The 144179-nt window shown below is 38.8% G+C and overlaps 1 long non-coding RNA gene across 1 annotated transcript; it reads right to left on the bottom strand.

Moving 5' to 3' along the window:
• Positions 1-58049: 58049 nt before the first annotated feature.
• On the bottom strand, positions 58050-108522 carry LOC117243985. The gene is made up of 3 exons (XR_004496256.1): positions 108297-108522; positions 97888-98034; positions 58050-58101 (listed from the first exon to the last, which is right to left on the bottom strand). It is a non-coding gene; the product is annotated as an uncharacterized LOC117243985 (long non-coding RNA).
• Positions 108523-144179: the final 35657 nt, after the last annotated feature.

The raw sequence follows: 144179 nt of genomic DNA, 5'->3' as shown, positions 1-144179 counted from the left end.
CCAAAAGAGTAGCCATGAACCATCACTTCCAAATGCCATAAAAATACATTGCCTTGAGCAAGCAGGGAATGGGGGCTCTGAATGAAGCCAGCCAACGAGCTATATTTACCTCCACCTTCTCCCATCACTGTTTCTGGCACCTGGTATTCTCCAGACACCATGCAGGGTGTCATCCCTGGAACGTGATCTGTGTCAATGTTGTTCCTTCACTTCTTTGAATTGTGTGTTCATGCCACTGCCAAACCTGTTGTGAAAACAGTGAGTGAACAAGGAAAAGTGTGAATCTCTGTGTTGGTTAGTTTATAGAGTGCACAGTGTTCACATCTGTACTCTTTGGATCATCTAGCCTGAGGAAAAATGTCTGTAGAGATGCAATTTTTTCTTCCCTCCAGGATGCTGTTGCAGTCAGAATATTAGTAATGTAGGAGAGTTTTGGATAGGCTCCTCTCACCAGTGTGAAGATATTATACACTCATACACTGCAAGGTTCAGAGAACAGTAAGAGCTGTGATTTATTCAACAAAATCATAAAATGTTAGGCTGAGGATCCAACCATGTCATCCTTTAATCACTCTCTTTATAATCCAGGAGAATTAACTTTTTGCTAAATGAAAGAACCTAAACCAGTCAGAAATGGCCTTATGTCTTTTGGTAAAACCCAATGTCAGTACTATGGAATTTTTTTTATTTTTTTTTTCTGACTGAATTGCCCAGTAACTAGCAGTGGGAAAGAGGTATTGAAACATAATGAAATGACCTATTAATATTATATGGCAATCACTAGAGGCACACAGCTGCAAATGATGATGCATTTGAAAATCTGGGGTTCAGAGAACCTCGGCAGCTTGTTAAATGCAAAGTCTGATCTCAAAGACAGCTTATATCCAAGTAGCATTTTTAAAAATTTTTAATTGTAGTTTTGACCAAAACTATAAGGAAAATCTGAAGAAAATCTAAAACTTGTGTGAAGAAAATAGATATTTTTCAGTTGTTTTGGGTTTTTTTTCATTGGCTAAGATAATTAATACAGTGACAGTCATGCTGTCAGTAAGGCTGCTACTGGGATAAATGGATCATTCCTTGTCTGTATTGTTTTGTTTCAGCACAGTAGGATTATTTTATCTGCTTCCAGAATTATTTCAGACAGGGAAAAATGATTACCCAAAATTTTTTTTGACTTGAAATTAGAGCATAAAGTATTTAAAGATTTTCATGCTTTATCTGACAAATAATCATGAGGTCAATCAGGCAGAGAGTGTTGTAGGTTCTTCAGTCTATGATACAGAGTTAAAAATACACACATAGTTTCACTAAAATGTTATTTTCACTTTAAGTTTTTCTTCTGCAAAGATTTAACATACTCCAACCAGCTAGTTTTACACTGAGCCTGTGAACAGCTAATTATAAGATCCGTTTTACAGATGGGAAACAGATATCCACAGTCTAAGGGATCTGCCAGAAGTCACAGAATGCTTGACCCACATCCTCATGAAGCTGGTAGTAGTCTCCACATTCATTCTGCAGTTAAGCTTAACCCCATGGGGAGCCGTGACTAGAGCTCACTTAATTGCAGGGTCCTGTATGAGCGTGTAACTATTGCCATTACAGGAAACCCAGGTCATTTGTTACGCCACTGGAGCATCCAACTGATCCTGTCATTAATCACTATGACATCACAGGACAGCTACCATATGGTGCAAAATAATCCCCTCCCTTGCTACAGAAATTAGATACCATTAAAGACAAAATCATCCTTATACTGATTGGAAAGTACATTAGACTTTTGCTTCTTTTTAGAACTTTGTCCTAAAATGCTGGCTAAAACAATTTGTGAAGGAAAAGCGAGACCTTCACTTCCTGCAAGAGAAAAAGGGTCAGCCAATGCAACTCTTGCTATATACAAGTCTAATCTATCCATAACTCTAATATCAATCTGACCATTAAAAATCCATCCCTTCTAATGCACTGGGAAAATATTGGTCAGAAACAATCATTCACACACTCTCACACACACTTAGCCTCTTATTTACTTCTTTCCTTCAGAAGGAAACACTTCTGAAAAGTTCTCCAGTGGTGGCTACAATGATTCTTCAAGCATGGGCCTTTTGCAATGAACAGGAAGATATCCCACCATATATTACTTAGCTAGAGCTATACTCCCAATTCAAGCCCATTGGTTACACAGTTTTAATTTTGATGTTATATTTCAGTTATCTTAGTCAGTGGCCTGGAGGATAGCACACTCTGGTTTCCTTGAATTTCAAGCAGCAAAGTCATTAGCAGCTTTCAAGGCTTGACAAGTCTGCCTTCACTAAAAATCTTTTTCCTTTCCACAGGGAAACACATGAAAGCAAAGAGTGAATTTATGCCAGGTCTACATATTGCAATGCAGCCTGCTTTGGTGCTAAGTTATTGCAGCAGAATCTGGGACAGCAAGTACCTTTGTATACGATATTCAAAATATCCAACTTACACAAGGAGGAGGTGCTGACTTCATCCAGAGCAAAATATTAAGCATGCCCTGGTACTTTATAGACTTATAGAGAAGAGGTCAAACACCAGAGGCTTGTTTCCATTTCTCATTAGTCCCCATACCTTTTTTCTTCATTAGGCTGCTAATAATTCACTGACTTGTAGGCTTTAGGTACCCCTTCAAGTGCTGCAGTTTGGGATTTTGTCATCAGTATTTTTCTGAATTCAAACTTTAGTCTCCATGTAAAGGAGTGAGAATGTGGGAATAGAGGGAAGCACACCTGTTGTTAGTGATCTCCATGCCCCTATAAGAATATCACCAATTTTCAGAAACCAAGGAAGTGTGATAATCTTCCTTTGTGTGCACCTCTTCTGGATGGATTCCGGCATGGAAAGACTTGTAACTTAAACAGAAAATGGGAAACAAAGGGTTTAATCACTGCTTTACTAGTGGGAAACTGAGGCACTCAGAAATTAAATTCAGATAAAACACCAGATCATTCAAACCAAGGAAGAAATTGGATCAAGACCTGAATTAAGTGTCTTAACCACAGGATCATTCTTTTTTTCTCAATCTTTTGTGAAAATCTTGATGACTATAGTGGGTTCATGTCTTTCCTCTTCATCTTCCACAGGAGATTTGAAGCATAACTAAGGAATTCCTAAAGTTCTATTTGATCAGACTAAATTTGGCCTAATTATGAGCACAAATGTTTCAATAATTTATTCTTATTTCTCCACCACAATAAGTCAAACACATAAAATCTTACAGTACTTCATTTTGAAAGAGAAAGCTTGTAGGAGAAATAATGCAAACCATGTGATGTCTCTTCTCTGTTTACAATCTTGCTGAAAACTATTTCCCAAGAAAAAAAGGGTTCCTCATGTATAACCAAGTCCAGATTCTTATTTCATTTGGTTCAAACATATTGTTAACATCCTGCAGTATTTCATATACATTTTGCATACATACATATTGCTCCAAGTTAAAAAAAAATTTCTCCACATTTATGCTTGTAATTGTGTTTGACTTAGAGTGAGTATTCATTAGTATCTCTCCTAAATCTGTATCAGCAGGAATGAAATTCAGCTGAATAATGGTAACCTGTTCAGATGCTTAGATACGACTGGTGGGCATTGTATTTTAAAGTGATAGAAATGCAGCCATTTCCATCAGAGTACTGGAAGACTCATGCTAAAGGACTACATATTAAAGAAGATAAAATATCATAGGACTTTTGTGCACTTGTGTTAGTTTAAGAAACAGACAGGAGCTCCTGTTGCAGGGAAGTGTTCTCTCTTTTTCTAGATGAGAATCTCAAAAAACAGATAACTTCTGCTGTCTTTCCTCTGATGCACAAAATAGATTTTAAAATTACATCTTATAGGAGTAATTATGATGTCGATTTAACATCTATGAAAATATGTTATACAGAGGTGAACCTGTCAATGGTGCATATTCACGACTATTTACTTCCCTGGCATCTCTTTAAAGTGTGCAAGTGTTAACAGAGGGTATACCCAAAGAAAACAAGAGAGATATTATGCCAGGGATCAGATGTGTCCCCACAGAACAGAACTGTGACCTCAAAAACTTTCTGACATACACTAAGTGCTCAGGAAGCTTAAAGTTGTCAGAGCATTTGTCAAAAACAAGTTTTCACAGAATGGGTGAAGCTGGAAGGGATCACAGTGAGTTGTCTGGTCCAGCTCAAGCAGGGACATCCCAGAGCACATGGCACATGTTTGGTCCAGACATTTCTTAAATACCTCCAGTGAGGAGACTCCACACCCGCTCTGGGCAATCTCTGCCAGAGCTTGGTCACTGCACAGTGAAGAATTTCTCACTCATTTTCAATTGGAACTTTCTGGACATCAGTTTCTGCCCATTGCCTCTTGTCCTGTTGCTGGGCACCACTGAGCAGAGCCTGGCCCATCCTCTGACATTTCCCTACAGACACTGACAGACACTGATGAGGTCCCCTCTCAGTTTTCTCTTTTGCAGGCTGAACAGACCCAGCTCCCTCTCCCTTTCCTTGTAAGAGAGATTCTCCAGTCCCTTAACCATTGTTGTTGTCCCCCACTGGAGTCACTCCAGGAGCTCCACATCTGCCTTGCCCTGAGGAGCCCAGAACTGGACACATCACTCCAGGTGATGCTTTGTCAGGGCTGAGCAGAAGGGCAGGATCACCCCTCCCCTCTGATGGCAGTGCTCCTCCTAATGCACCCCTGGGTACCAGGGGCTGCCTGCTGGCTCTGGGAAGTGTTTTGTCCAAGTATATTGAGAAATCTATTTAATCAATTGTGTCTGGTGAATTTTTATTTTGCTGTGGTAAGATAAAGATCTCCAAGCTGCCAGGAATTTTGGTTCAAAGATGGGTGGCTGAAATGGTTTGAAATGGGCAATCTTGTTATGTGTTTGTGATAAGCTTAAATGGTCTAAAGCACTCACAGTAAGATGGTTTCTCAAATATAAAAACACTTCCTTTCATTTTCATACACAGGTAACAGTAGCTTAGACAGCTATATAAATATGCAGTAGACATATAAGGATATATAAATATAACAACCATTAGATAAAATAAAATTTTATTAATGAATATTTGATTTTGGTAAATCAAATATTAACTTTAGATCAAAAATTTGATGTGCTTCATTCTGTCATTTTCCTATCAGCATTTTTTAAAATAATATGCTCACATCAGTCAGTTAGACTTATCAGAAATAAAAATTTTCTCATGTTAATCAACAGTTTTTCTTTTCCTGCTTGAAGAGGTAACTTCTCCAGGTAACTAATTGCTTTTTTTTTTTTTTTTTGTAAGCCTTCTACAGTACTCATAAACTTTAGTTATTTCAGTAGGTAAAATTCTGTATTACTCCAGCTGAAATAACATTCTTTGAGTTCAGTGCTGATGTAACATCTGGAAAATTATTTCATTCTACATTAATAGCAACTTGTAGTCTAGCTCTTAAGGTCCTAAGAATATTGCTTGTGAAGAAGAAATTCTTATGAAAACTTATGCATTTTTCAGATGATTTCATCTTAAACAATCAATTATATCATCTTCCTCTTTTTAAGGCAATTAAATCTCCATATCCTCTGTAACTGATTAATAGAATAATCCAGAGATCCTATTAGAATACAGTGCTAAGAACAGGAATGTAGAAATGGCCAGGCTAGGTCAGAAGTCTTGCTGTCCTGCCTCTAATGACAAACACCAGCAGGGCAGAAGAATCAATATGAAAAGGAATTTCTAGTGGAAAAGAAATTTGGCCTACAGAGATTGACCACCAATTGTCTAGATTGTTTGAACTTGCAGTTTTTTCCAGAAAGTATATCAAAGCTGAAGCATACTCTGTGGAAATGCAGGGGTTAATGACAAATAGATGTATTTGTGTAGGAAGGGGAATAACCAGAATTTTAGGAGTACTACTGACAGTTAATTGCCTTGGAGTAAATTATCTTTAACATCTGAAAATTCTTCCCCAGGCCATGTGCCATAAGTCCCTAAACAAGTCTTGATTTTCAGCAGTGATTAAATTTCGCTTGTGATGACCAGCACTTCTGGAGACCAGGCCAGCTTTTCCTGTCAAAGACATGACATTTACCTCAAGCAAACATTTAATATATATTAAAGGATGCTTACCAACATGATTAAAAGTGCAAATGAACTGAGGAAGGTCTACATGCTACATGGAGGACATTAACACAAGACAGGTAAATCTGAAAGCCTGGAAAGCCCTGTTTGGCTGATGAGTCTGATGCCTGGGGCTGCTCCTGTTTCAGCTGTACATATTTACAGGTAGCTGATGGACCCAGCTTCATGGACCCAGCAGAAAGTTGTTGGAGACAAAGATGAGTTTAAAGATGAGTTTACTCAAAGATGAGTCAACTACTCTGTGGCCAGTCAAATGCCTTGATGTTAAGGCCACTTCCTATTTGGATTTCAGCTTTTTGTTAAGTAGTAGGAAGCTACCTGGGCTGCTTCTGTGCACATGCTGACAATTAAATTAATGCAGCTTAGGAAACAATGAGTTAAAGAAGAAAGTGCCCAATTTCCTAAGCTGCTGGTTACTGAAATTATATAAAAAGCACAAGGGAGGCTGGATGTCAACACAGGATATGGATAATACAAAGATTCCTTCCTGAGAACTTTAGGAAAAATAGAAATAGTGAGTCATTTGAAGAATTTTTTTCAGATAAGCATGAAATGCATCCAACAAATAGTAGCATAGCCAGGTGCTACATCCTGTGTTATGTCCGTCAAGTCCATAGCCAGCTACTCGTGGATGGGGGAATATGTCCAAAAACTCCATGTGGAAGGTTGGAGTGATATATAAAAGCTTGAGATACACTATTTCTTATAAATATATAAATAAAAATAAATAAATAAAAATAAGTCTGTGATGCAGCATGATTCACCTCTTAGGTGTATGGCCAGGTCATTTCCACAAGTTCAGCATCATTATCACAGCCAGCACCTGCCATGCTCATTTCCCTGCTGTGATCGGAAATCCAAATGTAGAAGTTGCTGTGAGTTCAGTTAAAATAAAGCTTCTCTTTTTTTTTTTTTTTTTTTTTTTTTTTTTATTGTTCTACAAGACTCCAAGGTATAAATTTGCATTTGGCTTCCAGAAATATCCTGCTTCCTAGAAAAGTAGATAAGCATGTTTAATCTATGAGGCCACTCTGCACAGCATTCCCTGGTTTTGTCTAATAACTGTGGGGAACAGCAAAGGGATTCCTGACAGGATTTCAGATCTGTAAGCAAAAGTAAGGCTAGAACAAGCCAGCTCTGCTGAAAAAAATCACCAAACAACAAACAAACCTTTTTCTGGGCTTGTAGCTCTCCTCTTTGAACTTTGTGATCCCTAGATAGCCCAGCTGATTCCTCCAAATGCCAAGTATAGTTGTCATTGTTTAAGTCTATTTCCAGAGAACACCACACGAGGCATTAAAGCACAGAACACATATTTATTGAGTTACACACTGTTGGATGAAAGCCCACATCTGTTCCTTGAGCTGACTAGACAAAAATGGGTCATAGAGAAGGGAATAAAATCACTAATACAAATCTCTCATATGTAAAACAAAAATCCAAAAAACTTCTGACCTTTAACTTGATGATTTCTTGCTCCTCCTGCCTGTGGCTCCATCAGAACACAAGTGCAGAAGCAGCCCCACAAAATGCTGCCTGTTTCTAAGAAATGAGAAAGTTCTTCTCAGAAGAGAAGAAGGTTGATGCAATTTGGAGGCCACAGATCAAAATACATTTTCGAGGAAAGTGTTTTGTAATCTTCACAGCTCCCTGTGCTTAGCTCAAATTCTACTGCACACAGAGAAAACTGAGAGCACTTCTCAGCCAGATCGTTTGCCCGGGAGAACACCTTCGTCTGCTGATGACAACAGATGGGAGCTCTGGCAGGGATCCTCATCTCTTTTTCCTGACTATAGGAGGTTGTAAAGGCCTCATTTACATCCATTTCAAAATGCTTCAGCAAGGGAAAAATTGTGTATCATTTCCCACTTGCAGTGGGGGAAACTGAAGCATGTGAGGTTACGTGTTTTTTTCATCATTACAAAAGTCCAGCCTCAGATCTTCTGTGGCAAACCCATTTGCTGGCTCTGAAGGTGATAGAGCTGCTTTTAGTCTGAACAGAACTTTGTGCTCTCTTGCTCTCAGAGAATACTTGAGAGGGGTTCTTCTAGAGACATCACTCTATTCTTGATTTGTGATCATTTTATGAACATCTCTGATTCTCTTTTGCTTTCCTTTTTAAGGCTATTGGAAAGACGACAGTCGTCCTCAGTGCTGGCTACTACACAGGTCATTGTTTGAAACTACAGCTGAATACTTGGATATATCAGAAGTCAGGCTGCTGTAAGCTTACCTGCATGTGTACACGAGACCATTTGGGATCACTTTTAATGAGTAATATTGAAGACAACAGTTGAAAAAAAAAAAGAAAATAATAGGTCAAGTAAATATTAAAACATAATTTTTATATCCAAGACACTGTTCTTTACCTGAAAACAGGATGTTTTTTTCTCCACAAAAGCCCATCACCAAAAATTTTAGTGAAAAGATAATTTTAAAAGCAATAAAGGTCACTGGAAGCTGTAATATAGTCTTTAAATTTTTTTTTAAAAAAAGATACTGCAATTTACACTTTCTGTTTGACAAAACCAGGCAAGATTCATTAAAAATAAATTAACTGTTTCTTGGAATAATACCTGCTTTTATGTTGAAAGCACAAAGGTTTAGAAGAATGAGCAAAAATACATCTTCAGAAAGTTACAAGATAATCTCATAATTGAAACACATAAAAGAAACAACTCAGTGAAAAATATATTCATGGTGCTGTCACTGCACCCCTGCATAAGTTTTCAGTGTCTCAGTTTCCCCATGCAATGCTGACATTTTCCTCTGCTCTGCCAGAACCATCATTCACTCACCTTCACCAGACACTGAAAAACTCCTCTGTGAGTGAAGGTCGGAGTCCTGCTCATCCTGGGCACGTGCAGTGCAAATGGGTAGTGCTTCAGCTGCCAGACAATCACAGAATAATGGAATTTTTCTGATAGTTTAAGAAGATGATCCTTAATGTTTGTATTTTTCTAAGCAGTGAGGAAAAATTACATTCATTTTCTTTGCAGGAAAACCAAAGTAAAGTTGTTTAGTGCTCAGTTTCCTCTTCTTTCTGTGAGAGATAGAAAATTAAATATCACAAAGGACTAGGCCTTAGAATTTTCTTTAAAATCTCATAGGAAACCTGTGGTCAACCATCCCTGAACTCAGGGGTTGCAAGTCCCTGTTTTAATATGAACTCAGCGTTGTCAAGGCTCTCTGGATGTGGATGCCAAGATGGTAACCTCTCATTATGAGTTCTAGGCAGTTGTAATTCATTCATTCCTTTGGTTTGGGTTCATGAGAGACACCATATACATTCAGTCTGCCCTTCACAGATGAAAAAGAAAAAAGTGAGAACAGTGCCAACTTTTAATGTTAAAACACAATAGTAATTCAAGGAATAATGTAGAAGTGAAAAGCATGGAGCAATCTGTGTGAACCATGTTATTGAAAGACAATCGATATTCATTTGAAATAAAAAAAAAGGAAAAAAATAAAAAATAAAAAATAATTAAAAAAATAAAAAAAGAAATAAAAAGAAGGAAGAAAAAAAAGAAAGAAAAAAGAAGAGGTGTAGTGGATTAATGATGTCTAGTTTTCCAAAGGTAACCCTAAGATCAGTGAGTATTTGGATCTCTCTGTGCTAGGCACCACTCTTGTGTTAGGACTGAGGCTACCGTGCCTGGAGCCAGAGCTGTCACAGCAGAGCCCCGGGTGAGCAGAGGGAGTGAGAATGGGCACGTCATGAGTTGCTTGCATTTGCATTCTGATGTGACAAAAGGGGATTACCCAGATGAGTCTAAAAGCTGCTGATTTAGTAAAATCAGGAGACACCTTTGCTTGAGATTTACTCTGCTCATTATAAAGTATATATAAGTATATAGTATAAATAAAGTATATAAAAGTATAGTATATAAAGTATAATAAAGTATATATAAGTATATAGTATAAATAAAGTATATAAAAGTATAGTATATAAAGTATAATAAAGTATATAAAGTATATATAAAATATATTATTATAAAGAATAGCTTTATGAAAGGGGCCCCCCAAAACCATTGAAAACAACAGAGAGGATCCAGCTGATGTCATCAATCACGGAGAAGCAATAAATCCAAATTTGTGTAAAATTCACACCTCCCAGGCACCTTAGCAGAAGCAAAAGGGAAAATACCTGTCACAGCCACAACACTGCTGACTGGAGATGATGAGAAAATGAATCATCATTCATCATTCAGTATTATCCATGTGCTATCACTCTCTGGAAATTTTAGGCAAAAATGAAAATAATGAAACAATAACTACACAGAGAAATCCAGAGAAGAGCCAGTCTCCCACACTCAGAAAGGGATGAGGTAGTGGCACAAGCATGCAAGACAGTTTCAAAGACTGTAAATTATACCAGTATTTTCTCAGGAGAACTCATATTTTTAGCAAAGAAGTCAAAACTGAAGTGTTCTGACTGTGGATGCCATCATTTCTTGTAGATCCTGGAACACTTTTCCTAGTAAGTTGGCTGTCTTGGTCAGTGGCCTGTGATCCAATGAACCATAGTATTTTGTTAATAAGTGGGAAGGATGCAATGGAGACAGTCTTTGTGGTGAAGTATGCAAGTCATGGGACACATAATATGTCTTATAAGAATATATAAAAGAACAAGGAGGTGAAGAAATGGGTAGAACATTGGCCAGGTAACTCAAAAGAATTGTTTCAATCTCTTATCTGACTGAAATATTTTGGTGTCTGTGTTATCATTCTGCTTATAATTAAGGAAGTCCAGCACGTCCAACAAAAATATACTGTAAGAGGAAAAATGTCTTGCTAAAAACAACAAAAAAGAAGTTTCTTAATTGGAAAGCTGTTTCAGTACTATTTTAGTCTGAGAAAATCAAGATAGACTACTGTTGACATACTTTTTTCTCCACATTTGGCAGGATAAGACCAGAACCCTTTTTTCCCTCCAAAATCAGGGGTTCCAGTTGCTGTCTTTGTGCTTTAAGGTGGTGTAAGCTGCCAGCTGGATTTTGAGGCTATGTAATTTTTTCTCCAGGTACAAACATGCAGCATGAAATGTTCCTTGTCTCAGATGAATATGGGGCAGTGATATACACAATCCATTCCTGAGAAGGGTTAAGAGCCCTGATAGCAGGGACAGAGAAGGAGGGACCCTATCAGAGGCTTAGATCTACTTATATGTGAGCATTTGTGAAATGAGATTAAAATCAGTGGACGGATAATATCTCTGTGCTTGTATCTTGCTGAAAAAAGCAGCCTTTTCCTCTCCCTTTACGTCACTGGCAGTGTCACAACTGCAGAGAGCAACCACATGAAGGGAATGAAAACTCTGATGGCCTGCGCTCCGCTTTCCGCAGCATCGCGTAGGAAAGAACGTGGGACGCCCTGCCCAGCCAGCAGGCACAGGGGCAGCGCTCTGTCCTGAAGTGTCACCTGTGCAGGGAACACTGGTATTGTGCTGCTTCTTTGTCATGGCAGAGTCAGAGCCGTGGTGAAAGGGCTGCACGGTCCCACCTTTCTCTCTCATGCATCCTAACACACTGCTTCTGAGGCAATTGAAGAAAAGTGCTGGCGTTAGTAACCCATCATCTCTACTGGTGAATTATCAGCAAAAATAATTAGTAATCAGCAAAAATATAGTCTGGTTGTTTCCTTTAAGATATGCAAAAATGACCTTAAATATAATTTAATGTTAGCATTCAAAAACTTCCATATATCCAGCTTAGAGGGATATGGTTAGCACGCACTTTCAATTAGGTCTCAGAATTGGTGACCTAAAGGTATCACATCCCACAGTGATGTGGGACAGACACTGGGGACAGTTCTTCCAGAGTTTGGAGAAGTGCAGGTGCTGAAGCAGTGACACACCAGTTGCTCATTAAGTTCAGCAATGTACAGCATCAAGTTTCAGGTCAGACACGTGTCCTGGGAACAAACACACAGCAGCTCACACACAGTATGGGCTCCAGTGGAAGCTGAACAACTTCTTACTTCAAAAAAGATTAGTAGCCTAGGTTCCTAGCAAGGTATTTCATTGGTCAGGAAATAAACCAAAAGTCTCTGAGTACAGCCAGTCACAAACAATCAAAACTTCCTGTTAATCTTCTCACTGTCTTGTAGTTATTTATCAGCTTCTTAGATCTCAGAATGAACCAGGCTTTGAAGTTTATAGGAGAGTGATTACTTCATTTATGCTAATAAACCAGTAAACATTGTGGGACCATAATTCTTAACCTAAGTCTAGGTGCAATGTAATTCTCAGTGTAGGATATATGTACCCTTTGCAGCTTATTTCCTTGGACTTAATAATGGTCGAATATTAAGGAACTTTCCAATTTAGACCCGACTGATCCCTCAAAGTATCACGCTGAAGTTTTTCCTCTCTTTTAGTTTCCTAGACCTGCTTTTAATTTTTACTTTTAGTCCACAAGAAGTCATGGAAATGTTGTGAGGAAATTCAGATTCTCCGAGCACTGTTTCCAGACAGATAAAGAGCAGTAGACCTGCAATGTTCAATTCTATTTGGTTTGTACCTATAGCTTCCATGAATCTTAAATTCAAATGAACTTTCAAGACACATCTAAATTGCTAGATGGTTATATGACCTGTATGTAACCTCCCAACCTTTTGTGGCTGACACCATCACTTAATATCATCTGTGCATGTGCATGCACACCAGAGATAGATGCATACACTGCTAGGACATCATTCACTTTTGTTTTTTTCCCCTTGAGCTCCATTTACTCTTCATGAAGAAGTTTATTCCTCTGCATCATCAGTTTCTGAGGCTGCCTGCCCTCCAAGGATGACAGGTTGAGGAGTATAATATGTTTGGTTATATGCCAGGAAGAAAAAAAATCTAATTTTAGCAAACAAGTGTTGATACAAAAGGTCACCAAAGTCTGTCATCCCTTACGTGGGAATTGGGAATGAAGCATCGTAAAGAGGGGATGTTGCCAAGAACATGACTCTAATGGCTTTACACACTGTCAGTGACATGTGGGAGGAGCAAAGGCAAGTGGTGGAATCCTTGGAGGACAGGGGGTATCTTGCCCTCCTTGATCTGGAGGAAAAGATAATGCATCTATGTAATATATAGTGATCTTTACAAGAGAGGTAATAAAAACAAAAGCAAAAGGTTGGTTCCAGTGATATGAAGGAATAAATACTGTTGGCCAGATGGTAATTAAAAAGTTTTTTTCTTTCAAAAACATCTCTTTTTTTTTCTTTCAAAGGTGAAATTTCTTATGAAGATATAGCTTTCTGAAAAAAATTCTCTATCCTAAACATTTTCTGCATTTTTTCATTTGTCCTATTCCCATTTGCCTGGGCCAGCATGGCTACCAGTTAGAGAGCTCTTTCAATATCTGCAATGAGAACTGCTCTGTTTGTTTAAGAGATTGGCTAAGGGAATGAGGAATGGAACCAATTCAAATCCTGCAGCATGAAATCAACACCAAACTTTTTTCTTTTTTAAATGTTCCTTGAAACATAAAAAAAAAAAGGAAAAAAGAAGAAAATCCCAACACATTGCTTTTTATAGCATTTTCCTTCTCAAATACTGAGTTTAATGAATTTGACCTCATCCACTCCCACTGGGAGGCAAACAAGACCCAGGTCAGTTACTATATTCTTTCTTTCACTGGGAGATCACCCTGCTTGATCCTTAAGATTGTACCTACAGAACTCAGCTATTCTTGCTAAATCTACACCAGTAAATTAACATGCCCAGTACTGGTCTAATAATGTTAGTGCATAGACAGACAGCCTCGTTCCTGTGCCCAGGAAGATTTTCTGGCACTGTTTCATTTATTGATTCATTTAAAAAGGTCCTAGGCTCCTCTTTGAATGAAAACACTTAGTCACTGCCCAGCCAACAGACCTTCACAATCTCCACTATTTCAGACATACATCTGCTGATAACAGGTTTGATTGTTTTTATTTACTTCTGGGGGACCCCTTAGAGAAGATTCAGGGATTGATGTTTGAAAAGCACCATGTGACCCACCCCAGTCTGCAACCCTGCACTCAGTGTGCCCCAATTATTTCTTTCTCAAAGTCCCATAAAGATCCATTTGTTTTCATCCTCTGAACTGCTAAAGATGAACATAGCTTGTATGTAGTCTATCCTGAGACTTAGACCAAGGGAGAGTTAAGCCAAATGCTTTAAATTTGTCCAAAATAGAGAGTGAGAAAACTCAAAGTAAGCAAGGATAAAGGAACAAGAAAGGAGAGGGGAAAACCCTAAACACACTTCTGATAAGAAATATAAGGTGAAATTTATGCTAAATGATAGACCTGACAGCAATCAGGATCTATTGCCCTATGTCCACTGAAATCAGAGATACCACTTGAGACTTTAATATTAGACATAATTTGTTTCCTGATTTCTCTCCTTATCACAATCTTTAAATTGCTTGGCAGATTCTAGGAGAAGCCAGTACAAGCACTGTTTTAATAGAAATCTCTCTAGTGACTTCCCCTCTTCTCTCCTTTTGTGCACACGCACACATTTGCTATATATAAAACCAGCTTGGTTAAACTGATAGAGCCAAGGTCATAATTTCTCAGGGAAATGGCAGACTAATGGAAAAAAGGTTATAAATATAATAAAACATGAGTCCTGTGACATTTACCAAGGACAATAGTTTCATAATAAACTATCGGGCACTTTGAAGCCTTCAATTAGGCCCCCAAAAGACATCCTGAATCATCAGCGAGGAGGGGGGTGGGAGCAGGAGATGGAGGGGAAACCAAGAAAACTTTGAACAGCCAGGGGAAAATATGCCTGTGGTTTCCAAAGTGGCCTGAGCTACTAATGCTCTCTGACGAGTTGAAGGATTAAAAGTTCAAAAGGGCAGGTCACGTCAGGGCACCAAGGTCATGCAGTGCTGTGACCTAGGAAATACTGACTGGTCAGAGAGTGAACCCTTCCACAGCATGTTACCAATTAGTGTTTAATGACCAAATGTGGAATGCATTAGTGCTTCTGAGAACTGAATATGTTTTCAAAGGGTCCAAGATGTTCTTTACAAACATTCCTGTGTGGTTTGATTCACACTGTGTTTGGGGAAATCTTCGAGCTTTGTCCAGACTACAAAGCAGATATGTTGCGAATTCCAGTGGATGCAAGAATGGAACAAACACGGTTTAAATTTCTAAAGAGACAAAAAGTTTCAGCTCAAGGACCCAGGAAGGGCCTCTAGGAGTTAAAAAGTATATTCTCCTGTCATTATTCAACGGCTAACGTGCTTGGTACTTAATTCAAGACTAAAGAGTATGCAGATTCAATGGAGCTCTCTCAGTTTATACTGGCTGACAAACTACTCTGTGCTTTGAGACCTTACTATTATAGAGACCTGATGTCGCAAACTTTTCCTACCATACACATTGTTTTTAAATCACATCACAGTTGCAAATTGCACACATTAATAGATTTTAGGAAGCATACAGGGAAAGAAAGAAAGTAAAATTCACTAGAAACTGAAACGCTGGTTCTACCTTCATAAGTCCAAAGAAAAGGGCAAAGAATTGCACCAGAATCAGCATGCTTCACTGATCTTTAATCTTCCACTTCTCCCCCCATTCTAACCTGACCCTCAGTTGATCTTCTTCCTTCCTTTAATCCTTTTCAATTCCATGCCATTTACTACTTACATTTTTTCCAGGCCTTTCTTTTTCAGCCTTCTGTCTCATTTTCAAATTTTTTCTTGCTTCTCTTTTCAATTCTTTATATCTTCTGAAAAATCTTTGTTCCTACTTGCTTCCCAGATTACCATGCATAAGACTGACTCACCTTCAGGTCATATATCAGGCTAAATTTTGTACCCACTACATTTTAATGCATTTTTTCAACAGTCACTCTGAATGTGTATCTCTTGTGAGCCATACTTACAGAGAGATCAGGAAGTGCAGTCTTGGCTATTGAAGGACAAAAGACAAAGGATAGGGCTTCTTGCTTCTTGGTTCATTCTGTTCCATTTTCTTTATGTCATCTGAAAATGGTATAAGGTATTTCCAAATATCTCTATCTCCTAAAGAGATGATTCTCTCAGTGTATATGTTACAGAAAATAAATACAAGACTGCTTTCATTAGGACATCCTCAAAAATCTTGGTAATGGTCAGGATGGGGGAGTGATGGGGGAGTGATTTTGGTAGTGTATAGTAATAATGTTTGGCTGGATTATCCTTGGATAAGGCAGTTAATTTGGAGCTGCCTCCAGGAGGTCCCAGGAATAAGAAACAAGAATCACTTAAATTCATGATGGCATCTCTCTCTCAGCTCAGAAAAAACACACTGAAGCATCTCACATCTGTGGGAACAGACCATCAGTGGTGCTGTGCTCCTTCCTCCTCCATTCAAACACAAGGTACAAGAGTTTTGTTTAAGCCATGTATATGCATGACTTCCAGTTGTCAGGAGAAACAGAGGGAAAAGTTTGGAAGGTAAAAACTTGCATGAGAAGATGATGGCATTCATAGAATGTTACAGTAGAAGGTGTAGGAAGGTACAACTCTGTGTTTGTTTCTTTCTTTTTTTCCATCCACAGACTAGACTTTACATCCTTTGTCTAAGCCTTTCTACCACAGGGCTGTCACAGAATCCATACTTTAATGATGTTTAAATAGTCCTTGTGTAGTGTTATATAAAGCCCATTCCTACAGGACCATAAGATTCTGTACATATCTATGTTAAGATGCTTGGGGGAAAAAAATAGAAATATCATGTTTTATTAGATAAGGAGCCTTGGGTAACAAAACCCATCCTTTGGATTTATTTGAGGTCTTAGCTGATAGAGCATAGTCAGACACACAAACTGGGGATTCTTCTGCCTGTAGAGCGAAAAAATAATTAATTCTTAGGAGTTTTTAGCCCTGTTTGTCTAAATATGCAATAGGTGTTAGTAGTTGAACAGGCACTGGAACAATTTGAAAGTTAGTCAACCTGAACAAAAATTGCTTTTCTTCTGATTTTATTGCTCTCTTCATACATAAATATAAATCGTGCATAGATTCTTCAATCATTTATAGATTCTTCCAACCACCATCACTTTCCAACTGTTCACATATTCACAATTACATGGGTACTTCCTAGAAGCAACTCTGAGGCACAGTGAGACAGGGTTTCCATTTTGGATGAGCAGTTTATAAAGCACACCTTTAAATGCCCATCTTTATTTATTTTTTGAGGGTTGAGTTCTGCTAAGACAATTGTGTGTAAATGAACAGAGAGTGGCAAACAGATCAAAAGCTTGGCCTATATGAATATTCTCTATTAATAGGTCTGATTTATTTCCTTTGTTAGAAAAAAATGCAACCTGCAGTGATATGAATTAATATGCTTTCATGTGATAGGAATAGCCAGCTATGTGTGTCCCATAACACATCCAGTGCTTCTTGAGCCAGAAGGTAGGCCCAGGTCATTTTCAGAGATGCACATTACAGACTGTTGAAGATATAAAATAGGCTTTAGAGTAAAATACTGCCTCTGGGTGATAGCACACTCTGTTCTTCCATTGCAATCTTCAACTCTCAGTCCCTGTTTTACTGGAAAGGATGAAATGTCACGTCTGGTTCTCGGAAGATGGACCAGAACTCAGCCCCCCAGGATGTTGAAAAGTTGCTTTTCTGTATTCTTTTCTAATTGCATCGGAATTTTTCTTGTCTTCAGAGCAGTGACATGTTGTCAGATACACAAGCACACCTCTAGTCCAGTCCAGATATTTTAGCACTTTTCAGATATCTGGATTCACAGGACCATCTTTGTGCTCCTTCCAAAAGTTTATGTGGCTGAGCCACCCAGCATCTGTCCAGGGTGGACTCTTCACTTGGTTGGAGGATGTGCATCAGAGCTACATTTCAGTGTGATGGTAGAAAAAGGATCAGTGACTCAGCTGACTCGACCATGTGCAGCTGACCCTTTCATTCAGGGGCTGCTCAAAGCAGCAGCTGCTGAGTGCCAGAGTGATGTTAATGGCTGTGCACTCAGGCAGCAGCTCCTAAGGAAATGCACAAAGTGTCTGCTCAGACTTTACTGCACTGTTCCCTGAGCTGCTGGAGATTACAGCTTGTGAGACACTGCTGTCAATTTTCACTGCTCGTGGGGACTCACAGATAGAGCATCAGGCATTTCAAGCATCATAGGGTGGCACTGAAGGATCAAGAAAAAACTAGGGATAGCAGTAACACCAGAGACAATTTAATGGAACACTGAGAGGGGCTGGGCCAAAAGCTCAAGAATTGCTGTTAAATTTAAGAAGCAGTGATCTGTTTGTTACATCATATTTTCTTGAGACCCTGAGCAAACTTCATAGAGTTGATTTAAGAGAATGGTCAGGGTAGATCTTGAGAGACATCCTCACTCAGCCTGGCTCTGTCTGCCACTGCAATTACTGCAGTGAGCTGCAAGCCACCTTGATGCAAGTCTTCTTGTTTATTAACAGGAATAAAGGATCCATTAGATCTTCCCCAAGATAATACATTTCTTCCCCAATACTTCTCCAAAATAAACATTTAGGGGCAACATGATTGGCAGTGAGAGACCTCAAAGGGAGGCCAAGAATGATTTTAAATATTGATTCATGTAGCCTGAAAGCAAAATCTTCACAATTGCAGAAATGCTAGAATAAGCCACTGTGACCATGTGCTCTTATTTTCAGCAGGCTGGGTCACAGGCTGAGGCCTCTCCAGTTCCCTGGATAATGCTGAGAAGTCTTGCAGTGGATGCCTGCTGCACTCTAACAGTAGATTAGATGATTTCAAGACACTGAGTGGCAGTGGGGGCAGAGTTCTCTATCACCTACATGATACTGTACTTGACAAATCATGACTTGATAAGAGAGGGCTGCTTTCTCCTTCAATCTGCACCTCTCCAGCCTGTGGAAAATCTGCACTTTTCACAATAATAAAATGTTGATTATAAAGGATTCTATGATCTAATAGAGAAAGATGTAACAAATTTGCAGATCCAAATCAAAGACAGGACACTTAGAAAGGGAACAAAATGAATGAATAACCATCAGGCAAGGATCCCAAGGGAAAAACTTCTCATGTCTTGACATCAAGAAAAAGGTCCAAGATGAATTTGTCTTTTTGTAGTGATTATCTGAAAAGGCCAAATTTGGAGCTTTTCATGCTGGATCTCTGTTGAGAGTAATTCAGATTTTTCCTTTGGGATGTCACCCTATTGAGGGAGTTCAGTCTTTTCCATTGAATGTGGAGGAAACCTACAGGGACTGTGCTACTAACTTAGACACAAGTAAGAACTGGATTTGGTTATTTTCCTGGGTAAGTGCTGCCACTTACGAATTGGTAGGATAATAACAAGGATAAAAGGATGAAAAATAAGAGGCTGTCACTGTAAAGACAAAAGTGTGGGTGCTCCAATATTTTTTTCAACTTTAAATCTTTGATAGTATTAATACAACTCTATAGAGGTTGGGTTTTCCATACAGGAGGAATACTGCAGGCAGCACTCTCATCACTAATCCTCTCTATTTTACTGGTGTGACAGACAAACTGAACAGCTGCTGTGACAGACACATGGCTGTAGCTGCCTCTTCTTCATCTTCCTCCATTCAGACTATTCCACTTCCCGCCCTGACACTGCAAGTGGAAGTCCTGATGTGGCGATTGCAGGGGAAAGTTCATGTCAGCCCAGGCAGGCAGCCAAACACTGAGCTCATGTTAACACTTCCACCCAGGCATAAGAAGAGCTACACTTCAAACACAGATTGATATCAGCATTTGGTGGGAACAGGTCCAAGAGCTGGATGTGGCTTTTGTGATGGAAAAGAAAAAGTAAGATAGTAAGAAAAAAACAAAAACTAAACAATTAAAACTGAAGATCGTACGATCATACACAATGTTCTGGCTCCAGGTTGCTAAACTGGAGAAGGTTCAGAGAAGAATCACTAAAGTGATTAAAAGATTATAAACATACTTTGCAGAAATACTCAGCAACTCAATTTGTTTAGTTTAATCACAGAAAACATTGAGGGGTGACTTGATTACAGGCCATTAATACTGACTTAAGGAATGAAACTTTAATAATTATGTCCTTTGTCCAGCACAAAAAGATTTAACAAGACCTGACGGCTGAAAATAAAGCCAAGAACCCCACCCCACTCAAAAATCCCAAGTATTGTAAACAGTTCTCATAACAACTAAATTGTAAAACAGTTAGATTATTTTATTCTCCATAAAATATTGTATGATAAAATACTATCTGTGTTGATATGACTTATCTGTTTCTCCACTCCCCTCAAAGTGCCCTAATTTGACTAAAGATATCAATTTTACCCAATATAGATATCGACATTGGAGACATCTAATCTAATCTAATCTAATTTTTTTACTTCTATTTATATGGTCAGAAAAGAGAAGTAGGCACTTTTAAGGGTATCATATGCCTTACATTCAAGCTAATTTTCAACTAACCTCAACAATAAACCACAAGAGGTGAAGGCAATTTTAGAGGGCTTAGGTAAAAGTGGAAGCATTTGAGACTCACATGTAGACTTACAGAGACAGATGCTTTGACTCAGACAGGCATTAGCTCAGAGGAATTTGCAATATATATTAGCAAGAAGATTCCACCAGTGAGAGTATTGCAAGGTTTCCTTCATCTTTTAGATTTTCTTCATAGGTCAGGATACTGAAACCCTACAGATGTATTTCTTGACCTTTTCAGTGGGGGCCAATCTCACCTCACATACTCCTTCTGTGTAGCAGTGTGATTGTGACAGTACAGCCCTGTGCTTCAAGAAATCAACTGCTGAAAATTATTTGTTTGAGGCCCCAGCTGAGAACTTGACACTGCACTACCAGAAATAGTTCAAGCAAACACTAAGGAACACATTCTTCTCTGTTTATATACAGTGTTATAAATATATTTATATACTATTATATATGGTCAAAACAAGACAACTAATGGGAGAGGAAATATGCTTTTATAGGCTCACAGACTTCATCCATCCAGAATGGAGTTCACCAGGTCTGTAGCTCAACCTTCTACTAAAGACAGTGTTAGTTATGATGTATCAACAGATTACTCAGGGTACCCAGAGTTCTGTTCTATCTGGTCTGTAAAGCTTTTGAGGATCCAGAACATGAACACCTGTTGAATCTGGTCCCACTCCTCGACCTCTTCCAGGTGTTTGTAGATGACATTCCATCCCTCAGGTGTGTCAACTGCACCACTCAGCCTGGTGTCATCTGCAAATTTGCTGATGTGCCCTCAGTCCCAGTGTCTGTGCCATTGATGAAGATATTAAACAGCACTGGTCCCTAAAGAGAACCCTGAGGGCCACCACTTGTCACTGGTCCTCATCTGACCGTGGAGCTGTTTACTGTTACCCTCATGCAATAGCTGAGTGGCCATCCCAGGCCAGCTTCTTTTTGTTACGTTTGTCCAACACCAACTCTCCGGGAAGAGAGACTGGGTTAATAATATACCATTCCCTATCTCACACAACCTCACCAGAATAATTTTGCCAGATTAAGAATCATAATGGGGGGCATCCATTATGGGTTCAAATCCTCTCTGTTGCTGAACTGAGAAAATAAATTCAGGATATGCCAGAGGAGTTTGATACATGTTGACATCTGCTGAAGCAACCAGAAGTTGCATAATTCTGTTGGTACAGTAATGATTCCATGGTAGGAAGCCATATTCAGTGGCAGGCTATGTTTGTTTCAACATAGAATTCAGATATCAGGATCACACATCTTTTGGATTAGGGCTGACTGATATCCTGCCGTTTTGAAAAGAACTCACATCTGGGCAGTCCTGTCTACTTCCCAGTAGGCACAAGGCTTTCCTGTCACCCAGGGTTATATGGCATAGCTACAAACTGCAAACATGATTTTTCCTGAAAAAGGTTGTTCTGTTTTCCTTTTATCGACTTGATTGGTTAGAAACTGGGATGAAACAGCAAAATAGCCAGTCTTTCCATACTCTCCTACCACAGTCTGTATATCAAGCACTTTTCTGGACACTGCACATCAGACCATATGGAGGAAGCAAAGGGAGAGGTTTTCAGAATCAAGTTGTCTGATTCAATATCCTGCCTTGGTTCCTTAACAGAAGCAAGGAAATACCATGCATTCCAGTTCATCATTGTTATTGTATACAGAGATATGATAGTGTGCTTCTGAAATGTCAAAAAATCCCCACAGGGCAGCAGTTTTTTGAAGACAGAATTCCTACCTACTGTGTGAAAAAAAGGAAGAGGGAAAGGAGAAATAACATATTCTATCTTCACCTTTCAGGCTGTGTATCAGAGCTTTCATAGCAGTATGGGTTATGAACAAGATGAGACAAACACCATTGTCTTAATTTATTTCTGTTGAAGAAGCTCAGAATCTTTCAGGATTGTGCAGAAACCTCTTAGCTTTTCAAAGTACTCAAAAGATTTTAGTTAGTTGATTTGTGTTGTTTTAATATCTAAAAGAAGAGTTTATCTTTGGTTAACTCCCTTAACTGCATTTTTATTTTATTAAAGTAAAGGAGAGAAGGTATGGTAGAAGCCATCTGTACCTTCTTCTCCTTTTCTTGCTCCACCCACATGAAAAAATGAGGAAATTAAGAATAAATTACCCATTCAATTCTTGAGCCCTAAGGAGACTTAACTGAGACTTTAAATGGACAGCTTTCTTCAGACATAAACCAGCAACAATAATATGATGTGATTACAGTAAATCACTTCCAAAAGTCAAACACTGGCTCATAAGTGATCTTGAAATCACTGAATAGCTTTGGCAACTCTAATTTTTTTTTTCCCCATTCAGGAGAAGGTGCTAGGCCTCAAAGACAGTTACCTCTAGACCGGGCAACAAATCTCATCCATTTTGGCTGCTTGCCTAGTCAAAAGTGTGGTATAAGTTTATTCCAAATACACATCACCTCCAGGCAGAAACCAAACATGGAGAATTGCCAGAAAGACTAAAGCATGAGGAAGTTATTAACATGCAAGGACAGGAAGTTATAAATGAAGACTATATTGAAACCTTTATTTTGGAGGGTGTTACCAGACTCCTCCCAGCCTGGTAAATATTTGTGTAGCTATCTAGGAACCTGATCCTTCTTCCATAGGAATTGAGACAGTACTTACTACTGCTTTCAATGGTACAAGAGTCAGGTCATCAAGTATTTTAAATAAGCTTTGCAGTTTTTTCATTCTCAAGTAAAAGAATTTTGAATAGCAAGTATAGATGAGTTTACAGGGACTGTCTTTCTAAAGTCCTTATGGCAAGAAACTGTGATTTTCTAAGGAAACAGAATTTGTTGTCATTTGGAAAGAGATTTTGAAAACCACACATTAGAACCTGAAATTAACTGATGGTGAAATTTTTGTCTTTTTGCTTTATATCTATCCAATTCTGTCCCCACAACAAGGCTTGATGTGGCAAGATGTTTGATCCTACCTATTAATAGACAGACAAACCCTCAAAAAGATGTGCCACATAGCTTGAAATGTAATTCTTGAGTCAATGTATTTTAAAATTAAAAGGGAAAAAACCCAAAAGGACAACAAATAGAGATAAAGTTCATTTCCTCACTTATGAAGATCTCATGTGGATCTGGCCAAGGGCATCCAGCCCATATTCCAAGAAAATGCTGCAGTAAAACAAAATTATTTTTTAAAAAACATTTACTTGAAATACCAAACCTAAATGTTCTTGAGATGAAAGAGCCTCTTTAGTTAATTTTAGACAACACTGTCCTATTTTGGTTGTGGACTGGAAACAGAGAATAGTAAAATGTTTACTCTGAGAACAGTGCTGGGCATTGAGCCCAAATTCAGCTATCTCCTGTAATTCTCTTACCAAATAAGATATAGCTCCTTCTAGAAGTATTTACATCAATCTGTACTACTGCAAAATGACCACACAGCTCATTATCAAACAGCAGATCAGAACAGTCTGCTGCACTTCTGTACACTGGAGTCTTGCCATGTTATTCAGCTGCTATCCAAGGCAGTCACTGCAGAGTGTACAATGTGTGATCAAGAAACCAAAAGCAGGCTGGCCCTGAGACCTGGGTGAGGCCTTTGGTTTTCAGCACTGTGAAAACAAGGGCAAAGGCACTAATCCTGATAAACTAAACTCATGTCTCATGGGATGTATGAAATGAATAAGAGTGCAAATGCGTGGGAAATAAATAAGAGGGAAAGTGGTCTGGCTCCAGCAATTACACTCAGGTGATAATGAAAAAAGATCAGCTTTGGAACTAATGAAAAATTTGCAGGTTCATGTTGCAGACCAGGTACAAGTCTGTCAGAATGGGAGATGAATAAGAAATACAGAGAAGGAGACAATTAATTTTGCAGATGACCAAATTCTGACAATAAAAGGCCTTGGTTGGGTCTTTTGGCCTGTTTTCTTTCTATGAAGCATGTAAAATAACACTTTCTCAAAAGCAGGCTTGTTGTAATGACTCACTGAATGCTGCTTGTAAAAGACATTGACCATGAACAGCACAGTAAAAATAGAAGACATTGAAACAATGATCTACAGGTTTTCTATGGTGGAATGACTGCATCAGCAGACAAGGGAAAAGTCCTACTGTCATCTACTGTCATCACCTGGACTTCATTTAGGCCTTTGATAAAGTCCTCTACTACAATCTTGCCTCTCAGTTGGACAGATAAGGATCTGATGGATGAAAAATTTGAAGGATAAGGATGGTCATGTTCAAAGAGCTAAAGGCTCGATGTCCAAATGGAGACCAGTAACAAGAGATTGACTTGTTAATCCCTGGGGATCTGTACTGGCAGAAATAGTATTTAATATCTTCATTAACTGTATAGATAATGAGATCCGGTGCACCCTTAGTTTGTGTGTAACATGAAGATAAGTGCTGGATTTGCCTGAGAGAAGGAAAGCCTTCCAGAGGCACTTTGTGGGGCTGGAGGGGTGGGACTGTGTGAACCACAGTGAAGTCCACCAAGGCAAAATGCAAGGTTCTGCACCTTAATTAGGACAATCTCCAATATTACCAGTACAGACTAGTGAATGAGTGAGAACAGCCCTGAGGAGAAAGTCCTGGGAGTACTGGTGAATGAAAAATGGGATGTAGATCAGCAGTGTGTATGCTTGCCTTCCAGAAAGCCAGCTGTATCCAGGTCTGTATCTAAATAAGTGGTGCCAACAGGCCATAAGAGGTGGTTCTCCCCTTTTATGTTGCTCTGGTGAGACCCCATCAGGAGTAATATGTCCAATGCTGGGGTCCACAGTACAAGAAAGACATGAATATGCTAGAGCACGCCCTGAAGAGAGTCATGGAAATTTTAAGAAAGCTGCAACATCTCACCTATGAGGAAAGGCTGAGAGAGTTGGGGTTTTTGAGCCTGGAGAGGAGAAGGCTCCAGGAAGACCCCACTACAGCCTTTCAGTACTTTAAAGAGGCTTATGAGAAAGATGGAGAGAGCTTTTTTTTAATAGGACCTGTTGTGACAGGACAAGGGGGCAATGGTTTAAATACAAGAGGGTAAATTTAGTTTGTACATAAAGAAGAAATTTTTTCAGTGACAGTGGTGAAACACTGGCACATGTTGCCCAGAGAAGTTGTGGATGCCTGGTCATGGGCAGCATTCAAGGTTAGGTTGGATGTGTCTTTGAGCAATCTGGTCTAATAAAGATGTACCTAACCAGGGCAGCAGAACTGGACATTTAAAGTGTCTTTAAAGGTACCTTCTCATCCAAACCATTCTATGATTCTATGAAATATCTATGGCTCCTTCATAATAAAAAAAACAAAAAAGCAAATATTTCAAAAGAAGAAAACAAATTCAAAATGCTGTATGGCAGTAGCCAAATTGTGTTAATTTTAAGTACCAACAGCTGAGAATGGGAGGAGGAAATGTTTGTTTCTCTTTTTACTATTTTTTTAACTTTATTTCCCACAAGGGGTTCTTTTGGTGAGTTGTTTTGGTTTTTTTTTATTTTGCTTTTCAAAACTTTTTTCTCACTTGAGCCATTCCAAAAGTAAACATAAATAGTCAAAACAGTAAAAATCTTAACAAAACAAACTAAAATTGTAAAGGCAAAATAAAAGTTATGATTCACATGGAAATTTGTAACTTTGTTTCCAAATTGCCTGAAAAAAAGACTCAACCACAAACACCATTTTTCCATGCTTTTTTTTGAATTCCATTTTGCCTTGAAGTGCTACTTCAGTGTTAGGATAGACCTGGAACTTCATAATTTCAAATATACCAAATGTGTCCATTAAAAATGAAGCAAAAGCATTCAATTAAGGCAACAGCACCTGAGTCCAAAAGAGATCAATGCACTTTAATTGCCAATGCACTTTGTTGCCATTTTAAACTATATCTCTATGAAGCCCATCAGACAAGTCTATGATCACTTATCAAAGTAAGCAAAGTTTTCTAGCAGCTGGAGATCAAAGAATAAATGGGCCTTTAGTCTACAGACTGCATCAGTGCAGTTCTTCAAAGGCAACTAAACTCTTCTGCCCATGACTGCAGAGCACTTTGAGATCCTTTGGGATTATAGATGCTGGGTTTCAAAGCACACCAAAAAGTGTGAAGGTCACAATTACAGAACAGTGCTCTGTCATCTGGGAAGAGACTTTTAAATTAACTAGGGACAGATTCTTCATCATCTCTGTGAACTCATAGAAAATCTTGCTTTGATATCTCCAGAAAAGGCCACTTGTGAGTCCTGAGGAAACAGCATCTGACCTTAGTGAGCATCTTAGTGCATCTTAATGGAAGAAACACATCTGCTGCTGCTTCCCCAATGCAGATCACAGTATTAGGCACCCCTCTCTGCCCAACACAAAGATGTCTCTTCTTAGCAGGGACTTACAACTCGTATAACAAGAGATGTGTGTTAATTTGAGGGCTGCGCAAATATTCTGTTCCCAGTACTGAAGCAAGACAGAGAGGTCAATTCCTAAGGCAACAAAAATGTTTTCTTCTTCAGAACATTTGGAATGGCGGAAAATACCATTAAGCTTCATCCCTGGGAGAGCAACAAAACTCTTCTAGAAAAGGAAGTGAGAAGGGGCTTTAAATTGGACATCTAAGAGAGATTTGACTAGAGCAGGTGAAAGATGAAGATCACCGAATTACCTTTGGGAAATATCACACTTCCAAACAGTATATCACTACGGGGATACAAAACCATTCAGAATAATGTCTTTTGACAAGGTCAGTTCTAAATGTCTTACTGTGCTTTCTACAATATTTCCCTTCCTCCTGTCCTCACTGAAAGACCTCAGAAAACAAGTAAACACAAACAGTAAATATACTGATCCTTTACAGGGTTTTGTTGTGTGTGTGTAACTCATTAGTTTTCCCAGCATTTGAGAAAGATTTAAAATATCCTTATCTTGGTCTGCAGATGAGGCACAAGAAGGGAGGGTAGCTTGCTGGTGTTAGAGTACATCCATAATACAGCTTGCACATAGGGACAGGGGGACATTCCTCTGTTATCCTGATTTCCTTTGGTGCCAAGTGTGGCAGTCAGCAGGTATTTCAACAGTGACAAGCCCTATCCCTTTAACCTCTGGGCCTGCACTCCACCCACTGAGCCACCACTTGCTCTCTGCAAACTGGTCCTGATACATTATGTAGAATCATTTTAGATTAAGGTCTTGTCATGAACCACTGAAATGTATGAGAGGGCTTTGTTCAAGAACACTTGAGTGTTAGACCCATCTTTTTTTCCTACCTGGTTACCCATCATGAGTTGATGAAGGTTGTAGACCCTTCCTACACAGACCTGGAGCCCTCCATTGTGGCAGTCCTTCCCAAACCACACTTTTTTGCATATGCAACATGTTAATACTTCTGAGCTTGCTGACATGGTTTTCTAAGGACTTTCTGCACCATACCTCAACCTGTGTCCGCGTGATCTATTGATCTTCAGCGGTAACAAATAGGCTCTGTCCATGGAAGACAACATGAATGTGATGAATGTGTAATTGAATATGTGGAGTCTAGAGACAGAAATCATTACAATGAAAAAAATTTTAAAAAAAAGTAGAATTTCCTCTTTCATTTAGTTCTCAACAATTTTAGCCTGTGAACAATTTCAACCATTTCAGTCCCTAAACTATCACATCTCATAAAGTGCACAATTCCATTTTTTCTTGGCTCATGAAAACTTGTTTGCTGCTTAAGAAACATTGTTCTAGTGTAGCCTGAGATCAGTTTGTCCTTCATACAGGATTCTTGCTACTTCTTTTAGAAACTGTTTCTGGTCCAAGACTGATGGTGGAGCATTTGAGATAAAGTGTCATAAAAGTTGTGAAACAAAGAAACTGTTGTATCATCTCAACTCTCCATTTCCCCAAATGAAATCATGTATGAGTTAATCTGAAAAATGTTCTTTCTCAGTGAGAAACTGGCTGTTCTCACCTCCAGCTGATTAGATTGTGGTTGAGAGTAAGTGGGCCCTCATTGCTGTTTGAAATTTCTAGCTTTTCCCAAAGGAGACTCCCTGCACTGAGAGGCGAATAAAAATTAATAATAGCAGCCACTTGCAAGAAGCACATTATTTCCTGCTACTGTGCTGAAATATAGATGTGCAGATATCCAAAAGGTGCAAAAGTGTGCAGTAAAACTGCCAAAATTACCTTGCTTTTTTTTCACTCCCTCTTGAACTTGTTTGTCAAGAATCCTAATCAATGAAGTACTGTAAATAAAAAATAGTCACAGAAATAATCTGTCATCTTTTAATTAATAGAATTGGAAAGATAGAGTCCTCATGTGCTTGAACATTTCTCTGAAAGGGGAGTAGAAAGCTCACTCAGCCGGGGTGATAATGAGGAAAAATACTTCTGAGAGCTTTTAAAAAAGCTGAACATCAAAGTCCTACTCTTAGTGTTTGATAATAAGTGAACTGTGTTGCTATTGGAAATTTCTGCCTGTTCCCAGAGGAGGCTTAGTGTGCTGTGAATGAAGACCAGCAACCTTAAGGCCAGCTTCTATGAAGTTAGTCCAGGATTTGTTTGATTTGAAGGACATGAAACAAGCCTTCAGAGAAGGGGACACGTTCAAGAGCTCCACAGCAACCTCTGTTAAACACAGGCAACATCAGCCCCACTGGTATATTCTGCTCAGGGGTTTATTCACAGCACATTTATTCCATCACTGTTGATGATATTACATAACTCATCGATCCAGTAACTACTACCTGCAATAGGTTGACATATCTCATGTAAGGGGGGGGATTTTAGTACTTATTTTCTTGTCAGATAAGGTAACTCTATGTGTACAAATAAAAGTGAACATTTCTGTTATCTTAACCAAAATACAATTGACTTCTGTCAGCTTCAAATTTAAAATTTTAAAATTTAAAAAAATAATCAAATAAGAATTGAAGAATAGACTGAACACAGTTTTACTGGGGTCTATTTGAATGCTTGTTTTTACCACAAAGCACCCCAGAATATACATTTTTAAGTCACATTTTGTTTCACAAGTGTCTTTTCACTAGTCAGGCTGGGTTACTTTGTGAAGAAAGCACTTCTGATGTTTCATCCCTCCATCTTAAATGCTTACCAGCATTGACAGTGTTCTCCTCTCCTCTGTCTCTTCACGTGAGACCTCCAGAACAGCTTGACCACAGGAATGTCTGCCTCAGGTTTCTCTCCCTACTACCTTCTTCCCACACTGCTGTGAGTTGGATCACTCTGTAGAGGAAACAGCATGACTTTTGTATTGATTTCCAAAATATGAGGCAGTAGAAGACAGCTCATCCTTTTCTCATTCCTGGGGTGTCAGAGAAAGGTGAAGAATAATGCCACAGATGGAGGTTTTCTCCCTTCCCTACTTTTTCAGCTAGAATCCAGGATTGTAGAATTTCCACAAGAAAGACAAAATGGTCAAACCCAATGACACTATATTCCAACTTAACTCATTTTAATTACACTTGTAGGAAGTTTTTTACTTCAGAAGCACAATATGCACTTCAGTTGTATTGTGATGGAAAACATTACAGAATAAATAGTTTTACAGTAATATTTTTGCATTATATTTGAGGGAGTTTACACAGACTTGGTTTTAAATGTGAATTTCTCATATTTTCAGCTATCACCCCATTGACACTTGATTAATTCTTGTGCCAAACACTGTGATGTTGAGATCAATAAGCAGATTTTTAAATGAAAAGTGTGTAGTATAGAGGCATGTATGTTCACCTATAAATAATTGCCAGATTGGCTGGGGCTGAGATCCAGCTGGGGAAGTTCAAGTTCACAAGAGATTATGGCTTGTTTCTTCCCAGATCATCATATTCTTGTTGCCCACAGACTGATATCTCAGCCTAAACTTTTGGACCCCTAGTAATGAAATTCCTCTTGGTAGTGGAAACCATTGTTTGATGAGATTCCTACTCCAAACTCATTTTTCCTATTGTTTGTAAAAGCCTAGCTAGGATAGATGATTAAGATCCATAGTCATAAAATACAGAGGTTATACAATTTTGCAGGATCACCTGACTGAGTGCCCATCATTGTCTTGTCTGAGATCACAAAAATGTTTCTTCAGCATAACAGAATGCAGCAGTATTATGTCCTGATTCATGGGTCTGAATCTCTAACACTTTCTCCCCAGTCAAAACTTAGGCACTTACTAGATTATTAGTAAGATTATTATTTATTAATTTAATAAATTATGTTTTCATAAATATAAACTGTATGTAGTATATACAGAGTTCCACAAATATGCATATGCATATTATACATATATAAAATGTATATGTGTATAGTATATATAATTCCACAGATATTTGTATATATATATAAACATGCCCACATAAATACATATATTCATGTATTTTTGGAGTCACTAAGACAAAACCTCAGGGACCTAAGAGGAAAAAACTCTAGATTCTTAATCAACCCTGTTCCTAATACCATGTCTCAAGAATGGCCATAGTTGTCACCTTGGTAAAAATCAAGTTTATCTTAAGAGAGAATAAATTTCCCATCAGCATTGGGCCCTGAGTGAACCTAAGTTTTACTAAGCCAGTAGAAAATTTGACTAAGCACTTCCAGTGCACGTTGACAGGACTGCTCGAACAGTAGCCAAAGTAGTGAAATAAGCACACTTTAAATTACACTGCCACATGTAAGCCTTACTCTACAGAATTTTGTGAAAGAGCTCCTGAGTTTCTAGGATGTCAGTGGAAGATCTGCAAGAAAGTATGAGTATGAGGAACAGTATCAGAAGACAGAAACTTGGCACCAAATCAAGAATTTCCAGCAAAGGAAAGGACTCCTTTATTAATTTATTTCAAGATATTTGCATTTCTTAGAAAATTAATTTTTCAATATCACAAAAGAATAGACAACTGCTTCACTTTATCTAAGAAACTAATTATGGCAGCTAAATGATTTTTAGATCATGGAACTAATGTCATAATAATAAACATGTGCATGCATTGTGGGGTACCCTCAGGTCAGCACTCCATCCAGCCCTTCCCAGTCCTCCATTCTTGGGAGCAGTGAAAACCAAAGACACTTTTTAAAAAGGGAGACAGATGGAGAAAATGGAAGAAGATAATTTCAACATTCACCTCTACAAGGAAGTCACCAGGAATCCTACTGAAATCAAGTTAGCAATTTCATAGTGAAGAAAGGAAAAAAATAAATTAGACTAAGATAAGATGTGTGGGAGACAGAGTAGAAACTGGAGCACAATCTGAAGTCTAACACTGAAAAAATTAGTTCATCATATCAAAGTTTGACCTTGCTTTGACTCTGTTATATACTAGTTCTGAATATCCTGGAATTAAAAATATAGACGCTCCTTTTCTGAAGGAAAAAGTAGGTGTTCTATACCAGCTGTTTTTCTTTTTCCCTGGGAACTAGAGTTTTCAAATTTTCTGCTACTGACTGATTAAAAAAAACCCATGCAGAAGGTCATTGTCAAAGGGTGTGAAGCTGATAAATAAAAGAAAAAAAATGTACAGGTTTTGCACAGTCATCACTTCTTGATGAATAAGAAGCGAAATATTTAAGGGATAAAAAAAAAGGCAGCAGAAGAAAATGACGGTGATTCCCTAACATCTGAGGAGAATCAGTGGAATTAAATGTAAAAAAAAAAGAACAAAAATCCAATACTGAGAAAAATTCATTCTTCTGTGAATAAAATTGAATATAAAAGTAACCACAACTCTCCTTTCTCCCTTTTGTGCTTCAAGGTTGTAAGGAGAGTACAAATCCTACTTAGTAAGCCCTGTGAAGAAAACTCAGCATGTTGTTAAGCTGAATGCTGGGTATCTTGCTGCCTAGGGAAAGCTTTCTTGTTGCACTTAGGGACTCAGATGAAGGTGAGTTCTTACACTGCTCTGTGTTTCAGAGGATACAGTTGACCCTAATTTATATGCAGTAAAACAGATGAATACTTCTCCCTAATTTTAGTATCATCGTTCTTTAAAATATCTTAAATTATTTTATCTGCTGTTCTCATGATATGTAGTAACTTATGTTTGAAACTACTTTTGTATATTACTAAAGGCCAAATCAAAACCATCCTATTTTGTCTTCTAGAACTACCAATTGACTGAGGTGTGAAGACAATGTTCCTATAAGCCTTATTTTGATAGAATACTTTAATAGCCTACTGCACAAGTCACAATTAAGGCTATTTGATTATTTATAATAATTGCTGTCATGTCCTTCAGCCACAAGCACATAATAAATTAGCTCTAGAATGTGATAGTAAACCAATTACTGTTTTGCTGTGACTTTGGATTCATATCCAGATTTATTCAATTTTTTGATCCTGTATTCTAGAAGTATTTGTAATTCCAATTTGTAATAATTTTGAGTCTCTATTCAGCCTTCCTATCACTCAATCATATTTCAGTACCATTAATTGTCAGTTAACATCTCTGTCATGCAAATCCTATGTGTGAGGACATTCTTAAATAAACTTCCTGCTTTTGCATATGAAATTTTATTGATCAAAAACCTGTATTCCATCACAGTGAGTTTCTAGCAACATACTTTATTTTTAAAATTTCATTGTTTAATGCTTTTTGGAATATTTGCTTCAATTTATTGTTTTTATCCATCTCATATATTTTTGTACCCTGCTTTTCCTCACAGTAAGTAAACTAGAAGTTTCTGAGCACAAAAAATACAAGATTTGGTCCAGTGTTTTGGTTAAATGTAGAACAAAATCTTGATTTTTAGGTCATAACACTCCTTTAGGAATGTAAGTAATAAATGTTAACTGTGCTGATGAAACTGGGCAATCCAGTTCTTGACATCTGTCATTAAAGAGACAAAAAACAGAGTTTTACTATATATACTTGTAGATTAGAAAAATTAAGTACAAATATTCTTATAATATCTGTTCTTATGAACAGATATTAAAAAAATATATTAGAGAAACAGTCAATTTTATGGATCTGTCATATTAATTTAAATAAAATGTCTTCAAGAAATGTCAAAAACTATGAAATCCATAGTATTGGGTTTATGATACTAGTACCTTTGCAGCTCATTGTGAGTCAAAATGTGAGAGATAAATACCAATTAAAAATTTTACTTATTCCACACAGAGGAAGAAATATTTTATATATTCTGAAGAACAGTGTCTAAAGCCCTGTTCAAATGAAATAAGTGAGTTGCTGTAGTGCACAAGCTTGAGGCTGAGTATTGCACCACTTGCCCACCATAACCCTGAGATCCTCCACTTGAATTTTGTGCAGTGGTGGATTGAGATCCCACACCCTGTGCTCTCCACAGCATTTACCTAAAGCTGTGCCATAGCTCCAGACACACCCTGGGGAAAGTTCTCTAGACCACACTTCCTCCATTCCCTTGTTCACAGTGCTGCCACATATAACTTTGATGGATCACATTCCCAAGGCCAAACATACATTATTTATTCACTTTTTCCTCTATTCATTTTCACTTACAAGTGAAAATTTTTTCTGTGCTTCCAGAATAGTTATTGTTTTGCAAGATGTTCTGCAGTATTCTGGGACAATATTACATTTTCAGTGCTTCATCACAAGCATTCTGACCAACCTGTCTCCATCATAGCACGTGGCTGTTCTTATTGCCTACCTCGTGGTTTGCCAGGTATTTTAGGAAGATGGCCAACATGAAATTTCCTCCAGAGACCTAAGACAGGAAAATATTTTCGTCTCCCCATTTCCAAGGTTTCTTAAAACATACTGCACAAAATTTCTTTGTTGTCCTTTGCTATGCTTCAAGTTACCACAGACATTATTTGCTATGCTTCAAGTTACCACAGACATTATTTGGATTTCACATGTTATATTTTAAGTATATTTTAATTTTATTTCAATATATTTAAATTATGAATATTGTGTGATACGGCTCACCTACCAATGAGAATGGTTCAAAGTTCCTTGCCATAATTTTTATTAGCTATACATGGTATAGCTGGTATTAATTGTGTTGGGAGAAGCAGGCTGATGATCTTCAAGGGCTAGAGTTGTCACTGCTGGACTGCTTTTAAGACAAGCTGTTTCTCAGAAGACCTGTTATTTGATGCTTAAACAAGGTTAAAGCCCAATCTGAAAGGCTTTTTTGTCAGAAGGGATCACTTGTGTTAGTATTTTGTTGGTTTTGACATGCAGCTTAATTAGGTCTTTAATTCCTGAACCACAAATTTCTCTTAAATTAGCAAAGAGGAAAAAAAAAAAAAGCCCAGGCTTTATGCCACCTGGAAGAAATTTTAAAAAACTCTCCTTTCCCACTAATCTTATTTCAAGTCACAACAATAAATATGCTCTGTACTCAATAGCTTTGTGAGCCTGCAGCTAAGGGGAGTCCTCTGTGCAAATGAGCCCTTTCCAGCACCAATACCTGACAGGAACAAATTAGCAAGTCCTGGTAAAATCACCAATGCCCGTGATGTATCCCAGCTGGTTCTATCAAGCTGTGGGCAATTCTGGGAGAATTTTTATATATATATATATATATATATATATATATATATATATATGTATGTGTGTGTGTGTGTATGTGTATATGTGTGTATATATATATATATATGTAGGCCTATGTATATGTATGTATGCATATGTGTGTGTGTGTATGTGTGTATATACATATACATCTCCTGGGTATTTTGCTTTGGGTATTTTGCTGCTGGTTAGGAAGGTTAGGAAGGTATCAAGGGAGTTTAAAAAATACTTCAAGCAGGCCATGAGTTTGAAGATCAAATTTTAAGTGGTGGACAGGAAAAAGGAAGGAAAACTGAGTGCTGCTTACACCTTCTATCTGTACCTGAGAGATGCTGCTCTAGTGCTAGGGAGCAAGGAGAACACAACAGCCCTGCTAGCTCAGACTTCTCCCTGCTGCTGACCCCAAATATTCCATAAAGGGAAGGTTCTCTCTTCTACACTACCAGTACCTGGTACATCACACATTTTCAAGAGCTTTCTGCCAGTATTGAGGTTTATTATCAGGACAAGGATTTGTAGCAGAACAGGGGTTCCCAGCAGCTGTGAAGTCAGCTTGTTCCCTGTGTCTTCACATCCCCATGAAGATAAACTATAAGTTTCTTGGCTGACCTGAGGTGTAGTGGATGCCATTGATACACATTATTTTCTAGTTCTGCATTTGAAGTCTATAGTATCACCCCTATTTACTTGTGCTCCTTTTCTTCCCGCACTGCTGTATCACTGGACTCACTCAAATTTCTGCTTTGTACCCCTAATCTGAGTACAAGGGCCTTTCTGGTTCAGGGTGCTCCTCTGACCTTTCTTTTCCTGAGGAAATCAATAGGAACAGACATTTACAGACCAATATGTGAACGCTGCATAGTGTGAATAAATTGGTTTATGTCTTCACAGTTTTAACAGCTGTATGGTTAAAGCCAATATGAAATACTTGAAAACACTGAAATACAAGTATCTGATCATCAAAATATAAATCTGCTGTGAAAATGCAGACTCTTTGCTGGTCTGGGAGTTTGACTGCTTTATAATTTAGGTGTCAGATTCCCATTAATACCTTTACCTCCCACCTCATGCTCATTAATTCCTTTTATGTAACAATTCATGACCCTCACCATTTCCTCACAGTTTAATGACTTCAGAGAAAACCTTTCATCCCATTGTCAACCTCCTTCTTTAGCTGTTGCCTTTTGCAGAGAGCACACGGTCTGCTAGAGCAGGGGTGCTCATGTCCCCCACATGCTCTGAGGGAGGATTCCCTTGACACAATTGTTGCTGTCTGCTTTCCCCCTGTGGACAAATCAGTTCCAAACCAGCCCAAGAACAAAGATGCACAGTTGGGCATCCAATTGTGCTCTGAAGCCATTAGCAAGACAAAACACTCCGTGGAATTTAGGCTTTCAGAGTCTCCTCTGCAAGGAGGATTTCTAAGAAAAAGCTGGCAGTTCCAACTGGGAGAGGAATTCCTTCTGCTAAATAGAAGATAAGGAAAGATTACTTTAGTGACAACAAGCCTGGAGTTAATGCTCTTCAAGTGGGAATATGTTCCTTCAGTGACTTCTCATTCAGAAGGCTGAATCAAATTACATAGATATATATATAAATCCATTTTCAAATATTGGCATTTCTTATTAAATAATGTTCTCTTTAACTGGAAACATCTCTTTAACAAAAGATAGCTGTTGTTCATAATATTTTGAATTAGCAGTACTAATACTAGCACTATTAATAACTTTATGTCACTATTCCAAACTCAGAGAAAAATAATTAAGTCCCCACATTTGGTATATTATTGAGGACACTGAATTCTCTGTGTGGCTTGACAAAAAAATTGGTCTTTTCCTTTCAGTTTCCAACTTACAGAGAAATTGAAACTTTTGGAAAGTCAAAGCTCTTGTCACAAAGCTGAAAGTAACATGTACATAAAGAAAAGCCTCCCAGAGAAAATAAGACGATTCTATCTGCACGCCAAACAACTATCCAGTTAAAATAAAACTTGCCATCTGGTTTGTAAATAAATCAAACTATTAAAAAACAAAATTTGCCCTTGGATCTCTTTTGCTTTCACTGCATAATTCCATCAAGTGACTGTTACCAGTGGAAGAAATATCTGTACACATGAAATTTGTTAGTTATCAGTGCTAGTTAATCATTTCATCACCCCATTATACTGATGGAAATAACTTCAAAAAGAGCCTGTGTTTTCAAAGTTGTTAAAGGGAAATGTTGATGAAAATATAAAGAAGAGGAAAAATATATGCAAAGTAAAAAAAATTGGTTTTCCCCTGGGCTAGGCAGGAGGAGGGAAGTTAAACCATCAAAAAAAAAAACTCTATGTCTAATGCTTTAAACAATGAAAAAAAAGTACTAAATGCTTCATAAAATTGTATAAGGAAAAGCATGAAAGTGTAAATATACTTAAGGTTACATTTGCAACAAAAATTGTACTGCAGTTGATGGGGAAATCATTATTTTGCCCACTTTGAGCAAGAGTTTTTCCTTAGGAAGCATCTCAGTGGGAGTGTTGAGCATGCTTTAAAATGCAAACCTTAGGTAAGTTCTTAATTGGGAGTCACTAATTTTGTAGGGAAGTAAACAAACAAAACCAAACACCACCAGCCCCTGATCCCCTAACTCTAGGTTACAAGAACTTGAATAAGGAAGAAGTGGGAGCTGAGGCAATTTGAAATCTGGCTCAAGCCAAGTCAGAGGACTCTCACAAAGGCAACCTGTGCTGGCTCAGGGATTAATTAATGCTGTGATCTCCTTTTTCTAGGAACAATGTTGTCCTCTCAACTACATTCCTTTTTTCCAAGAGGAAATCCTGAAATGTTACTAGATTGGGGGATGGTTGATGTAACATTCTTAGCACTAGTTTATATAATATGTAGATTATACATTTGAAGTATTCTGGGTTTATTAGAATGAATAGGCCATAGCTTTACTTAGGCTGGCTGCATTACATTGACCCGTATCCAAAAGTTGGAAGCAAATTACTGTTGCGTCATTAAATGGCAAAAATTTTGGGAAAGAGAATTATTGCAATTATGGTTGTTGTAACTATTATCTTGAGATACCAGTTAAATAAGAGAAGAAATTTTAGAATAAAACCCAGGTCCTTTTATAAGTTAAAAATTGGCATTTGTTTGGTCAGACTTTAATTAATTTCTTCCTCTCAGTTAATTTGTGAGAGGTGATTTTAACTAATGTATGAAAAGAAAATTTCATCTGTTTCACACAAAAAATTGTGTTTATTTTGGCATAGCTTGCAGACAGAGGTACCCAGTGGGGGTCCCACCCCAGCTGAAGAGATGCTCCTCTGGGGCTGCAGTCCCCAGTGCAGTGAGTTTCAACTTTCCTTGAAGCAAATGAACCATCACAGATTTTGTTTCAGTGTATTATTTTATTTTATATTTTATTTTATTTTATTCTATTTTATTCTATTTTATTTTATTTTGTTAGCTTGAATTAGTGTAAGTTTAATTTTATTTTTTTTCTGTCCATTTTCCAGCATCAGCCTACTAACCACAGTGTATCTGCAACTTCATGCTTCTTCTGCTTCATGAGCCACATAAACACCCTTGCATTTGGATGCAGGGCTCCAGAAGGCTCTTAAAATAACCATCTGCTGTTGAGTTGGTCCCAGAATTCCAGTGCTTATGGTTCAGAGCTCTGAGAGCTCCGAGGTCCTTGCACTGCAAATACATTCATACAAATTCAGGTGAGTATGAATAAGATAGACTTAATGATTTAGATTCTGCCAACCAGTTTAAGTGGCTTCTCCTGGCTTGCAGCTGGGCAGTTAAATTGATTTTGGTAACACATTGCTGTGTGTCTCTTAGTGTGGAGAAGGTCTGGCATGCTGCTAAGTTCTTAAGGTGGAGCCATGCCCCAGTATAAATAATTAATCAATTACTGTTTCTCATTCGTTATTTTAATGCCAATGCATGTGACCAAAAAAAAAAAAAAATTAAAAAAATAAGGCATGAAAGGACAATTAAAAAAAGTCAGCAGAGGGGTGGATCTGAAGGCTTTTCAGTGTGGGGCTGCTATCTGTAGATAGTTATCTCACATGGCAGCCCTGTGTTTTAAGAAGCAGGAAAGTTTTCCGTTTGTGATTACATACATATGGTAGCAGAAGAGGCCCTTGGGGCTGCTGCAGAGACCTCACAGGAAGCTCAGAGCTTCAATCCAGGGCATGGGAGGGATGCATGGAACTCAAAAGTCAGAGATAGGAAACAATTATCATTCAGCTGGCAAAAGGCTAAAAATGTCCCACAGCAACATTCCCGGGATACCCCAGAACAAGAGCGGCCAGTGGAGAGAAGACAAGGAAAACGGAAACTCATTGTTTCACCCAGGCTGAATCTCACATCCTATTACTAACTCTAGCAAACTATTTTCAGTGAGTCGGTGCTGCAAAACACAGTTGGAAAGCAACAAAAATTAGCAGCAAATTCTGGCGTGTTTTATTTTGGATGACATGCTCGTTGTGTGGTTAACTTGTGTAGTCTGGGTAAAGAAATAAGCATCATTTGGGTAAAAGATATGATTTATATACATCCATTTCTAGGCAGCTTTTGGGACTGACCTGCCGCTTTGCAAAGAAAATGGGGAGTTAATTGTTTAGCCTCAATAATTTAGAAAATATAGAAAATATCAAAATATTATTTGAATGGTGAACTAAATGAACAAAATTTGCCATAAAAACAAATAAACAAAGTTTTGAGAAATTAATATTATATCTTTTTTGACAGTGAAAAGTGTTTGGCAGTATCAAAAAGAATTGTTAATGCAGTTGGAGAAATGAAGACTATTATTTGCACCGTTCATCTACATATATGTGAGCATATAAACAGAAAAAAAAAAAGACTAATTTGAATTATAATTTTAATATTTCTTTAAATAATACACAAGTGAAAACAAGTCTGAAAATGGAGTGTGTCTTGTGGAAGAAACTGAAATTTCTTGGATGTATGTTGTTCATGTGGAATATGAAGACAGCCAAACCAGCATGTAGATTTCCTGGGACAGCCACAATTTTTCTCCTAGTCTACATTTTTTAAAGTGTATTTCTCTTTTTTAACCATTATTTGTGTCTTATATTGTTCCTAGAGACTGTTTAAACAAAGATTAGATTTAACATCATTATCCATTGCTCAGCTATAGCAATCTTGAGCCTTCAATGGTAAAATAATTAAACTCCATCTGAGTAAATCTGATGCCAGAAACTCTACAATAACTGTTACCATGAGATTACAGCCCACTTACACTCTTTTTCCTGCCTCATTTAATACAAAGATGAGGAGTTCTAATATTCTCCATTTAGTTGTCAGAGGCAGATGCTGTCATCAGGGGAAGACAAGGTCATCAATTTATATTAAGCATTAGCCTCTGTTGCTTCCTTTCTGACAAAAATTTCTACCAAGTATTGTAGCAACAGAAAAATGGAATTGGGATGATAATCCATAACTTCCTACCATCAACAAAACCACTGTCCATTCACCTTTCAGGAGTTTTTATTTAAAAGCATTCATTGGACCAGAATGCTTTTGTTTCTCAATGCCCCAATTTATATTTGTCTTCCCTTAGCAATAAAAATGCTGAATAGCATTTGAAGCTTTTGAAAAGTGGTCTTCAGAAGACATTTCAGTCTTCTGCAGTGGGCTAAGATTTGTCACAGGAAGCTGGAAGATTACTATTCTGTAATATCAATGAACTTAACAAAAAAATAAGGAATAGTTTTCCAGAAGGCTAATGTTCATTATGCTTCATGTGTCTGCAGATCACCATTTCCCATGCTGTGGGTAAGTCTTGGATAATAATTGTCACAAAGTTATATTACATTTTGTCATGGAAAAACATGTGGTGAATATATTTATTTTTTGGTCCAGTGTTGTCAATCCTTCATTAGCAGGATGTGAACTCAGTCCCATGATCCACTTCCATCCATGCAATCACTAACATGTTCCAGCAGACAATCTTCAGCATGTTCTGATGCAACAGGACACTTTATTCAGAAGCTCTGTAAATTCATGGGGAGGACATGTTCTGACTGTGCATTCTGGACTGAATACCAAAACATTTCTTATATTTTCTCCTCTGTCTATCGTGTAATTCCATCGCCCCATTCTTATCTTGCAACCTTATTGACCAAGGGATGTTTCTTCCACTGCAATTAACTTTAACACTGGGAAATTACCAGTCTTGTTCTCTTGCTCTCTTGTCTTCAGCATTAGCAGGTCTCCAGATTTGATTTAGAACATTTAATGTTATCTTTCCAAAAACATTCAACATTATTTTTTCAAAATATAAAATGTACTTATTGCCTTCCTGAAGATTTAAGTGCTTATATCCAAGTACTGTGAAGGGAGAAAGTCCTTTATGAGACAAAGTTTGTGAATCTTTTTAAAGGACTTTACTTCTCTGGAAAATGGAACATTACTGAAAAATAACCCTGACTATTTAAAATTTCCAGCATGCATCACCCGAGCTCAAGGGTCATGCTCTCTCAAGTTTGTCACTCCTCTCAGAAATTCCCACTGTTCATTGGCATTTATTCAGAGAGCCTGTTAGCTCTTAATGTGGTAAATATCTCAGGAAGCTCAAGTAAGTGCACACAGCAAACAGAGCCTCCACAACACTGCTGCAGCCCTTCCACCTACTTCATTGTTCACTCAAAGAACAAAAATTCATGAATAATGAACTAAACTACGAATTTACCATCCAGGATGCCTGTCCCAGATCCACAAGTGCATTATGACAGACCTCACTAAACAACATCAAGTCCTGGTAACAATGATAGGTAATGATAAATGTTCACCTTTGGGGAGATGGCCAAAGTTGTTAAATTTCCTCAGAACAAAACCTCTGCTCTTTAGAAGGAAACTATATGATTATTGGAAAAGTATCTGTTCTGCCTTGAGTTCCAGTTTAAATAATTTTCATAGGTAGAGAGACAATTACACAGAATTTGGTAGAAATAGAAAGTCAAGGTAATTAATTTCTCTGCCTGCTGCACTTGTTGGCCCCTACCTTGGAGTTTCTACACCAGCTGAATGAGTTCCATTTACAACTCATACAGACCCTAAACTGCTTTTCCCTTTCAGCTCTGGAGCAGACAGAAAATGTATCAGACATCTCTTAGGGGAAAGAGCAGTGAGGGAGGTTCTCCTGCATGGATTCACTCAGTCATTAATGTTTTGTTATTTTGAGATGGGCTCCATGCTGACTCCTCTTACAGCGTCAGTGCAAGGCCTTTTTATGTGTGAGAATGCTTCATGAACTGCATGAAGGAAATAGTAATAGTAAATCACAGAGAATACAAGTTTAGCATATTTTCCATGAATTCCAGAAGGAGCTGAGGGATACTCACAGAAGCTTGGCTTGTTCTTGCGAGTACTGCAAGCACACAACTTCCCTTTGTGCATTTCCTTACCAAGCAAGTTAAGACCTTTACTCTAGAAAACATTACTCTTTAAAGTCTTGATTGTTGACTTGTGTTGGAATTTGGGGGTGTAGGATTTTGTTTCTGGTTTTTGTTATTATTGTTATTCTTTGGTTGAGGTTTTTCTTTAAGAAAACAGGATTATACAACTAGGAGGAAGCACTTTAGTTGTCATGAAGAGCCGCTAAGCACAAAAAGCTCAAAGTAAATTTTGCAGTACAACTTCAAAATTGAAGTAGAAAGTCAAATTAAGACTTCATCTCCAGCTCTGGTAATATGATTTTATAACTGCAGGAAAAAATAATTCCAGAATGTAAATTGTAGGCATAACTTTTAACATATTTTCTTTTGCCCAAGCTTTTGTGTGTGATGATAGGAAACTCAAAAATGGGTTCACCTTGAGATATTCATCTACTTATTTACTACTTTTGAAATTCTGGGTACTGACAATACCTAGAAAATTAGCTTTGTGCTTGCTTTATCTCAGTACTTCTCCACTAGCTGACAAGAATATTTTCTTACTTTTTAAAGATAATAATCAGACTAAGTTTAATTTGGTTTAACCTGTTTCACTTTCCCACTAAGGCAGCTGGATTCTGGCATGTAAAAAACTTCCATTTCCCCCTTTATATGTGAATTTTTTTAAAAAAATATACATTATAAATATATATATATATATGTGCACTCAGATAAATGTTCAGTTTTTAAAGTGGGGGTTGTGAAGGAAAGAGATCAACAACTAGGAAAAGAACAACCACAGAAAAGATCATCTCAGTACCAAGAGTTTCTGCTTAGTTAGTGGCATTCAGAAAAACACATATGAAAGTGAAGGACAAATGCCAAGTAAAAAAATAGATAATGTGGCCATAAAACTATTCAGAGATATGGTTACCTTTCTGTGTTCATTATGCAGCTACCCTCAATTGTTGTGTTACTTCACCACTCTAATATAAGTGATGACTTTTTGCATGAAGAAATCTGTCTTCAAAACAACTAGTCCATGCTGTGGTAGAGAATACAAAACAATATGCAAGTTAATTATGTTCACAAAATTCTGCCTGTTTTACAGTGTATCAAGACAGTTTGATCTAAAGTTAATTACTCTTGAATCTAACTTCCCAGCTGTGACTTGTGTATTGATTTATAAATAAATCTATAGAAGGTGCAGAGATTTAAGGCTTTGCTATGTTTAGCCTCCAAAGTTGGTCATTTTTGGTACTGACTTATGTGACTTACTTATCAGTCATGTCCTTCTAACTATTCAGCTAATAAAACTGCAGTTATTTATTAGGGGCTATGTTATATGCATTAAATGTTGGAAACTGGCAGTAAAGGTAAGTTAAACCTATTGGTTAATCATAACCAACACACTGAAAACAGGAACTTAGAAACTAGACTTCAGAATGCACAATGAAGTCTTAAACTTGATTTTCAGATAATAAATCTTTGCAGGATTATGGTTTCAAGCACCTGAATAAATCACCTGTTCATTCTACATGCTAAGCACCTATCAGGTCCCACTGGTATGGAGGAAATTTGTTGAAGGCTAAATATTGTTTGAAAATGAGGAATCTTATTCACATGCCTAAAACAAAGGTTAGAGAATTAGCTGAAAGGATACACTATTTCTTTTAGTAGCAGCAAGTTCTACAAATATAGCTATTAACTTCAAGCTTTCTATATTTTATTTGGCAATGGGACCTTAAGGCTTGGTTGATCTATTAGCTTCCACTTAGCTCAAATTAAGCAAGAATAAAACCTCTTATAAAAAATAAATATTAAAAATCCCAGTTAAAACATCTCCTGTCTCTCACCACCCACACTTTACAGCCAAAGCAGAACACATGAAGGAATGGAAATGGAGTGCACCATTTTCCTACTCAAGCTATATGGCATGGGGAATGTATGTGAGAACATGCATTCTGAAAAAAAAACCAATAAATTAAAATTTAAAATTATAAACTAAGTCAACAATACTCACCTTTGTAGAGAAAAAGTAGGGAACAAAGCCACAGACTAACAAGCACAGATGTAGCAATCTGTCTTTTCTAAACTTAATTAACCAACTGCCTTAAAATCATCCTGGAATGCCAGTAGAAAGCTGAAGTAGGGAGCAGTGAGAAAATATCTGTAGTAATTCCATTCCTAAAACTTACGTGTTTGCTTTATTAGAAAATAGGAGTGAAATGTATAGACAAGAGTTCCCATTTTCCCTCTGCTAGCCTCTTTCTCCCTCCCAGGCAAGTTCATTCCCTTTCCTAAAAAACCCCACAAACTCCCTGGGACACTGCAAACAGATTTTAAGAACCTGATCTGGCAAAAGTATAATTCTCTGTTTAGTGCCCTTAGATTTAGTCAAGGGACAGTAGTACTAATTTGACTATCAAACAGAAAATGAAAGTAAATATGAGGCAGCCCTGCAGGGATTTCATCTAAGTGGATCAGTGATCTTAATGAATCTCTTCCCACCTCAGGAACTCTATGCTTCTGTAAGCACAGTAATCCTAATATCCTCTGGTAACAGGAACCATCCATGTTCCACACATCACATGGAGGACAATCCTCTCTAAGAAAATTGGTCAGACAGGTGCGGTCTTACCTCCTACCAGATGGCTGAGCTTCTTCCTGCCATCTTTCTTAGAATCTACAGAGACTTTCACTAAACTTTGCAAAATCCATATGGATGGAGGAAAATCGTTCACCCTGCTTACACCAACAGCTTATAGGTAACCAAACCAACTTCCCTCTTTCCATTTGGGCTTTGGAGGACAAAGGCTTTGACTTCAGGTACTCTGAGGCACAATCAAGTTAATGGCCTGGTTCAGAGACTGAAATAGACTGGTAAATATACCCTAGATGAGCAATAGGCAGGCTTTCCTCACCCAGTTGCACAGACAATTTTGTCTGTACAAGTTCATTAGCTCTCAATAAAGAACATTCCCTACTACTGTAAAACACCTCGTCCTGCACAGCACAGCCTACATAAAGCAAAACTTCCTGATGAAGTTCTCTCTAATGAGAAACTTTCTCCCAGAGCGCCCTGCTCTGTGGGAGAATATGCCCTGAGGGCACAGGGTGAATATGACAAAATTACACATCAGCTGTTCAATTAGGGATGATCCTGGCAATTGTCCTTACCCTTTAGAACTTTACTCCTGCAGTTCTGGATCTTCAAGCAGGTGCTGTGACTGGGAATAATTTATCTAAGAGGCAGCAAGAAGTGTCTAGTTACTGGTCAACTGGGGTGAAAATCAGGAGATAGTGTTGTCTCTGGAATATGTTTTGTTTGTGACTATGAGAAGTGCATATTTTATCTTGCTAGTCACCTTTAAGTGGAGAAGACAATGTGATATATGTGTTACAAGGAGAGGGAGAAAGCTGCAACTGCAAAGATCAGATAATGTAATAAAGCTGGACATCTCAGAAAATAAGAACAGATACAGAACACTGTTATCTTTATCAAATTTAAGTATTTGATTTCCAAAAGACACTGAGTTACCCCCAGGGGATCTTACAAAAAAAACAAAACAAAACAAAACAGAAAAACCTCAAAAAAACCAACAAAAAAAACCTCCCACAAACAAAAACAAAAAAATGAGTCAATCAGCAGTAAAGGAAAATCTAACTAAATTGAAAGCAAAAATGACATTTTAAGTTTTCCTTAACAAAGATCCAGGGTATTTTTCATTAACATGAGCATCATTACTAGATGCAGAGCATTCAGCAATATGTCATGGGAGGATGGTAATTCACACTGAACCAGTTACTCCTTCCTTATCTATTTATGCTCTTATTTAGATGGACATGCTTGAGCATGACATGAATTTTCCTGATTTCATACTGTCTTTTCAACAGAACCAAGGCCAGATTCCTTACTTTTGGCTTCTGGGAATGGGAATCATAATTGGCCATGTTTTTTTCTGAGGAGCTGGATTTGCTGGGCATGTAAAAAATTCTGGAAAAAACAGGTGATTTACTGAAGTGCTAATTCAAATGCAGGAATCTGGCCTGGTTTTTTTTTAGCTTTCTGACACTAGCCTTGACAAAGGCAGTGTTCACACTGGGATAGCACTAGTTGTTGCTTGTAGCAAACACAAGATCTCAGGCCTGGAGAAGAAATACTTTAGTGATTCAAGATACTAGGAAATTAACTTTTAAAGCAGCATCTGAAGAGGAGAAAATAAAAAGCAAAAGAGGTTGGAGAAAAAGGATTAAATAAATTTAGAGAAAATATAGTTTCTGTGTGTACACAGAAATTTCTGTGTGTCTGAAGGTACAACATGAGTTTTGAATAAGTGTGTTGATTAAAGCTGAACAAAATGTGTTGGTTTCAGACCATGGAAGGTTCAATGAGCTTTTCCATTGGTTCTGGTTGTGATCCTTAATGTCAACAGCAAAGAGATACAGTGAAGCTTCAGACACTATTAGAAGCTATGTAATGTCAAACAATGATTTGTAGAGGTGCTTGCATTTCAGTGCTTGAAGACACCAAGGCCAAGCACATTTTGGTGCCAAAAGGATGGGAAAGAGCAAAAAAGGGAAAGGGAGAAAAGAGGGGAAACACAGAATACGCATATTTAAAAGGTTCTATTCTCAGGACTTCCAAACCCCCTCACAGTATAGATAAACCTGTATGTATCTCCCTTTAATTCTAAATTAATTGCTCAATTGTCTACTGAAGAAGAACAAAAAGGAAAGACTTGTTAGTGTCAAAGCTGGTAGGATGTCTGAAGTAAAAAGGAGAGATAAGAAAAGGAGGAGATTTTAGGGTAGAGTGAGAGGGGCAAGAGTGGAAGGAGTGAAAAATCATCTCTAGTCCTGCTTGATAAGATAGAAAGGATGTGAGGGGAAAGGAAGTGTGAGGAAAATTGCATACATTTGTTTCCAGGGGCTATCTAGAAGGTAAAGGTAAGTCCTGGTTAGAAATCAAAGATGTCTGGAAAATTTTGCCATGCATCAAAAGATGGGAGAAGGGAGGGGAAGAAAAGAAAGATTGGTAACTGCTGTGGTGAGGATGTTTCCACTTCTGAATCATGTCACAACTGAGTATGACGTTCAAGGGAAGGTGTAAGAGAAGACGCATATAGGAAAATGGCTCACACTTTGAAACCCAAAATATCATATCAGTCCATTGCAGTAACACCCTGATTTCCAGTGAAGAAAATCACTTTGAGAGCTCCTCTCTGAGTCCTCGGAATCATTAAGAATTAGCAGATTACTTCCTTCTGTAATTACTTTAATCATATTTGTTCTGTGGTTATCTGTTGTTAATAGAGCTCTTTGATCTTCTTAACTGCCTTCTGTGCAATTAGACAGTGGTGTAAAACACACGGATAATACTTTGCTAACTATGCACTACTTGCACGGAGGAAGATGTAAGAGCACATGGTAACTCTATGAGGTTTTGATTCAAAATGTTGCAGACATATTTTATCATGTTTATTTTGTTAACTGAACATCAGGCACAATTGTTTGTTACAACATTAATTACTTTGCTTCACAGCCAAGAGGTTCAATTAGATCCTGCTAATCTTACAGAGTGTTTCTTTGTTCTGAACTGGGTCAGATTCCAGGATGTTATGAATTGACCCTGTAGCCTTGTTTAAATAATGGGGTTTTGCAGCAATGACACTCTGAAGAACTGCACTCTTTGCAGCAAGAAATATCACCCAGGAATCCCAGCCCTATAGGTATTTAGTGTCTTCTTTTGAGCCACGTCATCCACTCCTGTACCCCATGTTGCACAGTTTTGGGTGGTCATCTTCCCTGGAATCTTTGGTGTAGCAGGTGACTAATTCCTGCTTTTTTTTTCAGAAGCTGCCATCTTGACCTTCTCATCTGGAATAAAATTACCCAAGCTACCAAAGTACTGTACAATTTCACATTCAAACCTCCTTGTCAAGACATTCGAGTATCTAGTATCTGAAATCTGAAAATGAACTTCAGAAAAGTTGCAGACAGATAGAAGAACTCCAGTGACACAAAAACTTAAAAATGTGCTTGTGAGTCAGACCTAATGGTGCACCCAGAGCAGTATTCTGCTTCCAGGTTCAGCACAAATAGATGAATATGAACACTTTCAGAAGGACATGAAAAAATGGTCACTCATGAAAAAATGAGTGTAATGAAAAAGACTGAGAAGAAGGCAAGACAAAGAATATGAAAGAGTCTTATGCTATTAATGTCCTGTGTAGGTCTACTGATTATAAGATTGTCTTCCAAGATTCTGAGCATTATGAAGTGATTCATGAATTACTCTGGAGAATTCTGGTAAGGAGGTGCCATAAACCAAGAATTTAGTTCCTGCTACACTCCCTATAAAGGTTCAAATCATAATTGGACTGAATAACTCCAAAGGCACATATGTCTCCTTGATGAAGAGAGAGGAAACCCATAGTTAATATAGTTTTGATTTTAATGTTTCTGATACATGTTTCAAGCTCCTGGCCTGAAGCTAGTTTACCAGTATTTTTCCCATGTGGAATGTTTTCTCTGTCAGTAAAACACATGGTTACTTGAAAGAAGGAAGAAAACCAAATCAACCTAGCTTTCATTCTATGGGTATTTCTAAATCTACCTTTATAACAACAACAACAAAAAATTACTCAGTGAAAACATGCTCTTCAGCAACATTCCAAGAAATACACCACCAGCTGGCAAAGCAGTATCATTTGATTTTCAAAAGGCAAGTCTAAATATCTACCAATAACCACGTTTTTCTGCAGGAGAGACAAGATTTTTCTCTGCAAGTTAAGGGCAGGCAGACAGTAGTAACAGAAATACAGAATGGTTTGTAACTTGAACCAGAATGAGCAGGGCATCTGAAATAACTGCAGTAAGGTAGCCCTGAATGCAAACTACTGAGTGGAGTTTTTAAGAGCTGATTTTTTGGTTGCAGTAGGCACTATAGATGAACCTGTGGAAAGGATAAATCAGTCAGGCCCTTCCCTGAAATAGTCAAAATACACAAATTCCTTGCCTGGATTAGGCTGTGGAGCAGCAGGAAAGAGTGATATTTCACTACTTTTTAATCAATATTTCTATAAAATAGCTTTTTTATTTTTTTTGCATTTCTTCCCTTCTTTCCCCCATCTTTTAAACAATATTCCTCCCTTCAGTTAGAGGCTTTCTGATCAAGGAAATTTGATTGCCTTTATGTTATAGATGGGCTTCACACCCTATCAGACTACAGAAGAGGACACAAAATGTAGGCAGTCATACACAGAGACATTGTGATTTTGCTGTCATTTTATCAGTGTTGAACTTGCTTCCGGTTGTGCAGCCAGAACACATTCTGCCAGAACAGATTATATTCTTCAATATAACTCACACCAATGCCTAACTTCAAAAGGGAGCTCTAATCCAATGGTGGTGCTCTTAAGTGCAAGCTATGACATTGTATGGACGTGGCAAAATTTAATTCACCACCTCTGTGCCTCTGGTGGGTTCTGCTGTGCCTGCTGCATTGACAGTAGAGAGTTTCAGGGATTCCATCTGGTATTACACTGTTTTTCAGCAGCTTCTCCTCAACACAAGGCCAAATTATGACTAAATTACTGTTAACAAGAGGTCAGTTGGACAGAACCTCATTGGTTTGCAAAGCAATCAAGTAACTGGATTTTCTATTCACATATTTCTTCCAAATGTCATACCATGAAATATGTACCATACAGTAGCTGGGATTCCAGCTGAGCTGATGATTTTGCTAAAATACAAGGGTAATCCTACTGCCCAAGCTGTTTTGCAGTTCATCGTACAGGTGTTGTTCTGATAGACCTGAATCACTGCAGCCAGTGTGTAGAGCAAGGTCTTTGAGAACAAAACTTGAAGAACAGCTGAAAGCAGTACAAAAAGCTTTATGAGCCCAGTAAGCATGATGAGCTCTGTTCTATGGATTCCACTGGTTACTTCAGCTCCAGGCTGCAGTAAACATCTTCATGTAGGTATTTCCCTCACCTTGGCCTGTTCTTCGGTGGATAACATAGCATAATTAATTTTGGTATAATTAATTTTGGCAGTAAGAGGGTTCAAAATGAATTTAAGCCTTCAGTTAATCCTAATAGGTGCTGCTGAATCCATTTATCACCACTCTTTGTGACTGACAGCCAACACAAAACCCTGTAGTAAATGCAAAACTGGCTACTTGCCCACAGAGCTGGCAGGCTCTGAGACACCGAATGAATGAGAACATGAAGCAAGCAAGAGAACTTTGATTTTATATGCAAGATCCCACTGGAGCTCCAGCAAAACACTGTTCTGTTCAAATGTCCCTGCTAAGACAACACAATAAACTGGCAAGAGACAGCAAATCCACTTGACTAAAAATAAAACTGAAATCCAACATGATATGCTTGCAACTGCAAGACGAGAATTTTTTTAGCCAAAGAGAAGGTCTGTAATTATTCCAGGGACAGGATGAAAGCAGAAGACAGGAAACCTGGGATGGCTGGATTATTCATTGCAGTCTGTTCTACTGTTTGCATTATACTTGGTTTATGTTGTTCTCCTTACTTGATACCTGCATGAAGATTTAATTTGAATGGAGGTTTCCATTTATGTGGAAAAATCAGTAATGTACTTTGTTTGGATTCACAAGTAGCATGCTGAGGAAAGACCAGTGAATCCTTATATTTTACTATTTTATTTTATTTTCAGAAAATAAGTATTCTTTTATAGTAGCACTGAGGAGTATTAAACAGGAGCAGAATTCTATAGCCAGATGCTACATATAAACATTAAAAGAGAGTTATGAGGTACAGGGTATTGTTTTCTTTATGCTACACATGGTGGGCAGAGAATGCAGATGATTTGCTCAAGATCACACTCAAGAAATACATACCACAGCCTAGAACCAGATCCACATACACTAGATAGAAATGAACCATGACCAGGAGTTGCAGTTGATATCCAGTAAATCTAGGTCTGTTGCTCCAGACTTTCAAATACATGTACATGTTTTTGTGTAAAATAACTCAGCACCAATCACTAAAGTAATTGCTGCCTAATCTCAGCCTCAGGATAATTCTGTTTAGAGCTTGTAATACACAAGAGAAATCTCTGGTAAGGGTACCTGATGCTTATTTACATCATTTTACCTCTTACCAGAAATGAGTAAATGCCCTGAAAAATTCAAGTTTTTCTACTCATACAGTCTCAATCACAAAGAAAATATTCCCAAGAACTTCCCAAAGGTTAAAATAACTGTTTTCAGTGTCCTAATAATGGGAGGAGGGAACATAGAACCAATAACTGAAGGACCGACTGCAAACTTCTGTTAGTTAGGATTGAGAAAACATGACATAAGTAAACAAGAAGTGCTGCTTCCTGGGGTGGATGCTCTGTGTTGAAGCTCAGCTTTTAGACCTAGAACTGTCACAATTTATTTTTCATTAATAGCGTCAATGAAGCATAACTCATCTTCCTATCTCAAAAAGAGAGAATCATCTAGCTCGGATTTTACTTTCTGCTCCACTTCACTTCCTGGCTATATAACATGATGAACTTTCTAAAAATAGCCTAATAATTAAAATACATTAGCATTTCCTGACTCACCATCTGGATTTGACCTACTTCTGGATTAAACTTTGAGAGCAGTGGGGATGGTCTCCAGGATATCCTCTTGCAAAAAAAATTTGCATTATAAAAGAGAATTACTTAATCTGAAATCTTAACATGAGACAACACATTGGGTTGCTGAGTCAGTTTTCAGCATGGAGACATGGCTTGATCATCAAAATGCCTTCAAACATATAAGAGGCAGTATCATCATCTGAAGTAAAATAGTCTCGCAGTCTGTGCAAAAGGTTCAGTTCCACATATGAAAACACTTTTTATGCTAAGTGAAAAATTTCCCTTGTGACTTCCTGCTGACTCCAGTGTGGTGACTCTTCAAACCCATAAATAATGAAACAATTCCTGCATCCCAGTAAAGCCTTTCTTATAAAGCCTTTCCTTATAACATTCAAGCCTCCAATAAAAATGCTTCTGTGATAATGAATACTTGGTTTCAGCTTCCTAGATTTCCTGACATCCTGAAGGCCATTTAGCATGCTGCTTTTGTCCATGTCTCCATGGCCCAGAGAGCTTAGCAATTAAGCCAGAAGGATTAATTAAGATTTCTCAGGGTGGCCCAGCAGTATATATGAGGTGAAAGAGTTTCAGATCAGTTCCACTCCTCTGAAGCATTTATTCAATGTACACAATTCTTCTGATCACAGAGATGACAGTACCAGAAGTCTGTGCGCTTCCTTCTCTCATTTTGTCTCAAAACTCTTATGGGTACAGGCAGGTCACACAGAGAAGAAAACAAAATATAGATATGCAGTTTTAGTTCCTTTCTCTTTTACACAGTAAAACTATCATGTTAGCCAAGCAGCTCTCCATCATGCAGGAAAACAACACATATATTTGGAAGACACAAAGCTGTCTGCTAATTTTTACACCCTGACATTGAACTAAGAGTTCAAATGATGACCTATTAATTAGTGCTTTACAGAACTCGTGCATGTGGTAGAACTTTACTCTCAGGGCACAAGCCCAGGGCTACAGAAATGAATAGAGATCTCTTAAAGACCACAACAGGTTATGGATTAGCCACTGATCCTGAGGCTCTGAATCTATGTGATCCAGAAAGAACTCGGTTCTGATTTAGCCACTACCATTCTTGTCTTCTTCCCTAGACCAGTGAGTTGTGTTCAGGTGTTGGCACTTCCCACCTTGCTTTCCCAGGCATCCTGCCATGCATGGGGCACCCACAACTTCTGGGATTAATAGCAATTTGAACAAAGGTCAAAAATCTCAGTGGGTCTACTCACCACCCTCAAGGTGTTTTTGTAACTTTCCAACCACCACTTATGTAACAAGCATTAGGTAAAAGACAAGAGGGAAACTATTGCTTAATTTTTCCTTTACTGAATTTATTTTTGACCAGTACTGAAGAGAGGAAAGAAATATATGCTCAGATGCCTTTTGCCTACAGAAATACTGACATGGTAAAAATCTGGGCTCTGGAAAGGAGTCATGAACATATCAGAGGCTGGAGACAGAAGGTTTTTCATCAGTGTGGCTGTTCCCTGACTTTTGACAACATATGATATAAAATGACAGGAGTCTTTCTTTGGGAAAACACTTTCCCTTCTGCATTTTGGCAGAGCAGGGAAAACTCAAGACATCTGGTTGAGGGATACATCAGTGTGGTGAAGTGAAGGATGAAACCTCTGTCAAGCTTGTCACTTCATGGGACAGCTAGTCATGTGCAAACCAGTTCACTTGTATTTGGGAGCAGCTGATTCAATTAAAGGTGAAAAATGTCCCTGACTGAGGGAAGAACATTCACTCAGAGACAGTGAGTGGGACACCACAGTGTCAGTGCTTTGGCTGGCCATGTCTCAGACTCCCTGGGGACTGGGGTCCTCCTGGAGGCCACATCCCTCAGCATGTCCCCAGAGTGTGCAGTCAGAAAGACTCGTGAAAGCCCCAGACATCCACCCTAGGAGTCACAGCTCTCCTTGGGGGCTGTATTTTCCTATCCTTAATGGACACCAGCTCCAGAACCCTCAGGTTCTGGAGCTGGTGATCCCTCACAGGGACATTGAAACTCCTCTGCTTCCCTTTGCTAGTCCTCCCCAACCCTGGCCTGATCTCTCACATGATCTCAACATTAACATCTGCCTCAGCTGGTGCAGCAGCAAGTCAATATGGACCCTTTCTTTGTGTCATCTACAGAGGAGCTGCAGGATTTTGTTTGTCTCTGATCTCTACTGAAATAATGTTTGCATTAGGAACAGGAGAACCAGAATGGATGGACGAAAGTAAAATTAACAGCATGCAGAACTGAAAGAGAGCATGGCCTAGAAAGCTGAAATTTAATTAATTTCACTCTGGTGAAACTTCTGTGAATCTGAGGAGAGCATTCAGTTCTCAGTATCTTCACCACTCTATGAATAAGGGTGACCCACATCCACAGTGGTGTTGTCCATTATCTTCAGACAAAGATACCAAATTATGAACTTTCAATTTATTTGTATTCTGAGCTGTGAGGCTATCCTTGTGCCAAGTGCCTTTCAAGTATGTCCTAGCTGGCCAATTTATTTTGTCCACATTTAGGTATTGATTTTGCTCTCTCAGTACACATAGTTCTGTGTGGTGCTGAGAGACGTGCAGGCACGCTCTCCCAAATGTATCCCTCATGTCTTAGAAACTCAGACCTAAGGGAAGACAAAAATCTAGACCACTGACTACCAAAAGAACTCTTTGGCACTCTTTGGTGAGTGTGTGAAACATTGGTGACCAACCTTGCTTTCCAAACTGAAGCAAATTTTCCCTCTGCTGCACCAAATTCACTCTTTGCTTGCTCTGTTTGCAGATAGCACCACCCTTTGCACTACTTCCTTCACAGGATATTCGGAGCTGGAAGAGACACTGAAGGTTCCTCAAGTCCATTCACTCTTAAGTGAATGGCCAGACGGGGTTTGAACCCACAAGCCACAACCTTGGCATGATTAGCACCATGCTCTACCCAGCTAGGCTAATCTCAGGGTCCAGTGTGTAAATTTCACAGAGGCAGAAACCGAAATAGGGACATCCTGGAGTGAGTACTTTCAGTTTATGAGAAGATGCTTAGGTTTCTAAGAAGAGCTGAAATAAGATGGAAATTATGTTCTTCAATCACTTTTGTTGCTTCACAGAAGTGTCAGATGTGTGCCAACGACCTGGGAGGGACTGGAAAAGAACTGTGTTCTTTCACTCCTCCCTGCATAGTGGCAGTCATATTGTATTTCCATTCAAATACCACTTGAGAGTCTAATTAGCACGTCTTTGTCACAGAAGCTTGGTGTTAATGGACTGACTGGGTTAGAGTCAGAAAGGAATTATCTCCCAAAACAGAGGAACCTCTGAGATCTGCCCACTGGTTTTCTGGCCTTCCTCTGTAACACGGCTTCCTTCCAAGAGTCGTTTGGTAGAGATGGGGACAGTCCTGCACTGCCTACTGTGTGTTTTCCTGCCCTCTGTGAATCCAGAAGCTTCAAACTCTCCTGAGTTCAGATTGTCCACTGGAAAAAGTCTCACACTGCTTACAAATCCAGTGCAACACGTCCTTAAGTTTTACAGGCCCGAGGAACTTGATGTGATTCTGACATTCAGAGCTGATTTTCCATGCAGTTTGTGAGCAGTTGGACCCATGATTATTTGATATCTCTGGTGTCAACACAACAAAATGGATGTGATAAAATGAAATGAAAAACCAGCAGTGCTCTGTCAAGACCAGCCTGGTTACCACATAATAGAAATTAGTCCTCAACAAAGAGTTTTGCTTCTGTAATGCCCAGAAGACCCTGAGGATAAGATAAAGCCTAATTTATTTAATAGTTTTCATGCCCAGAAAAAATAAAGACCTGCCCTACCCACACATCAGCAATTGGACCTCTCTAAACCTGTGCTTGGAAAGAAAAATTAAAATGGATAATCATCTTTTTGTAACAAGATTTCCCTGCTTTCTCTCTTTTCTGGGGGCAGTCGGCAGCACTTTGCAGCTAGTAAATCTGTTTGGCAGGTGATCTGCCACCCATAGACCAGATGCTGCCTTGGCAAGGTTGGCTTTCCTGTTGCCATGGCAAAGCTCAGGCAGCCAAATGACACGGATGCCATGGCACGTTGCCAAGGTAATCTGATGGCACAGGCCTTTGTTAATTGAAAGAGGGAAGCAGGCTGGTGCAGCCTGCTTTTCCCTGCCAATCAAGGCTGAACTTTGAGCAGGGCAAAGGACTAATTAACTGCCTCCACCAGCTGTTGGCTCTAGCATGCCAAATCTGACAAGTGGCCAGGGCCATGCATCCTTAACCCTTGCTGTCTATGGAGGAGAGGCAGCAGTTAATGAAGCTATTGGAGCATCAGTAAATTTTGCTTTTCGTTGAAAGACTGGTAGTGAGGGAGAAAAAGTAAAGTGGTTTTGTGTTTGAAGAGCTGCAAACATGGTTGGTTGGCTCACGACTCCTGCTTTGAACTGCTGAAGCTGTAAGGACACAACAGCAAACCACTCATGGACAGATTCTCCAGGTGCCTTGCAGAGTAAAAACGTAATGTGCACTAAAAGTTTCAAGGCTGAGTAGTTAAAGGGACCTGATTCAGCAGTTGCAGCGAGAAACATCTCCAGTGCTGTTTGCCTGCAGACATCTCTAATTCCCACTGTGCTAGGAGAGAAAAGCAGTTTGGTTTGAAGGGACTATGAAAAGAAATCTTTCTGAAAGTGACTGGGAAAAAATCATTGGTCCTGAAGTTTCCTGCTTTACTCTTGGGCAGACTCTTCCACCATCCTTTGTCTTTCACAGTGTCAACCCAATTCAGATTACAATAACTGTCCATTCCAGCATTCTGGATAAAAATATTTTCACTTTCAGCTGAATTAATTAATTTTCAGGTGAACTAATTCAACTTAGTCTGCTAATAGAAGAATAGTTACCCAAATTGCTTCTTAAACGATAGGCAAATGATTCCTGGCCCATCAAGTTCATTCCTTTAGCTAAACAAAGGGAAGATTTTTTTTTGTCTCTGGGCATCTGACTTGACTGTCTTATTGCTCAGTAGAAAGGATCAACAAGTTTCAGCCATGGGTCTTACAGCTGTAATGGATAAAATCTCTAAACTAACAGCATCTTTATTCAGGGGCTAGTTTTGCCAATGTATGTCTACACATAGAGAGAAAGAAAGACTAAGAGCTATAGTATTCTGTTGTTTGAAATAAGTCTGTTGCTTAAAAGGCTCTGGGCAGTGTAATTTTTACTTTTATAGGCATGTCTTGGATGTGTTTGACTTTTCAAATCCTCTCTTCAGAGATTCAAAGGGGTCTGTTTATAAAATCTGCCTCTCAGACTCCTTCCTATATGAAGTTCAGAGAGCAACTTCTATGTATAAATATGTCCCTGATGTTTTTTTTTCTCCTTGGAAGAATCTTCCAATTCAAACACTTCCTTTCACAGACAAAAGGGGTGTTTCAGGCTGTGTTTCCTATACATGCCCCTGCACACACACACGTGTGGGTGTGGGTGTGGGTGTGGGTGTGGGTGTGGGTGTGGGTGTGGGTGTGGGTGTGGGTGTGTGTACAGGGAGATGCTCTGGCTGCTGTGGGAGCCTTTGCACAAAATCTGAAATGTTAGCTGTGAAAGCAGCAGAAGGAAATGAATGCTTCTTCTGATCAGTTCATTTTTCCTGCCAAGTAACTGCCTCTGTCCTTTCCTGCCTGAGCCTGCCTGCAGCAGTTGTCAAGCCTCAGAGGGACTGAGCTGACTCTTACCTTCTGTTCCCACCAGAATTAGGAATTAATGCATTTGCACAGCAGCAGCAGCAGCACCACCACCTCTCTTGTGCTCGTTAGCTAGCTGGAGGTCTACCATGGAAACCAACAGGACTGAGCTGAGGTTGGAAAACACATCACACCATGGTGCCCTGTTTTCAAGAGTCACTGGTGGAACCTTGTTCTTGGTGTCTTGTCCAACTGACCTGAAACTTGCCAAATACCTGCATACATACATGAGGATTTTTCCACTTCCACACCCATTCTGTACCTGAGCTTGGTGGGTTTGGGTGATGCCATGAGCCCACTGAGGAAAACCACCTGAAAAGAAAGTATGGAAGTTTATTGCTTATTCAAGATTTTTACATGCTACAGTAAAAAGTCCAAATATTTTACGGATACAGAAATATTATTTCTGTCTAAGGAGAATATTTTTTTCAAGTTTTATGCCATAATAACAGGAATATAACACTTCAAATTGTTTCTACTAGTTCTGTGATAAAATAACCATCTTCCCATAATCTAAGGGGGAAGTCCTTGCTCCCATTTCTTCTTTGCTAGAATTAATTTGGGTCTTTAGACTTTCTGGCTATCTGGCTATCAGCCACTGGAGGAAAAAAATGAAAAAAAGCTCAGTCCCCAAAAATTCATTAATATTTGGAATATAAATCACACAAGAAAAATGACAGCCTAGGGAATATCAATGACATATTTTGTCTAAAAACTGCAGGGTAGATGGATCTGCCTTTTCAAGATGATTAGAGGGATGCAGCACCCCTCCTGTGAAGGAAGACTGAGAGAATTGGGGTTGCTCAGCCTGGAGAAGAGGAGGTGTTGGGGGTGACCCAGTTGTGGACTTCCAGTATCTGAAGAAAGCCTACAGGAAAGATGGAGAGAAATTCTCACAAGGGCATGTGGTGATGGGACAAGGGTAAATGGCTTCAAACTGAAAGAGAGAGGGTTTCAATTATTATTCAATTACAAAGAAATGTTTTGGTGTGAGGTTGATACAAGAGCAGCCCAGAGAAGCTGTGGATTCTCCACTGCTGGAAGTATTCAAGGCCAGGTTGGATGGAGCTTTGAGAAATCAGATTTAGTGGAAGCTGTCCCCACCCATGGCAGGGCAGGTGGAACTAGATAATCTTAAAACCCTTTCAACTCAAGTCATTCTGTGGTGGTCAAACACAACCTGATATCAGGAGTAAACGTAACAGCCAGGGCTTTTGTGCTAGAAAAGATTTAATTTACATAGGATACATAGAAGTTAATGTGTGACATCACATTGGGGTAACTCGTGACCTGTGTTGATACTGCTCACACGGATGGTGAAGAAATTATTAGGCCATTTTCTGCTCTTTTGGGCTACAATAGTACAGGAGAATTTCATACACTATTTACAAGACTTCGGGGCATGGGCTTGCTATGGGTGTATGAACAGCAAAAATCAAGGAGTAGGTTAGGACTTTCACTGTCTCTGTTGAATGACTGCCCCAAGACTGAATAATTTCTCTGCAGTTGCTAAGTTCTTGGATCAGTCTCCCAGTTGCATAATGGTTGGAAACCACGTTTACGGCTCCATCAATGTCTTGCATGTTCCTACTTGCTGCATGTACAAGGGTGTCCTTTCTCAGTAACATACTTAAATGGAACACCTCCTGGGTTTTCCAGGGTTATAAGGCAGATTTAACCTGTGCTCACTACAGTTTGTCCCCCAGATACAATCAGTGTTGCTAAAAAGGTCATGTATGCACTGCAGATATTGGGAACCAGTCAGAGGCCTGAGCAGTGTTTATGAGTAGTTAATTAAAATAATATATTTAGACACATTAACACTTCCCTCTGTGCATTAGTGTGACAATGGTATCTGTAGAAAGGAAAGCACTAATCTATTAACAGTGATTGTACCACGTTTGTAGATCTTCTCATAGTGTCTTTACTTCAACTTTCAGTCTTTCACAGAAAACTTTGAACCCCTTATTCCTACCAGCCTGAATCACAGCATACATTTTATTCACTCAAACAAAGATCTTATTAAGTGAGCCTGCTATTCCTGGTTGGTATGACAGATTGTGCATGTGCAAAACTAACAGCAGATAAATGACATTAGTAGAAATGCAAAAATCTTATCATAGTCAAAATACTGCAGCATTTCTTCATGTGAATTAATATGAATTCAAAGAATTCAAAGATAAAAAGTCCATTTAAAAAATAAAACCCTGAGCTTTTTTACTTTCTGTGGTGGCTACCACTCAAGATTGCTCAGTATCTCAACAGTTCTGTTTTCATTTGCTTCTCAATGTGTATCAGTAGATAAAATGGAATGGGTGACAAACTGTTGCTGATGACACATAAGAATCAGAAGTTAATGACAAAGGAATTTTTTTAAGACTAGCTGCCTGTGATAACATTCTCTTGGATTTCAGATCTGAATATGATACATTTGAAATGTAATTGAATACAGAATATTCCATTGAAAGTTTTTGTGATGACAAATCATTAATCAGTTTTGTTCTGAATCAGGTAAGTTAGTCATAACACAGAAATCAGAGAAGCATTTCCTGGTTTTGAGCTCCAATATCAACATTTTTGCATGGCCCTGTACTTCAGAGTTGTGTTAAAACTCATTATTACAGACAGGGACCATTTATGGAAATTCCTTTGAAATGGACATCTTCTTGTAAATACTATTTAAATCAACCAGAATAAGTAAAACAGATAACATTGAACAAAAAGGGTTCTGACAGTCACTAGATTTTATCAATGAATACTCAGCTACTACTGATGTGTTGTGTTTCATTTTTGATTACTTGTTTTTTCTTTCATTTTAAATTTACTATTGGTTATACATGAAAGCAGACAACTCTTATTTTCTGGAAATCTAAATATAACTGACCCAATGTTATACAACAGTCAGGTAAGACAAAGTGAAAACATTCTTGGAATTGACCTGTAAGTAGTGCTTTTTCTCCAATTGAACATGGTTTTGGTTTTACAGTTGTGGTTTCTTTGGTTTAAAAACTAACTCGTTTCAAATGTGCTTAGAACAGGAAAACCTAGTGCTGTCGCTTCCTCCACCCAGTATGGTTAAAACACAAATTTACAGAAGCTGTGAGGCTTATAGGTGGCTGGAAAGTCAGGGGAAAGAATTGTGGTTGAAATCTAACTGGCAGCCAGTAGAAGACCATGTGCATATCAGACAAAGCAGATTCTTGCTCTAGCTGGTCCAGAATCAGATAAATTGCACCCTGTCACACTCAAGAGCTTTTACCACTCATGTAATGGATATCTCAAAAACTCATTAGACTGTAGATGTAAAGCTGGAAAAAACTTAAATGATTTCCCTGACTGTTTTTTGGTGACTATTTGGGAGATTTGGTATATGTCTTTTGTTGGAAGTATTGATAATTTTGACCATTTTCACTAGTTACTAAGTGATTTCAGACCAATACATCCTCTACAAGTCAGAATAAGCTCTGTCTATGCTGTGCATGTGTGATGCAGTATAGATGGATTACTTTGGGTTACTTTCTACAGAAAGAAAGCCAGACCTCTGACTTCACTGGGGGAAAAACAGTGTCAGTTGAGACAAATTTGATTTTCTCAGCTCCCAAAGACATAATTAATCTTGTACTAGTATTCTGATATGGCAGTGCAATGGACAGTTGCTTTTCAAAAAGACAATTATTAATATTACAAGTTTTCATATTGAAAAGCAGTGACTTAAATTTGGTTTCAAGATCAGTACACATCGGAACAGAAGTAATTAGTGATCATTTGGAAATAACTCACTCTGTAAAATAATCCAACCTTATAGACCTGTTTTGTAGGACTTTTCTCTAGTTTTCAGCAACACCTGAAACTTTTCTGAATTATCACCTTAGAACAGATCGAGATCACAGAAAATCTTCAGCCTGAAGAGTTTACAACTCTTCCCTTCTTACTCCTTCTTACTGGCTAAAAAGTCCTTTCCTTTCATAACTTGTGACTTCTCTGAGACAGTGATGTCCTCATTACCCTATTTCCCCATGACAGAAATCACCTGTTACTCATCTGTTCTTTTGGTGGGAGAAAACGTTAGAAAAACACCAGGGCTATTTGCTCAGCCACCAAAAGGCAGAACTGTGTGTGTGCATACAGAGAAATACCATTTCACACTTCCACCTGGGTGCAAAAGTGAAAGGTTTGTTTGTGGTGAGTAACTGATGCTGCCCCGGTTGTGTGACAGCTGATCATACCCAGAAAACAGGAAAATTCCCTCAATATTTCTCACACAGGTGCATAATCTAAGAGAGGAAAGGCTTTTCCACTAGCTATAATTTGAACTGTATATCTCATTTTTTTCCACTCTTCTTCCCACAAATTCAACAGCTCAGAAGGTGACGAATGTTTTTAGTGAAAGGGTTGATATAATTGGAAATTTCTGAACTCAGCACTGTGTTAGTAAATAAGTTGACAAAGAAGATGGTTTAATGTAGCAGAAACACCATTTATGGAGGACAGGCTTTTAAATAAAAAGTTATCACTGGAAATATTTCTCTCATCTCAAGCCTTGGACTGATAATTCTCTAGATGTATGTAAGCGCATGTATAAGACCTTAAATATGGACAGCTAATTTCAGCTTGCAACCCCAGAGGTCTTCTGAAGAGCTTGTCAGCTAGATCATGGTGGGCTTCTTGGGAGGCTTAAACTTATTACACAGAGGCTTGGACCTCCCCTTGAAGATAGGGAGTTACAAAATGAAAACTGTTTGGGAGCACTGATTTAGAGTGTAAGGGAAAAGCCCAACAGAGGCTCAGACACCCTGGCTATGTTCTGTTATCCTCAAGAAAACCCTTCCTGTCAGGAGGACTGAATTGGAGCCAACAAAGGACCATTCACAGCCAAGGGAGAAAAAAATAAAAGGTGGAAGAAAAGTGCAATTGGTTAGTTGGCAGACTTGAAGCAGCTTTACTGGCACTGAGTACCTTTGTGTGAGCACTGCTTTAGCCAAGGAACAGCTCTCAATCCTTGTTAGGCAACTTAGTGAGATGTAATTCCCTTAATACAAAGCCAGGAAAACCCAAAAAACACCAATGAATCAGAAAAGTATCTGACTGAGAACAGTGCTCAGGAATTTATACTGAAATCTGGAATTTATACTGAAAGTGCAATTGTAGCTAATGTTTACAAGATGCAGGTTAGTAACATATCACACACAGACTCCACTTTCTTTTTGTATCACTTGCAATCCTAACTGCTGGATAAGAGTGGAAATGTTTGCATTAATTAGAGCCTAGACCAGTAGTCCTGGGTTATTTTCCACCTCTGGCACAGATTTGCTGTTATCCAATCCTTATATATATATATATCAAAACCATGTTTACTGAAATGATTCAATAGTGCTTAAGGCTACAGTAACTTAAGCACAATTTAGCTGGATGGAGTGAGGCATTACTAAAGTTGTGTTCTCTGCCTACTACCAGAAATGCATTTTTGCAGTAAATCATAGTAGCAGTAACCTTTAAAACCAAAACTCTTGTAGTTGACTCACCAAAAGGTACAGACGTTTGAACAAGAGCTTCTGGGTGTGAGTCGTTTCCTGTGTGACCCACCTTCCTACCCTTTCTCATCTACTGAGTCTCAAATTCAACACTCCAAAAGGTTTTCTTCTTGCTTCATTTTTTTTCCAGAGGAAGATGAGTTGACCATTGCAGAGTGCTTTTGAAAGTCAAAGCAGTCATTGTCTCTCTATTTATCTGGTAAAATTCACTTCTGTAAAATCATCCAGCCAACAAATACAGAGCTATCACAAACAAGAGTTTTGGAAAGCTAGTGTCACTTGCTTCTTCTTCATCTACATCATGAAAGATAAATGCAATTTTTTTATTAGTGCACCGTGGTATTAGCTCAAATTTTCATCTTTTGAGAATTTTGTACCATTGGAACAAAATGGCAATTTAAAACATAAATTCAAAAGCAGTTCAGGTACCATATTTATATATATCAGCAAGATAAAGAACTCTGAGACAACACTGAAATTTGACCAAGTAAAAGGTAAATCAAAATGGTAATTAGGTGAGATGCTGCAAGTATAGTGCATAGCTGATGTGGTCAGTTACTATCACCTCTGCTCGTTTTCATTACAAACAGGTAAAGGGTGCTACTGAGGCTGGGAGAACTGCTCTGTTCCTCCCCAAATTTCCCAGACAGGCTCCAGTGCAGTGAAAAAATATGTATGCACTAAATTTAATGTTTTGCATCTCTTCATGCTTGCTGCACACATGAACATCACATATTTAATATCTGAGCAGTAAGTCTGACATCTACAGAACCACAATATTCAGGGGTAACATTGCTCTGAAGTGCTGTACCAAGTAGATATAAACCTGAGCTCAGCCTGTCCTGCTGAAAGGCTTAATATTTTTGGACCCAGTCTGATTTGAGTTAATACACAGTGGATTTAAGTGAGACAGAAATCCTGGACCCATGTATAAATCCAAAGGGTTTTTTAACAGAAATATAGGACATGTTCATGGAAAACATTTTTGAGAGGAAGACAGAGTTTTCACTTGTAATAGGAGTCTGGAAGTGTTGGCTTGCTTAGTATGTCAAAATTAATGCTGAGAGGGGATGTAGTTTCTGACTCTTTATGCATCAGGGTATATTCCATGAAGAGAATCGATTATTAAAGCTTTAGAAACATGTCAGCATAAGGCTGAATGAGTGAAAACCTACCATGCATGACTCAAGGCTGGAAACTGGCTGCAAGATTCTTACTGCCAGGGGAGGGAGTTTCCTGGAACAATGGGAATAGTGGGACTGAAATAAAGACTTATTGTGTTCATAGAGCTTGATCTGTTTGGGAGTGGGACTGGGTGCCAGAGGATATCTGTCACAGTCAGATGAATGCAATTAAGATCCTGAAGTCACATAGACTGAAAGGTAAGCAGGGATTTGGGTGTAGTGGGGTTCACATCCAAACCATATTGGGTAGTACCACATAGATTGGTTTAGGCACAGCTTTGAGGGTGTCAGACACTTTCACAGTGGAATTCCTCTCTTCTTTTACTTGGAACGACAACATTTCATCCATGTAACTTTTCAGCTTGTGAAGTAAATCAGTCAAAGAGATTAGTCCAATAAGCAACTTGCTAAAGCAGGAGGTAAGACTGTAAAGGTTTGACTGATTTGCATTAAGATTCTGACAGTGCAATACCAGCTAATTTTCCTTCTTTTTTCTTTCTTTTTCTTATGAGCTGGTAAAGATACAAATTTAGCAAAAACCTGAAAGCAAAGCTTACATGGAGATCAAACATGAAAAAGCAAACACTTCTGAAATATTGTCTGCTGGAAAGAAATGTAAAATGTGATTTCAGACTTGTTACCTATCCATTAAACTTTTCCTAAATTTCCTCCTGTACAGAGTATTTATCTTTATTTGACTGAGGGCTGTATTTCTGTAACCAAGTTTGAGGACCTTGCAGTTTAGAAATGCTGTCTCAAAGTACAAAAGCAAAATTTTTCTTCCATCACTCCTCTCCTGATATTTTCCAGAGGAGTTTCCCCCTGTGTTTTAGATAAATAACTTTGCAATGTATAAAACAGTATGGGAGAATGTAGTTACACAGAAAATGGATTTTAGAGTGTATTGGCATCCAAAAGAAAAATGTATTTTTTTCTTTTGAATGTTGTTTAGTCCAAACCAGTATATTTCCCTTGGATTAACCATGACACCATCTCCTTTGTATTTACTCCTCTTCCCACTTTTACAGGATATGGAGTGCAAATCCCTGTGGATTCCCATAATTACTGAAATGTCTGTCAAAGACATTACAACACATAATTATATTGTCCCTATATGGATGACTTTGTTCTTTAACCTGGGGAAAAAGTTGGGGTCAGTGTAATGAAAATTAACAAGCTGGCTCTTCACTTGTTGCTTCAAAGCCAGATCTGAGGAAGGATGGAAACATCTAGGACCTCACAACTATTATCTGCATTTCATGTGCTTCTTCATTCCACAAAAATCTGCCTTGTTCTATTCAGCACTTCTTAAAATCAGTCACTGAAATATTTAAACCTCTGAAAAAATAGATTGTAGCCTGAAGGCAAAGTTTATCCCAGGTAAACTTACACACTGAGGTCTTGGCAGACTGTGAAAGAGGAGGACCTAAATGACCTGGTTGTTGAATTCTGGGAGCTAGCAGATGGACCAGCAGCAATCCTGCTGAAAACCATGCCAAGGTACAAAAAATAGTGACATGAGAGTTAAATCAAGCAGTGCCAGCACTTGCCAATTCATAATACAGAGGGACTGTGCTTTCCTCCTGGGGTTTGCTGCTGTCCCAGCTCAGGTGTGTCTCACCTGTTTTACTAATGTCAGGGTACTTCTCCAAGAGCGTGGACTTTCCTTTTTCCAGTAGCTGGGAAAAAGTTCCTGTATTGTCATTTAAAGAATCTGAGGAGCTGGAAAAACAAAAGTTTTTTTTCCCTGAGGAAATGAACACCGGGGTAATGAACACACCAGAGAATAAGAGCTTGTATTTCTCTAAAGAAATTTCCTGATTTCCACTCACCTCCTCTCAGCATGGAAGGCTAAGATCTATGTTATATCTTGATTCTGTAACTAGAATAATGTGGTGAATTTGACATGATTTCAAATGTGCACTTGTTCACTTTGCTGAGGATTCAGGGAATTTCTGACTATGGACTTTTGTAATGCCAAGTGTTGACTACCTAAGGGAGCAACACAAAATTCCTAGCATCAACCTTGAAGGAAACATGAGTGCTCTAAAAACTACCTATGGGCATACCTGAATGCCCTAAATATGGCCAAATGACATTATTTTTATGAGTCAATGATATAACACTATTTTTGAGGCCAAATAATTGCATTAGCTACTGAATGTTTCTTTAATAATATATAGCGATCTTTTGTTAACAATTGTTATTTCTATGATTGCTCCATAAGAATTTGGTCATAATCCCATAGTACTTGTTTTGTTCTTGATTTATACTGTCCAGAAAAAATATTTTCTGAAATTACAGTATTGAAAGTTAAAGATAGAAATTTTTTCAGACTAGACAGTTTATCAACATAAGCATGCAATAATAGTATTGAAATATTAAAATTGTCCTGAATAATATTGAAAGTTTTAGAACTAATTATGGGAAAATTAGTTACTAAATAGCCATAAAAAAAGTCTAATACTTATGTATTCCTTATCTGTCTCAGGAGCTGGGCCACAATGTTTTTGCTGATAATAAAATGTAAAAAGAAGTGGTGATTTTCTAGACTACTGTAAGACTGACCTGCATATTGTTAAGTCAGTGGACAGATTCCAGCTGACTTACACATATGTGGATGAGGCCCTCTATCCACTCTATTACCAGCTGTTAAACATCACTGGCAAACACCATTTTTCTTCTTTAAAGTTCTTCTCCTGAGAGCAATTTTGTGAGAAAATATCAAATGAGTAAGAGAATATTTTTAGTTTGATCTTAACTATGCAGTGTTGTAGAATAAATATTTAAAAATTATGCAAGAGACGTCAGCTGATTTTACCAAAGACATATTGAGCCAGAATGGCTCCATATCTTTTAATAAGGAATGATTTTTAGATTAAGAAATTTTGGTACATTAAACTTTTTTGGCTTTCAAGGCTATAAATTGTCACATGGGAAGCCATAAATTAAACTGGAAAACATGTAAATTAATAAATAAATCCTAAATCCAGTAAGGAGCTAGTTGAAAACTCTAAACTCCTGAATTGTGTTAAATTGGGAGTTCCTCTAGAAATAGTTTTGAAATAGTTCTTGCTTAGTATTTTTATCAGATTTTTTAATATTTTTTCCATTTTGTCATGGCAAAAATATAATAGTAAGAGATTAGAAAAATTTGCTAATGACATGAAGTTGAAAACAGCATGAATGAGAACAGTTCAAAGGTGGAAAATAGAGAAAACAAAAGAGAGATCACATGAAAACAATGAACTGTTTTAGTAAAATATGGAAATCAGTTGAAAATTATAGAGACAAAAATTAACGTGGTCTTGAACCAGGACAGGTCAGTAATAATAAGGTTTTCACTATCCACAGGAGTGAGGTTCTTGAACAGTTTTCCCAAATAAGTACAAAGTTATTGAAGGAGATTGAGGGTGGAGTTTGCTCAGTTTGTGAAGGGGATTGTATGAGTTCTTACTGCCTGCAGTAACAGGAAACTGTAACAGTGTAGTGGAACTTCATAAAATTTGTTATTTCTAGCATTTCTCTCCTTTTATTTTGCAAAATTTTATGTACATTTTTTCCCTGTCCAGCAACTCAGTATTTTCCTGAAAACATCAGGAACTCTTTCAAGAAAGAAGTGAAAAAAGTACTGCAGGAAATCACTATTAAAACACACACCATCATTTTGCTAATTTTCTAGGCTTGCCTGATTTGAAACACTGGAGTGATACTCTGGGGCTGTTTCCATTGCAGCACATGAGGTGATTACATTTGGATTTGTTTCTTGGAGAAGACCCAGAAAAGGAACTCTAATGGAAAGTCCTGCAATGGTGATACCCCTGAGACTCTATTAACAAGCACCATTACATCACTGCTCACTTGAAGAAGGTCAGTCCACCCTTCCTTTTTTTGTAGAGTGCTGTGGGGGGTGAGGAGACTGGAGACATACAAACAAACCTGTCTTGTTGGCTGGTTTTCAGAACCCATAGACATGTGGGTGGACAGAGTGGGCAATATCACTCTGTATTTCAAAGCAGCAAATATTTTACCACCTGCAGATAAGTAGTTCAAACTGTGGGAGCCATTCAGTGGAAAGGTCTGCACTGAAAAATTAGTAAGAAACATGACAAAACCAGACCAAATGAGTGTGTAAATGGTTCTGTTTCTTACCTTCTATCAGAAAAGTAACTCAAATCATGTTTATTGGATCCATAATTACCAAAATATAAGAGCAAAAAAAATAATCCTCAAAACTTTCTGCTGTAATTTTAGGATTCATAGATTTAGTTTCTTTCTCTCACTCCTGTTTTAAGATCTTGCTGTACTTTAAAGCCTTGGGATTTGTTTTGTTTTGTTTTAAATCACAATTTTATTTCCTATGTCTAGACCTGCACAAATTACTTCGGTTCTCTGTGTCAATAGCACTCTTCTGTCCCAGGGTTTTTAGAGTAAACATCTAGCTGAAGAGATTGTAATTGGTGCAAAAATGTCTGTCTGAGTATTCAGAGAATAATATAAATTGGAGCTATCTCCAAGCTTTTCAGTGAGTATTAAGTGAACTCTGGTGATCTCAATGCAAATAGCAACAAGGTTAAATATTTCCCTCATGATCAGGATGTGTGGAGAAAAAGCATAAATATGATGATAATGATGAGCACTGCCTGCCATGACTCTGCCAAGCTTGGCTGGGCACTGAGGCCATCCAGTGAAATGATGGGGTTTTCCTGAGCTGACTTGGGAGTACCACCCTGGAAGGATTCAGGAAGAACTCTTTAATCATACCTCGAGCATCTGCCCAAACTATGGTGCTTAACACTGTGTTTCACTGCTCAGGGTGAGGCAGACTGGTTTGCTGAAGGTTTGTCTACAATAAAATATTATGCCTGGAAAAATACCATACCATTTTTAACTCCCCAAGAGTTATTGAATCATACAATAATTTGGGTTAGAAGGAATATTTAAAGGTCTCCTAATCCAACTCCTCTGCAATGAGCAGGGACACAAAAAAGAAACAGCACAAAATCAGATCTCACCTGAAGAAGACAAGTATAATATCATGTTTGGATTGATTGATTTCTTGCAGATGTTTTGTAGATCTGAATTTTCAAGAGCAAATATATAAAGATGTGAGAGTCACAAGTACTAAGATGCAGAACATCATCTCTGCTGAAGAACGAAAAGAAAAATTCAGGTAGGCCATAAACAAGTCCTGAGAGGTAGAAAAATATTAAAAATATATTATATTTTTATATATGAAATATATAAAAAATATATTTATTTCCCATATAAAGGAAAAATCCTCACTTCTGTCTTATAATATCCAGCCTCTTGAACCTGACATGAGTTCTTTCTTGAGGCCTTCAACATTTAATAATAAAAAACCATCATCAACAACAAATTATTTCACAAGCAGAAAACACTTCAAGAAGTGTGATAAAGTGTTAGACCTTTTGGAAATAGATCATAATTTTAGCAGCCTTTTTTATGCCTGGAAAGAGACCTTCAAACACTGGGACATGATGTTGTTTTAAATAATTTCAGTCCATCTTTCAGTCTTTGTGTTTGAACTATGTTATTTATTTGGCCATATTTCTAAATATTATATGAGAACAATATTTCTAGGAATTATGATTTACTTCAAATTGAGAAATAAAGAGGAATCAAACTCTTTTCTAGTTATACAATTTGGACTGGGCTGAGAGAGGTTTTTGGCTTTGTCTGGAATTTTGTCTGAAACTGAATAACAAAGTGGAATTTGCTTGGAAGTTCAATATTTCCAGGTGTTGTATGCCTGGAATTATTTCAAGAAAAACATCTGGAATTTCATCTTCTAGAGAAACAGAGCCCTGGAAGCTGCATTGAGTTGTCCAAAATCACACAGACTCAGAGAGTAAAACCAGAAGGAAAACCCAGCCCTCCTAACCCTGTCATTACATGCATCTTGCATTTTCATTCTTACCAATCAGTCACCCAGTCAGCCAAAATTCTTCCTGGAAAGACACAATAACAGAAGCCAGAAGAAATGCAGAGTTTTGCTCAAAACCATTTTAGCCAATAAACAGATGTAAGTAACTTATGGTTTAAAATGTGTCAGTAGCTAAAGATCTGATTTATTGCCTGAAGATCAAGATATTGGTGTCTTTTCAAATATAAACAATGCTCATTTTCCCCCAATTACTTTTATTTGACTGCTTGTTTGGACTCCTACATCTGTAAAATATCATGCCTAGTAAATCCCTGTTGCTTTTGCCCTTCTCTGATCTTTGCACAGCTGTGAGAGAGCTCTTTGGGCAGGGGCCAGTCCAATTTACTTGTGGATGCTCTTGCACAGAAGAAATAGAGTAGGTTTGAACTGTCTTTTAAGTTTCCTGTATACATAGAGACTATTTTTTAAGTTGTATATCCAGTTCAGATTGAAATTACTGAAATTACTGAAAATTCTACGTTGAAATTTGTTGCTTTTTTGAAATTTGTTGTACACTTCAGGTGGGTTATTTAATCTTGCAACATAAATTGCTTTTCAGTGTGACAATGCTCGTCTTATCTCGCTCCTTGTTCATCATGAACAGGGTTTCTATTTCTCATAATGTTGTTTAAAGAGCTTTACAAGCACCTTCCACAAGACATCTCTACGCTGTTTTTATTATCCTAGATAAAAGGCTATGGAAGATGCTATATGGTACCTGATAGAAATGTAAGGGTTACTCTTCCACTCACCCCTTATTTGATGGAATTTGTTTCAAACTCATCTGGAAGAACTAGGATGCAGGTCAGACACTCAGAAGCAGTTTTACCCTAGGGCTTTTATTCCAAATCCTAAATATTGCATACTTGCAGACAATTGGCAAAAAAGAAAAGCTTTTTTTTGCTCTTTTTCTTTTGTGTGTGTTTGTTTGTTGGGGGGTAGGGTATTGTTTGGTTTTTTTTATTTTAATCAATAAAAAACAATTCACAAGGTATTTTATCCTGTTGGCATCTATTGGCAATGAAATTACTTGTTCTGTCCTGTAGGGAGACCCAAACCATCAAATTTACTCTCTTTTTTATTTTCTCCAGTATTTTTCCTTGATAGCAATTGTTCCAATTCCAATTAAGGGAACTTGACCTACAAAAGAAGTTACAAAATTTATATATTTACTGCAGAATTTAGAGGTGTTGGAGAGGTATGAATGCTTGATTCTCATTGGCACTGAGGGGTATCTGAGAGTTAATAAAGAACAGAAATCACTGGGCTGATTTTGCAGGAATATGTCTACACTAAATTGCATTGAAAATTTATAAAGCCACAACAGTTTTATTAGTACCCTCTAAATACAAAAAAGCTAAAAAAAATTATATATCCCAAAATATAGGTTGGTTTACATTTATTTATTAATTTTTAAATTGAAGTTTGTTAGACAGAACAACTTACTTAAAGCTATAATGTCCTTAAATATAAGAAATTCTCACTTAAGGAACTTAAGTACCTTTGGAAATCTGACCTTTAACACTGCCTTAGCAGATGGTGAGGGAATAAAAGTCTGCAATGTATATACAACTTTTTTTAATGCTTATTAAGGAATAGACCACTGCATTGTTTCAATGCAATTATAGGTACTAAGCATGGGACTTAAAATTTAGGTTTGCTTTATAAACTGGCTATCATAAGTTTTGGAAAACATTCCTTTTTAAAATTCTTTAGTAGTTTGTATTTGTAACAACTACTCTCTGTGCCACTGTGATTTAATGTTGGATGCCACAGAGAAAAAGAATCTGGGTTAAAAAGAGGCTTTTAAAATAACTAAGACAAGATATTACCCTGGTCAGATCCCACAGCTGAGCAGGTCACTGTGCACTGCCTACTGCATTTTAGTGAAGGACCTACTTTTTAAAATGTGTTAGCTGGTCTACTCAGAGTGAATAACAGTGATTGCTTCCATTGGGCAGCTGCTCTGCACTGTGCTGAGAGGACAGGAACCTCTGGCTGGGGACAGTGACCTGAGATAGGCAGGAGAACAAGAACCTCTCCAGCCAGTGCTGGTCTTGCACTGGAAAAGCTTTTAGTGATTTTCTTTTAGTGATTTACTTGGCTGGGGAGAGAAGCAAGACATATTCTGCCTATGCCACAAACTAGATGGCTGTCAGTGCTTTTGTAAACACAGGCATTTTTCAGCTGTGAACTCAGTCTGAAATATGGAGCTCAGTCATAGTTTCAAACAAGACATTTAAATACAGGTTTATTTATTAATTTTATTCTCTTCCCCAAACCATGTAAACATTTGTGTTTGAAAACCAGAGCCCTTCTTTTTCCTTGTGCTTTCTCCTTCCAGCATCACATCAGTGACCTGATTTCCAGAGGAACAGCTCTCAAAGTCCACAGGAGGTGCTCAGCATGTCTGAAAATCAAGCCATAAATAGACGCGAATCTCTCTTTCTTTTTTCCTCAAAGAACTGAACTGCCAAGTCTCAGCAAACAGCCAAAGAAACCCAGCTTGTTCACAAATGCTAATTTAAAGCTGCATGTGTGTTTGCACAGGCTGGATTGGACTGAATAAGTCTGAGTCACAATAAAAGGAAAAATTTATTATTCTAAAAGGAATCTTTAAATTCTTGGAGGTTTAGGAAGGGGAAAAAAAGGCTGTCATTTGAGAGATCTACATCTGTGGGATCTGTGAGTAAGCCTGGAGCGGAAGTAAAGAGGAAATCCCCCATACCACTTAATGAAATACTGTTGTGGGATAATCACTGCCAAAGAAACTCATCAGGTTCAGACTTTGAGCATCTTTGTCTGTTAAAGTGCCAGAACAGAGCAAGGCAAACATGAATTTCCTTTCTGGTTGCCCTTTTTGCCCATATTAAGATCTGGATTGTTATTCTGTAGAAAATAGCATCACTTATATTGGGGAAAGTAGAGGAGAGATCTGGATTTTATTGTGTCACCTTTCTCAGTGGATTGACCTCCTGTTTGTTTTAAAGATCTTGAGAACAAGAAACTGTTTCCTAGTGTAAAAGACGTTAATAGTCATACTGTCATGTTCCTCTCACATCTTTTCTTAAATCTTTGTTTTCTCAGCTCAAAACACCATTATGTGCAAAGTAGCTATGGAAAACTACTTTGATGAGGAGAGAAAATTCCTGCCTTAAATCCTCACCAAATGTACAGAAAGAAGAAAGAGAAGTCATTTGTACACTGAGCAAAGGAACTTTATGATTCTTCCAAAGGGAAGGCACTGTTGAGCTAAAATTAAGACACTGGTGTTTCTCCAAGATGTCACAGGTCCAGCAAACTAGATCCCAAAACTTTTTTACCTGAAATAGGAGGATATGTATATGATCCAAGTCAATCTGGCTGAACTCTACTTTCATTTAGTAAATGATTCATAAATTGCCCCAGATATTACTTGAACCATTACATGGTTAATGTTAACATTCCTCTCTTGCATATAAATCAGTATTACTCCACTGATCACAACAGGCTAAGGCATAATAAAGGGATACATTCTTCAGTGCAAGAAGAGGGAGTAGAAAACCCAAAGGGGTAATTGGATGCACCACTAGCAAGCTGGCTGATGATACTAAACTGGGAGGTGGTCCCCCCTGCAGAGGGTGACAGGGAGGTTTGAGCATTGAGCAATGATTAATGGGATCAAATTTAACAAGATCAAATGCCATATTCTGCATCTGGGATGCAGCAACAGGGTGCACAAGTATGAAGTGGGCGAGCAGTGGCTGTAGACCAGCCCTGCAGGCAGGGATCTGGAGGTGCTGGTTGGGCAGCAGCTCTCCAAGAGCCAGCAGCGAGCCCTAACCCCACCCTGCACTGCACCGAACACAGCACGGCCAGCCAGGAAAAAGAGAAGATTATCCCACTTTTCTCACCTTGGGTGCAAGGCTGGGACTCACCACTGAAGGATGTGAAGGTCCTTGAATGCATCCCAAGAGGGGCAGCAAGCCAGTGAGAAGGCTGGAGGGGCAACCTCGTGTTCTCCAACAGCTTCCCGAGGAGGGGAAGGGGAAAGGGAACTGGTGAGTTCTCCCTGGGGTCAAGACATCTTTACCAAGAGAGTTATCAAACACTGAAACAGGGTTCCCAGAGATGTGATTGATGCCCCAAGCCTGCCAGTGTTTAAGAGTCATTTGGGCAATGTAGCTAATAGCACGTTTTAACTCCTGCTCATTCCTGAAATGTCCAGGTAGTTAGACTAGATGGTCATTGCACTTTCCTTACAGCTTGATTTATTCTAGCCTAGTCTATTCTTTAATTTCCATTCTCTAGCCTCATTTGGGTTTGGAATCCTTCCATCCTATATCTCTCACCATTGCAAGGAGTTAACCTTGCTCCATAGGACCAAGATTTTCAGCCAACAGTCTCAGACACAAGAATATCCTCTCCCTCCCACAGTATCTGTCTTTTATCAAATAGGCGTTGGATGTATAATCTTCCAGGTACCAGAATGCCATGAAAGCCATATTCTCAGCTGTTCTCTAATTACTATTCCCTCCCCTGCCCCTGTCAAATTCTCATTTGCTTCAAACCTTGTCCATGAATATCTGAGTAATCAATCTCAAAAAGAGATGTGGAAGGTAATTCTGCTTCTTCTGATTCTCCCAAATCAGCCTGGTGGTGAAGGCCAGCCCAGGGTGCTGAAGTTACACATCAACATGCCTGCACACAAAAGGTCTCCCGCTTTTAGAAGTTGTTGAGATACCATGAGAGAAGAAAAATACATCAGTGAATAATTTTAAACATACAGAAAAGTATTCTTAAATAATCTGTAAACAAAATCAGTTCATGTCATAAATACTATGACAATGAGGTTTTTAAAAAGCCTCATTAAGCAGTTGCTCTTGGTGAGTTAATTGTTTCCTTGCTCACAAATATCCTCACATTATTATGCATTTCTATTTCTATTGAAGCAACCTGACATAAACCTCTGTGCTGTTTGGTTCAAGGTAACTTTTTTCCAATGTTACAATTGAGGGAAGACTTCAGGGTTTATTTAGTTTTAGTTTTGAAAATTACTGATTATTTTGGTTTGAATCACTGTGAAAAAAATATTACAAATAATAACTTTGTAAAACAAATTCAGTTCATATTAAATGAGTTCAATGCAGAACATTTTGTTTCACCGTAGTTTGAAACTGCTTGATAATACTAAGTTTATTATTATCAAAATTTTATTTAAATTAAGTAAGCAAAGCACCACAATTTTGAAAATCAAATCACTTATTTGTCATATACAGGTTTTATTGTGGAGTTTGAACCAAAAAAGTTCCCTAAAATCCATGCACATTTTTCCTGTGTGTTAACAATCTAGTCTGTCATTTTAAATGTCAGAATTTTACTCACTTGATTTTAACCAAACTTTATTTAAGCTGATATGCAGAACTGCACCAGGAATTGAGGCAGACTGAAGCCAAGATGATGTTAAAGAAAAAAATACAGACTGATACATGTAGCTGATAGACTGTCTCAGGTTGTCAATCAGATTACTCAGCATCCTGCCATTATTCCACATCACACATCAGAGATGTTAAAGATCACACCGAGTCTATTCTGGCATTCATAAAACTGATATGCTGTAAAGAGCCAGAATGGTATGGAGTTATAAATTAATACCTTTCAGGCACTGCTGCTAGCAAAAATGTTCAATATTCATCAAAGCTGTAAAATATTCACCTGCAATTCATTGAAGGTCAAATATAAAACTCAACTTCTATTCCCTAAACAAGCAAAACTATTCAAGCTACACTGAAATCATAGCCAGTTTGCCATCTTACAGGCAAACTGTTTTTACCAAAAAGATCAATATCAGCTTCTTTGATCAGTTTGCGAACTCAGAATTGTTTCATGAGGCTTTGTTTGGCCAATACATGAGAGGAGAAAGGTGGAACATTTAAAAAAGGATTCAAGTGTCTGATCTAGATAGGAAACTGCCATACAAAATAAATCTAAACTTAAAAGATTTCTTTAATTTTGGCTCTCAAAGAGACTATTTTTGGTTTGAAAGTGAGTTGTAAGTTTAGGCTTCTAATATTCTCTTTTCCTCATTTAATAGGAATCAAACAATTAGTAGGTCTTTGGTTATACATCTAAAATGCTGGCCACTGTGATGACTCCACTGTGTTGGTATTCTGTATTTAAGGGCTGCTATACACAGTTTTTGAATAAGAATGAACAACTGAAGAATGAAAAGTGAGTACTGTTCCCTCCAAAACAAAGAGAAGAAAATTGTAGTCCATACCACTTATTCCAATTTTCCATGGAAAGAAGACTGGATCTGAAAACTCAAGCCGCTAAGTGTCATTTTTCATTTTTGTTTATTGTAAATGGGACCTGCTTAGCAATTATGGGAGCTCTAGCAACTCAGAAAACCACTTGTGTTAGAAAGACAGGGAAGAAACAAGGAGAATTCCTCTTGTCTTTAAGGGATGTTGATAAGCCTTGGTCATTATCTTTGGGTTTTCTACAGCAAGAACAGATGTAGATAAGATGCTACAGAAGCAATTTGTGTTGTTGATGATGAAAGAGAGTAGTGACAGACTGGTTTGAGTAAGAACATAGAGAAACTATTTAGACAAAGAATGAAATTCCAATGAGGAATTTCTTGTAGAAGGAAAACTGGGGTCCAAAAAATCCTTTGCAGAGTCACTTTAAGAGAAACTGATATTGAACAAATTCAGAAGAAAAATAGAGGACACTTTTGACAGTACTGGTGCTGAATATCGTAACCATGAAACAATGATTTCTTCTTGACTTGAAGTTTTCAAATGAAGGACTTCCCTTCTGAAATACTTGTTTTTATAAAGAGGAATTAAATAATACAAAGAAATCAGATTACTAGATTAGTAGTCTTATCTCCTGATAGACTTGTAAGAAGTCAGTGGCCAGATTTTTGGTAACATTACACGGGGGATGTATTTTTTGTGTTATTTGATTTAATACTAGATACATAGAGTTTCACCAGCCATGAACCTCTTTAATACACTGCTTTTAAAAACTTTTCCCCCAGAAACTACAATCCTTGATCTCACTTGAGGCCTTGTGCTATGGACAATTTCTTTGCTAGAGTGAATGCAAGAAAGGCCCACTGCGGATATACCGAGTACTGCATAAGAAACCAAGAACATGGTTTGAAAAACCCTAAATGGGATTTTCATGGTATTACAATTATCACACTTGCATAGTAGAGGTACAGTTTGATCTGATGGGTTTGAATTTGCAGTAGCACCATGCAAACTTTTCCTGTGTGTGAAACACTAAATATTGAAGAAAAAAGGCATAAAAATAGATAAAACTTTGATGCTTTGAGGTTCCAAGTAAGACTTGGTTTCACTTGCATTTTTCAAAATTTTTCAGTTCTTTTGATACCAAACCTCAAAACAAGAAACCAGTTATTAATCTGCTGGTGTCCATGTCCTTTCTCATTTGTAAATGTTACCAGTCATTTCTTCAAAAGTCTTGCAAACATCTACAGATCAGACACCAGGATCAACACTGGCCTTAGGGGGACCTTTCAGTGCTCAGGTAGATAATCAATGCTTATAGTTATAAGCACTCAGAATAATGGGTGCTAGAAATCCTTGAACCAAAAGGAGTTTGCAGTGGCTTAATTATCATTTAAGAGCGTTGAGATTAATAATTTGAAGTTAAAAAAATTACAAATCATCATTTGGTCTTTCTGGGGTAACAAATGCATTAAGATTTAAGCATATATCAATATTGGGTAAAAAATGTGTAGCTCTTGATCTGCACAGATGTTTCTTCTTGTAATTCTGATCTTCCAATTCCTGTAGCCATGAATTCCTGTAGCCACAAAACTTCATGGAAAAGGAAGGGGCTGTGCTTTTTTGAATTCCATTTTTTATTCTTATCCAATCAATCATTTCCATGTCCAGCAGGAATTGAAAACCTGTTGTTTATACTCATCAAAATTACCCCCAATCCTTTCTTAATAACCTTCTTTTGCCACACCCATGGTTTTGGGTGCAGTGCAGCACACATCAGGAAATTATACAATTACTCATTTTCCTAGAAGCTGGGAGGTTTCAGAGACTTTGTGTATTTGCCCTTTTCCTACTTTCTTCAATAGTTCCTTGAATGGACATTGCTAGCAAGGGGTCAATGGGCTAGATGAACACTTGGTATGACCTATGTCAGATGCAGAAGCATAGAATAATTTAGCTTGTAAAAGACCTATAAGAGCATTAGTAACTCCCTAAACTGAATTACATGCAATCTTGCAAAAAGCTGTGAATCAATTAATTTCACATTTGAGGGGAGAGGGGTGTGAATTGCAAAATTCTGAATACGCCAGGGTCATTCTTTGCTAAGTTATGAGACCAGAATAAGTCACACAGATGGAGAGGATGCAAAACACAGCAATTTAGAAATTCTTGTGGTCATGAAAGACCACCATTGTATTTGTGCATGACCTATAAGCTTCAGGGGCCATGTGTGAAGTGAAACACACGAGATGTTACTTTAAAGAGAATATTTACTGCAGGTTCGGCAGCTCCTGCTGAACGCTAGAATATGTGACCTCTTGATAATTCATAGTACAGTTTTTCAAAGAAAGCAGGAAATGGAGGCTTACTGCAGAAAAAAAAAAAAAAAAAAAAAAAAGAAAGAGAAAGAAAAAGTCCACTCTTGCTTGAAAATAGTCTCTCTATATATAATGTTCCAGAAAACCCTAACTGAACCACTTACTTTAATTATATTTGTTGTTAATTTAATTATAATGTAAAGTCTCTTGAAAGAAAGAGAAACATGGAAATAAATACAGGGCTGGAAGAGAAAACCTCTGTGTTCTCATTCTAACTCATTCTTCATGTAAGCCTAGTTTTATGATGATGCTGAGGAAGTAATTTAAGAACTTCTACTTCCCTGTCTGTAAACTGGGCATAAAAATATTTTCCTTTTCTACTCACAGTGGTGCTTTGAGGCTTCTATCCTTAGAAAAACTTCACTGGTACTAGTGGGATTAGATGGGAAGAAATTGTTCAAGTGTGGAGTAGAAGCATTAAAAAATTTAAATGTGTGGTTGGTCACACCTGTGCTGCAAGTCAGAGGCCATGGAAAACAGGCCCTGTGTGGCAGTGCTGGTGAGAACAGGACAAGCTGCTAAGCAGCAAAATAGGAGAAAACTGTACCATCCCCCACCCTCCCCATACCCTGCCCTGCGTGGAATGAACTTCTCTTGCACTCTCCAGTCCAGAAATATAAGGAAGCAAAAGGCAGCTGTGGAGTCATCACATTCAGACTCTAGTTAACAGTGACATGGTAGCTTACTGTTGTTTCTTCCAAGAGATGAGTTATAGGTAAAGAGAGAGCTAATTGACATCTATGTAGATGTCTATGTCTGAATTAGGCCAGTCTCTATTGATTTAGACAGGATTATACTTATTTACAGAATATTTGGGTTTCATTATGGCTTTTTTTTTTTTTTTTTTTTTTCAAATGTTGTCAATATTAAAACCTTATCTCATTTCAGATAGTGTAAAGTCCTGTTTTTTTTTTTTTTTTTTTTTTTTTACTTTAGCACAGCCAGTTAAAATCAAAACCAAACAGATCTGTGCTAAAATGGGTCACAAGTCTTCGTGCAAAGCCAGGAAGTTGGCCCTTGGCAGAATGTTCCCATTGTGTCCAATCCCACCACAACATTCTGCTGCACCCACTCTACTGCCTTCACTGACACAGGGATGTCTTTCCTGCAGAACACAGCAATTAGCTGTTTTAGGAAGTGCTCCTCCCAGCAATGGCTATGTTATTGTGATCCCCTGAGGAGTACCTGAAGATAGGAGATGTATCAAAGCATACTTTGAAGTTGTCAAATTCTGTTAATTTTGACTTAACACCTACAGCAAGGATGAGCCAATCTGCAATATTAGAGCTTTCCCAGCTACACTTGGGAGCTGTGGGAATGGAGCATTCCTGCAGGCACACCAGTACAGGTTATTGTAGTGGTCCTATGAATAGCAGAGATTTTGGAACACCTCACTGAGACTTCTGCAAAATCTTGCTCAGCCTTTATTCTGTGTTGGTGCAGGTGTTAAAGAGTTGTGCTAAGAACAGCAGTCTGTGGTGTAGAACATGTACAAGGGGTGGAGTCCGAGTTTCACCTGTGGATAAATCATAGCAGAGGACAGGGTGGGGCTGCCTTTTTCACTCCTTTCCACTGCACCAAACTGACCACTAGAGTTTGCTATATTAACGTTCGAGTGAACAAATCCAAAACATCTGAAACAGCCCTACAAACAATTACCAAAGAAATCATGAATTCCCTTACCACAATCTGTAGAAATGACAATGCCCTTCTCCAGCTGTTGAGATGAACTCAACGAGAAATGTAGGAGAAACTGCAGGAAGTGTATGATTAAGTAAATGGCACTATATTCTCTCTGCTGGTACAGTGCCAATGTTCTAGCAGTATGCTAAGGGACACTGTGCTATTTTCAGATTAAGTGAGAAATCAAGGTCTGACTGCTGGTCATTTTAGCTAATTAAAGATCCCTTGGCATTTATTTGCAGAAGGAGGGATATTAGCTTTGATGAGCTGGCATATCTCCAGCTAAGAGAAGCAAATGCTGCAGAAGAAGTTTTCCCTGAAGTTCTGAAGAGTGAAACATCCATTTTCTTCCTTTACTCTTAAGAGAGTAGCATAGAAAATTAAATATGATGGCAAAAATTAATTGGGGGATTTTGATCCAAAGTGGACACTGATTTTGGCAGGTAGATTGATTTCTGGGTGAATCTCCAATGCAGTTACAATATTTTCACGTTTGAGACTTCCTAGTGAAATTCTTCTATTCCCCCTGACAGAGGTAGTGGACAGCTTGTTCTCACCTCTACTCATACCCTTGGTTCAGCTGGACACAGTCCCAGTGGTGGCATCAGCAGAGGGAACTCTGACAGAGCAGACAACCAATCTTTTCTAATTTTCAGTGACTACTGACACCGAGGTCGCAGGGAACAAGATACAAGGAAGACCAGCTCTAAAGAAGTCTTGCCCCACCTCGCAGCTCTGGGAATGGGTGTCCTTGTTCAGCGATGGGATGGGGCCTGTTCTGTCAAGACAGGAAAGTGATTCCCCTGATCTTAAACAAGCTCTCAGCTTGTGGAAAACAATTCTTTTCTGACACACGTGATTTGGCCATGTTTTTACATAGACAGCAAAAGACTGCATAGCAAGTTCATCCTTTGCCAAATTTCTACTCCCGGCTTCAAAGACAGTAAGGGACAAAGTGTCTCTTCAAAATGGTTTCCTGGCCAAAAAATTCTAACAAAAAAATTCTACAGAAACAAAAACCAAAACATCTGAACAAAATTATCCACAAAGAACCTGAAACCGACTAAACAATTTTAGTCCAAGCAATTACACATTAGCAAAGTGATAAGCAATTGAAAAATGTAGATAAGCGCACCAAACCAACTAATCTTCTACTAGTTACTTGAAACAGTAATAATATTTACCAGGCTGATGATACAGGAACAAAAGCAGACCCTGAGATAATAGTCATATACAATTATAATATTGTCTCTTTTAATATCCCGTCCATCTGTTTCAATTACTCACTGCTGGTGTCCCCACTGAGGTCATAACCCAGTTCACTCATGGTGAGGTAAACAGAGTTTAATGGGACTACTTGTAATGAGTAGGTTACAAGATGCCCTTTACTGAATCACAGTCAGGAGTAAAATTCAAAATATTCATACGTTCAGTTTCCAAGCCTGAGATCTCCAGTCAAAGGTCTCCTGCATACTCTTGATTTTCACAGAAAATCAGCTTTCTAAGTGCCTAATTATTTTTGGAATAGAGCCTAAGTCATCTAGAAATAGTGTTTTGAAATTGTGACTTTCTGTCTAGTTATCTATGCAGAGCCATGTACTTAGGGAATTCATAAACAATAAAATCCAGTCATTGTTTTTCCTGAACTGAGCCTTAACCCAACAGATGCAGCTATTAAGAAATTAAACTAGAAACAAACACTTTAGGAATTGCCCAAACAAGCTAAAAATAAGAGCACGTGACATGCTGTCATGTCAAAATAATTCTGCCTAAAAACTTGAACAACAGTGATCAGAGGCAGCTTGATAATTTTTAGGCAAACCAAAGAAACAACTAATTTTCAGGAGCAACAAATCAACTGCTCTCAACTGGGACCCTTTGGAAATACACAAGGCTGGCTGAAGAGGCCATAGGGAGGATTAACTAGGTAGTATATTGAGAAAGTGAGGAAATGAGCAAATGCATTCCTCAAAGCAGTTTTTAGGTGACTAGGAAGATGCAGGAGGATGCTCTATTATTTCTCCTGGTGCTCCTGGAGAAACAGAGGAATTCAACTGCTCAGCTATTTTCATCAGCATCACTCTAAGACATTGCTTGTGCTTTGCTCAGACACTTGGAATTGTCCTGAGTTTATAGTCCCTTGCCTTCCCGTCCCCACATATAGTTTCTTTAATGCCTATCCCTTCTAAATTATAAAGTTGTAAAGTCAATGTACCTCTAAATATTAGCCTTTTCTTTACCCAGTAAGCAAATATTAGGTGTGCCCTTTAAAGTCAACAAGTAGTAAGACAATGTCTTTCTGCCTCAGTTTTTGGCAAACATCCTTGAACACTTCCTAAACTCTAAAGCGTGTGATATTTTATGTGCAGCTTGAAGTCAAAGACCATATCAGACAGCTCTCTGCTTTAGGGTTGAGGCCTCCCCCAGATGATTTCTGCTATTGTTCCAAATAAAAAAACACTCAGTGGTTGCAGATGGATTTTCTTGGTCTAACCATTCTGCAGAAGTGATAAAATCCTTTAGGGGCAGTAATCTTTCTGCTCTTCTCCAGCTCTCACTTGCAAGCTGGAGGCAGCACTTAAGTCATTTCCACATGCAAACTCTGGGACCAATGAGCAGTTTGTGTCTATTGTGTCAAAGTGTGACCCTTAAAAAGAGAGTTTCATTATATTTCAAGATAACACAGATATCCTCTTTCTAATAAGTCTGCCTGAACACTTTTGTGATGCTTCTGAAATTGCTCCTTCTCCATGCCTTTTAGCACTGTTGGAAGTTTCACCTCATATGAAACCTTTCAAGAAAAGTAACTTTTCAGGCTGCTTACACAGTTGTCATGGGAATTCTAGTAACCATAGGGACAAACAGAAAGTTATCTTACAGAGACTGTGGCAAGAGGTATTCGCCAAATTATGTAGCCAAGCATGGCTGAAAGTATTATTTAAAAAGCTTAGAGTGAAAAGCCTAAATTAGAAATTATTTTAGCTGTTTTCCTGTGTTGATTTAAAATAAATGACATGCAGACCTCAAATACAACTTTAAAAGAATCAGCTCTGCTTTCCAGACATGGTGAACAGATCTTAGATAAAAAACCACAGAGTGCTATATTTCTAAGAAAATAGCCTATTTATGGACACACTGTTGTGTGATACTCTAAACCCATGGCAGCCTATCTTTCTCAGAGTTTTAACACCATTTTTGTGTGCATTGCATGAACAGTCTTCAATGACTAAGGCAGAGGCTGTCAAATGACTTGTTTAGGCTACAACTTTTTAGGGATTTATGAGTAGGCAGCAGTAATAACACTACAACATCATTTCAGAATCACTTAACCAGTGTAGGGGAAGGCACAGAGTGGGATTTAAATGACCACTAGCACATAGTGCATTTACACCAAAGCCATTTTAAATGGATGCCAAAAGCCATCCTCCTGCTGAGTTCTGTGAGCATGGGATACATTCAGCTGGTGTAAGACTGACATTGCCTGTGCTTGGGAGGTAGGACAGGAGTCTCAGCCTGTCTCTTGGAACAGCCTGAGCTGGAAGAGGACCAGGATGCTCCACTGGCACTGGCTCACAGTTTCCTGTAGGTAAAACGCAGTGCAATCACAACAGAGTTCTCCACTGAACTATGAGCTAGGGCAAAGATATTTTCCCTGGCATCCCATGGATTATGATGCTTCATGGTGAGTAGAAGACCAAGGGAATGGAGGGGTATGGATCTCACAGCTTTAAATGGGCCATAAATTGAGCTAAGTATAGAAGGCAGTGAGAGGATCACCAACCTACACCACACCATCTTACAAAAACAAGCATTATATTTCTCTATTTATCATCACATTTACTGTCTCTCACATAAGTCATAGCCATTTCCCAACAGACTGCACAATATATCTGTATTACACTCACATATCAAATACCTCCTACAGGAGTATCAAATATTATATTGGAGTAACAAGATAGGACAGTACCTGAGGATAAATTCATCAGTCTTTGCTAATATTCTAGCATTTATAAAACAAATAATTTGTATTTGTTCCAAGTATTTATTGTTAACTGCTGGTGATTGTTTCCTTTCTGGAATATCAGAAGACAGAGATCAGAGCAAACTCAGAAATATTATTCCTGGTCTTGCCCTGCTAGACTAGAGATGTATGTGTAATATCCTATGTGTGCATGCAGGCCTGGATTTGTGGGTAACAGGAAGTGCTTTAAAATCCTATTCTGGCATGTGATAGAGAGACATATAAAATAATTTCCATTTCTTCTGGAAAGTCTTGAGAAATATTTTTCACTGATTACTCTCAAGTTTGGGCAGATACAGTTTTCAATTTGTTCTGCAAAATACCTTTTTACTTTTTACAAGCTTCTTGGTGGCTGTGGACCCACAGATACATTGTCTAGACGGGTAAATTCCATGGCTGGGTGCAGTTGGCATAGAGGTGCTTTCATTCTTAGGGATCCCAAGCATCCCATCATAAACTGTTCACAGAGTTCACACCCAGCCTATCATTGAAATATAGCCACTGCTGCAGTGAAATTCAGCAGCTGCTTAATGGTTCATAGATCACTCTTGCTCCCAATTAGGCCAGTAGCAATCTTTCTGCCGCTTTCAATGAGAAGGTTCTTGTGTGCTAAGCCAGGCATGTGCTTAAGTACCCTGTTAAATCACAGTCTAAAGGCTTAAACTTTCTCATATAACATTCATACTGGCTTCACTGGATGTAAATCTGAGCCTTCAGGGAGGAAAGAAATAGGAGGATCAAATGAAAAGACAGGGTGAATTTTAGGTAGAAGGAAAATGGGGTGTAAGTGGAGTACACACAACTAGCAAAGCAGATGATCCAGATGTTCCCTGTCTGCTCTAGCTGGGCACTTGAGACATCAAAAGGGGCCAGTTTCATTCTTAGAGCAGTTTCTAGTCTCATAGAGGGGAATACTTAGAGTGGTAAGTAAAGAATGACTGTTAAACATGAGCTAATGAAAGCATTAGCTTTTGAAAACTCCCTCTAAACTGATGTGAATGCCCATGTCCATTGCAGTAAGAAACATTTCCTGATTTCCTAGTGGAAAGTTTCCCTGCCCATGACACGGGGTTGGAACATGATGATTTTTAAGGTCCCTTCCAACCCAAACCATTCCATGATTCCATGATTCAGTAGCCCAGTTCTCATGGTCTCATGAAACAATTCCTCTCAGTGTCTTCAGTACCAGGCATGAGCACACAGGGAATAAGTCTCAGGTACCTTTATAAGCAAGTTTTAGGTATGTTTTCACCTATACAATCTTTCCCTGTTTGAGCAGCTGCACACTGTAATTTCTTCTCACTTATTTGCTGTCAGAGAGAAGATATGATTGCAAAGTAGCCATTTATTTCAGCAGTGGGGACCTTTGATAACTAACTGCCGCAGGAAAACCCACCATTTCTAATTTCTTCTGTATTTTTCCCTTCTCCCTCAATGCCTATTTATTTTTTCATTTTTAATTATTTTAGTGAATGAATTGAGAAGACAGGCTGTAGAATCTCACTTATATAGCACTCAGTTCAATAGACATGAGTTAAAAATACTGGGGATTTTTTCCTTCCTGTATGACTCCAGAAATGTTTGTAATCTCTTTCACACAAAAAGTAGAACTTCCTGTCAACTGTGAAGAAACAGCTGCTTTTCAAACCAGTTTGATTACTCACCTTTCTCAAAACCTTTTGCCACATGAATATCTTAAACCATTAATCACAATTAATTGATGTGAAATAAAGATGTTACAGTATAAATTAGTGATTCATACAAACTAATGGGAAATTTACTCATGCTCATCACCAACAGAATATGCCTCAAAAACTATCTAGTTAGAGACTGGAATTCATTGTAGTTTTTATGGCATCTAGAAGAGGGCTTAAGCAGCTTTATATGGAGCTAAAAATAACAAAGTTTAATCAGGAGACATTGGAAATACTTGTAGATGTTTAATTTATGACCACATCACTGTGAAATTATAAATGTGAAATTGAAAAGCAAAGAAATTGCCTTCGTTAGGAAGTTCACAGTACTTTAAATGAGAGAAAGTGTTTGAGTAATATGTTGAAGAGTTTAAGACAAATTATTTTGGTCTGGAAACTTTCTAAAGGATGTTTTAAGAAGTTATTAACTTCAGATACTGGAAAAGCTGGAACTTTTGCTGCAATATGATTTAATTTTATTAAACCTACCCTTCAGAGAAAGACTCAGTTGGAGAAAATACCTTATATTGAGGTGTCTGCCAGCTAGGGATGAAATGTATTACAGCTACTGAAGACTTAGGATTTTATTTAATTTCTTCACACAGTTTCCCAGTTGAGTATCCAAGTCAGACCCCCCATTTTGGGGTCCTGTGCCATCTCAAGGAAATCATGAACCTGCTTGAGAGGGTCCAGAGGAGGACCACAAAGCTGATGAGAGGGCTGGAGCTCTCTGCTTTGAGCAAAAGCTGAGGAAAATGGAGCCATTCAGACAAGAGAAGTGAAGGTCCCAGAGACCTTATAGTGGCCATGCAGTACTAGAAGGAGGCCTACAGGAAAGGTGGGAAGGGAATTTTTATCAGGGAGTGTGGGAATAGAACTAAGGGTGAGAGTTTTAAATTGTAATAGCATGGAGGGTAAAGTTGGATGAGCTGTTAGGAAGAAATTCTTTACTGTGAGAGTGGCAAGGCACTGGAACAGGCTGCCCACAGAATTGGTGGATGCACCATGACTGGAAGAGTTTATGGCCAGGTTGGATGGAGTTCTGAGAAAACTGGTCTAGTGGAAGGTGCCCCTGCTCATGGCTGGAACTCGCTGATCTTTTGTGTTTCCAACACCAACCACTCTACAGTTCCATGATAGGTTTCCAGTGGCATCAGGGGAGCTGTGTTTTCAGCCACGTGGCACCATACTTAACTGCATTGCAAAGTCTTCCTGCATAATGTTTCCAAAGTGCTGCTTTTACATTTTTCCCCGTAAAAGGGGGTATCTCTGGGGAATGGCAAACATTGCACTCATGAGGAGGACACAGTAAGTCAGATCAGATCTGTCACGAAAGATTTCCATACTGTTCAGTACAAACTCCATGAACATCACTGATCCTTGTGAATATTTTAGAATAGCATGCAAATAATAAGTCAAATAAATGTTTTTAAAATTTAAGAAAGACTAACAGAAATCACTAAGATATATTGTCTTTTCTTGTATGTATCAGTCCATTTCAGGCACTGATTACTTTGAAACATCATTTGTCATCACAAGTCAGACAGGAGCTTTCCTGCATTGCCCCATTGTTGTGGATATCTTCATTCTTTCTCTCTTGCTCTGTCCCTGCCCAGCTACATTGCATGGTCAGGAAGAGCAGGAACAAAAAATTAAGAAATGTATTGACAAATTTGAAAAGATATTTTCCTTGTGTACTGCCAGCAGAATTTTTGAAATTATCTGTACCTTTGGGGAGCAGGAGAAAACATCACAATTAAAGAACAAGTCTCTCTCATGATTTCATGCTAACAATACTGTTTGATTTTTATTTTCTACAAACTTCTGAATCCTAAATTTTCACATGCATCTTAAAATTTAAAAAGGTTGTCTAAAAAGACAGGCTGATATGTACTTTAGTAGATACTTTACTGTACCCTAAGAAGTGTGGGTCACTTCACTGTTCTTTCCTGAAATAAACACTTTGCCCACACAAACACGGTCATTCGTTGTGAGAGTTTTGAGGTGCCTGAATAAGGTATGAGAAAAAAGACTGTCTGGATCCTAAATTTGGTAGAAACTTCTCACATTACTTATACTAAGATAAAGGCAGGCATATTGAGTGTATCTACCTTAATCAGTTTCATTTTATTCACACCTTCTTTCTTTCTTCTTATAATATTTTCAGGTATTTTAGCATATCAATTCTTTGCCTATGGAGGTATGGAACGACCAGATGAGGGCAGGCAGAGTCTGGAAAGGAAAAAAGCAGAAGCTAGAAAGAGATGCTTAAAATATGTCAAGGAAATCAATAATCCAACTGAAAGAAGAGAGCTTTTGTAGTGAATCAGGGAATTCACCTTGGCTTTCCACACAGAAAGAACCCTGAAGCTGAATGCAGCTCTTCTTACAGTTGTGTTCAATTAACAAACATGAGGCAAGGTGACAGCCAAGTTCTTCACTTCTCCACTTAATCTTCCTCCTCCTTGGATTCTTATTCTAGAAATATCTAAAAGTTGCCTCTGTGGATTGATTTCTCATCTTAAGGACACGAAGTTTATGGTTATTTATTACACTGCTGTGGCAGATACTTCAAAGAATGAATCAGGCACAGACAGCCCTTCTTTCTCATTTTACATATGACAAGACAAGTAGTGGACAAAGAGATCTCTAGGGGAAAGAAAGGTGGGAAGGATTATTGGGAAACTATGACCAGAAGTGCTTCTGGTCTTTGCATAACTCCAAAGGAAAAAGGGAGAACAAACCCTTCCCTCCTTCCTGGCATATTTTGAACAGCCCAGGACAAGCAGGGAAAATGCCCTTCTCCTGAGGAACAAAGAGATATTTCTCAGGGTGAGTTTCAGAGGTCACATGGTGAGAGGTGAGAAGAGACAACATCTGTTCATCAGTCTCTGGACTCAGAGTTTGCTTAATTGAGACATAAGGAAGGCAGTCACAGGTCTCTTGTGCTCTGGAGAATGAAAGATGGAGCATAGACTGCAGGAAATTTGGAAGCTGAATCACCAAGACTCTAAGAGATAGTGTCACTTTCTGTCTAACAGTGCCATAATCCTTCAAACTACAGCTAAACCCAGCGGTTTAGGGGTCATGACTTCCTTGTGGTAGAAGTTCCTCTGCTATTCAATACTGGGAGAAAATCTATAAGTGACAATGAAAAAAAAAAAAAACCAAAACGTGATTCCTGGGATATAGGACTGGTATCAACAGAGGAACAGATGTTTGGTCGTTTGATATCCAAAACCAGAACAGGTTACATAAGGAGTTTGAAGCTCTAGAGTTTCTTGTGTGGTGAAAGCAAAAATACCTATGAATCTTTACTGTTGACAGGAATTAATGTGTAGAATTAGTTTCCAATGTCTGGAAACAAGCAAAAAGAAAGGTCATAGACCAGAATGAGTAGGAATACTTACGCATTTACTGTGTTTTGGTTGCTTCAGATGACTGTTAAGAACACACTCAAAAAGAGCATTTTATGCTAAAAGACACACTTTATTCACATGTCTTCTTCATATAACTTTATTTTTCTAGCTGAAGCCTCAGAGAAAGTCTACAAGTAAGATTTGACAATTTTGTAGAGCTGTGCTAATGTTAGTGGGTAAGTCAGGAATGTCTTGTGATAAAAAGCACAAAATGCTAAGGAGAGGACTCAGAGCCAGGGTTCACCTGTATTCTGCATAGTTGGAGACCAAGTCTATTATTTTTGCAGTTGCACAGAATTTGGTCTTAAGTCAGGATAAAATGAACCTGAGCTGCTAATAGTTGATGAGATCACTGAGAAGACATCAGAACATTCATGTAAGTTTCATCCCTGCAGGAAGGGGGACAATTATTACAACCCAAGTGAGTCTCATCTCCATTGGGTGTAGACATCTTGTGTGCCTGGTGTACACAAATAATCTAGATCATTCCCTCTATACATTAAGAGGAAAAAATAAGCAGCTCCAGGGTGGGGGCTTAATCTTTCTGTGATACAAACCTGTCCCCTGTGGGGACAAGACATCCTCTCCACAGATGGGGAAATTGGGTTGGTGGAGATGCATTACTTTGAACTCTACCAATACAGGTGCAGGAAATTCCAGCAATTGTTTTTCCTAATTAACTGCAGTTGAATATTATTAGTTATCTTCCAGATACAACCGGAAAATACTACCCATATACTGCCCTGCTTCTAGATCACCTGGCATGTACAAAAGATCAAACATTATCTTTAAATCTGGATCATCCACTTTCCCATTAAGCCACCTGAATTACATCCTTTTAAAAGAAAGTATAAGCATTCAGCTAGAAGCACTTGAGTTTATTCCTTCAGAAATGAGAGATTAGCAGCATCAGACTAATAACTATGCACAAAACCAATCATCTGAAAGATGCCATGGCAGAAAACTGTGACAGAAACTGGATTATACAGTCATAAAAGCTTGAAAGATTTGTCAAGGGAATGTATAAACCCAGAGTTGTTCCTATTTCTGTTCAATTTAATTTCTTAAGTATGCCTGTTTTTCTTTCTAACATATGATTCTGTCTCATTAAAAAAATAGGGAAAGAAGCATTTTATTTTCTCTCTTTCTCCATATGCATATTAATAGACCAACACTAATACATGAGTCTCATTTTCTGTAGCTAGCTGTTGAATTTTAACTTATATTGCTAATAGAGGTGGCAACACCACCTAAATTTGAAGTTTCCCAACACTCCTAATAAATTTTTGTTTTCAGTAGCTTAAAATTCTGTCAAACTGTAACCACTCAGGATAAAATTTTCTGGACTTTTTATCTGTCTTAGACTGAATTTTTAAAGACACTGTCACTCAACATACCTCACCTATTTCTCAAAAAGACACTTGGGTAACAGTGAACGCCTATTTCAGACAAAAATAAAACAAACTGGTTTTTTTGAGTAATACTGAATATGTTATTTTGCGTAGTAGAGACTCAAAATGTAACAGGTGGAAAGTGAAATCTGGATTACGGATACTTTTCATGCCATTTCTGTCTCTTAGTTGTAGCCTTTCAAAGGCCCCTGAGTTTGTCCATGCTCAGACAAGAGCTGAGGCAGTTGGCAGCTGCATGCTTAGAAATTCCTTCCGCACTGGTTGTGCTTTCCTGCCTGCTGCCAGCTCTCAAGGCCAGGAAGTGTCTCTTTCTTTCTCACTCTTTGTGTGAACTCAGTGTTTCCCCTGCTGATTGCTAAGCCCAGGTTCTCTGAAGGAGAATACAGCCAGTGTGTACTGGGGAAAATTCATCCCAGGAAGAGTTTGGAAGTCAGGTGTGGCATTGTATAGTAGGACAGGCAGCACTTAGAGAAAATGGAACAGATGTACCTGAAGCTTCACAGTTCCTAAAGCCCCCAGCAAACATTTTGTGCAACTCCACTGGGAAAATGTGCATTTTGGTATCTGCTAGTGCTGCTCAGCAGAAAGTATGAGAGCATCACCCAGGAGTCACAAAACTAAGTCAAGAGACAACAGGTCTCTGCAGTGGATGTAAAGGTCGCTGTGGATGTAAAGGGTACCTCTGCATGCCACTCAGTTGCTACCTGATGGAATTTATGGGGTTTTATCTCCTTTTTCCTTTATTAAAAACCTAGGAAATTAACCTCTTTCTCCTTCATGCACAGACACCCTTTTGAAAGAACCCTGACATTTCAGAGCCATGCACTCAAAACTTAGAAAACAGCAAGTGAGAAATGCAGTGCAGATAAGTGCATATCATAAAACAAAGGTTTTAATGTAAAATTTTAAATAACTTGCTTCAAAACAAACATGTTTCAAGGTATGCAATGGACAAGTTATACTCTTAAATAAGTCTCTCTTAAGTTTATTTTGAATGGTTTCAGGCTCTTCCTTTCCCATGTGCTGCTGAACTCCAAAGCTTGGCAAAACAATTTTCTTCAGTCTTGTACACATGCTTATATTGAAAATCTTATCTTGCAAAGTGACTCCAACTTTGGCCAGATTTAAAAGAGAGAATAAGCATATTTTGCCATTGTTTGGCTAAAAGCATCCAACAGAATCTCACATATTGTATAGCAGTGGAGATTTTTTGTTTTTGTATGGTAGCAATTTCCCCCAACACCAACACTGTTGACTTTACTTATTTTGATGTTCTTCTTCCCCATAGCTTAGCCAAGAAAATCCACACCTGTAAATACTGAACGTATTTTAGTCATTTTCATGGTTTTAATAAAGTTTCTTCTAACTATTGTATCATACTTTACTGGAGACTTTGCTGAAGGCATAATAGTGCTTTAGTAATTATTTTCCTTCTTCAGGACCATGGGATGGTTTATCAGGGGCTTTGATTCTGATAAATAAGCACCATTTAAACTATGACACAATGACACTAAGTCATTGAGAGGAACCAACTCAAAGAAGGTGTGGGGGTTGGATCATCACCTACTTTGCAAATAAATCCATGGAAATTAGCTCTTGCTGAGAAAATTGTCCTAGGGCAGGGCTGGGCCCCTGCAAGAAACAGCCTTTCTAAAGGAGAGGAAGAAAATATTGCCTTGATGGAATCAGTGTTGGTTGGTGCAGACTTGAAGACTTTGAAATCCTTTATTTTCATGAAAACAATATTTTTCCAGATATTATACACCACACTCCAATAAAAGGCTTCACATCCTCTACTGAAATTATTTATTTCTCTATGCTTTGGAGAGTGGACACAGCAACCCAAAAATTGTTATTTGCGTAAATAAAAGCCTTGAATAATCCTTTCAGTATGTTGAAGGTGATCTGGTCCAAGTCTACACAATAAACTGTGCATAACATCTGTCTCCAGCCGAGAACATACTAAGAATTTGTGGTACTTCAAGCTGAACAATGCTGAGATATTGGGTATAAATAAATACATTATCTCTTGGACATGTTCTTCGCTTGATATCTAATGGGAGCACTCTGGCATGCAATTCACAAATAAGGAAATGCAAGGACTGTTTTCCTGTAGGAAATATTTTCATATGGTTTTCAAAATGAAATATGACAGTACTGTAGACAAGAGACTACTGTAACTCGTTTGCATATGTTGCCCTAGAGACTGATGCCACAGTTAGTAGATAAATACCTCATAAGGAAACACAGGCTAAAAAACCCCCAGAAGTTGTATCTATTATAAGCAAAATATACTTAATTCCCCAGGAGCACAACAAAGTGGCCAAAGCAGGACATAGATACAAGAAATTGTATGGGCATTTTTTCTTCTGGTTTAAAACTCTAATTGATTCCTCCAAATCTGCACTTTTCTATAAGAATGCCACCTTCCCTTGACAGATTTTCCAAGTAAATTATATCATACTACTGTACCAGGATCTCTCCCACTGTTCCACACATTGAACTTCGTTACAGCATGTGAAAAAATGCTGAAATATTTCTACCATTACTTAATGTTTTTTTCTCTGTACTTCTAATTATTTGTTTTTTATTTGTTTGTTATTTGTTAATTACTTGTTAATTTTTTAATTATTTGTTTATGATTCTATTATTCTAATAGATCTATAGAGCTCAGTCCTAAATAAGGTAAATAATACTTGGATTGTGCTTTTAACAAATAAAACTACTCAGTACGACCTCATAACAGCTTGTCTTTAACCACAGCTTTAAGCATCATTAGAACAAATGTGACTTTAGTTCATCTATTTGTTTTTTGCATTTATGCAAACCCAGATCAAGTGCCTCAATATTTAAATACCAGAGATCCTTTTGGTGTTAAAGGGTGTGTTAAACTCCACTTAGACTTTCTTCCTTTTCCAGTTAGAGATTATTAATCATCAATTACTAGGAAAATTTTTCACCTTGAAAAACAATTAAATAGATGTGTGTGCCATCTGAAGCTGATTAGAAGTCAAGAGATAAAATTTGCATTTAGGTTACTCAAAACTTTACAGTCTGCAGATGGTGGCTGCCTGGCACCTAGATCCACCCTCTCCAACTGTACATCCTCTTGGCTGCTACTAAAAACTGACACACATTAAGGGAACAGTGAGTGTACCCACCATGACACACATCTAGTATTAGAGAAGAGAGAAGTTCTTACTGGCTTCGAGGTAATTGGATTTTTTAATTTTTGTGTGTGTGTGTGTTTTGTTTTGCTTTGTTTCATTTGGATGTTTCTTCTAAGTAATTTTCCTCTGACCCATTTCAGAGGAAGAATAATAATACCTTTTACCTTGGCTAAGCAGAACTACTTAGCCCTTCATTAGTCACATGTGCTATACACACATCCCAGCAGGAACTGGAACACAACTCACATCTTGAAATTGGGCTGTGGGATGTTCTGCACTGACTTCTGCATTGTGAGGGGAGCATCTTTCTCAATTTCATGAATTCTCACTCCTTTTCTCTCAAGAGAACTGAAGACACAGCCAAATGACATTAAAAGTACGGAAAGCACTATATATTAACAAAAATAAGGAATTATCTTGGCTTTGGTTCTTATACAGATAAAGGTTCTGAACCTGCAAATGCTTCTATGACTCCTGGCACTAGCTAGGGTAAAAACCCAGAGAAGTGTCATTTGGGATGCAGACAGAAAAAATAGGTATTTTTAGAGCAGTAACAAAAATTGTCAATAGCTTAGCAACATATAAGAACTTTTATTTAACTTTTCATAAGTGTTTAACATCCTGAAAAAACATTTCCAACATGATCTATTTTTTGCTTTCAACTGCCAGGTTTGCAGCCTGCCTACAAGACAGCTGCTTTTCTCTGCCACAGGAACATCTTCCTGCACCACCATCATGGTGCTGATGTCCCTGGCCTACCACCACCACTATTAGCAACCCTGTCTTTATTTTTATTGTTATTATTGTATGTGGTCCTAACCATAAAACAGAAATTCAGGAGGGCTTCATCTGCTTAAACATGGATATTTGCAATTTAGGTGTCAACATCTGACTAAACATATTTTGGTCTGTGTCTTTCAGTACAAATGTGAAACTTGCAAAATCTTTCTGCTGTGATAAATGTATAAATGCTGCTATTGCTTTCATCAAAGTTCCTAAAATTCTAATTCAAATGCTATGTTACTGTAGCAAACAGCATACAAAGAAGGGAAAATGGGACCAGTAGGAAAAAAACACGTCACAGGATACTGCCTGGAATATATTCTGCCCTCACAACACCCACATTATCTCCCAATAACAGTAATGGAAATTTTGCACACACATCAAGGCATAATATATAGCTAAGCCTTTGACTGCTTTGATATGCATTTATGAATGTAATTATACATTTATTCCCTCAACCAACTTAAACACCTGTGATTCAGAGTTTAAATTTATTCATTAATACCTTCAAATAGAGAAAAACAGTATGGAGACAACATTAATTTAAAGAAAAACAGTCTGATTATATAGAGAAATATGTCAAGCATAAGGAAATAAATTAAGGTTAATATTTTTAATCCCATTTGGATCAATTGTTTAGGAAAAAAATTTGTATACTAAAAATTTATGGTAGAATTATGGATTATTTATATAAGAAAGGGTACATGTTGTTTTGCACAAACATTAATAGACATAGATATTTAGAATATGGAATTTTATAACTACATGCCTGCAGATGTGAAGAGTTTTGATTGAGACACATCATATAAACAAAAACAAGCAAAAGCATAAACATATCTTTTCATTTATGTAATTGAATCTATTTGGACTAGTTTTCCTAATTGATTTGAATTCACATTGTGAACTTAATACATTTGAGAACTAATAAATTTTCAATAAACCAATTGAAAATTGAAGGCAGGCTGTACATCATGCACCCAACCACCTTCTTTTAAAATTGCAGGCAAAAATTGCTGCATTCTAATATGGTAACTATTATTTTGCTTTATTTTGAGTATTACAAGACTTTTACCTAAAGGCATCAATTTAGAAATAAGTAATAATACAGTAAAAAACTGCAGACACATATCCAAATCAAATCAGAATGATTCAACATTCAGATGTTACGGACTTTTTTAAATCTTACATCTGTAACTCTGTGTTTGGAAATTTTTTTAGATTTGAAGAATTTCAATTTATCTTCTATGCAGACACAACTTTAAAACACAAAACTTAAACCTTCACTTGCAAACCTAATTTTTTTTCTTTTTTTTTTTTTAATGAAGAAGAAGTATTCTTTTCCTGGTATGAACAAACAATCCAGACTCTAAAATCCCCTTGCTAGATAAAAAGGCAAGTACTTAGATGTGAATGCTTTGCTTCTCAATCAGTTTCTAGAAGGTCAAATTTCATCAAGCCTGGTTCTTTATTACGGTGTTGATGATATATCCTCATGCTATGGGCATGCCAAAATACTAAAACACTGAAACTGACCAACTCTGCTATCATAAAATCACTCAAATGTGTGTTTTTAATGTCAGGAAATGATATAATCTCTCTTAGATCTCTCTTATGATGAACTGACCCAATTTCAATGTAATAGTGATGTTCCTGAACTTTGGATGGTTTCTGTTGAAAGGGAATTTCCAGATTTGATAGCTCTGAAGCTGTTTATGCTGGGCTCAACAGACCTGTCTAGTTCACAGTCCTCCAAACTGCACCAAATCAAAAAATTACCCAAGTATGACATTGGAACCTGTTTGCAAGATATCAATCCCAACTTCCCCAAATATGAAACGAGTTTTTAGATCACAAGACGGAGTGTGTTTATTATAGAGATCAGTCCAGTTTGACAAGATTTGTCTTAAATCTTTTTCAGGGCCTTGTTTCTTTTAATTCAACGTGAGTTTTATGCATGTGTCCAAAGTGACTTTTCCTCCAGTTCAGTTCACCTCTGTTTTTCTCCTTCTCATTCCAGTTTGTGTGAATAAAACCTCAGGCTGCATCACTTTGTTTCATCTAGTTTCATAATTAAAGGAAAATTTTCACAGAAGTTAATACTATTTTCAAATCAAACTTACTAACCTAAAAATGAAATGTAAAAGTTTGTTTCATGAGAAGCTGGAGAAACTTGAGAAAGCACTGAAAAAAAATGTTTTGAAGAAAAGGTTTAGAAGGAATTGAAAAAAAGATTATTTTGGGGTGGTTTTTGCCCAGACAAAACAAACCTATTCCTAAATAATTTTATGTTAAAAGAGAGAAAGATATTTTTAAACCTGAAATATACAGCCTATAAGGGTTTTGGGTTTTTTTTATTAAAATAGGTAAATTTTATAATGAAGAGTTTTACAATAAAAATAAGTTTTGTCTTAAAAGTGAGAAACATTTTGTTTTATTTAGCTTTTTTTTTTTGTCAATTGAAAGTGATGACTTCAAAACCATTTTTCAAACCTTGTACCTGATTGCTATTCCTCGACAAATAAATGCATAACTGAAAAATTTCAGTCTGGTACACAGACAGCTTTGAAACTTGAACAGGAGTAAATAAGCCAGTTTCAAAAACCCCTGAAGTGCAATGTAATTATTGATAAATACCTTATCTTCACTTCATTATGGAGAAGAGATTCCAATGTAATATTACAGAATTAGGAGAATTCAGTCATCCAGTCCATTCTATTTCAACTGGAGAAGGGAGCTTCTCATCATCAGACTGCTGAAACACATATTTTTTGTTTCACTGACCTGTAGGAAAGATGTTTCATTGTTCATTGTTACTTCATTGTTACTCAGTTTCTGTGAACTGTAACTGACTGCAAAAATCAAAGCTCTAAAACACAGTGTTTAACAGTGGTGTTCTCTCACTGTGGCCCCCACATATAATGACAACTGCAGATTACACCACTGTCAAAATTGATTAAATACACACTTAACTCTGATTTGGGCAAAACCAACCAGAAAAATACAGATTTTTTCCTCTGCTCCTGAGGGGATCCAAATCAGGTGAGGAAGCTCAGTTGGCTTCCAGGTCTCCCTGCAGAAATTAGACAACAACAGGGGTACTTGTGTAGGACAGTAGCAGACAGAAGTTAGGAAAGTTGGTTTAGGGCTCCTTGTAGAGTAAGATCTGCAAGATTAATTGTGTAATCTTTTAAGTGCCAAATACTACATTGACTGTCTCTACCCAAAGTAAACCCACGTCAGACGATATGCGAAAAGATATCAGTTGAAACACCACTAAAAACAGTCTGTGTGCACAAGCCTTCCCTCCTTGTGCCTTTCTAAGGAAGAGGATGGAACTACACACATCAGAAGAAAAGGATGCTAAACCACATACATATAAGAGAATCAGGATGTCTAAGTTTTTTCCACTGCTAAATGAGAGGATTTCTACCAGTACAGACCTGTACCATAAAGTATAGAACACAGGGTCTTTACTCAAAAAGCAGAGTGTGTAGAGATTTTAACCTGAACTGCAAATCATAATAAATTTCTCAATACATTTTTCCAGAAGGATGAGGTACAATACAAATGGAAAATTTACTGGATTTCACTTTGTCTTCATCAGCAGGGTCTGGAAACTGTCCACTTCATACAAGTGAGCACACTGTTTCTTTTCTGGGTGGTTCTAAGCAATCTTAAAGACAATAACTTCAGTTAGCAAGGCCGAATATTTCTTCTTCTTCAGACATCCAGATCCTCCCCTGAAAGTAATAAATTTGGCTAAAAGCTTATGGCTTTCATCTAAACATTAATAAGAAAAAATAGTGAAGAATATGAGCCTTTAAAACCTAAATTCAATCTGGGACCCCAGACTGTTTAGCAGCTGAAACTATATTGTCTGAGTGGACTTAGTATATTTAGTGACAGTAAGAATAAGTTTCTTCTGCTCTTAAAGCTTTAAATTATTTGTATTCCCTCCTTTTCTTATAGTTTTCTTTGACATTCACACTAATGTAATTACTTCAACAGCTGACATGTTCAAATAGCAAAAATTTGAATAGGTACTGTGTATAATTAGAAGAGGAATGAGTTTGACCTTGCTGACATAAAGAAAAAGGCAGGAAAGCTATGGGTAGATACATATAAGAAAATAGACAGGTTGAATATAATTCTTAGTAGCTAAAAAATGGAGGTTTGTGTTACTGAATGTCACGGCACAGGTCAAGTTCAGCCAAATAACATGGAACTCTGAAAGAAACAGGCATCAAAATGTCAAGTCAAATTAGTCACTGGAATCAGTTCTGCATAATGGCTGGCTGTGACAACTGAGCACTTAAAAATGTAAATAAAAAGAAAACTTGCTCCTCTGTAGGTCTTAAAGGTCTTAAGGACTAAAAACACCTGTTTACCAAGCTTCCAAAAGGCAAATTACAGCTAATAAGCAAGTTTTAAAATAATTTATAAAGAATTAATCAAAGAAACAAGGTGCTTTTGTCCAGAAACCAGCACTCAACTGATTCAAGGAATCTGCATGCAAAGCCAGTCTCCTCTGTGACTTGCTGCATTTGCTCTGTTGTGAACTGTGAGGTCCTGATTTGTATTCTCCCAAACACACATGCAGAAGTGCAAACATGTTATTGCACACTCCAAATGGGCAGTTACAAGCACAATCACTTGTTGGCACAAAATTGGTCACATTGAGCACAAAACAAATCACAGCTCCTGTGCTATTACTTTGAAGTATTCATAAGCATACATATGGCATGCAGGACTTAATTTTAAAGTTAATTTTAAATTTTTTTTAAAATATTTTTCTTTGAAATTTTAATCATTTTCTTTGAATATTTTTTCCTTATAGATTTACAAAATCTACTAATAGAGTATGTGATGCCTGTTCCCCACCAGTTTCCTGGATAGCTGCATGGGGAAGTTGAGATTATATTAAGAAATTCATATGGTTCCTGAATAAATCTCTTCTGCTAAACCAGGAGCTTTGCCATGGAGTTTGTCTGGCACGGTTGTGGTAGAGAGTGGCTGCAGGGGAGGCTTTATGAGGATCTGGAAGAAGCTTCCCTAGATTTCACAGAGCCAGTGCTGAGCAGGTGGGGGCCCAGAGGAGACTCTGACCCCATGGGAAGCCCACGCTGGAGCAGGCTCCTTGCAGGACCTGTGGCCCCATGGAAAGAGGGGCCCACACTGGAGCAGGCTCCTTGCAGGACCTGTGGCCCCATGGAAAGAGGGGCCCACACTGGAGCAGGCTCCTTGCAGGACCTGTGGCCCCATGGAAAGAGGGGCCCACACTGGAGCAGGCTCCTTGCAGGACCTGTGGCCCCATGGAAAGAGGGGCCCACACTGGAGCAGGTTTTCTGGCAGGACCTGTAACCCTGTGGGAGACCCTGGCTGGAGCAGCTCATGAATAACTGCCCATGGGAAGGAGACCCACACTGGAGAAGTTTTTGATGGATTGCCCCACCTGGGAAGGATCCCATGGAGCAGGTGTGAGGAACCCTACCCCAAGGAGGAAGGAGTGAGGGAACACCTGTGATGAACTGGTCACAGCTCCCATAACCCATCCCCCTGCACCTCTAGAGGGAGGAGGTTGAAAAAATGGGGGGTGAACTTGAGCCCAGGGAGATGGGAGGGATGGGAGGAAGGGGTTTTAAGATTTAATTTTTCATTATCCTGCTCTGATTCGATTGGTAATAAATTTGTGTCCCTTTTGCCCATGGCAGTAACTAATAAATAATGCTTTTCCTGTTTGACTCATGAGCTTTCTTTTGTATTTTCTCTTCCCCATCCAGCTTTGGTGGGCACTTGGTGTCCAGCCTGGGTCAACCCACCACAGCTACATATCCAAAAGCTGAGGAAGGGTTATTAATGATTCTGAGTTAGAAATAAATATTTTAGTAAATAGCCTCCACTAAACACACAAATGCTGAAAGGGTAAAATCTTGTGGTCCAACACAGAGGCTAGAAAAGATACAAAATATATAACAGTATCAAATAGTTTCTCTTCCAATAAATTAATATTATCTTGATTTGAAGGTGAAGCAGTTCACTTCCATTGAGTTTCTCTTAAAAAGCTGAAGTTTCCAATTGAAACTTGGTCAAAGCTGAGGGTTTACCTGTGGTCTCTTTTCAGGCTACTGTTATGAAATAAACAACTGCACCCCAAAAGTGGATAACTGAGTAAATACTTCCAGAAATTATGTTTGTGTCTCAACTCTGTTACTCAAGCAAAGTGCTAATAGGATCTTAACATCTATTGCAGATTTCTATTACTCTTACAATGACAAGTGTCTATAAACATTAAAAGAAATACTAAGTACATACACATTAAATAGGAAAGTAATTATAAAGACAGGAAGGAATCAGCCCATTTTAGAGATTCAATCAACATTGTAGATAGAATGTTTTTTTACTGGAAAAGAGAGGAAGAAATAAAGAGTAATCTATCAGAACTTCCTTACATTTCAATTTTTACTTGGCCAGGGTCATGACCTGCATATATAAGATTGCATATGCAGCAATCTGCATTCAGAGCTCTTCCCCTTCTTTCTCCCAAAAGATGTGGAAACACATGTTGTCATCCATGACCTAGCAGAGCAGTGGTCTGACAAAGAGAGGAATGATTGAAATTGGAGAAAGCAAATAATCTCATGCTTACTTCTCTGTATGAGTCAACAAAGTCTCAGTAACACTGAAGGTTGTGGAGTCTCATAGAAAATCTTAATAGAAAAAATTTTGTCCCCAGGCAAGCTTATTTTCAAACTTTACAATCATATGCTCCCACAGAGAAGCGAATAATGTCATGAAAACCCAGATCCTTCTGTTTCTGATGCCACAAGATCATGCAAAGAATTGACTCTGTGATGGGTGGGAACAGTCTATGTAAATATGAGCATGTTTGGCAATGCTGGTAAAGCTGTGTATGCAGTTAAATCATACCAGCAACTCAAACACCATTTTTACCATAGCCACAGGAACATGTGGATTTGAGAAAAGCCAGGAACAGGACATAATGTGCTCTAATATAGGCGTCCTTCCTTGTTGTCTTCTTTTCTTTCTGCTTCAAGCAATTAAAACCAGCATTGGTCTGACCCTGCTATGCTTGTTTTGAGGAAGCTGAAATTTCCACCTGAATTTGGTTTGCTTCTTCTGCCTTGTACATTGAGAAAGCCCATAATTAAAGCTCAACACCTTCTCTCCATCAGCCTTTGAAACTTTCATAAATTTTAATGCTGGAGTTTTGTATGAGGCATGTTTTTCTTTTGCCTAATAATCCCCTTAAGCCACAACCCCAGGAGCCTATTCATTGCCAGCACCATGCAGGACAATGGAGAAAAGAAGTCTTAGTTTTAACCAAATGCTGGTCCATGGAACCAAATGGGGAGTGAAGCCAGCTATGTGACCCCATGCAGGCTCCTATTGTTGACTCTAACCCTTTGCAAGTTGTCCAGATCCTTTCTCAGTACAACACACTGTCTAACAGAATAGGTGAAACCTAATCCAGTTATGCTCATGGTTTGAGATAACCCCAGCATCAGTTGTGTGTCTTGGTTCTCTGACTATCCCTGCCTGTTTCATAAAATTCGTAACTTTTATTTATTCTTGGAATTTATTTTGCTGTGAAGAAATGAGTTCCCTTCAGAACAAAGCCTGGGTGTGCCTGTGGGTCCAGACAGTTTGCAGAAGGGACTCTGCTGGAATGGCATTGAACAAGTGTAGTTTTTCTTCCCTGTGCTGTCCTCAAAGTTGTCCCAGAAAACTCTGCATATTCATTCCTGCTCTTATGAAGCACCCCATAAAACACATGCCCTCAGCAGTATGCCATGAAAAGAGAACTCCAGTCAACTCCAGGAACCAGCTAAAACATTCCTCATAATTTGAATGGAAAAGCATCACAAAATATTGTGAAAATATTGAAATAATAGCAGATGCACTTAGCAGTGTTGAATTTAACTACTAATTCTACAGATTTCCATTATCTCATTAAAAGCTCATGTTTTGGCACTAATGCAGCCTATATAGTGAAACACCTGAGCAGGGGTGGCCAGTGTCAGAGAACAGCTTGAGAAAATCCTCACAGTTAACATGAATATACAGAAATATTAAGCATGTGACCAGGCTGAAATGTATTTGAATACCTCTGAATTCCTTGAAAGACAACCAAAAGCATCTCATCAAACTCTGATCTCATATCAACACTGTTGTGAAACTGTGTTGACTCTGTTGGCTTGATCTTCAAATGTGTGCCAGTGTAAATCAGAGAAAATTCTGGCCCAGGGCTTTTTGCTCCCTGGGGCTTGGCAAAATTACTAGAGAGCAGCTGGAAATGAAGGTTTGAGGAACACTAGACCCAGGCTCTATCCTTCCTACTGTCAGGCTCTGCAAGGGACAGAAAAACCCTGAGAATTACAGGAGATATTACAAAAGCAGTAGACCTCAAAAAAACTACAATTTCCCTGTATTTTTCTCCTGCATCACCTATCAAAAGAAAGGGTTAGACAGGAACATTACTGTGATGGAGATTTGCAAGAGAACTTCCTGGAAAACCCCAAACAAACTACTAAAACATAAGTGACAAGACAATGCCAAAATTGCATATAGGTACAATCATCTGACGTCACTGAAAGCACAGGCTTTTTTTGGGGTGACAGAGGCATTCCCAGAGAGTCAATGAGCTGCAATGAGCACAGGAAGGAGATGGATTCAACAAGCACAGCTTTGAGAAAACCTCAGATCTTTGGGGTTTAGTCTGCTCAAAGTCTTTGGGTGGGATTGGATCTAATCATCCTCTAAACCTGATTTCACCTGTGCCTCCTAATATTGTTGCGGGTTTTTTTCTGGAGTAATAATTAGAAATACATATACATGTGACATGTTTTAACATGACAGATGCATGCAATTTTAAAACTGTCAGAGAAGGGAAAAATAAAACCTTACTATTTCTTCAGTTCCTAGAGAAAAAATACAGGCTTTTCCTTGGTGCTACTCAACCACCACAGAGCCTGGCATTCCGAGAAGTCTTTCTAACTTTGCAGCTTTTTGCTTTGACCCATCATAACAACCCTTATCTTTGTCTCTACCAGAACAAGAAGTTATGTCATTGTCTGTAACCATAGCAGCAGCAACAGGAGTAGGCAATTAAATTTTCTGGATGAAATGTATCCATCATTAGGCATTGCTAAGAGCTAAAATGTTGCTGTAAAGAAAAACTTGGGAAAGGTGGAGAGATTTAGATTTCTTATGGCTGTCTCTGCCATTTATCTTTAGATTTCTATAGTGAGACATGTCTCTGTCTTCCAAAACCACACAAATGCAGACAGAAACAATGTATGAGTCTGGTTAACTTTTTACTAGCTCAGCCACCTGAGCAGCACTTAAAAATAAGGTTGCTAGATATTTCACATCAAAAAGCATCAGGAGTGCTGCATTCTAAAAGTTTTTGTGGATTTCAGTTCAGAATTATATTTGATATTATTTCCCCTTATTTTTCTGCTATTTAATTGTCTGTAAAACTTAGTTTTACTAAAGACTAAAAATACTTTTGTTACCACAGTGAAGCTCTTAGTGACTGATTGGAATAGATGCATTCAGCTGAAACATTGCTAAAAATAAGAAATCAAATACTAATGATCAGCTGGTCATTTTTTAAAAATTATTTTTTGTTTTCTAGGCAGTGTTTTAAGTAGCCACATAAGTTAAAATGTATATACAGTCAACATCTTCTCACAGAAGGCATAAAATATAAACTAATTTTTAAAATTAATTTGTTTAGCATTCTTACCAGCAGTCTATTAACTTTCTCAAGGGATGATTTATGCAAAGCTTCCCTTCCCCTTATGCAAGGCAAAAAAGATACTATCAAATCACTTTGGAAAAATCTTGTAGATAAGGGAGGTAACAAAATATTAACCATTTCAATAACCATTAACCAGGATCACAATTTATTAGTCAATATGGCTTTTGTATTGCACTGATAGGCTTTCCTAAAGACACAGAAGGTACATTCCTCTTTAGTCACACCACACTTACATCAGCAGATCTACCTGGCTAATCTTTTTTTTCCACACCTTATATACTTAGTATCTCCCACACATATAGACATGCAGTCCTTGCTGGATGCAGTTCTTCTATTGAACCATGATACCTCAGAGCCTATTTGAGTGGCCACGGCTGTTAGAGCCATTGGTGCTGTCCATCAGTGTGTCCAGACACGATCTCCCTGTGAGATGAGGGGGAACAGCTCAGCTGGGAAAGTCAACAGCAGCAGCACTCACAGAGGGGGAGCATAAAAATGAAAACCAGAGACACATTCTGATTTGGCCTCCAGATCTTTCCACCAGATCTGGCCTATTGTGGATGGTATACTCATGTCAGCGGCACAGTTTTGTCCCTGCTTTATGTATTATTAAAAAGATATATAACTAGTTCACTAATTCACATAATAAAGCTATTCATTTTGGAATTGTTTTGACATTGTCCTATTGAATATCCAGGACCCACTTCAGAGTGGAACAGAACCATCTTTTCCCAAAATGTCCTCTTGTAGTTCTCAGAAGGAGGTGATTTTGGCTTTCCCAAGCCTCAATTGCATTTCCAAGCTCTGGTCATGTTTCAAATTGAAAAAATGTGACACAACTATAGCATGGCTGAGAACACTTGTCTACATTATGTCCCATTCTTCAAATATTATCTGACATCTAGTCTGACAATCTTTCAACCATAACAGAGGAAGCATTATCTACACAGCTCTTCCCATTCCAGCCAGTAAAATATTGTTATTTACATATGTAAAGTCAAACCTCAGTGCTGAGGTTCAAGTTATCTCATAGGCATTCACAAATGAGTAGGACTTCATGTAAATAATAACTGAATTCAGACTCAAGAAACAAATACTACTCTCAGTCTGGTAAAAGTGCTGACAATCTTCTCCCAAAGTAACTAGGTTAAACCCATGAAGGCAAAAGAATACAGAAAGTGGAGGGAAGAGGTAGCACTAACCAGCAGATGGTTGACATAGTGTACTTCCCTAGCCTTCAAATCATGGTAGACTACACTAAAAACCCAGCTGTCCTTTTAACAAAAGGCTCATCAGACCAAGCAGGATGTTCTTTGGTTTCCTGTTGCCTCTGCTACTGCTACCCTTTGGAAAAGGAGCTGTCCAGCAAGACCTTGGAATGTCTCTAAAAACAATCCAAAAAAAGAGATAAAAAGCAACCCGGGGAAGCTTTAAGCTACCTGCAGACATTATCAAGAGAAGACAAGTGAACAGAAGATTCTTGTTTATCTAGGTGGGCATCTGTATCGGGCTAAAGGTGAACTGAAGCAATCTGTCTCCTCAGATAGACTGAAAAAGAGAGACACAAAAAACTCATATAAGTGATTCTTTTCACATTCACAACAGATATACAGGAACATTTTAAGTCATGCCCAGTGTTGTTTGTTGTCTGAATGATGATGCAAGGGTAGTGATTCACTGTGGTACACCTATGGATACAGAGCAATTATGTTACCAGAGAATTCCAAGTTCTTGTTTATTGTCTTAAAAAGAGAAATGGAAGACCAGGAACCCCAGTATATGTGTATATTAATTGATTAATTGACATTCCATTAAAGTCAGGAGGGAGGAGATACATCTCACTGGAGTGTGGACTTCTATATCTAAACTTCTGACCATGAGCTTTCCTCATAATCAATAGAGGAAAGGTCTGTAAAATCAGAAAACTTTAAGGTGTAGCAGCCCTATCCTAGAGAAGGCAGAAGCTTTTGATCAAATCAATCACACTCTCAACTCTATTGTCTCTGTTGGATTTGACTACAATAGGATAACTATCTCAGACACAAACTTACAGTGTGCAGATCAAAAGATAGATAAGGTAATTTCCACCAGGGGATTTCATGTCATCTACAATGTGCACTCTCAGAAACTTTGCTTGGGAAAAAGATGGCAAAAAAAGATGAGGGAATGAGTCAAAGCAAAAGAAATACTAAGATAAGAAGCAAATATCTTAATTGTTATCTGCTGTTGAATTTATTTTCTTATTTGGACTGTATTCTATTTTACCATCCCTTCTTTGACAAGGCTGTGTTCTAAGAGGGAAATCTTATGTCAAGGGAATATTTCTAAGACATGGGATGAAAGACATAATGATCCAAGTCATAGATAGAGACCAGTCTGCAAGATCCTAAAGGCTTCCAGAGCATGTTAACCCAGCTAAAACAGTATAGGCACTACTGAAAATAAACACTAGTATAATCTCCTGTTGCTGGTTGATTTATTTTAATTTATTTTTTTTCTTAGCATTGGCACTATAATAATTCCCCTCTCTTCATTTGATTAATCACAAAGGGTAATATTTTCATGCTTGGAACCAGGCCATGTTTTTAATGTATGTTTTTATGATATTTACACAGCAGTTGGAATTAGAGAAGATTGTCATTAGAGCTCCATTCCTGCATTCCATCAGATAAACAAAAAATTATCTAGGTTGATTAAGTTCACCTTGACAAAGGGGTCAATGTCTGAGGCTTCATCTGACAAATTCATAACCACAGACTTCAAGGGGAATATTTGTTAGCAATTAACTTGAACTAGCTTCTGGAATAGGAATGTAAGGCCTTTACTTTGGTATTTTTTATCAGATCAGGCATCAAAATTTTGCTGGCTTCTCAAAGAGGTGAGCATACAGAATGTATAGTGTTACTGCAGTGTTTTCCTTGGGTTATGAACTGTGGGTTTGTGACTGAGAAACAATCAGCTGTATGGATTCCTCAAACCACCCTCATGGTCAGTCTGAAATAATACTCATCCGCTGTTACTGGCAAAAACATAAATAGTCATGAAATTAAAAACATATATCCATCCATAACCTGAAAAAAGCTGGATAATTCCTCTGAATCTTGTTACATTAATTCAACCAAATAGTTACAGAATTTGCTCATAGTCTACTGGATCTTAATATGTCAAAAAAAAATAGATGTTCCTCTTGCTCTGGAGAGGCAGAAAGAAAATTCATATGCATAAGCACTCATATACATATACATCCACTCTTACATACCTTTTTTCCCCCAGAAGATAATTTGTTTAGACTGAGAGTGAGCATCTGAGCCATCATATGGGAGCATCATCAGCTATTTCCAAGTTCCTGTGAAGGTTCATAATATTTTCTGATTGTCTGCACTAGAGGGAAGTTCTACTCTTGAGAATGAAAGGAAACCAGGAAACAGTTTTGGGGATGGATTAGTCTTAAATTCCAAGCTGCTAAAAAAGGCACGTTGCTAATAAAATTGCATAAGACTGTGTGTGATCTGAGAGCAAGAAACCTGACTTCCTTTCTGTGTTGATTTCTCAGCCCACAAGCTGTTTCCTTAGTAAAACCAGTTTGTGACAGAACTGTGTTTAAGTGTCTCTCAGAACAGACTGTGGTACAGCTTTTCACTCAGAGCCATCGTGTTACTGTACCTTGGCAGCTGATGGCTTTCACCTCCTGCATTCAGCACCTTCCCAGACTGAGTTGTTAACAGTTGAGTCTCTGTGTGAAATTCTGACAATCATTTGCAAAAAGCAGAAAAAGTGAATCTATTTATATTTATTTTTTATTTAAGCTGGAGCCTAGCTGGATTTTAAAGCATTCTTATACCTGACTTTATTGCTGGCCTGAAACTGATTAAGAAACTCAAGTGAAATGACCAAAATTGGGGGATCATTGGATCAGACAGGATTAGAAGGGCCTAGGACCCATGTGACTTTCATTATTTCCTAGTACCTTGACCCACATAGTGTGCCTACAGGATGGTTTCAAAACTTTGTAAAAATATGGCTTATTTATAATTTCTGGATTGTTTCCAGCAACAAATATTAGCAGCTCACCATGATCTTTCCTCTTGGCAATATTTCGTTGAGTGTCTGCTCTCAGCTCTACTGACATAAATCCAAGGTAATGTCACTAAACCAGAGGGGGATATTTAGTTCTGTTCCTTCAACTCCATTGACTCTGGGGACTTGTATCAGCACTCAGGGCATAGACCAAACACTCCTCCCTCTTTTCAGATTTACTCTAGGACCACTGAATTCAAATTTGACCCACAGTCATGTCATCACATGAAAAGCAGCCTAGCTAGAGAAACTAGATCAGGTTGTTGGTATTGCTTCAAAGAATTGTCCTTTCTTGAGAATTTTTTTCTTCATACCAGTGACACATGCTCCCTTCTAATGTGTGGACTGCTGAAGGTATTAAATCAAAAGTCATTATAAGAAGAAATTTGGGATAAGATATAAAAAAATTAAAAAATATAAAATTCTGGGAACAAAAGCTGGAAGACAGTTTAATGTCGGTGACATTTCAATGAGTACGTGAGCAAGTGTCTTGCTCAGACACGATCCCTTCATGGAAAACAGTGGCTATAGTGATTTAAATATGTATAGGAGACACACAGAGAAATGTTGGCCAAGGTAACCTGTAGATAACATTTCTGAAGGGAAAATCAGTGTTGAATTATTAGTGTCTCTAATTTCAGTGCCAGATTTCCCACAGACTTCGGGGCATGCAAGCCTTCTATCCTATCCTTGCTAATCACAGATTGTTACAAACTTAATTTTTCACTATGTCATCCAGTCTAGTAATGACAATATCTAAAAGTTTTTAAAGTTCTTCTTTAAGGTTGCATAAGCAAATAGCAACCTGATAGAGTTTGGAGGAGCAAGGGTTTTACCACTTTCAGGTAGGTTTTTTCTGTCACACAAGGGAAGTGTCACAAATGAGTTTCTGTATTAAAAGTGAGTGAATACGAACACTACACAAGGATGTATCTCAGTATTATTCCCTTTGCTTTGCTCTGAGCAATGCTATTCACTCTGTTGTAAAGGCTTTTTGAGAATCACACAGTTCATCACATCAGAGGGAAAAACCCTCTTTGTGCAATGGGTTTTGCTACTGCAGTTCATCTCCCTGCATGTTTGATCTGCTACTCTGTTTAATTTTCCTGGAATGGTCTTGCCAGGAATGTACTCACACTGTTCAGAAATTCACTTCTCCTGGCTTTTTAGATACATTTGACTCATTTCCTTTCCACAGTAAAATCTCTTGTCGGTAGCGTCAGCAGAAATTAAGCAGTTATCTAAGATCATCAGTGATTTGCATATCTCTGTTAATCATTTAACCCCAAAATATAGATATAATATTCAAAATATTAATCAGCTTCAGTTGGATTTAGTGCTCTTTGCTGAATAAAGATGTTTTGATACCTTTGAAAATCAGGCTAGTCTGGAGAACCAAACTACAGACATAAGAACACATGTTTGGTTTTCAGTTCAAGTTTTGGCCTTCATTAATTTTAGCAGAGAGAAAAAAAAAATCAGGAAAAACCAATAACAGTGCATTTTTCCCAGGAACTATTGCAGTATCAGTTCAGTAATGAGAGACGTTGTCAACAGGCCACTAAGCTGACCTAGTATAATTTCAGCTTAGTTGATCGGCATTTAATAGCTTTGATGATCATTTGCTGAAAGTTTGCCACGTTATCTGTGTGCCATGCTGCCCTGTACCCACGGTGCACAAGTGCTTCTAAGGCTCACCTTCCAGGAGGGGAAAAATAAAAAGAAACTACAGATTTCCAGTGCAATAAATGCAATCTATGCAAGGCTGAGGGCAGAAAATGCAATCTGTGCTGCTCTGGTTCCAAGAGAAGAAGACAAAGACTCGATCTGCAGCAGGGGAAGTTCAGGTTGGACAGCAGGAGGAATTTCTTCAGGGAAGGAGTTGGAACAGGCTGCCCAGGGAGGTGGTGGAGTCACCATCCCTAGAGGTGTTCAAGGAACAGTTTAGTGCTGTGGTCCAGTTGACAAGGCAGCGATTGGTCAAAGGTTGGCCTCAATGATCTTTTCCAATCAAAATGATTCTGTGATTCTGTGGTGCAGCAACAACGCTGCTGTTAATATCCTGATCAAGAAACCTTCATAAATTCATTTCCCACCCAACATGTCTATTAATTTCCTGATGATAATATTTCTGTTTTCCCTTCCAAGGATAAGAAAATCCAGGGAGAAATAAAGTCAAGCAAAAACTCTTTGGGCTATTTTTTTTCCTATACACATGAAAGTGGAACAAGGATAATATCATTAGAGCTGGCATTTGGGTGAGAAAAATGCAGACCCAGGGATGCTCCACACCACATATTCCCATCATGTAAGGACTTGACCAGTGTACTCTACATCTGTGTCTACATCACTCTCAACATGCACAGGCAGCTCATCTCACCTCTTGCTGTGTCTCTGGTAGCTAGCATGTGTGATCTGAGGCTTCCCCAAAGGGAAAGAGAGGATGGAGTAAAGCTGATCAGAGCTGTGCTCCCTGACTCTGTTTTATTCACAGCTAATGCATGATGCAGCTTTGTGGGACTCTCCTTGTTCTCTCCATCTCTTTCCCCGGGGTTCTTTGGCCATGCCAATCATTTCAATAGAGGATAAAGGTAGATACATAAAGGCACAGTTAGGAAGGGGTAGTGTGCCCTCCAGCTACTTTTCCCAGACATATATTTTCCCCACACAGGTTTGCTCCTCTAGGCATAGTGGAGTACACTTTTATTTCCCATCCTTTCTGAATTCATTATCATCTGAAGTCAGTGACATTGGCACAAATTAACACCTCGTATCCATTTCTAATGAAGAGAAAATATACCAGGTGGACATTTAGAAAAATCTATTCCCATGATAAAGCCAAGGATATTAAAAAGAGAGAGAGAAAGGAACACAAAGATTACTGAGCGCAGCTCTCCTACAGCAGCAGACAGAGTGGCAGCCAGCCATTGTTCCAAAAGGCAGCATCAGCACCAAGAATCAGATGACTAAGCTCCTGATGAATGAAATATTTTTACTATGCTGAAAAAATTCTGGCACTGCAGGAGGACTCAGGATAAAGGATGCAATTCTGAAGAGCCTTTCTGAAGGACACCATCAGATAACCTTCTGGTACAAGAAATTCCAGTATTCTGAAGAGAAATGATGGTTCTGGGTTTCAACAGGGGTAAAAGAATACAGGCTTAAATTAGCTGAACTCGATGAGATCACTCGTGAAGAGTATTCTCTACTAAATGTCACCGATATTTCTGCACAAGACAAGATGCAGTGCTGGTCAAGGTTCAAGCTGACTCTGAAAAGGCAAGAGAGCCTGGGTATCCCTGAGTCTTGCAAAGAAATAAATGTTTGCAGCATCCTAAAGTGTTATTTCCTGCTCAGCTGCTCATTGTTTGCCCTCTGCTGAAAGCTGAAGAGCCTCTGCAGAGCTGAAGACAAGGTTCCTACAGCTCAGTTGCTGTCATTCATGTCTGATAGCTCTGCACAAACCCCCTTCATCACAGAACTGGGGAGTGGTAAAATCTGAAAAGCAGGGTCAGCAGTGATCATATCCTCACTTGTCTGGCTATCACAGCTGCCTTCTGATACCCTGTCCAGAGGTAATGTGGGTATCTGCCTTGCATGGAAGTGTCAGGATTTACCTCTGGGTACCCAGAGTATGTGCCATTGCTGATAGTGGGACCCCATGCCCAGCAAAAAGAAGACAGAGACTAGATGAAGATTGTTGAGGGAGGCATTAATAAGCCAATGTCATTCATAAGTCTCATAGTGTCAGCACCATTTGATTAAAGTGGAATTATATAAAGATACTTCAGCTCACCCTTACAAAAATGAAAGAGAAACAGAAGGAAATTAGGTTTTTGATGCTCGTAGTCCTACATACATACATATGTCTCTGCAGAAACATTAAGGCTATATATACTCTATTCTTAAGAAAATGATAGCCAGAAAAAAAAAAAAAAAAAGGTTTAACAGCACGAATTAAGCTTTATAATGTTTTGTGGGTTTTTTGGTGGTTTTTTTTTTTTACTTCTGGAAAATAGCTTCTGAGCTAGAACCCCTTCATTGAAATACAAAAGGTTTCCCTTTAATCTTACATATTTCCATCTGTAAGGTAAAAAGTTTGCAATGTTACTGAAAAAAGAGTGCTTTTTTTTTTTTTTTAAACTTGCTGTGCTGCATTCCCTGAGAAGAGTTGTCAGAAATGTTCTGCAAAACAAACCTTTCCTTCAATACAGTCTAGCATGTGGATGGGTTAGGTATGAACTTGGTTCTGGAGGAAACAATACATTTAGGCCTGAGGAACCCATATAATTCCAACACAGAGGCCTAATTCTATTCAAAAATCAAACTTAGCCACAACCTTGTCTCCCACCTGAGGCTAGCTCTTGTACCTGAAAACCAGGATATCTTCTCTACTGATTTAATGAAGTTGTAGCATAACAGAATCACAGAATAGTTCAGGTTGGAAGGGACCTTGAAGATCACCAAGTTCCAAAGTCCCTGCCATGGGCAGGGACATCTTGCACTAGAACACTGCCAGGGATGGGGCATCCACAACTTCTCTGGGAAGGCTGTTCAGGGTCTCACCACTCTCACAATAAAGAATTTCTTCCTAACCTCTAATCTAAACCTACCCCTCTTTTAGTTTGAAGTAATTTTAAATGGTGTAAACAAGGTTGGGATCAGATCTGGAGGTACAAATTTGTGTTAATTTCCTAGCAATTCTATTCCTTTTTATGAAACTGGGTGAGTCCAAGCAGCATTGGGTTTCTTGCATTAAATACCAAACCCAAAATCCAAAGCTTTGGTGGGTACACAGAATCTACAAAGCCTTCATTAACAGTGCTGTGAAGCTTTGAAGCTCCGCTGTGCAACTATTAACTGATCTTGTTTAACAAACAGTGCTCCAGGCCTGTGTGTTTTTTGTGGCTGAACAGGTGATGATTTTCTCTTTGCTGCCACCAGTCAAGGACTTTCCACTACCAGGACCCAGGGTCCAGCTCTGGGATCAGAGGTCCAGACTGCAGCAAGGGAAAAGAGAAATGTTATCTCCATTGATTTCTAGTTCAAAGAAAGCTTTTTTGCTTTCACACTTTGAAAAACACCAGCTATCAGATCATCTCATAGCCAGGTTAATAGTGGGCTTTGTTTTATTTCATGGTTAACACAATTGCTATGTTTTGTGTTTGTAGGAATAGAAACTGCTTAAATGGCAGTTGCCTGTTTGTATATTCTAAATTCTTTTCCAAGTCTGTGGCCTGCTTATACTGATGGGATTGTTTTCACTGATTCACAGACTTAAAACCTTCTCAGGTCCAGTTTTTCCTTACAGAGGAAAGCAATTGTACACATCTGGCTACTGTGCAGTGATCAAGTAAGTTACTTCGCTTACTTTCAAGGAAGATGTCATAGGTAAGATTGGGAAATGTGTCTTGGGTGAGTGGAGCTGGATGGAGAGCTGGCAGAATGGCAGAGCTCAGAGGGTTGTGATCAGTGGTCAAGAGCCTACTTGGAGGCCTCTAGCTGGGAGGCGTCTCCAGGGGTCAGAACTGGTTCACCTCATTCATCAGTGGTTGGACAAAGGGACAAGTGAACTGTCAGGAAACTTACTTTGGTGATGACAGTAGAATGGGAGGAGTGGTCTGGAGTGAGACCTGGACAGAATAGAGAGCTGGGCAGAGAGGAACATAAGGAAGGTCAGCAAAGACAAGTGCAGGTCCTGCACTTGGGGAGGAATAACCCCAGGCACCAGAAGCAGCTCTGTGGAGAAGCACATGGGGATCCAGGTGGACAAAAAGCTGTCCATGAGCCAGCAGTGTCTTTGTGGCACTCAATGGGATCCTGAAGTGCGTTAGGAAGAGCATTGCCAGTGGGTCAGGGAGGTGATCCCGTCCCTCTGCTCAGCCCTGATGAGGCCTCAAGTTCTGTGTCCAGTTCTGGACTCCACAGCTGAAGAAAGACAAAGGAAGGAACTATTGAAGAGGGTCCAGTGGAGGACGACAAAGACAATTAAAGGACTGCAGCACAGTTAGTGGAGTGGAGCTTCAAAAAGAAAGTCTGAGAGAGCTGGGCCTTTTTAGCCAGTAGAGGAACAACTGAGAAGGAACTTCATCCATGCATACAAATATCTTAGGGCTGGGTGTCAGGAGGATGGGGCCAGACTCTCCTCAGCGATGTTCAGTGGCAGAAAAAGGAGCAACAGGTTCAACTGAAACACGGGAAACTCCATCTGACTATGAGGAAAGAAACCTTACTATGAAGGTGACAGAGCACTGGAACACACTGCCCAAGGAGGTTATGAAGTCTACTTCTCTGGGGATATTCAAAATTTATCTGAATGGGATCCTGCTGAACTTACTCATGTGAACCTGCTTTAGCAGGGGAGGTATACCAGATGATCTCCAGAGATCCCTTCCAGCTCCAGTCATTCTATGATTTTTTTATGCTGTATTTTAGAGACCAGCTCTAATTCACCAAATAACATGTGCATCCTTGTTTGGGTCATGAAACTCCATCTTATGGTGATGGTCTTTTGATGGGCAGATGGTAAGAGGTATGTGTTTGTGCACAGATAAGATCAGGTGCCAGGGTGTATTAAGCGTGGCACTGGTACTCCAGGTACAATCACTCTCAAGTCTGCCTGAAGAGAATTTAACAGAAAAGGCAACAGGAAGACAAACAGGATACAAGCTAGATTTGGGGTTTATTGCTCTGATCATAGTACTGGATTACTTAAAGCAAGTGTAGCATCTGGTCTAACCTAAAAGAATCCTAAAAGGAAAGCAAATAATGGCTAGGATGCGTCACCACATTGAGAAACTGTTTGGAAAGAGATGTGTTTTCTGACTGCTCTGTAAATGGTCCCAAGACTTGCATAAAAGCACTAGCTAGAATGACTAAACAAACCTTTTATTGGCAAAGACAAACAAGATAAGGATTTTCTGTTCTGCTGCCACTGAGTCTTCAAAGCAGTCATAGTCTTGACAAACCAAATTTTGCTTAACCTCCTATTACAAATAAATATATCTGGAAGGAGAATAGATAAAGTTACTATATTTTAACTATAGGAGGAAAGACAAAGTAAGAAAAAAAGTCTATCACATACAACTCAAAGGGGTTTGTATTTTTCAGAGTCTGTAGTCTGGCAGCTTTTTTCAGGGATTATAACTACTGCAAGGAAACAACTGATTCATCTCAGAAACATAAGAGAGTGTAAGAAGCAAATGGGTAATGCTCTACAGTGAATCCAGGCCTTTGGCATCCACATCCATGAACTACCAAGTAATACACACCTCTGAAACCATGCCAGCCTTGGCATTGCATTGTAGCTTCTTATCTAGTTTAAATGGAGCACTGTCATTGTCTTTTTTCTAATGGAAAAAATACATTCTCATACTTAGATGGCACCTCTTAAATTGATCAGGCAGCAAATGTAACAGTGCACTGAATGGGTTGAAAAGGGATTTGGCAGATACATAAAAGGGAGGCCCAGTGTGGGTCATTAAAGGTGATTATTGGGAGACAGATCTCAAGATGCTGACTGTCAGGGAAGGGTCACCTTGCCTAGTAACAAAATTCCTTACATCCTTTCTTAAAATATTTTCCAGTGGTCAACAAGAGTCACAACACTGGGCTAGTTAAAGTCAGTCTCGGGTGCCTCAGCAGTTTTGCTGCTGCCTTATCTGCTGTTTCTCCTGCAGTTCATGAAGATGATTTTGAAATGCCATGTTTCAGTTCAGCTGCCTCTTCCTCAGCTCTTGAAATATTTTCTGGGTTTTTTTCTGTTTTGTATGTTGCCTGATGAGGACTGGCTATAACACAGAACCACACATTTATACACACAGAACCACACATTTATACAGGACGAAGATGCCTGAAGCTGGTATTCAACATATGCCTGACAGTAAAGCAGAAGAGAGGTGGTTTTGACATAGATATGCAGCCAATGAATAGAAATTACCAAACTCACAGTTTAGTTTATCTAAAGTTGAACTCAATTCCAGTGAGGAAGGAAAGAAAATCCTTATTTTAATATATGTCATGAAATCATGGAAATACCTGAGATGGAACTGGCAAATTCTAGTTAGCATTTCAGCAGACCCATCTCCTAGGTTACATGGTAATAACAAAAGTGTTTCACCTTGTGTTTTGTTGCCCTAAAACCAGGTAAAGGTTGGATTTCATCTCCACAGTGAAAATGTCTGCAGTAGGAGAACAATCCACATCACTTCATGACTGTGACATTTTCCCACAGGATCCATCTCAAGTCACCAACTCCTACAATTGTTTTTTCTTCTCTAAGGACTTCTCTAAGGGGAAAAACACTGCCTCTTTTTTCTTATTCATATGTTAAAAAGAGAGAAATAACCACTACCACTTCTATATTTACACTTTTACAGTTTCAGAGTAAGCCTTATTTGTTTATGAGTCAGAAGCTAATAAATATCCTGTTTTTTATGTACTCATAAACTTCCTCAGGACCTCTTCGTAGCAAAGCTGACAATTTGCTGGTTTAGCATTGAACGTGGAATGGAATTAAGCAAGTTGGAACTCTTTCTCAAAAATCCACTGCATCAGGGAGGTGCAAATAAATAATTGCAACCTTATCTTTACTATTAAATACAGAACAAATTTTTGATATTTTGATTTTTGATATTATCTTCTTTTAATGGAGATAAGGTAGTCACAGAAGAACCAAATTGGTGCTTTTAGTTCAATATGCACAGGGTTCAAGTTATACCATATTACCTTCATTTTTCTCTGCACCTTGATTCCAGGTCAAATGTGGATGACTGATGAAACTTGTTTGATGCCTCAGTCTTGAATTCAGAGTAAAACTATTTTGCTATGCAGCAAAAGTGCTTAGTATAAGGCATAGTGTGTCTCAGCATCAGAGACTTCATGATTCTCCTTCATGTTTCCAGATGTGAAATTCCTTCAGCTGGGTCCAAAAAGAATGGAGAAATGGAAGAAAAAGAGAAATTGCCTTTATCTTCCTTCTCATTCTTCAGGGGAACAGCTCATCTTGGGATTTTCTAACAGCCATTATTCTTCTGAAAGAATAAAAAAAGAGAGTAAAACATTCCCTTCCCCTCACTGTGAGACTGCTGCAGTTTTCTTTTCTCCCTTGTGTTCAAAAAACATAGAAATATTAATCCTGAAAGTAACATAACACATCTTCCACTCTTTTTCTTACTTTTCCATTCTATTGTTCACTGCTTTGGGACTTAAGATCAATCCTAGTATCAGAATTATCTTGAGTCTGTGACATACAAGCTTGAAAAATGTGATGCCATGCTGAATTTCAGAAATATTTCAGGTGTCACTGACTTGGTTACCTTCTCTACATCTTTAGGGTTTTTTAGTGCTTTTGTGAAGTGGCAGCAGTGACTTGGGCATCCTGACTCAAATCTCACCTGTTCTACCTTTGTGTCATCATCTTCCATATATTTTCCCCATCCTGGTGATCTAAAATTCTCTGTGATATGGGACAGCTGACAGCAAGAAAGTATGTGCTGAGAAATAATGTACATGAACAGAACTATAATCTGTTGGTCATATACCTCTGTCTTATTTAGTGCATATCTTTTCCTTTTCCTAGTCACTTCTTCCATTTTTCTTACATTTTCAATTCCCATTGCTAAGTGGGCTTAGGCCTTCTGTTTTTTCTCCCTGAATACTCTGCCATTCTTATTTCCCTTATATTCTTCACTCCCCTTTCTGCAGGGGTCCTTGTGCAGGAGACTGATACTCTCATTTCAGTTAATTACTACACACACATGCATACTTTCTCACAGTGCTGCCTCTCATCCATAGCCTAAGCACTTCTTCATTCTTCTCCATAGTCTGTCTTTTGCATTATCTCCACTAATCATTGTCTCTAAATTTTTTTTCATAGTTACTATTCTGTTTCTTTCTCCTCTCAGACATTTTCTGGAGGTAACTGTGTGACAGGAATGAGGTGATTTCATTTCACCCTACATATTTCTTAGTAAGATAAGCAAGTAGCTGTTCACTCTGCCTCTCGAGGACTTCAGGCCAAGCTCATCCCTGAGATGCAGGAGGGTCAAACAGGGCTTTGCTCATAGAATCCAAAGCTCCAGATGTGGCTTAGGCAGCTGTTATAACCTACATGCTGTAAGGAAGTTATTCCTGCTGGGGACTGGAGCTAGGCAGTGAATTTGATGTTGATGTCAGAACTCTGCTAGCTTTACATAATTTCAGAGCTCTTCTCCAGTGAGAAGATTCTCCACGTGGGTCTTGCCATCAATTGGCTGCTTTGCCTAAAGCAAAAAGAAGCAGCTCCAGGTGAGAATCTCTCTCCCTTTATAATTATTCTATCCCTGTTCATTTCCCAAATCTGGAATAACTAGGCTATGCTAATAAAAATGCTTTATGCTGCACATGAGGAAATACCATGTCCTACTTCTCCTTCCCTAAAGGTGCTTACACCATTTCCTCACACCTCTCCTGCTTTGACCATTTTCCTTCGCATCTAGTCCTGAGACTGCTTATTTTGCAGCATCCTGATTTTCTGCCAGAATCCCTGTGTTTTAATTGATCCTACTGTGCCATGGTAGGTTTTTCTTCAGCTGCTGCTCGTGAGCTATGAATCTTTTTTTGCCAAGTGCAGAGTTCATACTTTCGTTTGATTTACTGGCAGTAAAATATTGTCTGATCAGATGTCTTAGCACAATGCTATTCTCATCTAAGGATGACATTTTTACCTTTCAAAGAAAAACAGAGCTTCACTTGAAGATAAAAAGGCAGAGAGCTGAAGAATGTAAACAGAGTCTAGATTCTCTTATCACAGTTAAAGAAGAAAAAAATACCCCAAAATATTTTAAAGGGAGGCCCTATATAAGGAAGTCTGCAAAACCACTTCCCATTTCATAGGACAGGATATGCCAAAGAAATGATACCACTTGGCACAAATAACAAAGATAATTTCAACTTTATTTAAATACTACAAGGACATTTAAAGACATCTCAGGACATAAATCCCATTTTGATTACATTCTTCAGCTTTGCTTTAATGTTCATCTTTTTTCTGAGTAGAATGGGAAATAGAAAGATAGTCAAAACTTGTGGTTTGTAAAAATTATGAGCATCCTGTAGGCAGGTCTGGAAATTAAAACCTTAAATTTCTTCCCCCTACACGCCTGGAGAAGGAAGCCAGCATGTAATCTTCTCCCCTTTGCTTTACTGGAATACTTCTATTACTGATGGCTGACCTGGAAGATGAGAGGTAATTTAAACTCTAATTGTCTCAAAAAGAGCCAAGCAAAGAAAACAAAACTTTATTAAAACAAACAGTCTGCAGCCACTGAATCTATCCTGTGTCAGACTTATCACCCTGGGGACACTGAGTGATGGGTCAGAATTCAAACACTGTAAGCAGGGATCGCTGATGAGAACAGCCCGTGCTGGCTGCTGAACAGATGGGCACCCTCCAACCTCCACATATCCTCAACTGATGGAAATCAGCACTTCTCTGCAGGAGTCAATATAGACATATCAATACTATACAGCCAGGAATCCAGCCTATACGATTTCCAATTTGGATTAAGCTCAGGATTCACAGGTGTTGAATCCAAGAAAAAGGCATGAGAGGTCCCCTGGGATTTTGCCATTTATAAGTGCCAGTAAAAACCACACTTTGTGTGGTGAAGTAAACCTGCACCAATGCAAAGCCTCATGACTTGTATGCATGCAAGGTTCACAAGAGAAAAGACAGTTTGAGAGAGCTGTAAGTATTTAATTAGGAGTGCAATCCTACATGCATCTTGTTCTTCAAGCACTTACACTAGACAAATGAGTAATGATATTAAAATCCAGTAGCTTGTGTTCCACAGGGAGAAAAGGGGGAATATTTTATTGTTGGAGGAAAAAAAAAAACCTGTCTGCTTTCCATTAGGGAATAGTTCTTCAGTGTGCCACAAAGAACTGTGCTTGGTTTACTTCATCCTTCTATACTGGTTTAAATTCTACTCCTACAATGAAACTCTTTAAAAATCATCTTGTTAAGGGAGTGAGGGGAAACAGTAACAGAAAACTCAAGACAAAAAGAATGTATACACAAATCACAGGTTCTGCATAAATCTTATGCTCCCAGTCCACACCATGGGGAGAATGATTCAAGTCAAGGGAAAAACCTAATTAGGCCTTACAGCATACCTGATATACTTTCTTTAAATAAACCAAGCTGCCTCTTCATTTTTCTTCAATGCCAAAACAAAAACTGAATGTAAAGTAGAGAATCAATCTTCCATGTTCTAAAAGATGATAGTAGAAGTTTTGCCAAGCTTTGCCAGCTGCTGAAAGTCAGAGTGGATGGTACCTATCTGGAGGGCCTTCAGACTTCATACAGAATGCTGATCAAGCCAATTCTAGAAGTACATTTTAAAGTATTATCCCCGGTTAATATACTGTATATATATAGATAGAATTGTTAATATAGATATAAAGAATATCAACATAATAGATGTCTCAAATGTTCCAAAATCTTCCAGAATAATCCACAGAAGTATTTGTAGGGCTCAGGCACAGAGGGAGGACTTCACTCATTCATCCCTGCTCTATGGTGTCACTGGACTTTAAAATGGTCCAGTGACTTCCTCCCAGGTGTGCACTGCAATGTCTGCAGGGCACAATGTGCACCATGGCTCAAGCAGAACAGATTCTGGTAACATTTTCAAAAGTATCTGACACATGAGTTGGAGCTGAGAATCCAGATTCTCTAGGTAAATCGCCCATCTTCAGGTGTGAGATTATTCCAGACTGTGCCCAAGGGCACAAAGGAGGAAAAGCTGCTTGAAAAATATCTTCTCCAAGGTTGTGTGTGAGCCTGGGCACAATCTGCTTCTAAACTATCTGAAGAGAGAAAAGGACATTTGCCAGAGAAATATTTTCAGGACATAGTTAGACAATAGCAACTAGAAAGGTCATTATAGGGCATTGTCTGGTGTTTGTTCCTGTGCCATTCACTGAGCAAGCTTAAAAAAAAGTTGGTTTCATATAAGTAATAACTCTGCCAATTAAAAAAAGAAAACTGAGAAGAGCCCTGTATACTGCCATCTTATAACGTGAGGGAACTGATGCAGAGATCTTATTGCAGTTCACTGATAGCATCTTTGCTCCTTATGAAGCCAGCCAGATAGTAGAAACAATTGCCAAAAAAAGGTCCTGTCTCTCCAGGCAAGGACACAACCCTAACTGGGACAATGGGGACAGGCTGGAGTGTCTGAAAAGTGAAAGGAAGAGAGCAGTAATCAAAACAAGTTTGTTTTGTTCTCAGCCTGGGTGTGTCCTCATTTTGACTGAGGAAGTAACTTGGTTTAACATCTCGATCAGCTGAAAAGCCTCAGCTTCACCATAAGTGAAGTTCAATTTTTCACATCCCATTGCTCTTTTCTCACTCTCTGTTGCATTTTCATAATTGACCAGCAGAAGCGCTTCAGTGCTGTTCAAACTGATTCCTTTGATGACCAAGACCACCTTCCTTGTGAAGCAAATGCTGCAAAAAAGCTGTTCCTGCACATGTGCCAACTGTACCCGCACATGTTGCCTTCCCATTACTCCTCAAACACTAAATGTGGACAAACATGAAGTACATGCTCTCTGGGAATTTTGAGGGACAAAAGAGCCTTTTAAAGCAAGCCAGGAAAAAGTATTATTACAGTGGATAAGAAAATAAAAGGCTGCAGAGTCCTCTGTCCTTGTTCCCAGAGCCTTTATATCCAATCCAAGCACCACTGCACAGGGGGCACCAGCACTCCCACAGATACTATGCTGACCTTTCTTCAAATACGTCTCAACCCACAGACATCAACCCTTCTGCTTTGAATCTGACAAAAGAAGTTCAGTTCCAGATACACAATTCTTGATGGAGCCCATGATGGCAATGATTCACCAGATTCTGTCTGGAGTATTAGGAAGGCTGATGTTTCTTTCCACAGTTATTTCATCTCAAGGATTTTTGGAAATAATATCAGCAGGTAAAAGAAAGAGAAAAAATATCACCATGTAGTGCTGGTGTGAAGCTCTGCTCTGTCAGTCTCAACCCAAGAACAGGAGGGGCAAACTGGAGGAAGATGTTACTTGCTTGCTAATGTAAAGGAAAGATGAGAAATCACTCATGTGGAATTGATAGAGCCAACTCTTGACAAACGAATTTGGCATGTGGGACCCTGTAGAGCCCAGACATTTAATCTGTTGAAAAATTGAATTAAATTGTCTAAGGGAAACTTCTGGACACTGTTTGATTATGGGACCCTTGAGAGTTTTTTAACCAGTCAAAAAAAATTGCTTTCTTTGGGCAATGGAATGTGTATGGAAAATGTATCCAGCAGTTGTAATTTCCATCTTCTGCAGGGTCTCCTTAGCTTTCAACTATCGACAGCTGCAGTAAGGGAGGTGGCATATTATGGAGTTGTACCTAGCTACGAAACTTATTTCCCTCCACTTTCCTAGAAGGAAAATCAATCACTGTTCTGGGATGTGAGGCCTTTGGATGTCCATTGCTGAACAGGGGATACAGAAAGGGCTGCTCCTGAAAACAGGAACACATCACGCAACAGATGTACGTGCAACACCAAGGGCAGTACCAAACCCAGAAACCCAACGCATTTGAAGCACCTGACACACAGACACCTGAGACTTTGCTCACTTCTAGATGCTTTTTTTAGGCAACAACCAAGGCACTGCAGGTGGCAGAAATAATAGCAGTAACAGGTTAATCAGAGCTAGCTGGTTAAAAATAAAAACCGCCTATTTTGCACAGGTGTCCTGTCTTAAAACAGGATGTGGGGTAAGCTGCAAACATCACCGTGAAAGGCTTTTTTTTTGGGTGGAGCTAAGAATATTGACACTTAAGCGAGTTGTCTATTAAACCTCTGTGGTTTCCTGAAGGCTGTCCTTTTTTGTGACTTCTGAGAAGAGCATACAGGTTATAGGATAGTTTTGTTTATGAACATAGGATTGTCCCTTGTTTAAACTGCGCAGATAATGATCAGGGGCTGAACCACATCAAGGCAGAGTCCTTCTCCCACTGCTGTTTCCAGAACTGAGTAGCTTATTTTTCTTGACAGTGGTGCTGATCTGAGGGTTGGATATATTTCCAAATCCAGCCACCTTTTCTGTCTCTCGGTCAGGGTTTCAAAACTTTACATTCCTATTTTTTCACTGTGAATTGTGTATTAAACATAATCTTCCTCCTCCTCCCCTCCAATTCAGGCACGGCAGAATCTCTTTAGAGATTGTAGTACTAATGTAAGTGAAAATCCATGATGATATTTATATTCACAGGATCATTCACTGTTACCAGGAAGAAGCAGTCTCTAAATGACAAAGTTTATTATTTTAGTCTACAAGTGGTTTTGGTTTTAAATTATTTGACTGTTGTGCAGCAATCACTGCCATAAAAACCCAAGCCAATGAGCTTCTGATACTCTACAGCAGGGAATGAAGCCAAACATATCAGCCTTGAGCCGTCTACTTTTCTGCCCTTAATTTGAGCTCAGTGGAGCAACAACATCCCTTCTAGAACATCTGAGCCATTGTGTCTCTGACTTGAAAGGAATATTTAACAGCAACCTTTATACTGTTTTTATCATGAACGGAGAGACAAGTGGCTAAAAGGGCAGTGAAAATACATCCTTTGGCCCTTCATGCCACCCACCTCCTTCTATATATTCTCTAGAAGAGAGAATGGCCATAACTGATACCTGAAACATTTATCAGATGGTATCATGTGATATTTTTCCCATTCATGTTAGCTAATCCATTTCTTCACATGAAGAGATATAGGAGATACCGACTGAAGATTGTATTGTTATTTTTTATCTTGCCCACTCTAATTCCTAGAGTGAATAGAACACATAGCAAAATATGTGGTTTTGGTAGCTGGGAATCTCTGGGATACTCAGGTCTCAATATTTTGTAGTTTTGAAGAACTGGATAACAATGTTGATTGCATAAGAAGCAACTTTCTGCCCACAGAAAGGGTGTGGTGCTCAGCAGCTTCTGGGCCATCAATGCAGAAAAAATGCATGTCTCATTTTCGATCACCACAACCCTGTAATACTATTCACACACTAAACCAGGAGTTTGTAAACGACTTTACAAACAACCTGGTGTTTGTTACAGCCAAGTGGATCCCAGAGAACTGTTTCTTTTGTTGTTTGCCCTCAAGGTAAATAGTATTGCTAATGGCAGTGCTATGAAAATTCAATACATTGACAGAACAATTTTCCCTGTGAAGTATTTTATGACCTAGAAATTTGGCTGTGGAATCTGATGTGTCATTACCCAGGTTTCTACAAGGAGTGTGGGATGTGGCTGGTCTGAAGGGAAAAGTTTCTATCGACAGCTAATAAGGAGACTTCAGAGCAGCAAGTTTCACAAGTTGCCCAGAGACTGTTTCAGACAGCAGAAATGCCAGACTTTTCTTACAAACAGTGTTGAGGTAGTATTAATCATCATAGCTGTGAAGGCCTCAGGCTCCTGTTTCACAGAAGGCATGACACCTACAAACCAACCCCTCTCCATATCCAGATGAGGCCCTGGGTCTGAGGAAGGATGAGATGTGCTTTCCTACTGACATTGCTTCCAGCGACACTTGCACTCCCTTCACTCCCTGCTGTCACCCACAAGTGACCTCTGGAGTTCAAATGTAGTGCAGTGTCTCAGAGCAGGGCACCAATTCAGGGAAGGGAGTGTGGGATTTTATGAAAGTTTACATGAGAAACAGTTAAAGACTGACTTACAACTCACAGAAATCATCTTGAAATGTTGTCAGGAGTGTTGTCTGCCTCGACTTCAGCAAGGCTTTTGATTCTGTCTCTGTCACTTTTGGGAATGGCAAGAAGAATGACACAGACTCTCTTGTGAGTTGAACAGGAGAATTCCTTCTCTTAAGGTTTATTACCTCAGATCTTCTTTTATAGACCAATACATGAAAGTACAGAAAGGTAAAACTCTTATTGGTTAGTAAACTAACACATTACTATCACTGGTCAGTGGGGTACACCACCCCTTGACCTTCTCTTGCAAGAAAACAAGAAACTGACAAACAGCACCTGCAAGGCTGTTTTCTGTCTCTGAGGATTGTTTTAATTCCTCCTTATGATTTCCCAGGCCCCTTTCTCAGGCAAGACTGAGAAAGTTATTCCACAGCACTGTGCTCCCTGCTTCATAGTTAGCATCCATATGTCTCCCATAACATCCTTGTAGATAAGCTTGGGAATGTGGGCTAAATGAAGGAACAGTGAGGTGGATGAAGACCTGGCTGAAAGGCGGAGCTCAGAGAGCTGTGATCAGTAGGATCCAGCTGGTGGCCATTCCCCAGGGATCTATACTGGGTCCTGCACCCAGGTAGGAATAACCCCAAGTATCAGTGCAGGCTGACTCACTAGAGAACAGCTCTGCAAAGAAGGACCTGGAAGCCCCAGTGGGTGACAAGCCAGCTGCCAGCTGCCAGTCAGCCCTTGCAGCCAGGAGGGCCAAGGGTGTCCTGGGGCGCACGAGGAAGAGTGTGACCAGCAGGTCAAGGGAGGTGATCCTGCCCCTCTATCAGCCCTAGTGGGACACATCTGGCGTGCTGTGTCCAGCTGTGGCCCCTCAGTACAATAAAGACAAGGAACTTCTGGAGAGGGTCCAATGGAGGCCACATAGATGATTAAGGGATTGGAGCTTCTCTCTTACAAGGAATGACTTGCAGGAGCTGGAACTGTTTAGTCTGAAGACTGAGAGGAGTCTCATTATTGCATATAAATATATCAAAGGAGGGTGACAAGAGGGTGGTGGAACTTTTTTTAGTGGTGCCCACAGACAGCATGAAGAGCAACAACTATAAACTAAAACACAAGAAGATCCATCCCAAGGTGAGAAAAAGCTTCCTTACACTGAGGGTAGCAGAGCCCTGGAACAGGCTGCTCAGAGGTTATGGAGTCTCCCTCTCTGCATATGTTCAAATTCCATCTGGGTGCATTCCTGTGTAACCTGCTCTAGGTGACCCTACCCAGGCAGAGGGGTTGCACTGCATGATCCCCAGAGGTCCCTTCCAACCCTATCAGTTCTGTGATTGTGTGAAATCAATGGAGATCTCTGTGGGACTGGACTAAGCCATAAGCAAGGAGAGGTGCCTCATATTGTATACTTTTCTTGATTCTAATTGGCTATAAATCATTAGGTTTTGAATGGCAATGCCTCTCAACACTTGACTATTTACATAGCTCTTGTATCAACAAATATTTTCCCCAAAGTGTTGCAGTAATTAACATATAAATAAACCGTGTCTTTTCAAAGCTGGTGACATATGTTAGCAAGTGTTTGCCAACACAAAGCTTAGCATGGCAAATACAGGGAGATTCCATTTCTTCATCTTTTCAGGCAGGCTGTTGCTAAGACAGATCATTAGAGAGCTGTGGAACCTCCAGTTGTGATCCATATGGCAGGAGATAACAGCTATCAGCCACATCCATCCCACCAGCCTAACCAGTGCATGGGCAAGGATTTTCAGGAATGCAGGTTACAAGGTACAAGAAAGCAATACAGAGATGCATCCACTGCTGGTGTAATTTGATATGGCTTAAATCACAGACCCACAGAATTATTTAGGCTGGGAAGGACCCTTAATGTTACTGAGTCAAACCATCACTAAACCACGTCCTCAAGTGCCACATCTACACATCTTTTAAACACCTGCAGGGATGGTGTCTCCACCATGCCCCTGGGCAGCCTGTTCCAATTCTTGAAAACCCTTTCCATGATGAAAATTTCCCAGATATAAACCTCCCCTGGTGCAACTTAAAGCCACTGCCTTTTGCCCTATCTCTCATTCCTTGGGGAGAAAGATGAACCCCCACCTTGCAATCCCCTTCAGGTAGTTGTAGAAAGCAATAACGTCTCCCTTGAGCCTTTTTTTCAGACTCTGTTCTTGATATTGATTCTCTACTTCTTTCCAGTTTTGTTGCAGAGGATTTAGTCCTCACTATGAGCATTGTAGCTCTGAAGATTTACATCTATGTCATGATGGATTAATGCAGATCATGTCACTGAGCTGAGAGCAAGAGGTGTTCTATCTGTCAAACCTAAATCATTCTTGTAGAGAACCGCTCCATTGTATAAAATATTGCAGATTTCATCCCTTTGCATGTGAAAATATTTGATAAAATAAGCTAAGATAGTAGAGTAGCAGCTTACACTAGATGTATGGATTTCTGCTGTCCCTCTATGGCAACAGACAAGGGTAGTGAACTTGATTACCAGATTTTCTGATGGAGCTATGGGCAAAACTAGAGTAACTAAATAATTAACCAGTTTTTGGTGGATGAAATTTTCATTGGTAGATACTTGTGTATATTCCTTTTATCTTAGAGGTACACAACAACTTAAAAACGTCTTTTTGCTTGGTCCACCTGATAGAAACCCATCTCAGCTCAATGGAAAGGTGTCAGGAGACTTCAGGAAAGCAGAGAGTGGTTTGGGGAATGTGACTGCAGGAGCACTCTACTCTGAATATTCTTCCCAGTATCTTTTCCAAGCTGATGAGTATTTTTCATCCACCAGCAGTATCCCTGCCTCTCCCTGGGTCACAGTGAAATCCTTAACTTTTTTACATATTAAAAAAAAGGAAAAAGAGAAGAAGAACCAGTCTTAATTCAGATCCAAGATATAGCTAATTTATTTACCTCATTCTAAGCAGAATTGCAACCAGACTACCTGGTGTGCTCTGCATCTAGGTTAGCTTGAAACAAGCCAAGTCTGATATCAGAGCAAAAGAAAGCTGGGCTGGGTCTTCTCATACCGACCATACCCCATCAGGCATCTAAAATATTTAAATTCTAAAGATCTCATTTCATTCATGAGAATGAAAATGTTTGGGCCTACCTACAGCCTTTCATCTCATGTCCCTTATTGACTGTGTTCTGTGTCTTGACAGAACTCACTACCCTGATCTGCCACAGCCACTTGGAGAAGCAATAGCTGAATGTACTCGATTATCAGACACTGAAAAAATAAGGAACCTAAAGTACATTGTAAATAGAATTATGGTGCTGACACCACAAAACCCAGGCTGATCACTTCTTTGCCTGAGGCATCATGGAAACATATGTTTTTGTCAGTAGAACACTTAAGATACCATCAGATTCTTCTGTCTTGCTCTGGCTGGGTGCTCTATTGCAAGTGTAAGTTTTGCCTGTATTCAGGAACTGAGAGCTAAATGGGTCACTGCTCAGACATATTGAGAACCTAGTATTGAGAACAAAATATGAGCTCTGATTTTTAGAGCTACTTATTTAAAAAAAAAAACAAAAATGGCCTCTCCCTGCCCACCCCCCAAAAAAAAAGCCCAAACAAAACTAGAAATAACAGTAAAAAGTATATTTTAGGCTTTAAGCCTCTAAGACAAGGGACATAATTCAGATATTAATTGTGTGTAATATCTCTTCCTAGACAGCACTTGAGATGTTTTAGCAACACAGACCAGAATGCACCATTTTTGCCCAAAAAAAAGCACCCAGCTCTAAGCCACGGGGATATCCTCTGTCATTCTCTCTTTGCTTCTGGCCCTTTGAATCTTTCCCTTTTTTTCTGCACACTGCTACCTTTGCAAGGATGGTGAGCAGGAATATCCTGGTGCTCAGGACCCTAAAAACATCGGGCTGAAGTGAGCTGAATGCAGATCTCCCTGTGTCTGAGCACTGAACAATGCAGAAGACAGCCATGACCTCTTCTTCCCCCCACAGGGCAGCTGCTTTTCAAAAGGGGAAAGTGATTCATTTCCTTGGTACTCAGCCTGATCACGTAATCCTACATCTTTAGGAAACAGCCTTGGACTGCGAATCACAAAATATTAGTGGTGGAAACTCTGAGCTGCAGAGGCAACATTTCAGACTCTCCTCTGAAATGTGTCCTATAGGAACAATTCATTTAGGTGCCCCCCTGCCCTGTGCTGGGGTTTCTGGCTTTATAAACACAAATATCCCAAACTGCTGCACACAGGATGCAGACTGGGACCATCTGAAGACCTTCTGGTCATTTTAAACGTGAAACTTTAATGTGAGTACGAGGCACTGCAGAGGATGTACATTCATTTAGGGTTTGGAAAAATGAACTCAGAGGACCATTGTGGCACAGCCAACTGTGAGGAGAAATAAGTGTTACTGACTGACAGACTTGTCAGGCAGCCAGGTATAATAAGGTTCTAGCTCCATGTGGAAATAATGGCTTGTGAATGTTTATTTACTTTCCATTACTTTCAATTTTGATATTCTAGGGAATGTTATGGATGACAAAATACTTTAGAGTACACTCTTCCCTGAATAATAGAATGGATTCAATTGACAGAACAAATAAACTTGAATACTGAGAGCAAAAGAAAACATAAATAGGCAAGAAAGAAAAGTGGTGGGAGGCAGAACAGAGAGACAAGGGGGGGAAATTGCATGCCAAGGTCACTGAGCAAGACAGTAGCTAAGACAGAAATAGAATTCAAAAGACTGGTTTGCTTATGTATTTTTTTAAGGCTTAACAAGTTACATCCTGTTTATTAAGCTTAAACAGATTTTTTTTTTATTTGTTCAGCTGACTGCAATAGCAATTGTAAATACAAGTCAGGTTTCTTTTCAGATCCTGAGTGTTTCTCTGAGCCATCTTATTCTAAATTATCAGCTTATTCTAAATATCCCCACTTCTAGTGGGAGCTATGTTTTTACAATCAGAGAGCAGCCAGTAAGAGGTCCCATTCTGCTGCCTCTGAGCCATCAAAATACTCTGGTTGCATGTAGAGACCCACTGGCTTCATGGTCTGCAGCATACAGCTTGCTTTGGGAGATGGGGCCACTGCATCCTCCCAAACTAATTGGGCAAAACCAGTGACATTTTGGGCTGAGAGCTGGAGCAGCTCAATTCTATGTTGGTCCAACTCCCTTGCAAAGCTCCAGACTGAGCCAGGGCTCCAGGAGAGCTCTGAAGGGTCCAAGTCTGGGGTGCTACAAGACAGGAATGCTGGACTCCAATGAGAAAGCACAAAATAGCAATCAGCTCAAATATAGTTTATTTCAAGCTTTACTATGATATCAGAAGGTTGGAGTTACATTGTGATCCATCAGCCAGGTATCTCACTTGAGAAGGGAACCAGAGAAAAAGGAGGAAGCTGCATCTGTGCATACATCTGATGAAGAGGAAGATGGAGTTCCTAAAGCCTGTATCTTCAGAGAACAGGGTTAAATCTGCTTTTGAGAAGATTGTGTCTTACTCATTTAAGAAAATTTACCCTGCATAAAAATAAATAGGCAAAAACAGGTCATCAATCTTCACTGAAGCTTTTAAAATACTTCTTAGGTATTACAGATGGAGTGAGACCATAGCCTATCCTGTTAATTTCTTCTTCTACTATAAAATATGAAGATATGTGACTCAGTTTACTGTGCTCACCAGTGCAATTTTTGATTCTTCTTGTAATAGCTAGTTTGGGTTCATGCTTTGCCTGATTGTACCTGCTGGCTTCATGGCTTCAGCTTTTCCTGTATTGCTTTATGTCTTTCTTTTCTTTTTAAATATCTTCAACTGAAAAAAATAAGTCCAAATAACTATGAATCATGGGCATTTTTGGATTTAGAGCTGAACTTGATGCCATAGGGGGACCTGCTGAAGATGGCCACACAGACTAGCTTTCCTGTACCTCAAAAAGTCCTTGCGGTTTTCTAAGTACTTTGACACCAAGGTCTCAAAAACCAAATTTTGAGTGTTGTTTCAGTGGAACATAGAGGTTTTTCAGTATATGTGAAAAATATCATATTGCTTCCCTTTAATTGCTGAACCATGAATTTCATGGGTCTAATTTCACATACTCCCACATTAGAAAATGCACTGTATAATCTCTCTTCATCTCAGCTTCTCCATCAATCAACTGGGAATAATAGCAACTGATTTAGGAGTACTATGGACTTTAATTAATGTGTGTACAGCATGTTGAGATCCCTGAAGAATAAGATGCTTTAGAACATCAAAGAATAAACAATGACATTCTTTGTCTTATGTCCTGGAGTCAAGATACTTTAACATTAATCTTCAGACCTATAAGGGATTCAGACAGAATCCCTTTGCAGCACTAAGTCAAATCAAAATGTGCAGCTGCCAACAATTCCATATAAAAAAAATCACAAACACTTATTTCCTATATTCTCAGTCTGAGAAAACATTTCTGCCTGTTTTCCCACTCCTTGCTCTATCTGTAATCTTAGTCTTGCTGAAACTTTCAGCTCCAGATTACCACAGATTGATCCTCATCAGCTCCATGATGTTAAGGAGCAATGCTTGAGGTTTTCACAACACCACAGGCAATACATCTCAGCTGATCTCTGGATGTCCATGAGGCCTGCCCATAGTCAGAATGGGCAAGATATGGTACATGATGTACCCTTACAGCAGAGCCAGTGCACCCAGCTCTGGAGCTGAGTGGTCACACTGCAGTGCCCTTCCAAATTAGCAGTCGCTAGTGCTGACCTCCATTCTCGCCCTGCTGCTCCTCCATACAGCAGTGGACTCTGCTAGTGGAGCCAGAGTTTGGCTTCTGACACTGCTGAAGGTTTGTAAACAAAATGAAGGAGCAACCCCCTCAGAATTACAGGTAATCTGAAGTCATGACTTCCTTCCTCCACCCACCCATCCCCACCTCCCTAAAGAGAAGTGTAAGATAAAATGTCATTTAACACTGAAGAGGATTATCTCTTTGAGAAATAGGAGGCAGGCAGGAAGCCCAAGTGAGGATCCCTATTATATCAACAATTAAAGTAAATCCACAGATGAGGTATCACACAGAAACAATAGCAGAGTGTGCCTATATAGTTACTGCTGTATCCATAGACACAAAGTGCCAGAGTGTTCCAGAGTTGTGTATTTTTCCTGAGCAAATTCTTAATTAAAAGCTGTTAATGATCTTTTAAGTTAATTTTATTCAGGGGCCAAAGACTCAGAACCTCAAAGCTTTTCCTTGCATCTGCGTCATTTATGAACACCATATAATGATAGATATTGTTCGTTATTCATAAACAAAGCTACATTTCCCAAATCCTGTGAATATTAACTAAGATGCCTTATAATTTTCAGTGCTTCCAGAACTTAATTCAGTCATCTTTACAACTTTCCAAATGCTTAATAGTAATCACATGTTTTATGATCACTAAAAGTGTCATTACCCTTTGAAGTCTATAGCTGAGACAGCAAGTTTCTGAATTTTATTTTTTTTACAAGCATAGGCTTTTCAGTCATACTTCTCCTTCTTTTAGTTTTGCCATTTTTCTGCCTCCTTATTTAGTGTCTGCAGAGGCAGGGAGAGGCATCCACAAAGCCAAAGAGACCGCTGGAGGTCACACAGGATTAGCACAGAGCATTTTTGAGGCTAGACTGGGATGGTGCAAATCAGCAAAACTTGACTAGCCAAGGATATGCAGCTGGAGTTTGCAAGAGAGCAAAACTCTCAAAAACAGAGTACAAAAGTACAGCTGGCACCTACATGATGATATTCTTTAGGGGAATAGACCTTGTCTGTCTGGGGCTGGAATTTCTGAAGACAGAGGGAAGTGTTTTCAGGAGAGAGGCTGTGTTGCACTGGGAGGTTTAGACACTCACAAGACATTAAAAAATGAAGAGTAACATACATCAGAGTTGAGTTTTCCAATTTTTCACCCAGAGGGGTTATAAATCTGTAGCATCTCCTTCCCTTCCCTCTTTTCACTGGACTGTTGGCTCCTCCTACTCCCAAGCCCTGAAGTGAGGGCTGCTTTGCCCTCATCCCTTTGCCCTGCCCAGGTTGCTGCACTGAGAGAGGGCTGTGCTTCTTCCCCATCCCCAGACAGTCTCTCTTATGGTCCCCTTCAGACGTACCTTGATTCTATTGGATCATGTGGAAACAGCAGAGGGAGAGGACAGAAGCTCTCATTTTCCCGGCTATCACAATTTGAAGTGTGCCAATTTCCAGAACTGGGATTGCTGGATAACCAGCTGTTAACTGCACTCTGGCTGTGCCTCCTTGGTGTAAAATCTGCCTCCTGGTGACTGCAGGAAAGGTCAAGGACAGGGCTTGTCCTTGAAGTGAATATGGAGGTCACTGGAGCCTGAGGGCCCTGAGAAGAGTTTGTGGATGAAAACATTCCTCAGATATTATGACTGAGGGGGAAAAGGAAGGAACAAGACTCTTCTCTAGGCCATCAAAAACACATAACAACATAAAATTAATCAGGATTATTCTGTGCTTTTTACTAACTCTAATCCATGTTGTCCTCTAGTACATCTGGATGCTGCAATAACTCACAGGGTGAGCACTTGAAGCTATGACCATTGCAGATAAGTGTGTTGCCACCCTGTGCAGAAAAGGTTCTCTCATATATGAGATATTTTGCTGAATGTAAAGCTGAGGGACAGTCTCACATTGAAGCCTTGCTGGAAGAATTTTCAGGACAATTGAATAAAATAGAAGAGATGAGACCCTGGGTTTGACAGCATTCATTCACTCATTCATTCATTCATGAGTTTTCAGGAATTCAGTTGTGAAATTGCTGAGCTGCAGTATGTTTCATTTTGCATAAATAAGCTTTGTTATCAAAGTTAGGAAAGATGGGAAATGTGACAGTCACCTTTAAAAAGGATTCAGGGATAAATTTTATCATGATTCACAGTCAACTCAGTAGAAACAAGAAGAGTTGAATTAGTAAATGTGGGTACGACAGAGCCACCAAGCTTATGGTGGAAAAGATTCTTCAGCTGAAATAATTACGTTTATTTTAGAAAAGCTTTTCATGAGGCCCTTCAGTACAGCCTCAGAAAAGAAGTAAATTTGCACAGGACAAAGGAACAAATCATCATCGGAACTTGAATCAACTTATAAGATGGAAAAGAAAACTTAGGGATAAATGTTAAATTTATACAACTGAAGGGAGCTCCCTTCAGGGAAATCCACAGAAATCCATTCTCTTAAAGCACATAAAAAAGCAGGAGAAAAAGAGGGTGAAGAGCTATGTGGCAAAGACTGCAAATGAGGTAATATAACGAAACCTAGAAACAACTGGGAAGTAATGGGAAAATCTCATAAGAATGAATGAGAGGGAAAAAATGGCAGATCCAGTACATATGCCAAACAGTATAGATAGAAATCGTATCTACATGGCCAAGGATTGTACTTTGGTTTTACTCAGTCATGGTAAAGATCTGGGAAATGCTGAGTGCAATGCCCAATAAAATATCCCTCCAGTGCTCAAGGGCAGTCAAAATTTAAGCAGAGAGAGCAGAAGGGTACAGGCAACCATAAAGCATCTCTATGCTCCATATAAATTCACAAGATATGAATTGATGAAAAGCCTTTAAATCTAGTGTCTAGTCCCAATGACCCCATTCTTTTCTTATTTACAGTCATTGTGAGCAATGGGTTATTAAGGTAAATGGACTTTTGTTTTGACCCTGAGGGGTGGCTCTTGCATTAAGTAACATGACTAACAGCTGTTAGACATTTGTTCGAAGTCCATAATCCAAGAAAAATTACATTTAAGAATAAGACAACAATTGGATATTGACAGGCAGGCATGATGACATAAGTTTTGCAGAATGAGTGATTTTTAAGTGTTCACAGGAAGCTGGTGTTCAAAGGGTAGATTTTTCACTGGTATTGTAAATTAGACCCCCTATCAGGTCCCTCAGGCTGGACAAGCACAGACACTGATTATTTCTGAGCATTTCACTCACTAGATGCATTATTACTGACAATACAATCCTTTAAATTGTTTTACAGACCCCTTAATTATAGGATATTCCATTTTCTTCTCTATTGCTAAAAGACATTTCTAATCAATATCCAGGTTTGTAGAATTCTTTTCCCCCTCCCATGCTGATTTACTGGCAGCATTTAGAAAATGTAGCTCTCCTCTTCCAATGATTTACAATATAGGGACTATTCCCACCATTTGGAAAGCAGCTCACTTGCTTTCCTAAAATCTAAGTAATTTAGTTTCCATTTTATAATAAGGAAAAGATGGCCCCAGGCTCACAGTTACCATTTTCTTGAAGGGATGCTGGATGTCAAAGCCTGCCTGGGAGCTCAGAGAGACATAATGCACTGCTGGACCACAGGCAGTCCAGGTGGGAAAATCAGGAGTGAGGAGGAGCACAGCATGGGTACTTGGACTCAGGTCTTTTCCCTGTGGGGGGCACACAGGATCCCATACAGATTGAACTCTACCTGTTCTTACACCTCTTCCTCCTCTCTGGCAGGAAGGCAGCTGGGTTTGGCTGAATTAGAGTCATGGCTGAGGGCTGAGAGAGATGTGATGGAGCCATGCACCCACAGATGTGGAGCCCACATCTCCAGGGTTTAGGTGGCACGAAGGACAGCTGACAGCAGAGGCAGTGCAGATGCAGGACAACAGGATCATGTTAGAGGCAGGGGATGGATGCTCAGAGGCACAGACCTGCTCATGTTGTCGTGGCTGCTCAGAGCTCAGGGCTGCCCTGCCCACCTTTGGCCAGAGGAGTCTGCAGGTCACTTCAGCCAGGTAAGCATGTGTGGATGGACAGTAAGCTGAGCCTCTGGGAATCTCCCTTCCCTTTTTTCTCCAGAGAAAGCATGGCCATTGAATGACTGTTTCATGGGAGTCAGACTAAACCCCTTAAGGTCTGCCCTCACTTTTTGAAGAACAAAATATTGCTGCTATGGTGAGAAGAGCAGAGACAACTTGCCTTCTGTTTTTACACAGATTGCAAACAGCAATTCTGCTGTGCAGAGCACTCAGCTCAGTGCATCTTCCTCTGAGCACCTTTCCCCTGGGGCTCATTGGCAGGCGTCAGCTCCCTTCCTCCCTGACTGATGCTTAAGACTCCTTGGCACGGGCAGGAGTGCTCTAACTGAAAGGACAGCTCCTTTTGGCTGGGGCAGCCGTGTCAGCCCCAGCCCCCTCACCTCTGGAGCTGAAATTATTTGATAAAAATGCCACTGCAGCAGCTATGGGCAGACAGCTTTGCCCCTCCCTTGTCAGTCACAGCTATCTGCCGGCTGCCTCTGTGCTTTTCATCTCCCTTGCAAGTTGGAGGCAAAGAAATAATACATAGCTCAGCTGTTTCTGTCTGTAGGCATTTAAGCTGGTAAGGCTCAGCTGTATAAATCTTCCCAGCTGTGAGAACCTCAGTGCTTTTATTCCCATGATAAAGCCTTTGGCTCTAAATGTGTTTCAGGGATATTCAAAGTGGAAATCTTTCTCTCCATCTGGGGAATTGCTTGGTGTCGACAGACAAGGAAATGGAAGGTCAGTAGCATTAAAAAAAAAAAAAAAAAGCACCCTGGGTTATAGAATTAACTTTATACTAAACCTCAGTGTGTGTTTTAGGAAGAGAGGAGTGGGAAGGAGGCCTGGGGGATGGGAGGTTTGACTTGCGCAGAGCCTTTCATTGGAAAACTAATGCAGCCATCCCCAAGGCGCTGTGCTGCTAAGATCTGGCATTTTCCTGCTCCAATGGAAAAGGAAGACCGATACTTTCCCTTATAGTAACCTTTGCTGATTAATCAGTGTAGTGACATTGAAGTCAGCTCCAGTGGGAAATAATTGCTGTCGCTCTCAGACACAATATGGAAATAAGATGCCACAGTGACAGCAACGGTTTTGAAGGGCTGGCAAGGAAACACCGATCAAAGATCAATGTCTGGAAGGCAAAGTGTTCACTTAAAGTCAAGGAGAGAATAGTGTAGGTGGAGAGTTTCTCTTGAAACTGACAGGGTTTGGGCAGGGAATGGGCAAACTCAGATAAAAATCTGGATACAAGGGAATTTTAGTTCTGCAGATTGGCTTGAAACTGAGGGCAGAGACTTGCAGCTGAGCATGGGCAACTCCTAATCTGAGGGGTATTTCAAAGGTCAGCTACTCAGACGGGTAAGACAGCACCTTTGCTATGGAGCTAGGATTTGGCTGAACCTTTTCCTGCTGATGACCATGAACATGATCCCAGTTGCTTTTTCTGCCTCTTTTTCATCTATAAAAAGAACAATGAATCCTTTCCTTTCTCCAAGGGTGCCGTAAAGGTATCAAAATGCCCATTGCTCAAACACTAAAGTAATGAGCTGAGATGGACTTGAGACATTTTTGTTGCCTAGACTTAGGTTATTAAATAAACATGTCCCATTGGTATATAATTATAATTTTCTTTCAAATAAGTCACAAAGAGTTCTGTTTGTGGAACTGATATATATCAGTTTATACCTGGAAGAAATTATAGTGCATCCAGCTAAGTTTTATTCTTGGGTCCCTGCAAACAGTCAGATTTTCTCCTTTTTCACCACCCCAATAAGACTGAACATCCTGGTGTGATCCATGTCCTTGGCAGACAACTCTATGGGAAAGCTACAAGAGTCTGTTTTGGGACTAAGAAGTGCACAACTATATTAACCTACTGACAAATTTGACTTCAAACATGCAACTGAGAGTTTCCCAAGCATATAATATTCCAAAGGACTGGCTTCTTATATAATAATAATAATAATAATAATAATAATAATAATAATAATAATAATAATAATAATAATAATAAATAATTAAATAAATCACCTAAGGAGTGATATATTGTCAGCATTAGCAATACCTTAATGATATTTCTCCTCTGGGAATAAATACATGGATTTGAATAATATCCAGAGCTATCAACAAAGCAGGAGCAAATACAGCACCTACCATTTCCCCTGACTCTCATATTTCTAGGAGGTAAATGAAAGCAAACCAAAGCAAATCACTGTGATCATGAAAACATATGGCATCAAAAGCAAGGGGCTGCTCCACATGGCTTACATGGGAAACAGAATCTGCCTTCCATCAGCATAATGAGAATTTGTTTCCATGCTGTTCTGATAAAGCAGGCCTCAGCTAGAAGGATAAATATGTTGGTGTTTAGGGATAAATTTAATTATTTTACATTTTTCATTGGTTTTATATGACCAAGGAATGCAACATCTTGCCTGCCATTAGCAGGACTTGGATGGCTCATAGCTGCCTGCAGTAAATGATCCTAGATAGGCAAGATCTCACAGGAATGAGCTGAAAGAAGGGAAAATCAGGGCAACCTGAGAATCAGCAGACATTGTATTTGCAATAACAGCAGACATTGTACGTGCAATAACAGCCTGCAATAGAACCCTTGATACTGACAAGTCCCCAGCTGCACAGATCCAAGGAAGGATGAACTGGGAAAAGAGATGAACTTGCCTAGGTAGGAAATGTTAACTAATACCTTGACTCAGAGTTTAAGCTTCACCATTGATGACATTTAGAAAGAAAGATGTGTCTCATGAACTTGTGAGGTGCTGGTGCTGTGTCACATGCAGTGCATCAACCTCAAGTCTTGGTGCCAAGTCCAGCCAGGCAGATCAGCTGGGAACCTTAGGGAGGTAATTTTACTCACCACAGGGATGGTCTGAGAGTCCAGTAAAGATAAGGCTATTTCCTTCTATCTAAAGGAAAATTTCAAAAATACATAATTCTGTAGTAGGACTTGAAAAGCTGTTTGCTCTAGCCCACAAATTACCTCTATGAGGAACAAACCAGTCTATTTCTCAGGTCTGCCTGTCCTTTTGCCTGCCTTGATCTTTTAGACTGTATTACCCAAATTCCCAAAGTCATTAGTACCCAACACACCTACTGTGTGTGATTTTTGAAAATTGATTTTAGTGGGAAATGGCATCCAAATTCTGATGATGGTGGAAGCTAAGCTCTTTTTGAGACAAAATATGGTAGAGTAGAACATATGCCATAATAAGGCCTTGCTGATGGTTAATGCAATACTGAAGGATAATCTTTTCACTATAATTTTAATTGTCTTTCACTCAGAAATTCCTATAGCATTTTCTGTGTCCATGTCCTTTTTATTCTCACCTGTTACGTCAGATGAAAGACAACCATCAATCAATATGAATCATGTGGCAGAGCTTGTTTTTGCCAGCTCTGAGGAGGCTGTGCATTAAAATGGGCAGGAAGAAAATTAATGACCTACCAGGTACAAATCACAATTGCAGTGTTTCAGAAGTTGTACAGAGAAAAACTAATTAAACAGACTGCCACGGACCCAGGAAGAGAAACTGGGAAATGTGCCAAAACAGTTCCCAAAATAGCTTCTTTCAAAAATGCAAGTTTTTTTCCTCTTCTTTCCTTACTTCCCTCACCTTTTTTTCCACCCTGGCACTTATTTCTGCTTAGAACATCCAGGCAGTACTTTTCTTCCATCTAGTCCCCAAAAAAACTCTGCAGATTAGGGTTAGTGTTCTGTGCACAGAACAGCTATTCCTCACGGAAATCCATCACTTATTATAAAAGAGCATAGTACATCTGATGCTATTAAAGAGCCACCCCTCCACCAGCATTCCCTGTGGATGGGCCTCAGCCTTGTCCCAGTGATGCCAACCTGGTGCTCTTGTTAAGGAAAGAGGCAGCAAGACAGAGTTTTGCCAGAGATGGATGATGAAGAAGGAGATGAAAGAGTCAAAATTCATCTCCTGAAAACTGGCTAGAGCAAAATGACACACAAAAGAAATTCACAAGGCAAAAGACTCTCCTTGAGGTCAGTGCTGCGCCTATCTCTGTCCCAGATTTTTTGATGGTGACACTGGAAAGAGTCACATTTTCTGCATGTCTCTTCATCATGTAGAAATTTATGTTTTCCTTTCCAGTTAGGCCCTATGGCTCTTCAGGATAAGAAAATATCTCTTATTACCCATATGTCAAACACCATAGATCCTTTAGGAATATAAATTGCACGTCGTCCCTCTGTGGCTCCACTATTTCTTTATTTACATTTTAAACCAGACTATCGTGGAAAGAACCATCTTTGGTGTACATCAGAGAAACAGATGCATAAACCCTTCTAAATATGACATAAGTGCTTTTGGTTAATTACAACCCAGAATTAGAGCACAGACATGCAATGAATGAGAAATTCAGAAGTTTCTCCTATATCCCAGCTGTCAGAAGGTATCTCATTTCCAAGCTCATAGAGATATGAATTCTACCTCTAAAAACACAAGTGTGTTAATTTGTTATTCTGTGAGATTATATGTTGTAGTGGGAAGCTGCATCCCTTTATCTTCAGCAGTCTTATGCTGATTTATGTTAAAGAATTCCTACAGAGAGGGAGAGATATAAAATGCATGTTACACTGTAATCAAGATTAAAAGGAGTAAAGTACTTTTGTTTCTACTATCAAATTTGTCCAGTGATAAAACATTTTTCAGGAGAGATGGCAGCCCCATGCTGCTTTTTCCCAGAGACTGATGATTCTGACACTGGGGAGAAACTTCATTCACCCCAGTGCTGTGTCATTCTCATAAAGGCACAACACAGAATTCCCCCATGCACAAGAAGTTCCTTGAGTATTATCAAGCTAAGCATTAAGCAGCAAAGAGATATTGATCATAGAGAAAAATTTTCCAATAGCAATTTTAAACCAATCTTGCCAGAAGGCAGCTGGATCCAAGAGACTGGGTGACACCAGCTACTCCATCCTTCTCTATCTTGCCAGCAGATTTGGGAATCCTTAGGGATCCCTGGTGCCAGGATTTTATTCATCACCCAGAAGAGATGCAGCTGGTTTTATTCCCCTTGTTGAATCAATCAGTCAGTTCTTTTGGTTTTTATGGAAAAAAGTGGTTTAAGTGTGAAACACTGCTCACTTAAGGATGTATGTACAGACTGACAATTTAGATTAAACTCTTATGTTGTTCATCAGTTCCCAGACAAATTTTTCAGAAGAAACTAAGTGATTTAGGATCCTGCTTCTCAGTTGTAATTAAAATATTTAAGAATTTATGTTGCAGTGGAAGTCTGAGGCAGCCATGAACCTAGATGGCTGTTGAGAGTTAATTTACTTTAGGTCTCAGGGTCACCTAGGAGTTTTTGAAGATACTCTTGTTACTTTTTTAATTGGATGAGATCCTGAGAATGGGCTGAGTGAAGACTGAGTAGTACTCCACACATCTACAGCCTGTGCTAAATATTGTACAGATCAGTCATTTCTCCAGGAAGTAATAAATTTGTTAGACCAAGATAAACTCACCAATGTCAGAAAAGTTTGCTTATGGGTGAAGAGCAGTAGCAGTTTTGAGGATAAAATCCCTAATCCTTTATGCAATAGATCCAGGGCACAGTGAACTAAATGCCATTTCTCCAGGCTTTAAACATATATGCACTTAAATCAGCCTTCTGGGATATAGGAGTGTCTCTGCTGGAAGTTCGCCTCAAGTTTAAAGCACTAAAATAGCATTTCAGACATAGCAGAAGTCAACTGATTTTAGAGAAGTTGTGACCATAGGATTAACTATTGCCCTCCCAAACCTGAAGCAGCAGAGTATTCTCCTCTCTTTGTCAGGGAGGAGAGTGCTCTTAGGGCTGAGGTGTGCTCAAAATTGCATGGTCAAGACAGCAGTGAATTTGAGCTGTCCTTTTGCATCCTAGTTTTCAGCATTAAGGAACAACTGCACCAGCAGCTGGGATCAGAGGAGGCAGGGATGAAAACATGTGCCTAGTACACACCATGGCCTGCATCCTGGGAGATCTGGCTTGTACTTTCACAGACTCTTGCCTCCTAAGCTGACCCCTATTTCCTTATCCTGTTCTCCTCTTATGTGCCAGCTGGATGGCAGTGGGGGAAACCTCTGTGAAGTACAGACCAGCAGGGAGACACTGGGCTGCTGCTGACTGTGAGCTGCTAATAGCACATGCCTGGAAAATGGTAATTACTGTGGCATGATTGGCTGCTTAAATTTTTTGCTCTGTTCCTGGGTCAGCCCAAAATGCAGAGTTGTGGTTTATAGCTCAGGTCCATTTCTCTCTAGGATGTACATTGCTCTGTGCATCTAGTTACCTTCTAACTGATCAATCTTCTCAACAAGAAATTAGCTAGTATTTAGCTTCTCATTTCTCTGGATATAATGATAGATTCGTAGACATTAGGTGGCTGGTACTTACAGCTACCTCATATTAGTCTTAGACTGTGGCTAAAGCACCAAATTTTGATTATGAGACACAGGATTCAACCTCATGGCTCCAACTGTCGTGTCTAACTCAGGTATGTATCTCAAGGGATAAGGACAAAATTAAAACAAATTCTACTCCTAATACTGTGAAATCTGATTAGTGCAGAAAGGGCAACTCTGAGCCGATATTTGATACGGTGATGATCACATTTAACCCCATTAGTCATTCCTGATTTGCTTAGCATGTGCATCATGCTGGACAAAAAAATATTCAGAGACCAAATCAATATGTTTCTTTTAACACTGGGTGTGTCCTTGGCTCTTTCAGTTGACAATGACCTCAAATGCTGACATCCAGATTTGATCCAAGTTTTTACTCTATAGAGACAAGCAGAATAGAGAACGCCTGATTCCAGCACAAAGGGAAGCAAGACTTACAGCCATTCTGCGAATATAATAAAAGTTATTTTGTGCATCACAGCGTATCCAGTGGCACATTTAATTGTTCATTGATCCTCTGTACCTAAAAGGTTGCAGCAGGGTTGTTTGCCAGCATCAGTTAAGCAGAACAATGGTTGTGATTGGAAAAATGCTGAACACTTCCTATGCTGATGTTATGCCTTGTCACAGTTCTTTTTCTACTGGGTTACTCTGTTCTGACCAGTCATGAAACACCTGTTCTTTACGTGGTATCTTTGCATGTTTTCTCTGTTAGTCTCTTTTTCTCTCTCTTTCCTCCTTGTGAAGACATAGTTCTGACAGTGACTTTGGAAAACCTCACAGCTGTTTTTCTTATTCTGAAAAAAAGTCACCCCACCACCCACAAAGGAACCCACTTGGCTTTTCTTTATGACACTGCCATTGTGTGGGTCTGTAAAGCATCCTGCTTCTTAAAAACTCTGCAACCAGCCACTGTCATGTTATTTTATTTGTCTCTTTGTAATTTTGGTTTTGGGTAAAACTGGATTTTTTCTCTAAGACAATGATGCAGGGGGAGGAAGGGAGAAAAATTTAAAAAAGAGAAAAGCCTGATGGTCAGTAAATAATGAAAAACACTGAAGTAGCTGAAAAGACTTCATGAATCAATGA

Source organism: Parus major, chromosome 2, assembly GCF_001522545.3.
Source record: "Parus major isolate Abel chromosome 2, Parus_major1.1, whole genome shotgun sequence".
NCBI lineage: Eukaryota > Metazoa > Chordata > Aves > Passeriformes > Paridae > Parus > Parus major.
Note: the sequence above shows the minus strand (reverse complement) of the source record. Positions and strands in the feature narration are given on the sequence as shown.